At 39.9% G+C, this 129,414-nt stretch overlaps 2 protein-coding genes, 1 long non-coding RNA gene and 1 pseudogene across 5 annotated transcripts; 3 read left to right on the top strand and 1 right to left on the bottom strand.

The window, feature by feature from the left end:
* Positions 1–7,974: 7,974 nt before the first annotated feature.
* On the bottom strand, positions 7,975–38,053 carry LOC6539076 (sarcoplasmic calcium-binding protein, beta chain). 3 transcript variants are annotated; one of them, XM_002085945.4, is made up of 6 exons: positions 37,961–38,047; positions 37,704–37,800; positions 31,776–31,942; positions 30,420–30,500; positions 17,280–17,432; positions 7,975–8,437 (listed from the first exon to the last, which is right to left on the bottom strand). In XM_002085945.4, the coding sequence occupies exons 2-6, from the start codon at positions 37,753–37,755 to the stop codon at positions 8,321–8,323; spliced, it is 570 nt and encodes a 189-aa protein (XP_002085981.1). In that variant the 5' UTR covers positions 37,756–37,800; positions 37,961–38,047; the 3' UTR covers positions 7,975–8,320. The 3 variants fall into 3 exon arrangements, with proteins under 3 accessions (XP_002085981.1, XP_015045326.1, XP_039226279.1); XM_015189840.3 differs by lacking the exon at positions 17,280–17,432 and having other exon boundaries at positions 37,961–38,052; XM_039370345.1 differs by lacking the exons at positions 7,975–8,437; positions 17,280–17,432 and adding an exon at positions 24,807–24,857 and having other exon boundaries at positions 37,961–38,053.
* Positions 38,054–45,709: 7,656 nt separating this feature from the next.
* LOC120320857 lies at positions 45,710–56,859 on the top strand. The gene is made up of 5 exons (XM_039371784.1): positions 45,710–45,851; positions 45,920–46,125; positions 54,544–55,327; positions 55,392–55,604; positions 56,827–56,859. Exons 2-3 carry the CDS (start codon positions 45,942–45,944, stop codon positions 54,963–54,965), a joined length of 606 nt encoding a protein of 201 aa, XP_039227718.1. The 5' UTR covers positions 45,710–45,851; positions 45,920–45,941; the 3' UTR covers positions 54,966–55,327; positions 55,392–55,604; positions 56,827–56,859.
* On the top strand, positions 55,071–56,942 carry LOC120320858 (annotated as a pseudogene).
* Positions 56,943–57,004: 62 nt separating this feature from the next.
* On the top strand, positions 57,005–77,885 carry LOC120320859. The gene is made up of 6 exons (XR_005560433.1): positions 57,005–57,522; positions 57,587–57,799; positions 61,597–62,380; positions 62,445–62,657; positions 68,175–70,074; positions 76,490–77,885. It is a non-coding gene; the product is annotated as an uncharacterized LOC120320859 (long non-coding RNA).
* Positions 77,886–129,414: the final 51,529 nt, after the last annotated feature.

Here is a 129,414-nt window from a genome sequence, read left to right as displayed (position 1 = left end):
CGTCGCCCTTAACAAAGGACCACCTGCGGACTCGACCGGGGCTTAAGATGTTATGGGGCAGGGTGTATCGTCCGTGAGACAAGCTAGCGCTCCTTTCCGAACCACCTTTGCGACCAAAGACTCCACCGTCCCTTTCTGACCAAGCTTGCGGAGATTTCCTTCGGATGCCCGCTTCGACGCTCACTTGTACTTTCACTTGTTTCGGATCTTGCTCTGCGTACTTCAACTGTTAACTGTTCCGCTGTCGACCTCCGCTTCACTGTATAGTTCTCCACGCTCTTTTCCTGATCGACTGTCTGCCTGTATGGCACTGCGCGTACTCTCCTGATCGACTGTTATTCTCGGCGCATTTTCTTGATTGACTGTCCCGTGCTGCGCCTGCGCCGTCTCTTTTATAGGCCGCGGGAATCCCGCTATTTCCCTTTTTGCGCACGGCTCGCTCGTTGTACCCTCTTTGTGCTCGTTCAAAGTGACTCCTCTCGCATTTCAGCCGTCTTCGCTATTGCTAGGCCGATCTCCTGCACCCGGATTTGTGGGGAGTTTTAAGACTCTTCACCTTAAAATGCTGATCACACAAAAACCTGTTTTAAAAATTGTTTATCAACAGCACAAGACTAAGGTGCATACTAACGCTTCAATAGATGGATTTGGATTTGAAATCCCCAGATGATAATCAATGGCATCCCGTATACTACATAAGCAAACAAACTTCCGATGCCAAACAAAAATACACAAGTTATTAACATTAGAGAAATTCACAGACAACGCACGTTGTTTTTGCGTATTTAACGGTTTCAACTACTTGCCGAACACAAGTTGGAATCCATACGCTAAGCTCAAACATCATCTTGTTCGGTTGTACTGCTCTAGCGATCGAAAGCGAAAAAGGCGAAGGAATGCTCACTACAACCAGATATCAGGAAGTTATTTGTTACGTAGGTCAACAACAAATTTATTTGGCCTGAAGCGATTAAATTATTCGTAATTCAAATTATAATTGTTAGTGCATGCATTTATTTCTTGATTTGAATGCAAAAAATTTCTAGATGAGCTATATACAATATATAACACGGCGCAGAATAACTATCAACATTCAGTATTCTATTTCTGGCTTGACGAATAACATCATCTCTGCCTCTATTTAACTTCCTTTTTTTGGGTACGATGTAGCTAGCATTGTGGCGTTACAAAAACACCAGATGCCAAGTTACGGCGATTATGACTTGCTATCACGTCGGGGTTACCATGAAAACTGAATTTTTTTTTTTGTTTTGCTGAAATATTAGGTAAATTAAATATTAATATTTTTAAAAGAGAATAGTTTTGTTGTTTTTGGTCATAAATTGTTCCTATTTGGTACACAGCTAGCTAGAAGTTATCTTTCTTTCTTGTGTTGATTTTAAATTGATTAAAATCGACTGACTGTATAAATAATTAAATGTAATAGAAAATAAATAATTGTTACTTTGTTTGAATTCATAAAGGTTATATTCATTTCAGTCAGAAGATTGTAAGGCAGTAAGGGAGACATTTGCGACCATTTAAAGTCAATACATTCTAGTATTAGCAGCACAGTCGCTATACATATGTATGTCCGTTTCGCCGTCTTTTGTTTTGTACATCCGAAATAGTCTCAGTTTTAAATCTATTTGAATCACACTTTCCAAAAAGTCTAATTTCTATTGAAAGAAGTATATAAGTCTGGGCCTTGGGAGGCTACAGACTCTATAATGTAGTCATCTGATGTTGTGGTGTATCTCACGGCAAAGACTCTATTGTAAGTTGCGAATGTTATCGTATATGTTATATGTATTTTGGGCAAAAGCCTCTTCAGCCATGGCCGATATCTTTCTGTATCCTAAGCTTATAACTTTTGTCTAAATAAAAAAATCAGTAAATAGGAAATCAAACAATTTTGTTTGGACATTTTATTTTATATATTACATTATAATAACTTTAATTTAACACAACATTAAATCGAAATCAACTTGATATTAAGAGAGAGAGGTTTTAACAAAAGAGCCTTTTTAGGAGAGAACGGCAACTCTATATCCTATTTTAAATTTCTGAGAGCAATTGTACTTAACGTGTTTTAACGCTTTAAAAATAACGAACTGACGAACTCATCTGACGATTCTACACAAAATGATATGAATGTATTATTTCTATATGGTAATAAATTTATAGTCATAGTAATTACGAATAAAACTTAATAAATAGTTGTTGAACAACAGCGAAGACAATTAATTGTAAAAATGTTTATAAGGGCCCAAAGAGATTTACTGCTGGATGATTATCGGCCGTGTTTCCCAAAAATTGACCATACAGTTCCTTATAGCGATCTAAGGAAAGACCGCCACGTTTCCGATCCTCGTCCTGGAAAGATAATTTAAATACGTGTAATAATATTTTTATAATAAAAATGGCCTTGAAATATAAAAGCATTTTTGGCGGCTTGTGGGATTTAGATTTTAAATTAATTAAAATCGACCGAACATTTTGACATTTCGGTAAAAGTTTACAACACTAATACTAAAATCAAAAAATGATCGAAGCTATATTCAAAAGTGTGGGCGTGACAGTTTTGGGCGGTTTGTGGGCGTGGAAAAATGGGTAAAAAAACTTGCGTCTATCTCTCTAGAATCTGTGTGCCCAATCCCAATCTTCAAGCTTTTATAGGTTCTGAGATTTTAGAGTTCCCCGACTATCTGATAGTGGAAGTGCGAAGGAGAGTCTTCAACACTGACAGATTTTGGCGGTTTGTGGGCGTGGCAAAAAGTTTTTTGGCAAATCGATAGAAATTTACAAGACCAATACAAAAATGAAAAAATTTCAAATTATTTTTCAAAAGTGTAGGCGTGGCAAGGCAACATGAAACGATAAACTTGCGCTGCTCCTATGTCTCACGAGTCTGTATGCGTAATCTCAACTTTCTAGCTTTTGTAGTTCCTGAGATCTCGACGTTTATACGGACGGACGGACGGACAGACGGACATGGCCAGATCGACTCGGCTATTGATCCTGATCATGAATATATATACTTTATATGGTCTGAAACGAGTTATAAAAACCGAATCATCACAGATTTTTAAACCATTATATCTGTTTGACCATTAATGGAAGGATATTCATCGCGCTTTTTACCCAATGTAAAAAGTCCCTTTCTTTTTATAAACTCTGAAATCAATATCCAACTCTATTTGCTATCACACATCTTGGAAATAATACTTTCTTATGAAAATATGTTCCTTCGATTTTGTGCAAATTGAACATTGGAACACTATATGCTCAGAGTTGTCCAGTCCGACCCATCATCATTCTTAACTACCCAGATTTTTATTTCGGGTTTCGCCGTCCATCTGCTAGTGCCTTTGCTTTCCCAACTTTTTTTCCACAGGTCCAGGGTCTTGTTTATTCGATCTAATATTATTTGTCTTTACCCTTCCGCTGCTACTTAAAGCTCGTACAATCCGGCAGCGGCGACTGTAGTGACTGCAAAACTCAATGTTATTGTTTTGAGTTGTGTAAATACCAAACTCAGTATAAGTCTAGATATGTTTAGATTGTTCGGATTTTTTTTGTCTAGTATTTTGTCTAGACTTACACCTACATATATCGATTTGACATTAAAAATACTGATGATAGCGTGGCCAGATCAACCTGGTGTCGATAGTAAGCTTACTATCGATATACGATACGAATATCGATAGCGTTGACAACTGCCACGTATGACCGGTTGCCATCACTGATCAAGTTCTGTTTCCGGCAAGCGTTCTTTTTTACCAAGGCAACAGTCGATATAGTCGTGCTTAAAGAAAGTTGTTTAAAAGTTGAAAAAGTGTGAAATAGTGATTCACGTGTAAGCATCGGTCTTTAGCTAGTGGATACCGAGTGCCACGATTGATTTTTTTTATTGATCGCAAGACGTATGTTTAGGCCGGCGCTGCTGTAAACCGATTCCGTTGCTGGTGCGCAGCAATAATTTATCCTTACAGTGGAGAATCCAGTTTGCGGATTTCGGGGCACATGTATGCCAGAGTGGCTGCCCATGCGACGCGCCCATTAATTAGTTCGATTTCACAGATTGTGTTCCACGTATAGACTCTTAAGGAGTAAAAGAGGTTCAGGAGAGAGAAGTCCGAGTAATAACCTAAAACTTCTAAAGCGTCCCGAGAAGACCCCTCAGGGTGCTCTTCAGCTCGTAAGGATGGAAACTTAGCACGGATGCGTTGCTACGAATTCGATGAAATGCAGTCCCGCAGCGCATATTCCCGGCGGATAGATCGCGTCTCAGCAAGGAGCACCCCAGCAGGATATAGTGCTTTCGTGTCTTGGTTTTCTTTGTTGCTGAGATAACCGATGTCTTGGACTGCGAGCCGTGTCGGCCCCAACCTCAATTTTATAATTTTTCGCTATGCCATGGCCGATCGAGTTTAACCTTACTTCCTGAATAGTTTTTTACTTAAACAGTGGCAGTGGCTAGGAGTACTACATCTTAGCCTACATCGTTAGCAATGGACCAAGATTGGTTCAAATGGGCTCAAGATGGACCAGGTAATGCAGAGGGTTCTGTCACATGATCAAATGAAGCTGAGGCCACGGTTTCAGTAAGCTGAAATCTTTCGTGTGGCGAAAACGATGCTAAGGTCCTCAAGTGAAGCAGAGTGTGGTGCTTGGATCCGGCAATTGCCGCAGTTGCAGTGCCTCAATTGATGGCCACTCTTAAGGTAATTTATACAAAGAGTCAATCTTTTTGCTTCTCAAAATCGACTTGCTGGATTTAAGATCATAGTGCTCTGACAATACTGAATTAAGTGCCCCGAAGCATTACAGAAAGCACATGTCAGAAGGTTAAGTTTTGTGGCAAGAAAGGCTACGCGTATTAGATGTACGATTAGCTTACACCTGGCGCATAGCCTGCCATGACGAAATCCATAGTCTTCAGAGTCCTGCGTCGCTGCTCCAAAAATGACGCCATGGATTCCCACGTTCGAATTAAATTCCGCAGAGAAAGGCCCGAATAGAGCACGAATATGGGCGTTGAATTTTTCCGACAGCTCACTGAGCATTGAAACGGAACCGCTCTGCACTGCCCTCAGCCTTAAAATCTCAGTTACATGAGCCTGAAAAACCAAATTCCGACCACAAAATTTATTTTGTAACAACTCAAAAGCTATAGCACAGTTGCCCTACGAAATTTCCAGTAAGCGAACGGTTTTCTACAGCTTTTCAATGTTTGAAAGGTCTGGATGGCTATCTGTTATCATCGTGAACATAAAGTAAAATCCAGCCAGTTAGCATAGTCTTCAGAAAATTTTGGTAGCTCAAGGTGGGGCATTGACGGTGCCCTTTTCCTGAGTGAAGGCTTCTGTGTGCTACAATCCCGCGGAGAATTGATGTGAGCAAAGGTTTGTGAGGCGCGCTTTAAAATCTCCCCACGAACTGAGGATTTGAGCGTTATAAGAACATCATCAAATTTCTCACTCAAATCGCTTTCAATTTGATCCAAACCAAGCCCTTCAAGCTTGCTTAATATTTTTCAAAACGTTTGTTACAGCCCATCGATCAGCTTCAACCTCACACGCAGAACGGAATCGTCAAATGAAATTACCGCAGAGCTTGATAAAGAATCTAAAGTTAAGGGAAGTACCCCGGCTTGCCACGTCGATAGCTTTTCCTCGTCGTTGTTAGATTAGTTGGGGCTGTCCGTTGTTCTGCGTTTTTATTTTATTATTTTCAGAGTTATCCGAGTTAGGTAGACGTTCGAAAAAGGAGATTTTTACAAGGAAGTAAAATACGTGCCAACAAACGACGCTCTCGGCAAAAGCCCTTAAACAATTGTTAATCTAAATCAGAAAAGATATATACATTGAAGACTTCATAACTTCGTCGTCCTTCTTCGCTGATCCCGCGTCGCTCTCGACGGCGTATCCGTGCCGGCTCGACCGGAGGATGTTATGGGGACAGGGTGCATCGTCCGTGAGATAAACTAGAGCTTCTCCCCGAACCACCTTTGCCGACCAAAGACTCCACCCCTCCCTTCTTGCGTAAGCCAAGCACTCGTCGCCCTTAACAAAGGACCACCTGCGGACTCGACCGGGGCTTAAGATGTTATGGGGCAGGGTGTATCGTCCGTGAGACAAGCTAGCGCTCCTTTCCGAACCACCTTTGCGACCAAAGACTCCACCGTCCCTTTCTGACCAAGCTTGCGGAGATTTCCTTCGGATGCCCGCTTCGACGCTCACTTGTACTTTCACTTGTTTCGGATCTTGCTCTGCGTACTTCAACTGTTAACTGTTCCGCTGTCGACCTCCGCTTCACTGTATAGTTCTCCACGCTCTTTTCCTGATCGACTGTCTGCCTGTATGGCACTGCGCGTACTCTCCTGATCGACTGTTATTCTCGGCGCATTTTCTTGATTGACTGTCCCGTGCTGCGCCTGCGCCGTCTCTTTTATAGGCCGCGGGAATCCCGCTATTTCCCTTTTTGCGCACGGCTCGCTCGTTGTACCCTCTTTGTGCTCGTTCAAAGTGACTCCTCTCGCATTTCAGCCGTCTTCGCTATTGCTAGGCCGATCTCCTGCACCCGGATTTGTGGGGAGTTTTAAGACTCTTCACCTTAAAATGCTGATCACACAAAAACCTGTTTTAAAAATTGTTTATCAACAGCACAAGACTAAGGTGCATACTAACGCTTCAATAGATGGATTTGGATTTGAAATCCCCAGATGATAATCAATGGCATCCCGTATACTACATAAGCAAACAAACTTCCGATGCCAAACAAAAATACACAAGTTATTAACATTAGAGAAATTCACAGACAACGCACGTTGTTTTTGCGTATTTAACGGTTTCAACTACTTGCCGAACACAAGTTGGAATCCATACGCTAAGCTCAAACATCATCTTGTTCGGTTGTACTGCTCTAGCGATCGAAAGCGAAAAAGGCGAAGGAATGCTCACTACAACCAGATATCAGGAAGTTATTTGTTACGTAGGTCAACAACAAATTTATTTGGCCTGAAGCGATTAAATTATTCGTAATTCAAATTATAATTGTTAGTGCATGCATTTATTTCTTGATTTGAATGCAAAAAATTTCTAGATGAGCTATATACAATATATAACACGGCGCAGAATAACTATCAACATTCAGTATTCTATTTCTGGCTTGACGAATAACATCATCTCTGCCTCTATTTAACTTCCTTTTTTTGGGTACGATGTAGCTAGCATTGTGGCGTTACAAAAACACCAGATGCCAAGTTACGGCGATTATGACTTGCTATCACGTCGGGGTTACCATGAAAACTGAATTTTTTTTTTTGTTTTGCTGAAATATTAGGTAAATTAAATATTAATATTTTTAAAAGAGAATAGTTTTGTTGTTTTTGGTCATAAATTGTTCCTATTTGGTACACAGCTAGCTAGAAGTTATCTTTCTTTCTTGTGTTGATTTTAAATTGATTAAAATCGACTGACTGTATAAATAATTAAATGTAATAGAAAATAAATAATTGTTACTTTGTTTGAATTCATAAAGGTTATATTCATTTCAGTCAGAAGATTGTAAGGCAGTAAGGGAGACATTTGCGACCATTTAAAGTCAATACATTCTAGTATTAGCAGCACAGTCGCTATACATATGTATGTCCGTTTCGCCGTCTTTTGTTTTGTACATCCGAAATAGTCTCAGTTTTAAATCTATTTGAATCACACTTTCCAAAAAGTCTAATTTCTATTGAAAGAAGTATATAAGTCTGGGCCTTGGGAGGCTACAGACTCTATAATGTAGTCATCTGATGTTGTGGTGTATCTCACGGCAAAGACTCTATTGTAAGTTGCGAATGTTATCGTATATGTTATATGTATTTTGGGCAAAAGCCTCTTCAGCCATGGCCGATATCTTTCTGTATCCTAAGCTTATAACTTTTGTCTAAATAAAAAAATCAGTAAATAGGAAATCAAACAATTTTGTTTGGACATTTTATTTTATATATTACATTATAATAACTTTAATTTAACACAACATTAAATCGAAATCAACTTGATATTAAGAGAGAGAGGTTTTAACAAAAGAGCCTTTTTAGGAGAGAACGGCAACTCTATATCCTATTTTAAATTTCTGAGAGCAATTGTACTTAACGTGTTTTAACGCTTTAAAAATAACGAACTGACGAACTCATCTGACGATTCTACACAAAATGATATGAATGTATTATTTCTATATGGTAATAAATTTATAGTCATAGTAATTACGAATAAAACTTAATAAATAGTTGTTGAACAACAGCGAAGACAATTAATTGTAAAAATGTTTATAAGGGCCCAAAGAGATTTACTGCTGGATGATTATCGGCCGTGTTTCCCAAAAATTGACCATACAGTTCCTTATAGCGATCTAAGGAAAGACCGCCACGTTTCCGATCCTCGTCCTGGAAAGATAATTTAAATACGTGTAATAATATTTTTATAATAAAAATGGCCTTGAAATATAAAAGCATTTTTGGCGGCTTGTGGGATTTAGATTTTAAATTAATTAAAATCGACCGAACATTTTGACATTTCGGTAAAAGTTTACAACACTAATACTAAAATCAAAAAATGATCGAAGCTATATTCAAAAGTGTGGGCGTGACAGTTTTGGGCGGTTTGTGGGCGTGGAAAAATGGGTAAAAAAAACTTGCGTCTATCTCTCTAGAATCTGTGTGCCCAATCCCAATCTTCAAGCTTTTATAGGTTCTGAGATTTTAGAGTTCCCCGACTATCTGATAGTGGAAGTGCGAAGGAGAGTCTTCAACACTGACAGATTTTGGCGGTTTGTGGGCGTGGCAAAAAGTTTTTTGGCAAATCGATAGAAATTTACAAGACCAATACAAAAATGAAAAATATCAAATTATTTTTCAAAAGTGTAGGCGTGGCAGTTTTGGGCGGAGTAGGCAAGGCAACATGAAACGATAAACTTGCGCTGCTCCTATGTCTCACGAGTCTGTATGCGTAATCTCAACTTTCTAGCTTTTGTAGTTCCTGAGATCTCGACGTTTATACGGACGGACGGACGGACAGACGGACATGGCCAGATCGACTCGGCTATTGATCCTGATCATGAATATATATACTTTATATGGTCTGAAACGAGTTATAAAAACCGAATCATCACAGATTTTTAAACCATTATATCTGTTTGACCATTAATGGAAGGATATTCATCGCGCTTTTTACCCAATGTAAAAAGTCCCTTTCTTTTTATAAACTCTGAAATCAATATCCAACTCTATTTGCTATCACACATCTTGGAAATAATACTTTCTTATGAAAATATGTTCCTTCGATTTTGTGCAAATTGAACATTGGAACACTATATGCTCAGAGTTGTCCAGTCCGACCCATCATCATTCTTAACTACCCAGATTTTTATTTCGGGTATGGGTTTCGCCGTCCATCTGCTAGTGCCTTTGCTTTCCCAACTTTTTTTCCACAGGTCCAGGGTCTTGTTTATTCGATCTAATATTATTTGTCTTTACCCTTCCGCTGCTACTTAAAGCTCGTACAATCCGGCAGCGGCGACTGTAGTGACTGCAAAACTCAATGTTATTGTTTTGAGTTGTGTAAATACCAAACTCAGTATAAGTCTAGATATGTTTAGATTGTTCGGATTTTTTTTGTCTAGTATTTTGTCTAGACTTACACCTACATATATCGAATTGACATTAAAAATACTGATGATAGCGTGGCCAGATCAACCTGGTGTCGATAGTAAGCTTACAATCGATATACGATACGAATATTGATAGCGTTGACAACTGCCACGTATGACCGGTTGCCATCACTGATCAAGTTCTGTTTCCGGCAAGCGTTCTTTTTTACCAAGGCAACAGTCGATATAGTCGTGCTTAAAGAAAGTTGTTTAAAAGTTGAAAAAGTGTGAAATAGTGATTCACGTGTAAGCATCGGTCTTTAGCTAGTGGATACCGAGTGCCACGATTGATTTTTTTTATTGATCGCAAGACGTATGTTTAGACCGGCGCTGCTGTAAACCGATTCCGTTGCTGGTGCGCAGCAATAATTTATCCTTACAGTGGAGAATCCAGTTTGCGGATTTCGGGGCACATGTATGCCAGAGTGGCTGCCCATGCGACGCGCCCATTAATTAGTTCGATTTCACAGATTGTGTTCCACGTATAGACTCTTAAGGAGTAAAAGAGGTTCAGGAGAGAGAAGTCCGAGTAATAACCTAAAACTTCTAAAGCGTCCCGAGAAGACCCCTCAGGGTGAACCCCTAGGAGGGGCTCTTCAGCTCGTAAGGATGGAAACTTAGCACGGATGCGTTGCTACGAATTCGATGAAATGCAGTCCCGCAGCGCATATCCCCGGCGGATAGATCGCGTCTCAGCAAGGAGCACCCCAGCAGGATATAGTGCTTTCGTGTCTTGGTTTTTTTTGTTGCTGAGATAACCGATGTCTTGGACTGCGAGCCGTATCGGCCGCAACCTCAATTTCATAATTTTTCGCTATGCCATGGCCGATCGAGTTTAACCTTACTTCCTGAACAGTTAAACAGTGGCACTGGCTAGGAGTATCATATTCGTATCGTATATTGATGCGTTGACAACTGCCACGTATGACCTGTTGCCATCACTGGTCAAGTTCTGTTTCCGGCAAGCGTTCTTTTTTAACAAGCCAACAGTCGATATAGTCGTGCTTAAAGAAAGTTGTTTAAAAGTTAAAAATGTGTGAAATAGTGATTCACGTGTAAGCATCGGGCTTTATCTAGTGGATACCGAGTGCCACGATTGGTGTTTTTATTGATCGCAAGACGTATGTTTAGGCCGGCGCTGCCGTAAACCGATTCTGTTGCTGGTGCAAAGAAGCAAGTGAAGGCGAGCGCTAAGAGATTTCGAGAAGTTATCATATCGATACGGGGCAAGAGTCTGCCCATTTACTTATCAGCGACCCACGTCGGAGATCAATCTTCATCCGTTCTGGAGCCATTCTGAGTGAGTTATAAAAACACCCTCCTTATGGAGCGGTTATTTCTATAATCTCTTACAAATACCTTACGAATCGAAATTAAATCTTTGTGAAGAAAAACATTAGAACTATTTGCTATTCGTATGAAATCTTGCTTTACAATATTATCCGAAATCAATTTTAATTAGCCGATAAAAAAAACAAGAAAGAACGCTATAGTCGAGTTCCCCGACTATCTGATACCCGTTACTCAGCTGGTGGAAGTGCGAAGGAGAGTCTTAAACACTGAGAGTTTTTGGCAATTTGTGGGCGTTGGGGTGGGCGTGGTAAAAAGTTTTTTGGCAAATCGATAGAAATTTACAAGACTAATACAAAAACAAGAGAGAACGCTATAGTCGAGTTCCCCGACTATCTGATACCCGTTACTCAGCTAGTGGAAGGGAGAAGGAGAGTCTTAAACACAGTTTTTGGCGGTTTGTGGGCGTTAGAGTGGGCGTGGCAAAAAGTTTTTTGGCAAATCAATAGAAATTTACAAGACCAATACAAAAATGAAAAAATATCAAAACATTTTTCAAAAGTGTGGGCGTGGCAGTTTTGGGCGGTTTGTGGGCGTTAGAGTGGGCGTGGCAACATGATTCGACAAACTTGCGCTGCGTCTATGTCTCTGGAGTCTGTATGCTTAATCTCAACTTTCTAGCTTTTGTAGTTCCTGAGATCACAGCGTTCATACGGACGGACAGACAGACGGACAGACGGACAGACGGACAGACGGACATGGTCATATCGACTCGGCTATTGGTCCTGATCAAGAATATATATACTTTATATGGTCGGAAACCCTTCCTTCTGCCTGTTACATACTTTTCAACGAATCTAGTATACCCTTTTACTCTACGAGTAACGGATATAATTAACAAGAGAGAACGCTATAGTCGAGTTCCCCGACTATCTGATACCCGTTACTCAGTTAGTGGAATGGAGAAGGAGAGTCTTAAACACAGTTTTTCGCGGTTTGTGGGCGTTAGAGTGGGCGTGGCAAAAAGTTTTTTGCCAAATCGATAGAAATTTACAAGACCAATATAAAAATGAAAAAATATCAAAACATTTTTCAAAAGTGTGGGCGTGGCAGTTTTTGGCGGTTTGTGGGCGTTAGAGTGGGCGTGGCAACATGAATCGACAAACTTGCGCTGCGTCTATGTCTCTGGAGTCTGTATGCTTAATCTCAACTTTGTAGCTTTTTTAGTTCCTGAGATCACAGCGTTCATACGGACGGACAGACAGACGGACAGACGGACATGGTCATATCGACTCGGCTATTGGTCCTGATCAAGAATATATATACTTTATATGGTCGGAAACCCTTCCTTCTGCCTGTTACATACTTTTCAACGAATCTAGTATACCCTTTTACTCTACGAGTAACGGGTATAAAAATATCAAAACATTTTTTAAAAGTGTGGGCGTGGCAGCGTTGGGCGGTTTGTGGGCGTTGGAGTGGGCGTGCCAAAAAGTTTTTTTGGCAAATCGATAGAAATTTAGAAGAACAATACAAAAATGAAAAAATATTAAAACATTTTTCAAAAGTGTGGGCGTGGCAGTTTTGGGCGGTTTGTGGGCGTTAGAGTGGGCGTGGCAACATGAATCGACAAACTTGCGCTGCTTTTATGTCTTGGGTGTCTGTATGCTTAATCTTAACTTTCTAGCTGTTTTAGTTCCTGAGATCTCGACGTTCATACGGACAAACAGACGGTCGGACAGACGGACATGGCCAGATCGACTTGGCCATTGATCCTGATCAAGAATATATATACTTTATATGGTCGGAAACGATTCCTTCTGCCTGTTACATACTTTTCAACGAATCTAGTATACCCTTTTACTCTACGAGTAACGGGTATAATTATTTACGATTCTGAATAAAAGAGTAGTTTATGATTTTCGTGAAAACGATTACACCTATATATGAAATCCAACTTTAAAATATTCTCAAAATACTATTACTTGCAGTTAACTATAATAAAGTTGGTCTATGTCATTAAAACTTAACCATAGTCAGCTCAAGGCTTAATTATTTACTACCCTTTGTTCAGAACTCTGATAAATAGTGAGAATTAGTGATTATATTAAAGCATACATATACTAGATTTTTATAAACCGTACTTATATATGTTCTTAGACTATACTATCGAAAAAATAATGAAAAATAATTGAAACGATGAATACTTAAAGCATAAACAATAGAACTCTGCTGATGTATCCGTGATCGTAGGATATCAAAGGGGTCACCGGAGATATGCCTCCAAGGAAGGTGAACATAGGTCGGGCGGGCTAAATGCGACCACAAGACCATCAGTTCCTTCGCTTTCTCTGACTTCAGCTTCCTTCTCGAATTTATTTATTCTCTTCCTTCCGGTTCGTTCAATTTATTCTCTCTTGTCGCTAGTTCGCTATATTCGAAAATTAATCTCAATTGTGGACTAGAGGGCTGCATAACACCATTCTCTTTGTTTGCATTTAGAGTACTCATTCGTTTTAGTATGTATTCAGAATACATACCATTCACTTGTCGCGATCTCTTTGCGTTCACTTCGTATGCGTTCGGAGTTTTGGGCACCCGAGCGAAATGAAGTCAATGAATGCGCGCAAAAACTAAATGAAGCCAATGAATTTTCAATAGAAATTCAGAGTACTCTGAATACTTTATGTTGTCATTGTGTAAAATGAGTTCGGACAGCGCGGAGGTAAGTCAAAGTTTTCTGTGTTTGTGTATTATTATGTGCGTGTGCGTCTTATTTAATAATAGCATTTGCCTAATACGAATATATAAATTGTGTTGTCAAATATAAATATTTAAAAAAGAATAGTAAAAAAAAATAATAAAATCGTTTACACAATAACATTGAAAATTAAAGAAAACAAATATATATATTTATAAGATAAGAATATAATGTATTATCAGTTAAGTAATATCTTAATTTCATCATCTTTTATTGAAACTCACACACACACACACATACGCAGACAAGACATTCGAATCACCCATTCACTTTACTCGGTCTTCACTTCATTCGTTTCAGAATGTGCCGTTTGAATTGAATGAATTGAAGTCGGCGCGCGTTGCCGACTTCACTTCGTTCATTTGCAAACGCGCCGAATTCACTTCGTTCGTTTCAACACGAATGTCTCATTTGCCGGTTTGAATGGTGTTATGCAGCCCTCTATTGTGGACCTTCCTGGGTGAAAGCTATTCTGTCTTTAAGAGACGCTCTTTCCACCGTTAGTCGTAGCTTGACATTTTTCACATTTTTCATGACCTTTCCGGGTGTGTTTAACATGCTTAGTGGTCGATAAGCGGATGGTATGTGGGATCGCCCTTTCCTTTATTTTCTACCTTCCAATGATTGGGGAATACTATCGCATGCATATCTCGCCCGTCCATTTTTGGTTAATAAAGTCATTACAAGACAGCTTCTTCGTTTCTTGAATCTGGCTGTGGCTTCTGTCAAGATCCGTCTGTAAGATCCGTTTTACGTTCCATCTACGACTAGTTTGTTCTCTAAACTTGTATCTGTTAAGTCGGCTCCTTGTGATCACATTATAGGCTCTAAAAAGAAGATCTGAGAAATGAGACAACACAAACGCTCTAGGCTCTTTTTGTAGGAGGAGATTGACAAGAATATTGATAGAGCAAGTTAAAAGAGCAGTAATCTACTGCGCTTTGGAGGAGTCTACAGTTTGTGGCCCACTCTCTGCCAGCTTATCTTTTAGAGTCCAACGATTAAAATAAAGTAGACATATATTGCATTCAAATAATACTTTAAGTAAACACTTCTTAACGAGGAATTTAGGTAGGCTATACGAGGCTATTTTTAAGCCAGCGTTTACACCCAACTCACATTTAATGTGGTTGTTGCGGCTCCATGCATAAACTTTTTTTTTTTTTTTTTAATTTGCATTTGTTTATTGATTCTTTTTATTAAGAACGAGCAATAAGTTTAAAAATCGTAATAACTATTGCAGTTAGCAGTTTTTAAAAAACCAAAAATTTCTTCGTTGGGAGGTCCTTACTGCGGAGACTGGGTGGACGGCTAAGCTGCGTTTCTTCGCACCCTAACCACCACCTAGTGTCGTTAGGTTTTTATTCGGAACGTACCACCGTGCCCTCGTAATGGCTCTCAGAATCTTTGATTGTGCTCGCTGTTGCTGGCATTTCCTCATAGCTTTGAGCCGTAGGTCCAAATCGGTTTCAGTACAGAGTTGTATAGTAGACCTTAAGGTCCAGGCCAAGCAGAGAGCAGGCGTTTTTCACCTGCGTCATGTGAGTCTTCTGTCCAGGAGTACTCCTAATACCTCTTCTGATCCTGGAAGTGAACTCTTGAACAACATCGAAAGTGTGGTCAATCTTGCCTTTTTAGCGTAAATGTTATAAGCTTCCATTCGGTCATTTACTTTTACACCCGTCAGAAAGTCCTTTTTCGATGTCTTTGAGTTGATCTGAATCTTGGATCGGGTACCTTGAGCGGCTAATGATAGCTGTATCGTCAAGAAAACTGGATGTTGTTAAACGTAAAATTGTTAGGAGTCGGAGATTAATCCATCGAGCCTGTTGAAAGCTTAGTATACATCTAAAAATGCACCAAATTCTGAGTAGTGATTGTTGGTGATTGCTGCTCAATATATCGGCGATGAACGTATTCCTTGTTTCAGAGCACGAGTTAGTTTCCATGTTATAATTTTCAGCTTTTGTTTTGCAGATGGAGATCTGGAAGACTTTTAAGGAATAGCTGCTCTGTGCATTAGTCTTTATCGTGTTGAAATATGAGCTGCTACCGCATGAATTTATTCCAGTGTTGGTATGGAGTTCTCTATATCAGATTCTGTGTTGAGTTGTGGGCTTAACTCAATGTCAGAACTTATATATTTTTTATACCTGAGCCAGTTTGTGTAAACGTAATCTGGCAGGTAGCTCCACGTTTGCTGCGTACCGATGCAGGTTAATAAGTACAGGCGAATAATCAGAAGAGAGGTCTCAGCACACAGCAATCTACGAGGAATATACGACCGCTAGTGCTAGGTGACTGTTTCCGTCCAGATGTTGACAGTTGTAGTTTTCGTTAACTGTAATGGTCAAATCGTGTGCTTTACCATCAGGGTAATTTGTGCTATAGAAATGTACTTGTTTGTAAGATGCGTTGCGAAATAAGCATTACGTCGATGCGCTTCTCGTATAGAAATTGAGATACGTAGCTACGTAGTGTAGAGTAGCAATTTGGATTGGTGAGATACAAATCAAAGGATTTTGATTACGCATCATGTCTTGCATGGTGGAAGATATAAACTCCATCATGCTCTGCTGCAAAACTTACATTATAGCGTTAGTTTTTGTGTGACTAGTTTGTGTGACTGGCGTTTTCGTATTTTGGATAGCAGATACCATTACTGATTTTAGGGCGCTTGCAAATGTTACTTTGATATTGCTGAGTATAGGCGATTGATAAGTTTGAGAAGAGCACTTCAGGATTTGTTTTCGATGGTGTCAGTGAAGTGTTGTCGTGGACTGGATGTCTCTTTGGCCGTTACGTCAGGTTTAATGCCCTTCAGTAATACTTATAAGCCATTGCTAATTGGGTGGTGGCTTAAATTGGGTGGTACAGTAGCAAGATAATGGTCCTCGTAACTTTGGGCAGTTAAGTTTCATGAATATTTCCTCTCTCAAGGAAATATATGAAGGAAATCAATTCCAATGAGACCAATTAGTGTATTTACCAGACCGCTTTTGCTCTTCGAATGGTATACAGACTATGTTTTTACCCAACACTCGTAGAGTAAAAGGGTATACTAGATTCGTTGAAAAGTATGTAAAAGATAGAAGGATGTGTTAATCAGGATCAAAAGCCGAATCGATCTGCCGTCTGTATGAACGTCGAGATCTCGAGAACGATAAAATCTAAAAACAGAGAGATTAGGCATACAGCGCAAGTTTCTTAAAGTCACGCTGACTCTAACGCCCACAAACCATCCAAAACTGCTACGCCCACGCCGAAAATTAGTTTGACCCGTCTTCTTTAATGCCCACAAGAAATGCAAAACTGTTATGCACAACTTGTGCAAAAATTTAAAATTTTCCGACATTTCCGAAAATGTTGAAAGTTCTCGTTTGCACTTCCACTAGGTGAGTAACGGGTATCTAATAGTCGGGGAACTCGTCTATAGGATTCTCTCTAGCTTTATTATACTATGTGCCCATTAATATAAATACATTTTTGTGGTCAAGGAACATAGACTAGAGTATTAAATGTAACTTACATTTAACAATGTTTCGAAGGCTTTATCAATTGGAGTAATATCATCGATGGCTACTCTAGTTATACAGTTATAACGGTATTCTTTAACTCCGACTATTCCATCGCTGTCTATGTCAAGAAGCTTGAAGTTTGATTCAATGAATGCTCTCATTGCCTATAAAAAATAAAAGAGGAAATGTTAAAAGCGTCATAACTTTATGCTGTTTTTTCATTTAATTCTAAACTTAAGAAACTAGATTTACCAGAATGGATATTTTCACTCTGAATACTCCGTAATAAGAAAACAGATAAAAAAGACCTTTTTGAAATGAATGGGGTTATCTCTTCCATTTGTTCGTCGGTCGTTGTTTTCTAAATTAAACCTTTGATTTACAGTCACTTTCAATTTCTTAAGCTGAACAATTTTTGCTCTAGCATTTAAAAATGTTAAATTTTTCACAACCACATTTTCTAATTAACGATTTCCTTGACTATCATAAATATATTCGATAATAAACTAGTCTTAGTGTCAGTGCTTGGAGTGTCCAAAAAGTTTTTGTGAGATAGGTAAAAATTTAAAAATAAATAATAAGCAAAAAAAAGACAAGAATTATTTTATTTGTTAGCGTGATTGTTTTGAGCTCTTTGTTGAGTCGGTATAGATATATATAGTCGAATAGTCGAATTGAAACATCACAAAATCATTTCACCACGACCGGACAATAATCCTCTTTTGAACTTAGCGCGGGAAATTCCACCCAAACGAGTTTGACTTTCTTTGAGATTTAAAAACCGTAGCGTCTATAAGGATGTTTGAGTTGGCGATGTCAGTACAGACATTTGTGACTGATCGCGCTGATTGATAAGAAAGATACATCGAGGAGTTAGGAACAGAATTGGTATAAATTAAATCAAGTAACTTTCGCAAGTCATTGCTATAAAAATCATCAATAACAATAATTTCTTGGGACAGGTGTATATAGCTAGGCACCATGGATAAGAAATGCGAATGTCAAATGTCCACACAACAGACTCCAAACTAAAATCACCCGCCAGAAATAAGCCATCAGATTCCTCTAAGGTGGCATTATTGTGGGAGATGTTATCCATGTGGGCCTGATTAGGAGCAGCTTGACTTCAAGGGGTATATAAAAAGCCACAATAAAGTTACCCATATGTGCCAGATACAGCTTTCAATTAATATTATAACATCGTAATCGGAATAAGAGCTGTTCAGAAAGACTGATTCTGTCTTAGTTCTCATTTCAGCTATGTTTTGATTTTCAGTTCTCCTGTGAGCTGCATTGGGTTGTGTTGATGTAATAGTTTCCAGTTCGTTTTAGAAAATCTTAGAGCATTCAGGGGCGGGAATACCATAAGTAAGTGAGGTATGTCTAAAGTTTTATTGAGAACACTACTCAGAATATCAGTGCAAAATAGTATGGGATGCTTAAAACCATTGTTTATTAGATATTAGTATTAAATGTTGATGAAACTTAACCGACAAAGCGGCATGAATTCAAAAAACACATACGCATCCGATCTAGAGAGCGACGAAAGCGCAACCCACAGAAAGCAGCCAGAGAGATGATATTCGCGTGTTGCTCATTAAACGAAGACGACGATGTTGTTTTTGTAGGAAGTTTGAAGAAGCATGCACCGAGAACAAAACTGTTTTTCCCTTTTAGTGTGGGGTTTTATTACTAATACGTTCAACTTTATTAGTATTTAAAGAGCACTTAATTAAGAACACCATCGCCTTTATCGTCGCCTTATCGCTCTTGCAGGCACACAGACGGAACGCACAACTTTCTTTTTCAACTAGCAAACAACAAATCACATGCCGTCGTGCAGAACTTCGCTCCCTTAGCGTTGCGCTCTTGCTCTTCGTTGCTCGTTGTCTTAGCGAATCTGCCACCTCGCTAATTTGCCACATTCTTTATCTGTGTCGTTGCTCAAAGATTGTACATGTTCTTGTTCTCGTTCTGCAGCTTCAGTATCTGAGTCTTTGCCTTCATTCGTAACTTACTGCGTTCTTCGTTGAAAACTGCTACGGCCTCTTTGTCAACTCTTGTATCTATAGATCATCTTTCGTTCGCAGTTTGACACCAATCAGTAGCTCAAATTGCTTGCTGAAGTCTGTTGAAATTGAATCTTTGAGAGCACTGAAAATATAATAGAATTGAGTCGTTTAACCTGTCCGTTAACCCTTGATAAGCCGGAAGTCGTTTTCACTATCTTTATTCCCTCGTCGTCGCCATATTTCACATTCCTGTGATGTAAATACCGAACCTCTATCAGAAATGATAAATGCTTGGTTGCTAAGCTTCTCAATCCCCTCGTTTGCTGTGGTTGACATTGTATAGGAATCGATTAAGGCAAAATGTATTTTTTAGTCCTTATGCGTTGACTCTAGCAGACCCAAAAAGTCAATATGGTATGCAAACAATGGGACGTCGTCTTTCTGGATCGGGTGTAGTAGCCTTCTTGCTTGCCTCGTTAGCGATCCTTTAAAATGCATGGATTACAGACCTCGATATACTTTTTAATCTTTTCTTCATTTCGATTAAAATTTTTTGTCAAATTAACTCCTTTATCTTCTTAGCAGCAAAATGACCTCTGTTATAAGCACTGCCAATGATTCGCTTTTGCATTTCATTGGGCACTACTACTAGCTCGCTACTAGTTTGAACAGCAAACCTGTCTTTAAAAAGTAGTCATCGTATGCCTTTTTTTCATTGCCTTAAACGTCTTTGATGGCTCTATTCTTTTCTTCTCAGTTAAAGTTCTAGATATCCCTGCGTAGTTTGATATAAACTTTCTGAAATAGCCCGTCAGGCCCAAAAAACTTTATGTTTGTTTAATAGTTTAGGGCACTTTGAACTTGGATACTGCTTCGATTTTTTCAGGTGAGGCTATTTATTGAAACACGGCCTAGGAATGGAAGGCGCCTCTTCAGAAAATTTCATTTTTTTAAAATTGAGCGGTAGACCATATTTTTTGCACGTCGCCATAACTTTCTTCAAGTGTTGTACTGCTTATGGTTCGGTCTAGGTGGAATAATTATATTATCTACATAAGGCAATTCAATGCCTCTGCGTGACAGGTCTCGAAATATCACATTGGCGTGGCGCTGAAAAACTCCTATCGAATTTTGAAAACCAAGATATACAACGACGTATATTTTCTGCTCGATTCAGAAACTGGTACATGGAAAATTTCGTTTTTTAAATAAATTGTACCGAATACTTTTGCATCTTGCAGTCGGTCCAACTGATCCTCAATAAGCGGTAATGGGAAATGGACTTTTACAATTACTTTGTCTAAAGTCTGCATGCTGAATCTCAACATTCTAGCTTTTATAGTTCCTGAGATTTCGACGTTCATATAGATGGACAGACAGAAGGACGGCTATTGATCCTGGTGAAGAATATATATATGTACTTCATACAAAATTGCCGCTTTCCAGTTTCGGCTTGATCAGGATCAATAGCCGAGTCGATCTGGCCATGTCCGTCTGTCCGTCCGTCCGTATGAACGTCGACATCTCATCTATAAAAGCTAGAAAGTTGAGACTCAGCATGCAGATTCCAGTGACAAAGACGCATCGCAAATTTGTCGATTCATGTAGCCACGCCCACTCTAACGCCCGCCCTAAAACTACCACGCCCACACTTTTGAAAAATGTTTTGATATTTTTTTTATTTTTTTTTTGTTAGTATTGTAAATTTTTTTCGATCTGCAGAAAAACTTATTGCTACGCCCGCCTTAACGCCCACAAACCGACCAAATCTGCAACGCCCACGCTTTTAAAAAATGTTTTGATATTTTTTCACCTTTTTGTTAGTCTTGTAAATTTCTGCCATTTCCTTTCACACTTTTCTCTTTGCGCCTTAACTTGTCTTTCTCACTCTGATTTTCATTTGCAATCATTGTTTTAAAACACTTCAGTTTATTTTAAATTGACATGATTCAATTTCGCACCATATAATATATTTTTGCTTACACTTTTTTCGTCAATTCCGTCAATTAATAACTGTATGGAAGCGTCCTCTACAATTTTACGTCGAGAAACAAGGACTTTCATTCTATAATAGTACTGTATACACTGTACACACTCGTTGCTGTTTCGTTTGCGCGAGTTGTTCGTGAATTTTTTTGCTAAATACACTCGGCTTAAATTCGGCTAGCAATGCTAAAATGGCAGAATTTCACGAGTTTAAAGCTCTCTCGCTCAACAAAAAACAGTTTTAGAATTCCCTTAAGAGACTTGTTTTCAAATAGAATCTTCTGGAAGACATTCCAATACATGAGCTTCGCCTGTTCCTTGTATTTCTATGCATACTTCGACATAGTGTTAGTGCCATTATAACTGCGTATGCTCTGTTCAACGGTGCAAAGCCCAATCGCAGAGTGTGGCGCCGACATTTTGTCGTTTTCCGAAAAAACGTTGCGCCTGGTGTTCATATCGTCGGCTTCTTGTAACATAACGTTTTCTACGTCACCGTCTGTTTCATCGTATGCATCGCCCTCGCTGACTTTGTTTGCCGCCAGTAAACTGTTCATCTCTTCAAATTTCGAAATATGTGTATGTGCTAATCTTTGTTTCTGTACCCTATGCCTAGCACATAACATATTGACCTCGTTGCCCATTGTCTTTGCGAATTTGTCACCAGGCTAATTCGCCACCTTCTTCATCTGTAGTCGTTGCCCTTCTCGATCTCGTTGTCGTCATTGTCGTTGTATAGGGATTAGCTGTTTCATACTAGTGGAGTTTGGGTAAACAGCCAAAAACCAATCCCACATTAATTAAATCTGATTCGGGAATTAGACAAGAGCTGGGCGGCTAAGCTTCTGATCGTTGAAATTGTAGTTGGAAATGGAGCGGTAGTCCGAAAAGATGAGAACTTTGATACAAAAGAAGGCCGAAGGTAACTTGTTTTGGTGCCGCCTTGCAGGGAATAGAGGGATATAATGGATCTCCTTCAGGAAAATGAACAACCGTCTAGTCAAAGAGCTGTTTCTCCTTATGGATGAATCTACTCACTCTAACCTATTGAAGGCAAATATATTATTGTTTGATAATTGTTTGATGTTATTACAGTTTGATAATCCTGCTCAGGAACTCCAAAATTAATGTTGATAGACTTCAAAGTATTTACGTCCACGCCCTTTTTAGTTAAAGGATTGCAAATAATTAATTGTTCACAAGAAGGCGCCAACGCAATAAATGCCGCCTATGAACCACATTGTTTTTTTTTTTTTTTTTTTTTTGTATCGTACATTTATTAATTTAAAATCTGTCCATGTGGACAATAATTAAATGTTTGGGTGGGGGGGGCATTAACTTAAGGGATTACAAAGTTGTAGATAGGTCGGGGGTTCATTGTAGTGGGTTATAAGTGGGGGAGATCAAGCGGGTGTTTCCTCTGGAGGCGCCTGATGGTTTCACTATTGTCCAGGAGGTTGATAGCCAGATGGTTTGGGTGGTTGTCTAGACGCTTGGCGTATCTCGCACTGAATCGGGAGATTTCCTCTGCTACCCACGGTATTCCTAGCTCCTTATGGATTGTCGAGTTCTCGTGGTATGGGTGAGCGTCAGAGATTAGGCTCAGGCACTTGTTTTGAAAGCGTTGTATGCGGATTCGGTTAGAGACGCTTGCAGTGCCCCACAACTGAATCCCATAAGTCCAAATTGGCTTCAGGATGGCCTTGTACAGGAGGAGTTTTAGGTTCTCCCTATGAACCACATTGTGACTCGACTAATGATCCAACATGATCCATTTCAAACGCTGCGCGAAATTGGACTATTTCTAACGACGTAGCTGTCAGAAATAGTCGAAGAGTGTGCAAAGTCGTACTGAACTCGCACCACGTGGCTTGCTGTACGATCACTGGCGGAAAAACGTGAATTCCACACTTGTTTTCGGCCAATTATAAAATACAAACAATTGTTGCGGTAGGTCCGGCTGACTAAACAGCTGATAGTGCTGCCAACCGATCGCACAAACCGAGTGGCGTTGCCACACCAACTGTGATGCCAGAATTTGTCCGTTTGGCGCAAATCGTAAAAATTCAAAATAAATCTCGTGCGATAAGACGCTAACTAATCAAAACAAACAAAAAAAAAAACAGCCGAAGTGATGCTCTCGTACAACTTTCCTTTTTTTTTGTTATAAATTTTTTCCAAACAAAAGAAAACCGTTTATATCAATAATAACAACACGAAACAACGCGTACTTAGTCGGACGGTCAATCACCCCCAACCCAATAAAAAAAAACGACTTACCAACAACAAGCTAGAGAGCGCGGTCTTGCTCTCCATAAATCTTTAAAGGGACCGTTGAAATGCCCGAGCAAGAGCAAGCTAAATATCTTTGGTTATCGTAAACAAAATAATGAACCTTATTGGGAAAAACAGATTCCACATAATTCCCCTGACCAAGGGCAACATTCATGAAACAAAAGTGCAAGTCAAAACGGAAGTACACTTCAGAGCGCCTACCAAATACCTCAACGATGCCAAGAAAAACTTTTATACGTACCAGCTAAAAAGCAGCAAGGGACTACGAATAGTTATTTAAGGCCTTGAGCCTGAAATAAATCCTGAGAAAATATCAGGAGCCTTAATAGAACAAGGTTTTAAGCCGAAATCAGTTATCACCCCATTTATAAGCTGCAATATCTCTTAAACCGTAGAATCTCTGTTGAAGAGCCTCATAAGCGCAAAGCACCCGTACAGTGTGCAAATTGCCAAGAATAATTGTCATACAAAAACTTATTCTACCCTTTGCACTGTATGTGTAGCTTGTGGTGAGCTTCACAGCTCTGTTAACTGCCCATCAAACAAAGCTGACCCCGGCATGAAAAAGTGTAGTAACTGCGGAGGTAACCACACTGCAAACTATAAAGGTTGCCCCGTGTATAAGGATCTAAAAAAGCACGCCGAGCACAATTACACACATAAACATACACCTGATGCCCACTTAAACAGTCTGACCAACAGGAACCTAACATTTGCAAGTGCGCTTAAATCGGGTCTTGCATCTACAAATCCTACTCCATTCCCACTCGCTGAACAAAACAAGGTAAATGCTGATCAGCCAACAGGACAGCCACAAGGCAATATTAAAACGATGATCTTAAACTTGAAACAAAGCATGACCGAATTCATGACATTTATGAGAACAACCATGGAAAATCTCATGCGTAATCAGGATCTATTGATACAGATGCTGGTATAGCAGCAGTCAAAATAATCAATGGCTCCCTTACGTATAACCCTATGGAATACTAACGACGTTTCGCGACACAAGATTGATATGGCTCACTTTCTCCAAGACAAACATATCGATGTAATGCTCCTTTCTGAAACACGTATTACAAACAAGTACAAGTTTCAAATAAATGGTTATATATTCTACGGCACAAACCACCCTGATGGTAAAGCACATGGAGGCACTGGAGTCCTGATTAGAAACCGCATAAAACATACTTTCCGCAACGACTTTGCGACAAACTACTTACAGGCAACATCGCTTCATAGCTGCTGGTGACTACAAGGCTAAGCATACGCACTGGGGATCTCGTCTTGTAACTCCTAAGGGAAAACAATTTTACAATACAATTATTAAAGTAAGCAACAAGCTTAGTTGCGCCTCTCCGGGCACACCTACATACATATTGGCCAACGGACCCCAGAAAGATACCAGACTTGATTGACTTTGCTGTTACAAGAAACATCTCATATAATCATATAAACGCCGAATACCTCCCAATTTTCTGATCACTCGTCGGTTCTCCTTAATTATCTTCAATGTGCGGATAACACAGTAACGCAATAACGCTGATATAGAAAGCACTACTAAACTTTTGGAGTCTGTCCTTGTTGCAGCAGCCCATGCCTCAACCCCAGAAAAACAAACTGTACAGTATATGTAACGTAAATGTTCAAATTGAGCAGCTTGTATTGGAAAAGCGCCGCCTACGACGAGAATGGCAATCTTATAGATCGCCATTTGCAAATCGAATGCTCAAAAACGCAAATCGTATATTAAAAAAAGGAGCTAATCAACGAGCAAAAATGCGCACAACGCCGCTACATTGAGCAATTATCACCTTTTAGCACAAAATACCCATTATGGAGAGCACACCCATCTCTAAGCCCGCCGGTAGAATCTGTTGTGCCAATAAGGAATTCTGCAGGTGAATTGGTCCACAGAAGAACAGTCGAACATTCTTCTGCCTACAGCACAGCATGACTTTATTGACGGCTTGCTCGACATATCGTTGTCGCAAGTTAATTATATTCGAAATTCTCTTGGTCGTTGATTGGATTTATGCTTTGTTACAAGTCCTGAAAGTGTGTTTCTGACTAGAGTAGCACCTCTTAGTCAACCAGAAGATCCATACCATCCAACTTTCGAGGTGACAATCGACACATATACCGTAATAAAAGTGGGGCAAGATAAGTCAACCAAACGAATTCATCATTTTTTCGTAGGGCAAACTTTCGGAGGCTAAATTATTTTATATCTGGCTTTAATTGGTCCGATCTTTATTCTTGCAAAATAATGGCCGATGCCATAAATATTTTTTATAATGCAAGTTAATCATTTTTTAACTCTTGTGTTCCGATGTACTACCCGTCTGTCTCTAACAAATCAAGAGTAGACACATCTAAAATATGTTAAGTCCAGACATTATACAAAATTTAAAAATACCGGTTCTCAATCTATATTTTCTAAATATGTAATTGTTCGATTAAATTTTACCGTGCTTAATGCTCAGTTATAAGAATTATTTAAGCCGTTGTAAGTTCCAGTTCGCACAGAATCCCAAACAGTTTTATAATTTCGTTAACACTAACAACCAGCTACCCTTCCTCGCTATTTTTTGAAAATACTACGGTAACATCGGATCAGGCAATAGCCGATCTATTTGCCAAGTTTTTCAAACCACATTTTCTACGTTACCTCATTCAAAGTCGAATTTAACATTCTGTCCCACTCTAAACGAAAGCTCACTGCTTTTTGATCTTCAGCGAGTTAAGCCTGTTTATTCGCCAGGTCCCGCCGGAATTCCTGGCTGTGTGCTTAGACTCTGTGCGGAAGCTTGTGCAAAGCTCTACCGAAATTGTTGAACTTATCTCTGGAACTTATCTCAGAGGAATGTCCAAATTGTCTGCTATCCCTAAGCTGTTTAAAAACGTTATCACTCCTCATTTGCAGCACCTTAGGTCTATTATATCAACATGTCAGCATGGGTTTATGAAACGCAGATCAACAACTAAAGCACTCGACTCTGTTATTCATTTACTTTTATTAAAAAACTTGAATTAATAGGTTTCCCTGTTGATCTCCTAAATTGGATTCTAAGTTATCTGAATAGCAGGACGCAACGGGTCCTCTTTAAAAATGCTCTTTCTTGTACTCTCCGAGTCACATCCGGTGTCACACAAGGGAGCCACCTAGGTCCGCTCCTTTTTACCCTATTTATTAACGACCTTCCCTTAATAATAAAGCATTAGCGTGTCATTATGTACGCTGATGATGTAAAATGATGTCTCCAGTATAAGGACATTTCTTTCCATTTGGACTTACAATCCGATCTAGATAGCTTTCAAACCTGGTGCCGTGATAACGTATTAAACTTAAATGGCTCTAAGTGTAATGTTGTGACCTTTTGTCGTGCCAACCTAATGCACGCTACATACACTCTAAGTGGGTGCTCTTTGGACCCTAAACTTAAATTTTCAGACCATATTTTGTCAATTGTCAATAAGGCAGGCGTATGGTTGGTTTTATAAAACGGTGGTCAACGGAATTTGATGATCCTTACATGACCAAAACCTTATTTAAATCTCTAGGTTGTCCGATCCTCGAGTATGGATCACCTGTTTGGAGTCCACAATATGAAGTTTACTTGGACGGAATTGAATCAAAAGAACTTCTTACTTTTTGCCTTACGGCGCCTTAATTGGGATGCAAACCTTAGATTAGCTCCTTATTCAAGTAGATTAATGTTAATTAACTTACCCTCCTTACCTAACCGTAGAACGATGCTTGGAACAGTCTTTATTTTTAACCTTATTCGTGGTGAAGTGGATAGTCCCGTATCCCTAATTTTAAATCAATGTAGATCTAATTATGAGTTGCATGATCCCTACAGAGTATTATGTTCTGACTATAATAGATTCTATCCTATTATCTCTAATTCTGACTCTCTGCCGTTCTTAAAGCTAGATCGCTTTAACGTATTTAACAAATTCTTAGATTTTACTAGTATATACATATATTTCCTCGTTCTTTACTGTCTTCTATATCGCGTCTATCTTTCCTCGATTGGAGCCGTACGATACATGGCAGCGCCCCTCGGTCGGTTGGGAGAGAGGTGTAACCGTTATACTCGCGCGAGAAAAAAAACCTAATAAAAGCACCGGAAGCGATCTAATAACACTTAAGACGATCATCGAACTTCTATTTTTCGCCGTCTAAACTATTTGCCAACTCTTCAATGCAATAAATAGAATTGGTCATTTCCCTTCGTTATGGAAAAAGTCGATCATCATTAAGATACCAAAACCGGGAAAGCATCATAAAGTCCCATCATCATAAAGACCTATAAGTTTACTACCATAACGTCTTCGTAAATGTTTGCTGATCTTTGTTCTTTCCCTATCTGCGAACCTTTAACAAAATACCGGAGCATAAATTCGGTTTTCATAAGAAACATGGAACAATCGAACAAGTCAATCGAATCACAACTGAAATTCCTACTGCATTCGAAAAGAGAGAGTACTGCACTGCCATTTTTCTCGAAGTGGCCCAAGCATTTGACAGAGTCTGGTTAGATGGCCTAATGGATAAAATTAAGTCAACACTCCCTGAATGCACTCATAAGCTTTTAAAGTCGTACCTGCAAAATAAAGTGTTCTCAGTTAGATGCGGCACTGTTACGTCTGAAGACCACATCATAGAAGCTGGAATTCCTCAAGGCAGCGTACTTGGCCCAACACTATATCTACTATATACAGTCGATATACCAACATCGAGGCAGCTAACAATATCTACATTTGTCGATGTCACTGCAATCCTGAGCCGGTCTAAATATCCACGGCAAGCTGCTGCACAACTTCCACACTACCTGGCACATATTGAGAAATGGCTATCTGACTGGTGAATAAAAGTCAATGAACAGAAATGTAAACACGTAACTTTTACCCTCAACAGACAAGATTGCCCGTCGCTCATACTAAATAACACTGTTATTCCAAAATCAAATGAAGTTACGTATCTAGGTATTCATCTTGAATCGACTCACTTGGCGTAGACACATCGAGGCAAAAATAACACACCTCAAACTAAAGGCCAATAATCTACATTGGCTTCTTAGTATACGCTCTCACCTAAGACTAGAATATAAGGTCTTACTCTACAACTCCGTCCTAAAACCGACCTGGACCTATGGCTCCCGGCTATGGGGGAACGCGAATCATCCAACGAAAATCTGGAGAACCATCACCGGCGCAACGTGGTACGTTCAAAGTGATAACTTACAGAGGGCTTTATTCATACTTCAGGTCAGAGATGAAATAGCCTAACAAATGGAAAAATATCGCAACAAACTACGTGCCCATCCGAACAGGCTTGCGAGAGACTTAACACGGCTATCTAGCCGAACCCGACTTCGTCGAAATCATATGCCAACCCAACGTTAATTATTAGGGCCATACAAACTCATATCAGTTGCAATAATAACTGTTAGCTAAGTAGTTAGTTAAGTACTTATTGTAAGTCTTATAATAAGAGGCTTCAATAAACAAAGCAAAGCTAAACAATTGTAACGCTTCAAAAAAGCATTTTGAATTAATCATACTACCGTAAGTGTCTGCAAACATGAAGTACGCCTATAATTACGGCCTTAGCATTGTCATTGGAACATTATCGAGACATCGGCTTTAACGTTAACGAAAGGACCTTCTAAAACACTATCGGGACATCTTAAATTAAGTTCCACTGCAGTGATTAGACAAACACAGATTTTAAATTCACTCGATCCGAGCTTATGTAAAAGCAGGATGTTACAAAAACGGAGATCAGCCAATATAAGCTAGCAGTGGATAAACTTATCGGAAAATGTGTCATTGCATTAGAAAGACATAATAGGAGTAAACATTTTATGTTATATTTAAACTACACATGTATTTATACTGCTTTCCACATTTTGACTGTTTTATTGTGAAATACTATCTAAAGAATTCTCCTTAACAGTACAGAAGGCTGATCCTAAAAACTTTTGGAGCTATCACATACACTATTCGGACACTAGAGATCATAGAATGTAAAGTATTGAACCTTTCACAGAGGATCTCCACAATTACACAACAATCCTGTATGTACCCTGAATTTGATACAAACATTTTTTACGAACAATAAACGTTCAAACGGATGTGGATAAGTATACTCAGATAGCTAGACTGACAAAAATATATTTCTACTTAATTTAAGAAGAAAACAAGAGAGAACGCTATAGTCGAGTTCCCCGACTATCTGATACCCGTTACTCAGCTAGTAGAAGTGCGAAGGAGTCTTTAACACTGACAGTTTTTGACGGTTTGTGGGCATTCGAGGGGGCGTGATAAAACGTTTTTTGGCAAATCGATATAAATTTACAAGACCAATACAAAAATGAAATAATATCAAAACATTTTTCAAAAGTGTGGGCGTGGCAGTTTTGGGCGATTTGTGGGCGTTAGAGTGGGCGTGGCAACATGAATCGACAAACTTGCGCTGCGTCTATGTCTCTGGAGTCTGTATGCTTAATCTCAATCTTTCTAGCTTTTGTAGTTCCTGAGATCATAGATCGTTCATACGGACGGACAGACGGACGGACAGATGGACGAACAGACGGACCAACGGCAGACCGACGAACAGACGAACATGGCAGGATCGACTCGGCTATTGATCCTGATCAACAATATATACACTCAATATGGTCGAAAACGCTTCCTTCTGCCTGTTACATACTTTTCAACGAATCTACTATACCCTTTTACTATACGACTAACGGGTATAAAAATTGATATACCTCCTTAATCGATGTTACTATTCGCATCAGGTACAAAAGATTAAACAAATAAAAGGATAGATATATGTCTTACCTGTGGAAATTCTTCGTACTTTTTACCCACACATGTTTTTTTTACAGCATCTTTAAACTCTTGATTGGATATTTTGCCATCCTAGAAAAATATTAAAAATTAAAAATGAAGAAGAAAACATTTTATATGAAACATTTTTAGCAGCTGTTTAAACAAATACTTCCTTAACTAACAAAAACTAAACTTCGTTTGCATTAAGTCCGTTGTCTTACTGTTTTTGATAAAGATACTTAAATACTTTCCAAAATTTTACATGAACGCCACTTTCTTTCATAATACTATACATATATACTACCTCCATACCATAGGGAGCGCTTAAGTCAAGTTCCTCAACTACTAGATAGATAGAGAAATTTTAACATTTTTTTAGCATATCCAAAAAAATTTTAAAACCAATTTATAAAATGAAAAGAAAATATCAAACAACGATTTTCGGGAACTGAGTCCGAAGAGTGTAAGAGTGGGCGTGACAAAATGTGTTTGGGATACCCATAGAAATTGGCCAGACAAATAAGAATAAAAATGGTGTCATGTCGCGACCCTCTTCAGACAATACTTATAAAAATTAGGTGCAGACTGGCCTGGAGTGGCTTGAACTCCACGTCAGGTTACGCACTCGCAATATATACCTGTATAAACTTTTCGACAATTCAAGTATAAAACAAGAGAGAACGCTATAGACGAGTTCCTCGACTATCTGATACCCATTACTCAGCTAGTGAATGTGCGAAGATAAATTTCAACACTGAACGTATTTGACGGTTTGTGGGTGTTAGAGTGGGCGTGCCAAAAAGTGTTTTGGCAAATCGACACAAATTTACAAGATTAACAAAAATGGAAAAAATATCAAAACATTTTTCAAAAGTGTGGGCCTGGCAGTTTTAGCCTGTTTGTGGGCTTTAGAGTGGGCAGGTCCGAAAGTTTTTTAGCATATCAATAAAAAAAATTCTAGCCTAATCATAAAGTAAACAGATTTTAAAAAGTCTTGGTGCAGCAGTCTTTTGTGGCTCAATGTTCTAGCTTTTATAGTTCCTGAGATCTCAACGTTCATGCGGACGGATAGACCGACATGGCCAGACCGACTCGGCTATAGATCCTGATCAAGAATATATATACTTTATATGGTCGGATATCTGTATGGTTGTATATCTGTACATTGGTCGCTTTCTTCTGTTCTGTAGTGTACCCTTTTACTGTACGAGTAACACGGTAAAAAACGGTTTACAAATGGTATTTGACTGGCGCAGTGTTCCTTCTTTAATGTTTAATATAAATAAGCTTCCGATAACCGGTGAAGGGTGCAAACTTAATTCGTAATTTTAACATCGGTTACAAAGCCATAAATTTCAAAAATACCTTATCATCGTCAGCAATAGCAGAGATTTCTTCCCATAAATTTGTCATTAGCTTTTTATAATCATCCAATCGAGCAGTGCTGCAATCACCTTTTCCTTCAACGACACATGCTCTTACTGCCATACAAAGAAAATCGTTTTGGTCCAGAAATCCATTGTTGTCAATATCTAAAAAAAATTATAATTTAATAACCATATTTTTTATAATATATACTAAAAATGATTTTACATGCTATAAATAAATTAATAAATTGGCAAACAAAAACAAAAGAGAACGCTATAGTAGAGTTCCCCGACTATCTGATACCCGTTACTCAGCTAGTGGAAGTGCGAAGAAGAGCCTTCAACACTGACAGTTTTTTGCGGTTTGTGGGCGTTAGAGTGGGCGTGGCAAAAAGTTTTTTGGCAAATCGATAAAAATTTATAAGACTAATACAAAAATGAAAAAATATCAAAACCTTTTTCAAAAGTGTGGGCGTGGCAGTTTTGGGCGATTTGTGGGCGTTTGAGTGGGCGTGGCAACATGAATCGACAAACTTGCGCTGCGTCTATGCCCCTGGAGTCTGTATGCCTAATCTTTCTAGCTTTTGTAGTTCCTGAGATCTCAGCGTTCATACGGACGTACAGACAGACGGATTGACGGACAGAAAGACGATCCTGATCAAGAATATATACTCTTTATATGGTTGAAAACGCTTCCTTCTGCCTGTTACATACTTTTCAACGAATCTAGTATACCCTTTTACTCTACGAGAAACGGGTATAACACTGACAGTGGCTAGTGTCTTTCAACAGAGTACCATTTTTAGATTTCTCTGAATTCGGCTTGCTTTGATAGCTTTTTAAAACGCGTCTGAAATTATTAGAATTATTAGAAAAACGCCAGGTTAAGGCCATATTTGCCGTAGTTGCTGTGGACGATTTATAAAAGATAAAAGATTTACTTGTCCAGTTACAAACGTGTTGAAGACAAAGAAATATTTTAAATGCTTTCAAAAAGTTCATGAAGCAATGTTAAAATCTGTTAAAAATGTAACAAAAACTGAGATTGGTAGCTTACTGTAGCATAGTAGCTACATTTCCGGGCTAAGAATATCCTGTGTAATTAGCTAACCCACACCCTGGCACTTGAATAAAGGCTACATAGGGGCTTATGGCTAGTATGGACGACATAAAAAAGGCTGTCAAAGTTTCTTGTCCAATTACAGACGTGTGGAAAACGAATAATGCTCTCAAAAGGCGGATTCAGCAATGTTAAAATGTTAAATCGTTATTTACTTCAGATTCAATGTTTAAAAATTCAGATTGGTTAAATTGTCAGATTCTGTTATTTTTTTACCCGTTACTGGTGGAGTAAAAGAGTACTAGATTCATTAAATACATTTAACGGTTAAAGGGAAGCGGTTCCCACCCAATAGTGTTTATATATTCTTGATCAGGATCAATAGCGAAGTCTACTAGCTGAGGGTATCTGATAGTCGGGGAACCCCAACGAATGTTTTAAACAGGCCTTGCTACAGGTTTTCCGAAAGGCCAAAGTGATTTACTGCGACAACGAGACATCGTTGAAATTGCACACGATCACGACCATTCTAGACAACCATTTTGTCGTCAGTATTTCAAACGGGCAAGTTTTCACACTAGAACCTTCCAGGTGCCCAAAAATCGACATCGGCATACTGTGAAGATAATCTTGTTAGCCACCACCAAATATAACAAATCAATACCCTCGGTCATCGATAAAGGATAATCTTGTTAGCCACCACCAAATATAACAAATCATTACATTCGGTCACCGATAAAAGGCCAGTCAACGCGATTCAAGAATGCACGGACTCACAAGAACGGATTGCTGAAAAAAATAAAAGTGTCCAAGACGCTGGAAGTACCAAATAGAATGCATTTCGGCAAAACAAAGTCTTTAAAGTGGAAGATAAAGTTTAGGAAAAACTAATAGAAGGCTAAAATCATTCCCTTGTGTAAGGCAAATGGCGTACAAGTAGAACCGGAGGCCCACTGTCCTTATTATAGGGAGAAGGGTCCACAAGGACAACTTAAAGTGACTCGTTCGCTTAATTTTAATTTTTTTTATTATTACTTTCTCCTGTAAGCCATTAGGCCAACTTCTATTTAGAAATGTTTTAGCTTAGGTTAAATTTAATTAATGATGGGACAAACCTCAGCGAACAAGAAAAAACGACATTAAGTGTTCACAGGTGTAGAATTTTCATCCTCTTCTCACTGTCTTTGTTGTTAGCATACACCACTGACAATTTCCAAATGAAGTATAACCCTATCATAGATGGAGAATTCCTTTAGAATAAATGCGCGTTAATGGATCACCACAGAAAATCAATGAACTTTGACGTTCTGGGCTCAATGCTAAAGGTGGTAGCGGTGGTAGTTTTGCAGAGTGGAAGTTGATACAGTTAAAATACAAATAGAGATACAATTAAAATTAATACCAAAATACCAATTCAGATCAACCAATTAAATCAAATTTTGCAAATGGGACGCTGCCTGCTACGAATAGAATGCTGATAATGGAGTTTCAAAATTTAATTTTGGCTGTAGCCCTGGCAAAACGTAATATTGTTAGTTCAAATATCTTGGACCACGCAGTTTGACTGAAAGAGCCCATCGACCGTAAAATACTACGATCCTCTAACATGATTCACTGTTTTATTAAATTCCTCAGTGTTAAATTATATTGTAGGAAGGTCACTTCTTTCCCAGCCACTTGCAAAGGAGTTTTGCTGCAAATAGCCGATAATATATCATGGTGTGTATAAGAAATCAAGGTAATTAAAACACTGCATCCTATCGCCAGCAGCTCCCTTTTGCCGACTTTCAATCGAAAGCACAAGCGCCAGGAAACGACACGCAGAAGTGTGAGAGTTCCAGGGGTGGCAAGTTCCCTACCATTGAATATCACCACCAACGGAGATATTCTAATCCTCCCATATTTTAACCATCTTAAGTGATCGTAACCAAAAGTTTATTAAAGAGTTTAAGAAAGAAGCCGACACTAACAATTTACAGCGCGTGATATGTATATATCGCAGCAGCATTGATTTGCCTAAAGTTCATCGTAGCACGAAGATCTACAATCCAACTAAAAGGAATGAACGGATGAATTTGGATCGGCCGAGGGCAGGAGTAGTTAACACAAGTCATCGTACTAGAACAGTTGGCTCAGTGTGCGAAGCATAACACCGACGTGCTGACCCTGCATTGGGCCGGAAAATCGTGCGCAGTCGGCAAACGCAGCCGGGGCCGCTGCAAGTGTTATTTTTTAGCTTTAGCTGTGCATTACAATCTTCAAAAGCTCTCCAGTATTAAGTCCGACCGACGTCGTTACTATGTCATTATTATTACTCTATAAGTTCACATAGTTAAAGGAGGAAAGTTTCTCTCATCATAAATATCAAAACAGCAGAGGAAGACCAGTGGCCGGATAGCAGTGCGTTCGCCAATTTCCCGCTCTCCAACTCCAATGAATTTTATTCAAATCCATTATATAACTAAAATAATGTTCTCATTTATATGAATATAAATACAAATATTTATTGGTAGGGACATCATTGACAACGTGTTCTATTTAAACCGTCAAACGGACGGGCAATTTATATCTAAGAAAACTAGAATTGTTTTCTTTGCTCTATGTTATAAAGATTCCATAAAAAATATAATATAATAAAAAAATATTAAAGTATGTTCTTACGTTTGGGTTACACCAAATATTTAATAATATAAAATCTACTTTTTTTTAGATAAAAATCAGACGGCTAAATCAATCATAGGAACACTTGGATAATAATTGAAAAGTGTAGAAAGGAAGTCTGCGTTCCTTTACTTTTGATAAAAAAGGGGTATAAATATGTGTCGAAATTTTTTAATTTTCCTATGTGTCTTTTAAGTTTTTATCGGTATGAGATGTTTGCCACGACCACTCTAACGCCCAGAGCCTCGCCTACGCTTTTGAAAAATGCGTAGAAATTTTGTAATTATACCCGTTACTCGTAGAATAAAAGGGTGTACTAGATTCGTTGAAAAGTATGTAACAGGCAGAAGGAAGGGTTTCCGACCATATAAAGTATATATATTCTTGATCAGGACCAATAGCCGAGTCGATATGACCATTCCGTCTGTCCGTATGTCTGTCTGTCTGTCCGTCCGTATGAACGCTGTGATCTCAGGAACTACAAAAGCTAGAAAGTTGAGATTAAGCATACAGACTCCAGAGACATAGACGCAGCGCAAGTTTGTCGATTAACGTTGCCACGCCCACTCTAACGCCCACAAACCGCCAAAAACTGTGTTTAAGACTCTCCTTCTCCCTTCCACTAGCTGAGTAACGGGTATCAGATAGTCAGGGAACTCGACTATAGCGTTCTCTTTTGTTTTATTTTATGTTTTTCCACATTCTATCGATATGCTAAAAATTTTTGCTCCACCTATAAGCCCACACATCCATACTATTGATTTTTTTTGTTTTACATTTCATTATTTTTTTGCTGGTTTAATTTTTAATAAAACAGTATCTACGAAATAAGCCATATAAGTCTTGCATCCCGGTTTCACTGACCACTCCAATCTAAGTTGGCACTCCAATCACCTCGCACTATGGGAAATTTGACCACTTTTTCTGGCCTAAATTAATAACTCCAGAACGGGGAGAGATATTCAATTGGTGTTTTTTGTATGGGGTTACACTAGTCCATATCTTTTATGGTACCAAAAATTGTGGGCGTGGCACCGCCCTTTCTATTTTTTGTAATTTATAACTCCAAAACGAATAAAGATATTTAATTTTTTTTTTTGCATTAATTTGCACTAGACCATATCTAAACTTACCCTAAAAACTGGGGGCGTGGCACAGTCCCTTATATTTATATTATTAATTTTCGTAAAGGCTTTCTCTCATTTTGTATGCTTTTTCTAATCTCAGCAAAAAGAACTGATTTCGTGATAGAGTTTATATACTTAATTATTTTACAGAATTTAACAACAATAGTACTAATTAAAATAACAAAACAATTCAGCAACCGCCTTGTTTAACTCCTGTTTAGCATGAGATTACTCTGAATTTGGAAAAGTAGGGTTAAGTCTAAAATCTATAAATTCTCCCAAAATCGGTAAAAGTGGTTTTTAAAATTACAATAATCTGAACAAGAATTAAATAAGCTACAACATGAGGTATATTTCATTGATGCAATCTGCTGCAATCACTTTAAATCTCTATTCAAAGTTAGGCATTATAAAAAAAAATACTTTTGTAAAGCAACTAAGATTTTTACTAAATTACTGGGACAACACTAGTTTTTTTTTTTTTCTATTGAATGTAGCAAACGCCTAATAGAAGGCCCACTGAATAAAATACTTTTTACAGAATGGAAATTAACGCTTTGGTTCCAAAGATAATAGAACTTTTGTAACGAAAGAAAAACTTAATGTTGCAGATTGTTGTTTTGTGTACGCGCAACAGCTGTTTTAAACACCTGATTTCTTTGTTGTGGCGCCATCTATTTAAATTTCTAGTACGCAGCACTAAAGATTGTTCAATTATGAATGCGTACACTAAATATTATTGTAATATTTCGACTTTCAGAAAATGGGTTTTGGCCAGAAAAAGGGGTCAAATTTCCCATAGTGCCTCGGAGCGGGCTGACTTTGATTTTTAATGATATAGTCGTCACATTTTAATAAAATTAAAAGAAAAATATACATTTTGCCATTTTCTTTTGATATAATAACGTCATTATTTATCCTCCGCAGGATAGATATTACGATATGTATAAAAATTCGTGACTTTATGTTTTAACTGGTAGGGTCTATAAGCTCCTATTTTTTTTTAAATTAAGTTGGTTTTTACGACATTAAAATTTAACAATAGATTTGTATATAACCTACAGCCTTTTCTACTTACCATACATATACCGAACGACAAAATCGACACGGTTATCCCAGGAATAAGCCATTATGACGGTAGTTGTTTTGAGCTTATCTTCATAAAATTGATATAGCTAGAAATATTATATATATGGACACCATTACTATATACATATATACATATGGTTCTATATCTAAACTAATATAAGTTTATAAATAAATCAAATTTTTTAGTTTCTATAAATAGTGGTTTTAGATAACAAATTTCTTGAATAGTAAATATGAGCTCCTTACCTTCGGAATAGCTTACTTTAGACTAACTAAATTTGCTAAACCTCTTGCCAAAAGTCGTACACTTTGGCAACATTATTTACATTGTATGTATCTAAACATTATGTATACATACGTGCATTGTATAGAAAACGCATAAGTATATATATGTTCCCTTTCAAAAGGTATAATATTTTTAATTAGGAGTTTCCAATGTAGGGAAGGTAATTATTTGATTTAATAACTGATATCATATTTTGTAATCACAATCAATAAGAATCTAGTTTTCTACTATCAAATATTAGTAATTTTATTCGTAAAACTGCATGTGCAGTTAATTATTGTTTATATTGATATTTATTTTTGTATATTAAAAATATAACTTTTACTAGTAAAATAGCTCATTACAATTTTAACATCTTAATAATGTTAAATTATTGAAATGATTTATAAGAGATAAATATTAATTATTTTTACAAGATTAAACGCAAGTATATTTTTATAGTAGGTATATTCATAGGTATATATTTATAGGACATGCAATAACCTATTATAAAGCACACATTTTTACAAAACTCACAATTGTTATTTTCGGTTTTACTTACATATACATACAAAGAAATGCAATACTCAACATTTAAATGTACAGTTTTAAATCGTAATGTCACTATTATTGGCCGTCTATATTTGTCTATTACTAATAAGTAATAATATTAAAATATAAACATATATATATTATATATATTACTAATACTATTACTAATAAGTAATAATATTATAATTCAAAACATATATATATTATATATACTTTATTTTCAATTTAATTTATTTATATATTTTATTTATAGTATATATACATATATATATATATATATATATACATCTTGTGTTATTTTTATAGTATAATGCAATATTTATACCTATTTTATTTATAAATAATTTATTGATACAATTATTTTATTTTTTTACCCGTTACTCGTAGAGTAATAGGGTATACTAGATTCGTTGAAAAGTATGTGACAAGCAGAAGGAAGCGTTTCCGACCATAAAAAGTATATATAGTCTTGATCAGGATCGATAGCCGAGTCGATCTGGCCATGTCCGTCCGTATGAACGTCGACATCTCGGGAACTATAAAAGCTAGAAAGTTGAGACTCAGCATGCAGACTCCAGTGACATAACGCCCACAAACCGCCCAAAGCTGCCACGCCCAAACTAAAAAATAATTTGATATTTTTGAATTTTTTTATTAGTATTGTAAATTTCTATCGATCTGCAGAAAAACTGTCCACCACGCCCACCCTAATGCCAACAAACCGACCAAAACTGCATCGCCCGCACTTCTGAAAAATGTTTCGATATTTTTTCACATTTATGTTAGTCTTGTAAATTTTCAACTATAGCGTTTTCTCTGGTTTTTATATATAAAATTGATATAAATGTTAATTAAAAGCTTTTCTTTTTTTGCGAAATGAAACTTTTGTTGGCAGCATTTTAAAAGATTATTATTTATTTTCTGGTTCGAACGTAATTTGGCATCGATCCACATATGCATAAAATACGAAAGCGAGTGATTATGAGCGACTAATTGCAGAACGCTAAGCCAAAGTGCAGGCGCGTGAGTACAAAAGAGAGGCATAGAGTACAGGAGAGGTGAGCTTCAATTCTCTCGCAGCTTCACCGCATAATTAGCCAAAGATTATCACACAGCCGTCCACTGCTGGCGGCTGCGAAACACAACATACTCAACCGAGGGAAGCGTAGCTTTCAACAACATACTTAATGAAAAACAGCTTATTCACTGCTCGCTTTTTTGATCCTGCTGTTTTAAGACTCTTCGGTACGATGATTGGATTCTAATCCTTTAGCTTACGGAGATTTTCAAGTAAGACGGTTTTGTGAAATTCGAGTACTCGCTTTTTTTAATGTCGTAGGTGGGTAATCAGTTATGGGGCTTGTAATAGAAGAACTGGCAGTGTTTAGCTATTGAGCTTTTTCAATAGCTGTTGCGAATAATAAGTAGCCGAAGAAAGTTTGTTTATTTTCCGATACTGTTTATTTTGCGAATTGTTTACGGCAGCTAGGGCCAACAAAGAGCGATATCAAATGCACAAGTTGAGTCTTTGCCGAAAAACGAAGAAGTGACAATTGGCGGGACAGACATCCGAAATGCAGCGCCCAAGCTTAACGTAGGTAGATAACAAAGAGAACAAGGAAAGAGCGCCGTCCAGATAAATGCGTGCAAGTGGTTTGCACTATGGGCATCGCAACTGCTACCACTGACAACTTCGGCTTACAATATTAAGAGTATGAGATTAGTCTACTGCACAGTTTTGGCGGCTGCATGACCCAACAGCAGATAGAAAAAACTGTATCTTAGTTTTGGGGAAACTTAATGTTGCCCAGGTACAAACGAGAATTTAACTGTAGGTATGGCTTAGGTTATTTTGTAGGTATATGTTAAGACAGGGGTCGATAACCTCAGTCTAGTCATCTTGTTTACAAGTCCGAAATCGTTTTCCAATCAAAGCACGGCTTAATTTATATGAATTTGGAAGGCATTTCAATGCTGGAACTGCACACATGTGAGTCCTTAAAACCGAAAGTATAGTAATTCCGCATTGCTGCTAATTCCGTTGGGGAGCTGAAAGAACAAGACAAAATATATATATATAGTTTGAAATTTCTCACTAAAATTTCTTTAAATTTTGTGACGCCGAATGCGGATGTAAGAATAAATAATGAAGTAAATATATATATATAGGTATATATATATATATAGGTAGATATATATATATATATATATGAAGTAAACGGAAATGAAAAAACATAATATTCATTTAGAAAATAAAGGACAAGCCATGAAGTAAGCAGAAATAAAGAACATAAAATAAATTTAGAAAATATAAGACAAAACAAGAGAGAACGCTATAGTCGACTTCCCCGACTATCTGATACCCGTTACTTAGCTGGTGGAAGTGCAATGGAGAAATTTCCATACTGACAGTTTTTGGCGGTTTGTGGGCGTTAGAGTGGGCGTGGCAACATGCATCAAACAAACAAACCTGCGCTGCGTCTATGTCTGTGGAGTCTGTATGCCTAATCTCAACTGTCTAGCTTTTATAGTTCCTGAGATCTCGACGTTCATACGAAGAGGCAGACGGACATGGCCAGATAGACTCGGCTATTGATCCTGATTAAGAATAGCAGAACTAGCGGAAAGGATCAGCAGCTAAGGACCAGTGGTAAGGACTCAAGAGAAGACGGGTAAGCCAGCGTTAACTAACTATCGTAGCCCTTACTTATTACCGTTTATTCTCTGGTTCGGTTTACCGTCCCGAGCGGCTCATTAATCGATAGACCTGAACGGCCGCTTCTCACTTCGAGTAGACTTAAAAGGCCTTTCAAAACGTTCTCAATAATTTGTAGACCTGAACGGTCTCTCCAAATATTCTCACTTTTGTAGACGTGAACGGCCTCTCAAATCATTTTCACCTTGGTAGACCTGAAAGACCTCTCAACCTCTCCCCACTAAACGGGCTCTCCAATTCTATCCTCTTGTCAAGCATATTTGTTATGCTCATTTGTCATAGAGTAAGTATATCAAAACAAATATACCTATTAGCGAAGTAAAAACAATTTAAGAATGCATCTACAACTTTCAAAGTATAAACACTCTAGGAGTAAATTTAATATATGTAGTTTAATTTAAGGTAAGATTTAATATCTTATTTTTGAATACCTCTGAAGAAAGAATACCTTGAAGAAAAAACCAAATATATTAAACAAATCAACACATTTTCCGTCAGTTTACGGAGGATTGTGAGCGTGGCCAAAATGATTTGAGTTACTGAAAGAAAATGGACTGGGCACTGCTTATGATTGCTTTACATTTCATTAGGGACTACTACTAGCTTACTACTTGTTTGAACAGCACAACTGTTTTTAAAGAGTAGTCATCTTATGACTTGTATCGCTATGTTCCCCTCGTCGCGTGCTTGCGCATCTTTCAATGCAATAAGGATTGGTATCATCTCTTATAAGCATTTTTGGACATCGGCTGAGAGCATCGACATGTTTGATTCTCTCGCCAGATCGTATACTTATAGTTATATTCTGGCGGTGCATGGATGACCCGACGAGAAAGTGGCTGACGCAAACGGTCTGCCCATTGGAGGCGCTGTGGGAGAGGGCCCAGCTGGAGGTGGGGGACAGGAAGCTAATCCCGTCCATTCCTAAGGCGAAGGTTCTCTTTCCCATCGCAATCCAAGGGGACCGGGCGCTGAAGCTGTTGCAGCGACAGAATCCAGATATTCCAACCGCGGACTGGAAGGTTCTGCAGCCCCTCACCCAAGGAGGGGGGCCAAAGTGTAGTCCTCCAGATAAATAAAGAGGCGAAGGACATCCTCTATCCGGAATACGGGAAGATGGCGTGGGGCATAGGGAGCGTGAACCTCAAAAAACGCCATCCCGGGGATAGGAATGCCCACACCCTGAAGGCAGGCGAGGTGGAGAAGGACCTAGGTCCGGAAACCATCGTGGACGCCGCCCAGGGACTTTCGCTGGACGAGGCGGACGAGGAGGACGGTGACCTGACGTTGACTCTCAACCCGTCGAATGGAGATGAGCCCAGTACCCATGTCACTGAGGGTGCTGCAGCTCAATCTTTATAAAAGCAAGATCGCGTCGGCGGAACTCCTCAAAAGTACAAAAGAGAGGCATAGAGTACAGGAGAGGTGAGCTTCAATTCACTCGCAGCTTCACCGCATAATTAGCCAAAGATTATCACACAGCCGTCCACTGCTGGCGGCTGCGAAACACAACATACTCAACCGAGGGAAGCGTAGCTTTCAACAACATACTTAATGAAAAACAGCTTATTCACTGCTCGCTTTTTTGATCCTGCTGTTTTAAGACTCTTCGGTACGATGATTGGATTCTAATCCTTTAGCTTACGGAGATTTTCAAGTAAGACGGTTTTGTGAAATTCGAGTACTCGCTTTTTTTAATGTCGTAGGTGGGTAATCAGTTATGGGGCTTGTAATAGAAGAACTGGCAGTGTTTAGCTATTGAGCTTTTTCAATAGCTGTTGCGAATAATAAGTAGCCGAAGAAAGTTTGTTTATTTTCCGATACTGTTTATTTTGCGAATTGTTTACGGCAGCTAGGGCCAACAAAGAGCGATATCAAATGCACAAGTTGAGTCTTTGCCGAAAAACGAAGAAGTGACAATTGGCGGGACAGACAGCCGAAATGCAGCGCCCAAGCTTAACGTAGGTAGATAACAAAGAGAACAAGGAAAGAGCGCCGTCCAGATAAATGCGTGCAAGAACAGCGGTTTGCACTATGGGCATCGCAACTGCTACCACTGACAACTTCGGCTTACAATATTAAGAGTATGAGATTAGTCTACTGCACAGTTTTGGCGGCTGCGTGACCCAACAGCAGATAGAAAAAACTGTATCTTAGTTTTGGGGAAACTTAATGTTGCCCAGGTACAAACGAGAATTTAACTGTAGGTATGGCTTAGGTTATTTTGTAGGTATATGTTAAGACAGGGGTCGATAACCTCAGTCTAGTCATCTTGTTTACAAGTCCGAAATCGTTTTCCAATCAAAGCACGGCTTAATTTATATGAATTTGGAAGGCATTTCAATGCTGGAACTGCACACATGTGAGTCCTTAAAACCGAAAGTATAGTAATTCCGCATTGCTGCTAATTCCGTTGGGGAGCTGAAAGAACAAGACAAAATATATATATATAGTTTGAAATTTCTCACTAAAATTTCTTTAAATTTTGTGACGCCGAATGCGGGTGTAAGAATAAATAATGAAGTAAATATATATATATAGGTATATATATATATATAGGTAGATATATATATATATATATATGAAGTAAACGGAAATGAAAAAACATAATATTCATTTAGAAAATAAAGGACAAGCCATGAAGTAAGCAGAAATAAAGAACATAAAATAAATTTAGAAAATATAAGACAAAACAAGAGAGAACGCTATAGTCGACTTCCCCGACTATCTGATACCCGTTACTTAGCTGGTGGAAGTGCAATGGAGAAATTTCCATACTGACAGTTTTTGGCGGTTTGTGGGCGTTAGAGTGGGCGTGGCAACATGCATCAAACAAACAAAACAAACAAACCTGCGCTGCGTCTATGTCTGTGGAGTCTGTATGCCTAATCTCAACTGTCTAGCTTTTATAGTTCCTGAGATCTCGACGTTCATACGAAGAGGCAGACGGACATGGCCAGATAGACTCGGCTATTGATCCTGATCAAGAATAGCAGAACTAGCGGAAAGGATCAGCAGCTAAGGACCAGTGGTAAGGACTCAAGAGAAGACGGGTAAGCCAGCGTTAACTAACTATCGTAGCCCTTACTTATTACCGTTTATTCTCTGGTTCGGTTTACCGTCCCGAGCGGCTCATTAATCGATAGACCTGAACGGCCGCTTCTCACTTCGAGTAGACTTAAAAGGCCTTTCAAAACGTTCTCAATAATTTGTAGACCTGAACGGTCTCTCCAAATATTCTCACTTTTGTAGACGTGAACGGCCTCTCAAATCATTTTCACCTTGGTAGACCTGAAAGACCTCTCAACCTCTCCCCACTAAACGGGCTCTCCAATTCTATCCTCTTGTCAAGCATATTTGTTATGCTCATTTGTCATAGAGTAAGTATATCAAAACAAATATACCTATTAGCGAAGTAAAAACAATTTAAGAATGCATCTACAACTTTCAAAGTATAAACACTCTAGGAGTAAATTTAATATATGTAGTTTAATTTAAGGTAAGATTTAATATCTTATTTTTGAATACCTCTGAAGAAAGAATACCTTGAAGAAAAAACCAAATATATTAAATAAATCAACACATTTTCCGTCAGTTTACGGAGGATTGTGAGCGTGGCCAAAATGATTTGAGTTACTGAAAGAAAATGGACAGGGCACTGCTTATGATTGCTTTACATTTCATTAGGCACTACTACTAGCTTACTACTAGTTTGAACAGCACAACTGTTTTTAAAGAGTAGTCATCTTATGACTTTTATCGCTATGTTCCCCTCGTCGCGTGCTTGCGCATCTTTCAATGCAATAAGGATTGGTATCATCTCTTATAAGCATTTTTGGACATCGGCTGAGAGCATCGACATGTTTGATTCTCTCGCCAGATCGTATACTTATAGTTATATTCTGGCGGTGCATGGATGACCCGACGAGAAAGTGGCTGACGCAAACGGTCTGCCCATTGGAGGCGCTGTGGGAGAGGGCCCAGCTGGAGGTGGGGGACAGGAAGCTAATCCCGTCCATTCCTAAGGCGAAGGTTCTCTTTCCCATCGCAATCCAAGGGGACCGGGCGCTGAAGCTGTTGCAGCGACAGAATCCAGATATTCCAACCGCGGACTGGAAGGTTCTGCAGCCCCTCACCCAAGGAGGGGGGCCAAAGTGTAGTCCTCCAGATAAATAAAGAGGCGAAGGACATCCTCTATCCGGAATACGGGAAGATGGCGTGGGGCATAGGGAGCGTGAACCTCAAAAAACGCCATCCCGGGGATAGGAATGCCCACACCCTGAAGGCAGGCGAGGTGGAGAAGGACCTAGGTCCGGAAACCATCGTGGACGCCGCCCAGGGACTTTCGCTGGACGAGGCGGACGAGGAGGACGGTGACCTGACGTTGACTCTCAACCCGTCGAATGGAGATGAGCCCAGTACCCATGTCACTGAGGGTGCTGCAGCTCAATCTTTATAAAAGCAAGATCGCGTCGGCGGAACTCCTCATCGCCCTGGAGCAAGGGTCCGCCGACATAGCTTTGGTCCAAGAGCCATGGATTGCCTCGGCCAATGCCGTCGCCGCACTAAAGTCCTCTAATTACAACCTGTTCTATACACCATCAGTAAGCAGAAACAGAACCGCCGTACTTGTACGTAAGGGCCTGCATGCTAACCTTATGTCTCATTATAGCACAGATGACCTGACTGTTGTGATGCTGGAGAGCGAGAGGAAGCGCCTTCTGGTAGCTTCCTACCACATGGCACATGATAGAACGGCCCCACCGGAGGAACTCAGGAGCATGGTGGAAGCCAGTCCGAACGACCAACAACTGATCGTGGGTGCAGACGCCAACGCGCATAACTGCGTGTGGCGGAGCCCCGACATCAACGACAGAGGTGAGTCACTCTTAAACTTTTTACTACCAACTAACATACGCATAGCTAACGTGGGGGAAGAGGCAATCTCGACACAACTCGCGACTGGCCCGGGCCTAGTAAAATCAGCTGAAGACATAGAAAAGTCTCTAGAGACCCTCTCCAGGGAATTATTAGATGCGCAGCGCGCAGCATGCCCGACATCTAGAGCCAGGAAGAGGACCAGGCCACCCTGGTGGAACGGTAATCTTTCGCTTCTACGCAATAACCTCCGATAATTTTTCAAAATCGCCAAAAGACGCGAATAATTATATATTCAATGGGGAATACAAGATGCTACTCAGGGATTACAAGAAGGAAATACGCAGGGCACAAAGAAGCTCGTGGAGAAACTTCTGCTCCAATATCGAGACGGCCCCAGAACCGGCTAGAATCCGGAAGTTGCTATCGAAGCAGCCAACCATACAGGGTCAGCTCAAACGCGATGACGGGCAGTGGACTGAGGGCAGCGAAGAGGCCCTAACAGCACTAATGCATGATCACTTCCCAGGATTCACCGAGATATCCGATGCCCACAAGCACCAGGACCTCGTAACTGGAGAAGAGCATCTCCCAACAGATCTAATATCCTCTAGATAAATCCAATGGGCTATAGACTCCTTTGCGGGAATAAAAGCACCGAGACTAGATGGAATATTTCCAGCCATGCTACAGGTGACCAAAGAAGTGATCACCTCATGGCTACACGCTATATTCACAGCTTGTTTTAGCACGGGCTATATCCCTATCCAATGGAGGACCTCTAGGTTTGTCTTCCTGCCAAAAGCAGGAATGTGCAGCCATATGAGCCCCAAGGATTAAAAGCCGATAGGTCTCACCTCTTTCTTACTCAAGACGCTAGAAAAGCTACTGGACATATACATCAGAAACGATGTGGGACGACTACTGTCGTCCAAATAGCACGCTTATACGAAAGGTAAATCGGTGGAGACGGCACTACACTCATTAGTAGCCACCATTGAGAAAGCCCTGCATAAACAAGAAAATGCTCTCGGAGTGTTTGTGGATATATCCGGAGAATCCCCAACGTGACCACAGGAGTCCCCGATTGGGGCACCGCCTTCATGGTGGAAGGAGCACACAGGGCCACGCCGCAAGGCGGGGTGCTGTCGCCTCTCCTGTGGAATCTGGTGGTAGAACCCTTATCAAGAGATTCAAAAGGAAGGCCCCAAAGATAACAGCCTATCCTGAAGACCATCCATCAACCCTCAGCTCGATTATGGAATCAACGCTCAGGGAGCAAAGAAGGTAGGACTCACTATCAACGCGGACAAGACGGACCTCATTCTCTTCACCAATAGATACAAGGGGTCGCTATAGGTCCCCCGCAGATTAACTCAACCAGGCTAACCCCGATCGCACAGGTCAAGTTCCTCGGAATGGTTTTAGACAGCAAACTAACATGGAAGCCCAATGTATTCGAGGGGCGCTGAGGTCAACCCCATCAGGGAATATGACTCTACAAGGATTCGGGCATAGTTCAATTGGTCGAGACATGAGCAGTCTCTCTGACTACACGGTCACCAGAACGTGCCCGGATGTAAGAATAACAACATTCATGTGACCAGACGACTGGAAAACAGTTCAGGACCATGCTCAACACCTCAATATATACACCGACGGCTCCATGATGAAAGGAGGAGATGGAGCGGGCATATACTGTACAGACCCTGAAATAAGGCTGTCGTATAAGCTACCAAGCCAAAAGTGTACTGGCAAGCAGGGAGGCACTAGATATCCCTAGCACGACCACGTCAGTGCGGATCTACTAGGTTCCCAGCCACCAGGGCACGACGGTAATGAGACGGCAGACGAACTTGCAAAGGAAGGCGTCGGACTGGCGAATAAAAGATCAGAAAACGTTCCTGTCTTTCTTAGAAAACTCCAAAGCGAACTAGAAAGATGGGGCGACACACGAGCCAAATACAGATGGAGGAGAACTTCCACCACCTGCAAAATTTAAAAAATCAGGTGAAAAGAGCGCAACGCAAAACTCAGTCACTACGTTCTGCATCTTTCAAGGAAAGACTGCAGACTGCTAGTGGGAATTCTTACAGGTCACAGCTTCAAATCGAGGGTTGTTTTTAAGTATGGTAGTATCTGCATTGCTGTTGCTAAATGCTCTGAATGTGGGTTGGTGTTTCGTTGTGATAGCTTACACACCGAGTGCAAAATATCAGGACGTGTTGAGATGGCTATATACATGAGTGACCCTATAATTGATTGACTTTCGCATTTGGGATGAAAGCCTGTTTCCAACGTTACTGAAGTGGTGCGAAAACTTGTCATGCCGTATTGCTCCAAGAGTTGCGAAATATGTTGCTGTTGGTTTATAGTAATTGTGCCAGTTGACCCATCTCGTTCAATGCTCATGCCAAGAAATTCTCTTATAGACAATCATAAGGTCGTCAACATTAACGGCTATTATGTTGGTGATAGCGCCCTTATGCCGTGTATACAAGCACGGTTCCCTTGCGCACGCTGTAAAGCCTATTCTTTGTAGCATCTCGTCTAGCTTCAAATTCCACATTCGACCAGACTGTTTGAGTCCATACAGGGATTTCTTGAGCTTCAAAACCCGATCGTTGCCAAGCTCAAATTGTTCTGGCTGCTTCATAAAAATGTCTTCAGTGAGGTCTCCATTGAGGTTTGCTGTTGACACGTCTAGTTGATGTACGTGCAGTTCCAGCTCAGCCGCTATTGCTAAGACCATTCGAATTGTGGCATATCTGACCACAGGTGAAAATGTCTCCTCGTAGTTTACTCCGTAGGTTTGCCGCAACCTTTCGCCTCCAGTCTTGCTTTGTAACGCTCGATTTTGCCCCTATTATCGCATATACCCACCGGCATCCCATGGCTTCTGGGCCTGTTATCTCCCAATACTCATTCTTTATTAGCATTCTTACTCCTCTTTCGCCGTAATTGTCAATACACCCGGAATTGCGACTATACTCTCCACGCGAGGGCGGCTGGAAACAGGTTAAGTCCCTGCCAGAGGATGCTGGCAAATGGTAGTCGGGCGTCCCGGGCCGGACTAAGGTGTCATTCGACCCGTGCCGAGAGTCAGCCTGACTGAGGGCCCGGGTCACAAAATAGCTCAGTCTCAAACGGAGAGCTCAGGGTACATGGCGACCCCCTGTTCTAAGAAGCCTAAGAACCCTCCTTTTCTCCGCAACTTGTGGGAATCACTTGGAGTCAGAAAAAATAAATAAAAAGGTGTCAGGATCTCCCAAAAAACGACTAAGTCTGGCCGTACAAACTTTAAGGCAGCGAAGTTGGCGAGTGAGCCCACCTGCCTGGCCAACACCGCAGGATCCGGTTCGGGTGAACCCCGCCTCAAATCTGAGGCGACTGAGTGCAAGCCGCCCAAAGCCGTCGCCATGGGAACATATCCAGGCCCAAGTGCCATGATGCCCCCTTGAGGCGCAGCAAAGGACGGCAAGCACCCAGTGGCATCCGGTAAAGGACGCAGAGAAACGATCTGCAGGTCAAATCCTACGCAGCCAGGATAGATCAAAAACGGCTCCTTTGGCTGAGTGGATGAAGAAGGTGGAATGGGCTAAATCCGTTTTGCCAAATTTCGGCAAGAAAGCCCCCAAACCACCCAAGCCCACAGAGGTCAAAAAGCGACCTCTACCTAAGAGGGAGCGCTCCCAGGACGTCCTTTCCGACCCCTCGGCAAAGCGGCAACGCGTGCATCCTGGGCGATCTTTTGCGGAGATCGCGAAAAACCGCATTCTCCTGGGCGTGGTCCACAAAAACGACCCGAGTGGCAGAATTCCACGAAATACGTGGAAGTGGGTAGAGGCAGCCCTAGCCATAAAATGCTTTGATATTCTGGCCAAGGAAACTGGCCCACTCCAGTCTGCAAAGTCGTGGGATGGTTCAAAGGCGGCGTCAAGATAATCGCCTGTGACGATGAACGCTCTGCGGAGCTATACAAAGCCGCAGTAAAAGAGTTGAAGGAGGTGTATGAGGGCGCCGGACTTGTTGCGCTGAGCTGGTCCGACGTACCTTGCCGACCCCGGGCAAAGATCTGGATCCCGGCATCCATCAAGGCGCCGGACCAGATCCTTACCATGCTGCAGCGCTGCAACCCGCACCTTCCCACCTCGGACTGGCGAGTGGTGAAGGTCGACGAATTGGAGAGACCAACAAACCAGGCCATCCTTATTCTAAACAACGAGTCCCTAGCTCCCATTGAGGCCGCTCACGGGGAGCTAAACTTCGGGCTTAGCTCAGTGACCATAAAGGTCTGCAAATCGGACTCCGCCAAGGAGGATCAGGAAGGCAGTGGAGGAGTGATCGAGAAGATCGCCTCCGAGATCGAGGCATCGGAAACCGAGGTCGGCTACTCGACCGATGCCTCAATCCTCCGCAGCCTTGCGAACATGGGTCAATTGACAGACCTGGACACATCGAACGAGAAGGGATCCGATATAACCGTGGTGGAGAGGCCCACAGCAGATGACAGACTGGTGCAGACTGGTGCAAGACAGCGAAAAGCAGAACATAGGCCTCTTATGTTCGCTGCGACGCAAACGCCCATCACACAAAATGGGAAAGTACAAACACAAACGACCGCGGTGAGTCTCTCTTCAACTTTATTATACCCGTTACTCGTAGAGTAAAAGGGTATACTAGATTCGTTGAAAAATATGTAACAGGCAGAAGGAAGCGTTTCCGACCATATAAAGTATATATATTCTTGATCAGGATCAATAGCCGAGTCGATCTGGCCATGTCCGTCTGTCCGTCCGCATGAACGTCGAGATCTCAGGAACTACAAAAGCTAGAAAGTTGAGATTAAGCATACAGACTCCAGAGACATCGAAGCAGCGCAAGTTTGTCAATTCATGTTGCCATGTTATTTTTGTATTAGTCTTGTAAGTTTTTATCGATTTGCCAAAATCTTTTTGCCACGCCCGCTCTAACGCCCACAAACCGCCCAAAGGTGCCACGCCCACACTTTTGAAAAATGTTTTGATATTTTTTCATTTTTGTATTAGTCTTGTAATTTTCTATCGATTTGCCAAAAAACTTTTTGCCACGCCCACTCTAACGCCCACAAACGGCCAAAAACTGTCAGTGTTGAAGACCTCCTTCGCACTTTCACTAGCTGAGTAACGGGTATCAGATAGTCGGGGAATTCTACTATAGCGTTCTCTCTTGTTTTTAGTATAAATCTCTTCATAAGTAATAGAGGTAATGACCCCACCTTTATCATTAAGAACCGAAAAGAGGTAATAGACCTAACTCTCGTCTCTAAACCACTATTAGAGACAGTAACTCACTGAAGGGTGCTAGATAAGCACATTTTCTCGGACCACAGGTACATAGAAACGACCCTTACAATCAATCCCTCAAAACCAGCAATTTTCACAAACCCAAGGAAAACAGACTGGCAAAAACACAAAAGTATTTTAAGGGAAAAAATCCCAACGGATCCCCCTCCATACCCCCAAACAATCTCTAGTCTAAACGAACTAGTATCAATCTTCACAGAAACCTGCAACTATGCACTAAAAAAGGCCTGCCCCAACAGAAAGCCCAAAAGAAAAAGAAAACCTCCCTGGTGGTCAGCAGAACTGTCCCCCCTCCGAATAGACTGCAGAACTCTTTTTAACAGGGCCAAGGCAGGAAATGAGGAGGCCCTGTGGACCGCCTACAAGAGAGCCCTTGCGAAATACAAGAAAGCCATCAGGAAAGAAAAGCGATCCTCATGGCATTCCTTCTGCTCAGAAATTGAAAACACAACTGAAGCAGCCAGACTAAGAAAAATACTATCCAAATCGGTCACAACCCTAGGCTACCTTAAAAGAGCAGATGGCTCCTGGACCAGCACGATTGAGGAATCTCTGGAGATACTTCTAGACACTCACTTCCCAGGAAACAGCCAAAACGCTCTCACCCCCCAAAAAACAAACGCCACACTGGCAAGTATCGAACTGTGCATAGAGGTCCTCCATTGGGCCATACATAGCTTTAAACCATACAAATCTGCAGGTACAGACAAAATCATACCCGCACAAATCCAGCGTGCAGGAAATATAGCCATAAACTGGGTTCTTCACATTTTTAAACGGTTCCTACTTCTGGGACACCTACCAAAATTGTGGCTAGAGTCCCGTATAGTCTTCATCCCCAAAGCTGGGAAAACATCACACACCCCAAAGATTTCAGACCAATCAGTCTGTCATCCTTCCTACTAAAGACCCTTGAAAGAATCATCGGCCTGCATCTGAGATCAACTCTCAACCCTAGTCTTAGCACAGATACGCAACACGCCTACAAGAAAGGGAAATCGACAGAGACAGCACTACACTCTCTCGTCTCTAAGATAGAAAAAATCAATGTCCCAAAAGGAATATGCACTGGTATAACATACCAGTCCCATAACATACCTAGTCCCACCCATCCTCAACAATCAAAGACTTTCCTTCAGTAACAGCGCAAGGGCGTAATACTTGCCTGGGCGTAATACTTGACAGGAAACTAAACTGGAACTTGAACCTCACAGACAGATACAAAAAAGCTTCAATAGCACTCCTCACGTGCAAGAAAGCAATGACGCTCAAATGGGGCATGACACCCTAAATAGTAAACTGGATATATACGGCCATTGTCAGACCAATACTACTGTACGGAGTCGTGGTATGGGGCCGGCTCTGAAAAAGAAATCAAGCTTAAAAATTCTAGCAAAAATGCAAAGAGCTGCGGCACTCTGCATCAGCAGTGCTTTACGCACCACCCCAAACGAAGCCCTAAATGCCATACTCAACCTCCCAAACCCAGAACTAGCTGGCATGGAACAGGCCACAGTAGCGGCAATCAGGCTTAGAGATACCAAACAGTGGAACTCACAAGAAGCGGGTCACTCATATATCCTAAAAAACATTCAAATAGTCCCCTCCAGGACAGACTACTGCACTCCTACGGAGTACATACAAACACCTTTCAACACAATCATCCCAGAGAGGGATGATTGGAACACAAATACCTTGCCCCCAGAATGCTATATGCTTCTATACGGATGGGTCAAAACTACAGAACAGATTAGGAGGAGGAGTTTACTCCGAACAACTAGGCCTACGCATCTCGTTTTGACTCTCCGATCATTGCAGAGTCTTCCAAGCTGATGTAGCAGCAATAAGGGAGGCCCTAAAACATTTGAAAGCACTAAGCCCGGAAAGCTCACACGTAAACATTTTCAGTGATAGCCAAGCAGCTATCAAATCAATTGGCTCAATCTCAAGACACTCAAAAACAGTATTGAATTGCCGCTCATCTTTACACGAGATGACACAACAATTCGTAATCTGCCAGAAGATTAAATGCCCCGTATAATGATTTCTGCCCTAGCTGTAGGGACGAAGAAATGGAAGAAACAGTAGAGCATCTACTATGCCAATGTCCAGCACTGCAAGTAAAAAGACTTGCTCAATTGGGAAGCAGATTCCTGATAGACACGTCCGACCTGTCCGACACCGATCCACATCGGATACAAAAATTCGCCAGCGCCTCTGGCTGGGGAAACTGCTATCTTCACACGAGCCTCTGCGGGCTAAAGGGGAAAACATACACGGTATCACATACACGGTAACCTAACCTAACCTAAGCTCACTTGTTTTAACCGATAGCGTAATTGCGGCTAAGGCCTTTTGACCTTTTAGTTTGTAATTGGCGTCTTCTAATTTTTCTTCCGAAATCACTAACCACAGTTCTTGATGCACCAATACACTTTTCATCTGCACACACCACGAGTCATAATTGGACTCACCAAATTTTTCTATATTATACGTAAGACTCATTTTACGTTTCTTTTATTTTATTTAGTTTAACGATCAATACACACAGTAAGAATCGGCTTCTCTCAACATATGAGAATTATCTCGGACAGGTTCCAAATTAACTTCTTTTCTGCTAAGGGTCCTGGGCCCATAACCTATTGGATTTTGATAGAACCAAGTGCGCCGCAGAATAAGTAGAACAGAAGAAGGAAAGCTTTATTCAACTGCTATTTATATACACTTATAAGTATGACATTAAGCTCTTATACTAGGGTTGACCAAAGTAGTTAAGTAGTTATGTATTGCATATTTCAACAAAAATAACTCTTCAGCGGCGATGCAAAGATAAGAGCCCTCAGAACAACGTTTGTAGTCGTAAATAGCCAACAATTTTTTTTTGACGTGCGCATCGTTGTCCGGCGATAAATTTGATACTCCCCGTTGAAAACAATTATAGTCAACTTCTCATAATCTTTGTATGCTAGCCTTTAATTTTTACCTTACACATGGCACTAGTCAACAATTTATTAATTAATAAAGTTATGCTATTAATTTAACTACAACAAAATTAGTATGTAAACATTTCCAGTCTGTAAAGTCGTGGGATGGTTCAAAGGCGGCATCAAGATAATCGCCTGTGACGATGAACGTTCTGCGGAGCTATACAAAGCCGCATTAAAAGAGTTGGGGGAGGTGTATGAGGGCGCCGGACTTGTTGCGCTGAGCTGGTCCGACGTACCTTGCCGACCCCGGGCAAGCATCTGGATCCCGGCATCCATCAAGGCGCCGGACCAGATCCTTACCATGCTGCAGCGCTGCAACCCGCACCTTCCCACCTCGGACTGGCGAGTGGTGAAGGTCGACGAATTGGAGGGACCAACAAACCAGGCCATCCTTATTCTAAACAACGAGTCCCTAGCTCCCATTGAGGCCGCTCACGGGGAGCTAAACTTCGGGTTTAGCTCAGTGACCGTAAAGGTCTGCAAATCAGACTCCGCCAAGGAGGATTAGGAAGGCAGTGGAGGAGTGATCGAGGAGATCGCCTCCGAGATCGAGGCATCGGAAACCGAGGTCGGCTACTCGACCGATGCCTCAATCCTCCGCAGCCTTGCGAACATGGGTCAATTGACAGACCTGGACACATCGAACGAGAAGGGAGCCGATACAACCGTGGTGGAGAGGCCCACAGCAGATGTCCGGGAGGCTTCTGCAGATAAACCTCCACCACAGTAAGGCAGATTCCGCTGCTCTTCAACTCCATCTGGCTGAAGATGGAGTCACCATAGTCCTAATCCAGGAACCTTGAACAGTGGGAGGAAAGGTTTCAGGCTTAGGGACTAAGGAATATAAGCTTCTAACAGCTCCCAGCGAAGGTAAAGTAAGGGCCTGCATTTCGGTCAAAAAGCACCTTAGCATTTTTCTGCTTCATAATTACAGCGATGCAGATAACACGGCAGTCACCGTGGAGAGTCAGCCATCTCCGTTACGAGTGCTGTCATCGTACATGACCTATGAAAGGCAAGAACCGGTGGATGAGCTGGTAAGAAGACTGGTGCAAGACAGCGAAAAGCAGAACATAGGCCTCTTATGTTCGCTGCGACGCAAACGCCCATCACACAAAATGGGAAAGTACAAACACAAACGACCGCGGTGAGTCTCTCTTCAACTTTATTATACCCGTTACTCGTAGTGTAAAAGGGTATACTAGATTCGTTGAAAAATATGTAACAGGCAGAAGGAAGCGTTTCCGACCATATAAAGTATATATATTCTTGATCAGGATCAATAGCCGAGTCGATCTGGCCATGTCCGTCTGTCCGTCCGCATGAACGTCGAGATCTCAGGAACTACAAAAGCTAGAAAGTTGAGATTAAGCATACAGACTCCAGAGACATCGAAGCAGCGCAAGTTTGTCAATTCATGTTGCCATGTTATTTTTGTATTAGTCTTGTAAGTTTTTATCGATTTGCCAACATCTTTTTGCCACGCCCGCTCTAACGCCCACAAACCGCCCAAAGGTGCCACGCCCACACTTTTGAAAAATGTTTTGATATTTTTTCATTTTTGTATTAGTCTTGTAATTTTCTATCGATTTGCCAAAAAACTTTTTGCCACGCCCACTCTAACGCCCACAAACGGCCAAAAACTGTCAGTGTTGAAGACCTCCTTCGCACTTTCACTAGCTGAGTAACGGGTATCAGATAGTCGGGGAATTTTACTATAGCGTTCTCTCTTGTTTTTAGTATAAATCTCTTCATATGTAATAGAGGTAATGACCCCACCTTTATCATTAAGAACCGAAAAGAGGTAATAGACCTAACTCTCGTCTCTAAACCACTATTAGAGACAGTAACTCACTGAAGGGTGCTAGATAAGCACATTTTCTCGGACCACAGGTACACAGAAACGACCCTTACAATCAATCCCTCAAAACCAGAAATTTTCACAAACCCAAGGAAAACAGACTGGCAAAAACACAAAAGTATTTTAAGGGAAAAAATCCCAACGGATCCCCCTCCATACCCCCAAACAATCTCTAGTCTAAACGAACTAGTATCAATCTTCACAGAAACCTGCAACTATGCACTAAAAAAGGCCTGCCCCAACAGAAAGCCCAAAAGAAAAAGAAAACCTCCCTGGTGGTCAGCAGAACTGTCCCCCCTCCGAATAGACTGCAGAACTCTTTTTAACAGGGCCAAGGCAGGAAATGAGGAGGCCCTGTGGACCGCCTACAAGAGAGCCCTTGCGAAATACAAGAAAGCCATCAGGAAAGAAAAGCGATCCTCATGGCATTCCTTCTGCTCAGAAATTGAAAACACAACTGAAGCAGCCAGACTAAGAAAAATACTATCCAAATCGGTCACAACCCTAGGCTACCTTAAAAGAGCAGATGGCTCCTGGACCAGCACGATTGAGGAATCTCTGGAGATACTTCTAGACACTCACTTCCCAGGAAACAGCCAAAACGCTCTCACCCCCCAAAAAACAAACTCCACACTGGCAAGTATCGAACTGTGCATAGAGGTCCTCCATTGGAGGAGAGCGAGAGGAGAGCGCGAGCAGCGGTGCTTGCGAGCCGTGGAGGAGCTTTGAGTACAAGCATTGGCCGCTTACACTGCCGCTCAACTGTTTGCGCCCTTCTGGCGTGAACATTGTCCTCCCCCTTGCGTAGGCAAAGGTATCCCTGGCCGGCTAGACAGCAGGATCGGCCTCTTCATTCCGTGCACGCTCCAGAAACGGTCCATCCGAACACCAAGGAAACCGAGGTCGGCTAATTGACCGATGCCTCAATCCTCCGCAGCCTTGCGAACATGGGTCAATTGACAGACCTGGACACATCGAACGAGAAGGGATCCGATACAACCGTGGTGGAGAGTCCCACAGCAGATGTCCGGGAAGCTTCTGCAGATAAACCTCCACCACAGTAAGGCAGATTCCGCTGCTCTTCAACTCCATCTGGCTGAAGATGGAGTCACCATAGTCCTAATCCAGGAACCTTGAACAGTGGGAGGAAAGGTTTCAGGCTTAGGGACTAAGGAATATAAGCTTCTAACAGCTCCCAGCGAAGGTAAAGTAAGGGCCTGCATTTCGGTCAAAAAGCACCTTAGCATTTTTCTGCTTCATAATTACAGCGATGCAGATAACACGGCAGTCACCGTGGAGAGTCAGCCATCTCCGTTACGAGTGCTGTCATCGTACATGACCTATGAAAGGCAAGAACCGGTGGATGAGCTGGTAAGAAGACTGGTGCAAGACAGCGTAAAGCAGAACATAGGCCTCTTATGTTCGCTGCGACGCAAACGCCCATCACACAAAATGGGAAAGTACAAACACAAACGACCGCGGTGAGTCTCTCTTCAACTTTATTATACCCGTTACTCGTAGAGTAAAAGGGTATACTAGATTCGTTGAAAAGTATGTAACAGGCAGAAGGAAGCGTTTCCGACCATATAAAGTATATATATTCTTGATCAGGATCAATAGCCGAGTCGATCTGGCCATGTCCGTCTGTGCGTCCGTATGAACGTCGAGATCTCAGGAACTACAAAAGCTAGAAAGTTGAGATTAAGCATACAGACTCCAGAGACATCGAAGCAGCGCAAGTTTGTCAATTCATGTTGCCATGTTATTTTTGTATTAGTCTTGTAAGTTTTTATCGATTTGCCAAAATCTTTTTGCCACGCCCGCTCTAACGCCCACAAACCGCCCAAAGGTGCCACGCCCACACTTTTGAAAAATGTTTTGATATTTTTTCATTTTTGTATTAGTCTTGTAATTTTCTATCGATTTGCCAAAAAACTTTTGGCCACGCCCACTCTAACGCCCACAAACGGCCAAAAACTGTCAGTGTTGAAGACCTCCTTCGCACTTTCACTAGCTGAGTAACGGGTATCAGATAGTCGGGGAATTTTACTATAGCGTTCTCTCTTGTTTTTAGTATAAATCTCTTCATATGTAATAGAGGTAATGACCCCACCTTTATCATTAAGAACCGAAAAGAGGTAATAGACCTAACTCTCGTCTCTAAACCACTATTAGAGACAGTAACTCACTGAAGGGTGCTAGATAAGCACATTTTCTCGGACCACAGGTACACAGAAACGACCCTTACAATCAATCCCTCAAAACCAGAAATTTTCACAAACCCAAGGAAAACAGACTGGCAAAAACACAAAAGTATTTTAAGGGAAAAAATCCCAACGGATCCCCCTCCATACCCCCAAACAATCTCTAGTCTAAACGAACTAGTATCAATCTTCACAGAAACCTGCAACTATGCACTAAAAAAGGCCTGCCCCAACAGAAAGCCCAAAAGAAAAAGAAAACCTCCCTGGTGGTCAGCAGAACTGTCCCCCCTCCGAATAGACTGCAGAACTCTTTTTAACAGGGCCAAGGCAGGAAATGAGGAGGCCCTGTGGACCGCCTACAAGAGAGCCCTTGCGAAATACAAGAAAGCCATCAGGAAAGAAAAGCGATCCTCATGGCATTCCTTCTGCTCAGAAATTGAAAACACAACTGAAGCAGCCAGACTAAGAAAAATACTATCCAAATCGGTCACAACCCTAGGCTACCTTAAAAGAGCAGATGGCTCCTGGACCAGCACGATTGAGGAATCTCTGGAGATACTTCTAGACACTCACTTCCCAGGAAACAGCCAAAACGCTCTCACCCCCCAAAAAACAAACGCCACACTGGCAAGTATCGAACTGTGCATAGAGGTCCTCCATTGGGCCATACATAGCTTTAAACCATACAAATCTGCAGGTACAGACAAAATCATACCCGCACAAATCCAGCGTGCAGGAAATATAGCCATAAACTGGGTTCTTGACATTTTTAAACGGTTCCTACTTCTGGGACACCTATCAAAATCGTGGCAAGAGTCCCTTATAGTCTTCATCCCCAAAGCTGGGAAACCATCACACACGACCCCCAAAGATTTCAGACCAATCAGTCTGTCATCCTTCCTACTAAAGACCCTTGAAAGAATCATCGGCCTGCATCTGAGATCAACTCTCAACCCTAGTCTTAGCACAGATACGCAACACGCCTACAAGAAAGGGAAATCGACAGAGACAGCACTACACTCTCTCGTCTCTAAGATAGAAAAAATCAATGTCCCAAAAGGAATATGCACTGGTATAACATACCAGTCCCATAACATACCTAGTCCCACCCATCCTCAACAATCAAAGACTTTCCTTCAGTAACAGCGCAAGGGCGTAATACTTGCCTGGGCGTAATACTTGACAGGAAACTAAACTGGAACTTGAACCTCACAGACAGATACAAAAAAGCTTCAATAGCACTCCTCACGTGCAAGAAAGCAATGACGCTCAAATGGGGCATGACACCCTAAATAGTAAACTGGATATATACGGCCATTGTCAGACCAATACTACTGTACGGAGTCGTGGTATGGGGCCGGCTCTGAAAAAGAAATCAAGCTTAAAAATTCTAGCAAAAATGCAAAGAGCTGCGGCACTCTGCATCAGCAGTGCTTTACGCACCACCCCAAACGAAGCCCTAAATGCCATACTCAACCTCCCAAACCCAGAACTAGCTGGCATGGAACAGGCCACAGTAGCGGCAATCAGGCTTAGAGATACCAAACAGTGGAACTCACAAGAAGCGGGTCACTCATATATCCTAAAAAACATTCAAATAGTCCCCTCCAGGACAGACTACTGCACTCCTACGGAGTACATACAAACACCTTTCAACACAATCATCCCAGAGAGGGATGATTGGAACACAAATACCTTGCCCCCAGAATGCTATATGCTTCTATACGGATGGGTCAAAACTACAGAACAGATTAGGAGGAGGAGTTTACTCCGAACAACTAGGCCTACGCATCTCGTTTTGACTCTCCGATCATTGCAGAGTCTTCCAAGCTGATGTAGCAGCAATAAGGGAGGCCCTAAAACATTTGAAAGCACTAAGCCCGGAAAGCTCACACGTAAACATTTTCAGTGATAGCCAAGCAGCTATCAAATCAATTGGCTCAATCTCAAGACACTCAAAAACAGTATTGAATTGCCGCTCATCTTTACACGAGATGACACAACAATTCGTAATCTGCCAGAAGATTAAATGCCCCGTATAATGATTTCTGCCCTAGCTGTAGGGACGAAGAAATGGAAGAAACAGTAGAGCATCTACTATGCCAATGTCCAGCACTGCAAGTGAAAAGACTTGCTCAATTGGGAAGCAGATTCCTGATAGACACGTCCGACCTGTCCGACACCGATCCACATCGGATACAAAAATTCGCCAGCGCCTCTGGCTGGGGAAACTGCTATCTTCACACGAACCTCTGCGGGCTAAAGGGGAAAACATACACGGTATCACATACACGGTAACCTAACCTAACCTAAGCTCACTTGTTTTAACCGATAGCGTAATTGCGGCTAAGGCCTTTTGATCTTTTAGTGTGTAATTGGCGTCTTCTAATTTTTCTTCCGAAATCACTAACCACAGTTCTTGAAGCACCAATACACTTTTCATCTGCACACACCACGAGTCATAATTGGACTCACCCAATTTGTCTATATTATACGTAAGACTCATTTTACGTTTCTTTTATTTTATTTAGTTTAACGATCAATACACACAAAAATAATCGGCTTCTCTCAACATATGAGAATTATCTCGGACAGGTTCCAAATTAACTTCTTTTCTGCTAAGGGTCCTGGGCCCATAACCTATTGGATTTTGATAGAACCAAGTGCGCCGCAGAATAAGTAGAACAGAAGAAGGAAAGCTTTATTCAACTGCTATTTATATACACTTATAAGTATGACATTAAGCTCTTATACTAGGGTTGACCAAAGTAGTTAAGTAGTTATGTATTGCATATTTCAACAAAAATAACTCTTCAGCGGCGATGCAAAGATAAGAGCCCTCAGAACAACGTTTGTAGTCGTAAATAGCCAACAATTTTTTTTTGACGTGCGCATCGTTGTCCGGCGATAAATTTGATACTCCCCGTTGAAAACAATTATAGTCAACTTCTCATAATCTTTGTATGCTAGCCTTTAATTTTTACCTTACACATGGCACTAGTCAACAATTTATTAATTAATAAAGTTATGCTATTAATTTAACTACAACAAAATTAGTATGTAAACATTTCCAGTCTGTAAAGTCGTGGGATGGTTCAAAGGCGGCATCAAGATAATCGCCTGTGACGATGAACGCTCTGCGGAGCTATACAAAGCCGCATTAAAAGAGTTGGGGGAGGTGTATGAGGGCGCCGGACTTGTTGCGCTGAGCTGGTCCGACGTACCTTGCCGACCCCGGGCAAGCATCTGGATCCCGGCATCCATCAAGGCGCCGGACCAGATCCTTACCATGCTGCAGCGCTGCAACCCGCACCTTCCCACCTCGGACTGGCGAGTGGTGAAGGTCGACGAATTGGAGGGACCAACAAACCAGGCCATCCTTATTCTAAACAACGAGTCCCTAGCTCCCATTGAGGCCGCTCACGGGGAGCTAAACTTCGGGTTTAGCTCAGTGACCGTAAAGGTCTGCAAATCAGACTCCGCCAAGGAGGATTAGGAAGGCAGTGGAGGAGTGATCGAGGAGATCGCCTCCGAGATCGAGGCATCGGAAACCGAGGTCGGCTACTCGACCGATGCCTCAATCCTCCGCAGCCTTGCGAACATGGGTCAATTGACAGACCTGGACACATCGAACGAGAAGGGAGCCGATACAACCGTGGTGGAGAGGCCCACAGCAGATGTCCGGGAGGCTTCTGCAGATAAACCTCCACCACAGTAAGGCAGATTCCGCTGCTCTTCAACTCCATCTGGCTGAAGATGGAGTCACCATAGTCCTAATCCAGGAACCTTGAACAGTGGGAGGAAAGGTTTCAGGCTTAGGGACTAAGGAATATAAGCTTCTAACAGCTCCCAGCGAAGGTAAAGTAAGGGCCTGCATTTCGGTCAAAAAGCACCTTAGCATTTTTCTGCTTCATAATTACAGCGATGCAGATAACACGGCAGTCACCGTGGAGAGTCAGCCATCTCCGTTACGAGTGCTGTCATCGTACATGACCTATGAAAGGCAAGAACCGGTGGATGAGCTGGTAAGAAGACTGGTGCAAGACAGCGAAAAGCAGAACATAGGCCTCTTATGTTCGCTGCGACGCAAACGCCCATCACACAAAATGGGAAAGTACAAACACAAACGACCGCGGTGAGTCTCTCTTCAACTTTATTATACCCGTTACTCGTAGTGTAAAAGGGTATACTAGATTCGTTGAAAAATATGTAACAGGCAGAAGGAAGCGTTTCCGACCATATAAAGTATATATATTCTTGATCAGGATCAATAGCCGAGTCGATCTGGCCATGTCCGTCTGTCCGTCCGCATGAACGTCGAGATCTCAGGAACTACAAAAGCTAGAAAGTTGAGATTAAGCATACAGACTCCAGAGACATCGAAGCAGCGCAAGTTTGTCAATTCATGTTGCCATGTTATTTTTGTATTAGTCTTGTAAGTTTTTATCGATTTGCCAAAATCTTTTTGCCACGCCCGCTCTAACGCCCACAAACCGCCCAAAGGTGCCACGCCCACACTTTTGAAAAATGTTTTGATATTTTTTCATTTTTGTATTAGTCTTGTAATTTTCTATCGATTTGCCAAAAAACTTTTTGCCACGCCCACTCTAACGCCCACAAACGGCCAAAAACTGTCAGTGTTGAAGACCTCCTTCGCACTTTCACTAGCTGAGTAACGGGTATCAGATAGTCGGGGAATTCTACTATAGCGTTCTCTCTTGTTTTTAGTATAAATCTCTTCATAAGTAATAGAGGTAATGACCCCACCTTTATCATTAAGAACCGAAAAGAGGTAATAGACCTAACTCTCGTCTCTAAACCACTATTAGAGACAGTAACTCACTGAAGGGTGCCAGATAAGCACATTTTCTCGGACCACAGGTACATAGAAACGACCCTTACAATCAATCCCTCAAAACCAGCAATTTTCACAAACCCAAGGAAAACAGACTGGCAAAAACACAAAAGTATTTTAAGGGAAAAAATCCCAACGGATCCCCCTCCATGCCCCCAAACAATCTCTAGTCTACACGAACTAGTTTCAATCTTCACAGAAGCCTGCAACTATTCACTAAAAAAGGCCTGCCCCAACAGCAAGCCCAAAAGAAAAAGAAAACCTCCGTGGTGGTCAGCAGAACTGTCCCCCCTCCGAATAGACTTCAGAACCCTTTTTAACAGGGCCAAGGCAGGAAATGAGGAGGCCCTGTGGACCGCCTACAAGAGAGCCCTTGCGAAATACAAAAAAGCCATCAGGAAAGCAAAGCGATCCTCGTGGCATTCCTTCTGCTCAGAAATTGAAAACACAACTGAAGCAGCCAGACTAAGAAAAATACTATCCAAATCGGCCACAACCCTAGGCTACCTTAAAAGAGCAGATGGCTCCTGGACCAGCACGATTGAGGAATCTCTGGAGATACTTCTAGACACTCACTTCCCAGGAAACAGCCAAAACGCTCTCACCCCCCAAAAAACAAACTCCACACTGGCAAGTATCGAACTGTGCATAGAGGTCCTCCATTGGGCCATACATAGCTTTAAACCATACAAATCTGCAGGTACAGACAAAATCATACCCTCACAAATCCAGCGTGCAGGAAATATAGCCATAAACTGGGTTCTTGACATCTTTAAACGGTTCCTACTTCTGGGACACCTACCAAAATTGTGGCTACAGTCCCGTATAGTCTTCATCCCCAAAGCTGGGAAAACATCACACACCCCAAAGATTTCAGACCAATCAGTCTGTCATCCTTCCTACTAAAGACCCTTGAAAGAATCATCGGCCTGCATCTGAGATCAACTCTCAACCCTAGTCTTAGCACAGATACGCAACACGCCTACAAGAAAGGGAAATCGACAGAGACAGCACTACACTCTCTCGTCTCTAAGATAGAAAAAATCAATGTCCCAAAAGGAATATGCACTGGTATAACATACCAGTCCCATAACATACCTAGTCCCACCCATCCTCAACAATCAAAGACTTTCCTTCAGTAACAGCGCAAGGGCGTAATACTTGCCTGGGCGTAATACTTGACAGGAAACTAAACTGGAACTTGAACCTCACAGACAGATACAAAAAAGCTTCAATAGCACTCCTCACGTGCAAGAAAGCAATGACGCTCAAATGGGGCATGACACCCTAAATAGTAAACTGGATATATACGGCCATTGTCAGACCAATACTACTGTACGGAGTCGTGGTATGGTGGCCGGCTATGAAAAAGAAATCAAGCTTAAAAATTCTAGCAAAAATGCAAAGAGCTGCGGCACTCTGCATCAGCAGTGCTTTACGCACCACCCCAAACGAAGCCCTAAATGCCATACTCAACCTCCCAAGCCCAGAACTAGCTGGCATGGAACAGGCCACAGTAGCGGCAATCAGGCTTAGGTTCCAAACAGTGGAACCCACAAGAAGCGGGTCACTCATGTATCCTAAAAAACATTCAAATAGTCCCCTCCAGGACAGACTACTGCACTCCTACGGAGTACATACAAACACCCCAGAGAGGGATGATTGGAACTCACAAATACCTTGCCCCCAGAATGCTATATGCTTCTATACGGATGGGTCAAAACTACAGAACAAATTAGGAGGAGGAGTTTACTCCGAACAACTAGGCCTACGCATCTCGTTTTGACTCTCCGATCATTGCAGAGTCTTCCAAGCTGATGTAGCATCAATAAGGGAGGCCCTAAAACATTTGAAAGCACTAAGCCCGGAAAGCTCACACGTAAACATTTTCAGTGATAGCCAAGCAGCTATCAAATCAATTGGCTCAATCTCAAGCCACTCAAAAACAGTATTGAATTGCCGCTCATCTTTACACGAGATGACACAACAATTCGTAATCTGCCAGAAGATTAAATGCCCCGTATAATGATTTCTGCCCTAGCTGTAGGGACGAAGAAATGGAAGAAACAGTAGAGCATCTACTATGCCAATGTCCAGCACTGCAAGTGAAAAGACTTGCTCAATTGGGAAGCAGATTCCTGATAGACACGTCCGACCTGTCCGACACCGATCCACATCGGATACAAAAATTCGCCAGCGCCTCTGGCTGGGGAAACTGCTATCTTCACACGAACCTCTGCGGGCTAAAGGGGAAAACATACACGGTATCACATACACGGTAACCTAACCTAACCTAAGCTCACTTGTTTTAACCGATAGCGTAATTGCGGCTAAGGCCTTTTGACCTTTTAGTTTGTAATTGGCGTCTTCTAATTTTTCTTCCGAAATCACTAACCACAGTTCTTGATGCACCAATACACTTTTCATCTGCACACACCACGAGTCATAATTGGACTCACCAAATTTGTCTATATTATACGTAAGACTCATTTTACGTTTCTTTTATTTTATTTAGTTTAACGATCAATACACACAAAAATAATCGGCTTCTCTCAACATATGAGAATTATCTCGGACAGGTTCCAAATTAACTTCTTTTCTGCTAAGGGTCCTGGGCCCATAACCTATTGGATTTTGATAGAACCAAGTGCGCCGCAGAATAAGTAGAACAGAAGAAGGAAAGCTTTATTCAACTGCTATTTATATACACTTATAAGTATGACATTAAGCTCTTATACTAGGGTTGACCAAAGTAGTTAAGTAGTTATGTATTGCATATTTCAACAAAAATAACTCTTCAGCGGCGATGCAAAGATAAGAGCCCTCAGATCAACGTTTGTAGTCGTAAATAGCCAACAATTTTTTTTGACGTGCGCATCGTTGTCCGGCGATAAATTCGATACTCCCCGTTGAAAACAATTATAGTCAACTTCTCATAATCTTTGTATGCTAGCCTTTAATTTTTGCCTTACACATGGCACTAGTCAACAATTTATTAATTAATAAAGTTATGCTATTAAATTAACTACAACAAAATTAGTATGTAAACATTTTCAAAAGGGGTGGTGCTGACGCAGAGGTGCTCAGAATACAAGCACGCCGACATAGCAGAATTGGCCCCCAACGAAAGGATTTGTCGTATTCATTAAGGTATAATGTTATTAGGCTCAACGAAATAGATTTCTGTACTAGGAGATTAGGGCACCTAAAATGACATAACGTCCGCCTTTTAATGTCATAACTAATTTGAAGATTTATAGAATATTGGACTAAGTAAAGTCAGCGCGCGCTTATTAATTCTTGTACTATTTAGCATAAATTAAAGTCTGTAATGGATATTTGTGAACTGGCTTGGGATAGTATAAAGCCTCGGCTGGAGAGGGAATCGGGGTTCGTGCACTATGCTGCGCTCTGCGCTCAGCTCGCCGGTATTGGGGTCGGGGTTTTCCTATCCCTATAATCTCCTGTGCCTTCCATCCGTACAAAAAAGATAAGTGCACTTGACAGAAACTACTCTAATTCAAATAGCAACGAAACAACAACAAAAAAAAATGTGAATTTAGCGAATTCCCCATAAAACGGAGTAAGCAATAACAGAGAGCTAGGTGACCGCGTTGGGTTGGGAGTGATCGAGATGTTAGTGATCACCCGTTCCTCTATACCCTCCCTACCTTTGGAAATGTGTGGAACCTGGTGTACATTTCCCCTAGATTAAATTAATTCATCGCATTAATCTCGATATTTCATTGGCATTATGTAGTAGGACAAATTATTATTTATTTACAAAATCATTTTTATCAACTCCAATATAGCTCAAACATAACCAAAGATATTTATATTAATCTTAATTCGTTCACTAAGCATAGTTCTAAATCTATTAATGGTATTTGTCTCTTAGTATTTACATGATTTATTTATATTTCTTAGTTTATTGTTTTAGGTTTTATTTTTAGATGCCTTTTGTTTAAAAGAGTGTTTTAAATATGTATCATTTTATTCTTCCTAAAAATTCCGACCTTTACTCTAGAAATTTTACCAAGTTACCATACTATTTTAGTTTTTAATCACCTAAATTTATTTATTTATTTATTACCGCATTGTTGTCGCCAAGAAGATCGTTAGGCCCAATGAACTGCTACATGGCTGTAAATTAAGGGTTAATCAAGTATGGGTAGGTGTGAATGTATGTATGGGTAGATGTATGTATGTAGAAAAGAGTAACTTATTATTTAATTGCTAGAGTAAGAATCATATTTTTAATCAATTGTAATTAATCATCATCAATCAAAATTAATCTTCATTTCAATAGTTTTCTTCAATCGGTTTCAATCTCCATCGTTGTTCAATTATTCTTCTTCAATTTCTTTCAGTCTTCAGCTTCAATTACTGTTAAATTTTATCATCCATTCTTTGTTTCAATTTCTATTTCAATTTCATTTTCTATTTCACTTCCTACTTCTAATAACTTCTGCTTAACCTAATTTTAAGATGTATATATGTTGTTTAATATTTCTAACGCATGTCTAGTATTGAGTTTAAACTAATATTTATCAAATAATAGATTAATTCAAATTCTTATTAATTTATACGGCTCCGGCCGTAGGCAGCAGCAACTTTACTTCGTTTTATTTCACTTTATTCTTTTCTCTCTCTCTGGTTCCTTGGTCAGTGCATGGGGCACCCTAAATCAGCGACATATTCGTACTCACGGCGATTTTCTCTTCTCTACTTCTAATAACTTCTTTATCTGCTTACTCCACGTGTTCTGGCTTTATCTTCCTTGTCTCTACTTTGCAGATCAGGCCTTCGCGCCGTTTACGTGCGATCCACAGATAAGAACTTTTGGCAGCTTGCGGTTCCTGTCGGCAGCGCCTATGCCTAAATGCACATAGGTATGCATATGTGTGTAGCCGCAGCGCCTGTACTTATGCCTGCACGTGTGTATATGCGTGTACACCGCGTGTCTTGGAGGTACGTGGGCGTGCTATAGTGCTAGCCGACAATACCTTTATTCTGCCTGGAAACTACACTATGCACTCCGTAAAAATCAGCAATCAAAGAGCTGCGATTTCCATGCTCTTTACGCACTTCTGTACGCCCTCGAAACTTGGTTCCACTGTCTTATTCTTAGCCGTGTTCGTATAAGTTTTTTTATAACTTTTAATACACTTAGTTGGCCACTTGATAATTTTAAGACTGCACGTGGGTTTTTTTCTCACTTTTATTGTCTGTTCTTTTCACAAGTTACGTCTGTCGTCTCGGAGTAGAAAATCAGAATGATCGCGTGTTCGCTGTACCTTTTGTCAAAGGCGCGAGCCTAGCGAGCTTTAACGGGACCTTTCCAGGCTATGAGAGCGACGACTAAGGTGCGAAAGGGACAACTAGAACTAACAGCTTCTGTCTTTGAGAGTTGTTGTGAGCTTTCAATTAACCCTAGTATGCCGAAAAGTGGTCTCGTCTAGATTTGTACCGATGATAATAATTTTGGTTTAATTTTTTTTCTCTGCCTATTTTCTGGTACACTGGCCGCTACAAGTCCCCAACTTCTGCAACCGAAAACTCGCGTAAATGGTTCAGAATAGGGGTATGACTTTGAGTTCACTTTTGTGTTTCATCCTTTTAAAATCGTAGGTCCTTTGTGTTGTCATTAGAATTTTTTATTTTTGTAATTACTTAAATCAAAAATATGGGAGATTTATTTGTTATAACATCAAACAACTAGGTGCCGATTGACGTTTTTTTGTAATTAACGTAAATTTATTTTGTGGGTGGCTCACGCTTTCAACGTATTAGGCCAAGTAGGCAGGTCGCTTAAAAGGCTCCAGTCTTTAAGGCTTTCCATGACTAATTTTGGGCGAGGGACGACTTTAGTTTCTTTGGGTCACGCTGCCGACGTACTAGGCCAAGTAGCCAGGTCGTTTGTAAGGATCGTGGCTAGGGAAATATAAAAACTGTTGTGGATTCCGAACGTATAGGTCAAGCTACCGCGGGTGGTGGATTCCGAACGTATCGGTTAAATAGCAGCAAGTTGTAGAGTCCGCAATTATAATTCAAACAGCACTTTTTTCCGACTATTGGCGGAAGGGGTTTTCGGACATACACTTTCTTAGGTGGACCAGTTCACATATGGAACCATCGTAAAATCCCCCCAGGAAAAGGTGGGCCAGTTCACATATGGAACCTCGTAAAAGCTCACCAGGAATAAAAAAGAGGGCCATTTCACGTACGGAACCACGTAAAATCTCCCCAGGAAAAGGTGGGCCAGTTTACGTACGGAACCTAGTAAAAGTTCCCTAAGCAGTGGAAGACGGAAGCATTTTGGCGGGATGTAAACAAGAAGAAAGCCGTGCAAAGCGAAATGCAAGTACGGGAGACACGCCCCGACTATGTGAGGCACTTAATCAAGAGAGTCTTGAAAATTTCGAAAACCAGCCGAAGGAGATGGGCAAAACAATGGATGAAGCAGCCGGAGGGATGGATTTACTACTAGGACCTCCTAGGGGTCGCTCCAGCATGCTTCCTCGTTACCTGGCAAGTTCGGAAGACCGGTCGGATGCTGCCGATGGGCGGGAAAAAGAACTGATGGATTTAGTGAGACAAAGTGGAGATACGCAATTGGAAATGGGTGCTCAAATGAACGCTCTAAAGAAGAAAGTGGCTAACGCGTCGAGATCTCATCGCTCCGTATTAAAGTTGGGTAAGTTTGACGGAACACTGTTTCCGTGTTTTTCTCTATATTTTTATAAATGTTCTCCAATCTTATTGTTCTGTGCCAATTTTATTTTTATTCGATTAGTAAATATATGTATAATTTTGTAATAATAATAAATATATGTTTGTATGTGTTATCTGCATTATCTTCACATATATTGTGTGCTAAACATTGCATATTAATAGTGGTCAGGGCTTGTAGGACCTCCTGGAGTTTATGAAGGCGATCCGATGTGTCATTTGCCCAATCTGCGTCGACGTAGCCATGAAAGGGTTTACCTGTTGCGTGATAATGAAGCTTGAAGTCCGAGGTGCCTTCAAATACCTTAGTATACGCTTGGCAGCAACTTCATGCTCCTTATGTGGGTTCACATTTCCTTGAGCCACTTTGAAACTGAATGCATTATATCTGGCCTGGTTGTAATTGGCATATACAGGTGTGGTCCTATAAGTGATTAATAGTCCTTCTCGTTAATAGGCTTGCAGTTAGGATCAGTACACTTAACTTGTTAACTTGCCTCCAAAGGCGTTGCTACAGATTTGCAATCTGACATGCCCCAGATGTGTAGCATACTATCGATATATTTCTTGTGACTTATGGATATGGCGCCGGTTTCACCTCCTCGCTCAACTTCGAAATGAAATGATTACGTACTCTGTTATCTACTACTTTAAAATCTTAAGCAATTGATTCTTTTATGACAATCAAATCCTTTTTACGTGAGCTTGCAATGAGAAGATCGTCGAAATATACTGCAACTATGTTTATATTGTCGTCCTCATTGCGTGTGTAAGCACACGCCTCGCTGGCACAGGGAACAAAATGCAGTTTTCGCAAGACTGCATCAAGCTTGGTGTTCCACTCTCTACCGCTCTGTTTTAGCCCTTAAAGTGACTTCTTCGGTCTGTAAACTCTTCCATGATGTTTATTAGCAAATCCATCGGGTTACTTCATATAAATTTCTTCGCTCAACTCGCTATTCAAATAAGCTTTCGATACATCCATCTGATGTAGAAACAAATTATGCTCAACAGCCAGAGATATAATAAGTTTCACAGATGAATACCTGAATATCTGGTGAAAACCTTTCATAATAATCGATACCTTATTGTTGTGCACATCCTTTAGCCACCAACCTCGATTTAAATCACGTCACATTGCCATCTTTATCTCTTTTGATGCCCAAAACCCATTTACTACCAATGGCTTTTTTACCTTCTGGTGAGTCCTGTGTCCCATGTCTGATTAGACTCGAGAGCGTCAGTCTCCTTCTGAATTGATGCTACCCGCTCTTGGCTCATTACAGACTGTATCGCTTCAGCAAACGCTCCAGGAACCTTGACCTCTTGAACTTTCATCATGTTCAACACGTTATATTGTTTTCGTGGATGCCCGGGCTTGCCCGTTTTTATCATCTGAGGACGGCCAGGTCCACGAATTTCCCGTTCTTCTGTATCATCGCTCTTATCACTCTCGTAAAAATCAGAACTATCAGCTTCATCAACCTCACAGCCAATTTGATCTTCCTCGAGCACCTCAGCACTATCTTTATCTCTACTCTCGATTACCTTGCTAGATCCAGAGCACATCAATCTGTAGTCCTTCGCTGTCGTTGAGTACCCTATCATCGTGCATTTAATGCCTTTTGCCTTCAACTTTCCTACAAGTTTTTTGTTTAATGCAATCGCTTTGCATCCAAAATTTTCAAATGTGAAACTTTTTACCTGTCCTCAGTTCGAATGGTGTTAAACTCTTTAATGACCATGTCTCCGATCTGTTGCGTTAGTATACCGCAGTCTTTACTGCCTCCCCACTCTCATTCACTCGTAAATGTATAAGCACATTCCTTGCCATTTTCACGAGTGTCCGGTTAGCGCGCTCAGCAGCTCCGTTTTCCTGCAGGGTGTACCGTTTCGGGTGTAAATACCGTTTTCGGTATTTCCACAACATTTCTGCAACATTTTTCTGCCTATGTCCGCAACATTTTTGATTGACTTTAAGCCATTGACAATATTGTCACTAGCCATCTTTTTTAGGCTTGCCATATTCAAATGACCATAACGATAATGCCACTTCCACAATTCGTCATTTGCACACAAGTACATGCACCGATTGTTCGAATTATCAATAACAAAAGAATTTCCAGCCTTTCTTGCCTGTAGCACATCTTCATTTTGACCGTTCCTTATTTAAATACTTTGCTTTTTAAAAATAACTTCTTACCCTTTTTCAACGGCTTTCAATACCGATATTAAATTACTTTGCAAGTCTTTTACATAAAGCATATTTTTAACATAAATTAACGGAACCATTTTTTATTTTAACGACCACCGTACCGACGCCAACCGAATGTCGATAAAACGTCATATTTGTTAACATTTGCAAGCATAGTAAACGACTTCTCTTTTGCAGATGTTTTTGCAAAGTTCTTTTTCGTCTGAACTCAATCTTTATCTATCGCCCTCTTCAATGATTTTCACTTTTAAATCACAGAGTCGGTAACTGTTCGCGCGTTTCGATCACTACCACAAAGTTATCGAATTTTTTTTCCAAACCTGACAATAGAAAAATAGTGAGAAGGGCTTCAGAAACCCCAATTCAATTCCTTTCAGCTTTTTAACTATATCCACAAAATCATTTATGTAATTTTGTACGCACAAATTTTCCGACAAACTCAACGGAAGTTATTTCCTGAATACGGTAATTTTTATGGCGGAGTCACTACCACAAAATTATCGAATTTTTTTTCCAAACCTGACAACAGAAAAATAGTGAGAAGGGCTTCAGAAATGTACATATCAATTTCTTTCAGCTTTTCAACTATATCCACAAAATCATTTATGTAATTTTGTGAGTGTGTGAGCTGAGGAGTTGTGGGTGTAGAATGGATATGTTACTATATATATATATCGAAAACGCTTCCTTCTGCATGTTACATACTTTTCAACGAATCTAGTATACCCTTTTACTCTACGAGTAACGGGTAGAATAAGCTTCCTTCTGCCTGTTACACCCGTTCATCCGGGCGGACGGACAGGCGGCCAGATCGAGTCGGCTATTGATCCTGATCAAGAATATATGATATATATATATACATATATTTATATATATATATATATATATATACACGGACATGCCCAGATCAACTCGGCTATTGATCCTGATCAATATATATATACACATATATATATTAAAGACTCTCCTTCGCACTTTTACTAGCTGAGTAACGGGTATCAGGTAGTCGGGGAACTCGACTATAGCGTTCTCCCTTGTTTTTCGATTCGACCGCCTTCAAGACCTGGGATACATTTAGAGACCGCAGTCTATGTTCTTCCGCGCCTGGCCGGAAATCTGCCTTCGTATCCAATCCCACATGATCTTCTTAAGGATATTCCGGACATCCCCCTTGCGGACCCCAAGTTCTTTGAGAGACCCCCGGAGGGTGTCTGCCTTCTCCACTCGAGTTATCTGCGTCTCACAAAATTCTAGAGTCTGATTCGTTTTGCGAACAAAATTTCGTAAAAACCACCAGAAGGGACCATCGTAGCATGTATGTTGTGACGCTCCCCTTGCGCCACCCCGAGCACAAGGGTTCCGAGCTAGCATCTTCACGATCCTTTGCTCTGGCTCAGTTCCTCCGCAACGAGCAGCGACTGAAAAGGGATCCCTTACTCAAAGCCCAGTATGACGCTGTGATCCAAGAATACCTAGACTTAGGTCACATGGCCGAGGTTTCTATGACGAGCAGTTCCGCCACGTACTATCTTCCACATCATGCCGTTTTCAATCCCGAAAATACAACCACTAAAGTGCGGGTAGTTTTCAATGCTTTTGGCCCTTCCGCAAACGGGACCAGTCTGAATGACATTAACGTGGGACCGGTCATACAGTGCGACCTAACTATTCAAATCCTAAAGTGGCGATACTTTCAGGCTTTGTTTGAGAACAACTTGACGTCGACTGAGATTGCGACAGCCGAGCGTCTTCAAATTTCCGTCGCGCAACGCAGGCAATTCACCCTTGAGATTGGCTGTTTAAGCCAAAAGCGGCCGGTGCCTACATCCAGTCCTATTCAAAACTTCAACCCGTCTCTCGATTCTCAAGGGCTCATGAGAGCTTGCGGCCGGGTTACAGCTTCCGTTCTTCTCCAATATGACGAACGGCATCCGGTAATCCTTCCGTACAGCTGTCATCTGTTTCGACTCCTCGTCCATGCAAGGTATGCGTCATTCACAAAAAGAAGTTGCAAGCTCAGCAAGCTGGGATGGTTACCCAAGGAACGGGCGTCCTTCTCGCGTCCCTTCACCCATACCGGTATGGACCATGCCGTACCCTTTGACGTCCATAACTACACCGGACGAGCCTGCCTCATTAGGAAAGGGTATGTGTTGGAATTTGTGTGCTTCTCCACCAAGGCAATCCATCTAGAGCCGACGTCCGACCTCACGACTAAAAATTTCTTGCTGCTTTCTCCCGTTTTGTATCCCGAAGAGGATGCCCCGTCAAGTTCAATCGGATAATGGAGGGGCTGTCACGGGTGCATATAGTCACCAGCAGCTGCTTTGGGAATTAATTCCTCCGGGGGCCCCCCACACGGGAGGCTTGTGGGAGGCCGACGTCAAGAGTTTCAAGACTCTGTTCTACATGTCTACGGCCACGCGTAACTACACATTCGAAGAGCTGTCCACAATTTTGGCTAGGATCGAAGCGTGCTTGAATTCGCGTCCACTCGCGCCAATGTCCGAAGACCCCGCGGACCTGTTGGCACTTACGCCTGGACATTTTCTTGTTGGAGGGCCCCTTCTCGCAACGGTTGAACCCGAGATAAAGGGGGATACAACGTCCATCATAAAGCGCTGACAACACCTGAAGGCTCTCCTTCAGCAATTTCGTCTGCGATGGAAGGAAGAGTACCTTAAAGAACTCCATAAGCGAAACAAGTGTCGAGTCCCTACTAGGGACCTTTGTGTCAGGGATATGGTTGTTGTCAAGGAAGACAACCTTCCGTCCATTGAGTGGCGATTAGCAAAGGTTGTCCTTCTTACGATGGAAGCAGCCGGCTGCATTCAATAATCAGTAGCCTGTCCACTCCAATGTTCCCATGTTTTCCGCCGCCTGTCCGAGCGCAGCCTCGGCTCCGTCGCTGTCGTCCCTGTTACAGCGACAATGGATTAACCTGCTACCGACTGCACTGGTGCGGATTATTATGTTTATGTTAATGTGAGGAAGCGATACAGTGGCCGCTTCTGGGCACAGAGCTTTCGCTCTCGTCAGCGCTCGCCCCTCTTTTCCGCACTTTCGCTCACTTTCATCCGAGTTCGCTCTCTGCGGTCGGACGCCGAGCCCACTTTAGCGAAGTAAAGCGGGTAAGAGCGTCGCTCTAGTTTAAGCTCGAATTTAGTCACATGAATGCAACTGAATAAAGCAGAACTTACAAAACAAATACTTAAAACAGGGTTCTCACTAATGTAGGAGGCTAATAAAAGGCGTTCGTTCTCTCTTCTTGTCACAAACGAAGTGGTCTTTATTCTCTCGTTCCGTTCCTTCTTAGCCTTTCACATGTATGTATTAGTGTGTCGGTTGCACACACAGTAGTGTCCGCAAGCACGATTAGCACATTCGAGTACGCGAGACGCGCATATTGTACTTAAACTAAGAGTATGTATATCTAGGACTATATGTACAATGACTGTGTGTATGTATACGGTTGTGTGGCTGCTTGCTACACTAAGTATCTTCTTAAACATATTATCTGCATTCTTAGTCCAAATCAAACTTAAATTTAGCCTTTTTTTGTAAACTCAGTTAAAGCTCTAGCTTTCCGTGTTATAAACTTTCTGAAATAGCCCGTCAGGCCCAAAAAACTTTCTATTTGTTTTATAGTTTAAGGCATCTAGAACTTGGATTTTCTCAGGTGAGGGGTAAATTTTGCTATTTTCTGTAACACGGCCTAGAATTTTTTTCATTTTGAGCTTTCAAAAACTGATATTGGCCTCGGTGTGACACAAACAACGTATATTTTCTGCTGAAATCAGAAACTGGTACAAGGAAAATTCCGGTTTTTAAATAAATTGTACTGAATATTTTTGCCTATTGCAGTCGGTCCAGTTGATCCTTAATAAGCGGCCTTGTGAACTTGCGCTGTGTGTATGTCTCTGTAGTTTGCTTGCTAAGACTTAACATTCTAGCTTTTTTTCCCTCTCAAATCAGAATTGTATTTTTAGTAGTTTTAGTTTTCTTGTAGTCGAGATCCCTACGGTATCAAATTAGAACAAAATTAAAGCTTTCCAGCTTCGGCTTGCCAACATCACAATAAAAATCTTCCCGTATAATATTAAATATACTGCCCGTGTCTCTTTAGAAATATGTCAGTACTGATTTCATGTCCTTTTCACCACAGGTGTACCATTTCACCCTTTTTTCCGCGTCATTGGTTACATTTAGATTTTTTCTGTATTTTCCTTTCACACTGTTCTCGTTGTGGGTTTAGTTGTCTTTATCACTCTGATTTTCCTTTGCAATCACTGGTTCAAAACACTTTAGTTTTTTTTTAATTGACATGAGTCAATTTCGCACCACATTATATTGTTTTGTTTACACTATCTTCGTTAATTTCGTCAATTTATTACTGTATGGAAGAGTTTGGAGACTCTGAACCTGGAGAAAGAGAGTTGGGTGACTCTGAACCTGGAGAAAGAGAGTGTGGAGAGTCTGAACCTGTAGAGAGAGAGTTTAGAGAGACAGAAGGTTTGAAGGAGATATCCGGAGATTGGAGACTAGAAGGATAAACCGTTAAAGGAGGCCTATATAAGCCGGCTGAACGCTGGAAGCTGGAGAAGTCAAGGAGAACGAGTACACAAGTCAACAACGCGAAGAAACGAAGTCAGCAGCGTTGCTAGAGCTGTCAGACAGGAACAAAATCGCTACGACAAGACGTTCGGGAGCATTCCACAGCCGGGGCCGAACCAAGAAGGGTACCGAACAGGCGACAGAAATTGTGGTGTAGACCCGGTCAACTCTGTCGGAGACCGCGTACTTGAACCCGGCGATAGCCTGCTGTGTCCGTGCGATCCGAGCAGACGTGGTACCGTCGCCAACAGTCCGAGCTTATTTTAGCTTATTGCTGTTCCACCAGGCGTTTGTCTTGGGGCTGCCGTGAGTTCGCGTACGACGACAATTCTCAGCCCAAGTGACGGGCACCCAACGACACGGTCCGCACCACTCAGGACGACGAGAGCGGCGAGATAGCAGAGCGAGGCCGCTGAGCAGACCATCCAGCAGTCTGCAAGTGTCGTTACTGGTAAGCGGGTGATCACGTTTTAACATATATATTGTAGGACGAACAAACAAAATATACTGAGCTAGCCGCACGTATTCCGTAGCGAGCAGACTTATAATCTCAGTTCCTTACAAAATGACAAAATGCTCTGAGTTATGTTATGCTAAAAAATGTCGAACTTTCCAATGGAAATGTTAGATTGCACCTGGCAACACTAAATGTTGGTCAGAAATATATATAGCAGCCCTCGTACGGCCAATGTGGCCAATAATGTTAAGTTAGTCGACCATACAGAAGATATTCAGACACTGTGGTTTTAACAATAATAACAGTCGCTCAGTTTATATTACCACTATATTTTAAGCATAATAAAATTATTAAGAAGCGTTATATAAGCAGAGCGAATAACTTGGATAAAACCTAAAAACATATGAAAATAAATTTATTTTTGTTAAAGAACAAATAAAAGATATATTAGATATCATGAATTAATAATGAAAAAACAACAATAAAAAAAAAATATATATAATAAACTTTTTTGGTGATAGATTTAATGAAAAAAAATATATTTTCCTTTTTATAATCTTTATTTGAATAAGTTTCACCAGAGGTCAGTTAAGAACTAATTTACAAAGGTATTCTTTCGGCCCAGCAAACCTTTTACAGAGGATTAACATAAGCCTTTTAAGTTCTACTTAGCTTTATATGTCAAGCTTAACAGATCATTAAGCTCGTTACCGTTAAGCGGTTCGTATCTTGGGGGAATGTTATTTATGAGGCTTTTGGAGAGTGAAGCTTTCCAAAAGATCGGCTTTAGCTTTTTTATATGAAGAGTGAATATGTCGTATGAAGAAATGAATATGTCACTCCCCCACCTTTTAGATATTAGCTTGTCCTCAAGCGATTATTTCTGGATATAAGTGTGGTACTGGATTTGCAATTTCAGCTATTTCTGTTTTTGTCTCTGTTTCTTGTTCGATATTTTTGTTAGTGGTTTTACTTGGTTTTAGGTAAGAGATAATAATTTTGTGTGGCGCTGTTTTACATTTCATATAAAAGTAAAATATGTAAATTAAAACTAAAACAGATATGAAGATTATTAGTATGTTTCTGTAAATTGTGTTACTCTTATTGTTTAACAAAATCATTTCCTTAATTTCTATGTGTGACATTGGTTCGATTTTTGTTACATTGTGTTCAGTAAATATTACATTTGTGTATTGTTGAATACTATTAGATATTGTAATTTGTTTTAATTCTGCTGTGCAGTTGGATATTTTTATAATTTTATTATTTTCAATATAAATCTCTTGACCGTTACAATTGTGATAAAGTTTTTCTCTGGTCATATTCCAGGTTATAAGTATATTTGGTTTAATGTATTGAATATAGGATTGTTTACGATATTTTTGAAAAGTACAAGTTGGTGTTTCGTGTTTTATTATGTTAGCTATGCAATGGTCTTTGACAATATTCTTTGTTAGTGTATTTAGAACGTAGTTGTTATGTGAGTAGAATTTGCCTTCAATATTTTCCTTAATAATTTGGCTATTATTGTCGGGGTAAGGTGCAATGATGAAAGTTGGTCGTTCAATTGAATTCATAGGAATGTGGGACATTAGGAATATTTCATTAGTAGGTACGTTATACCAAGCGGAAGTTTTTATGTTTATCAGATTTTTGTAATTAATGTTGCCAATATTTTCATGTTTTAGTAGTTTAGGATTAAATATTCCTAGTCGTGTTAGTTGTGAACCCATTTCAATGTCTTCGATATATTCGGTAAAATGTTCAATATTAAATATTAATAGATTCAATTTTTGTTCCTTTTTCAAAGAATTGGACTGGTTATTAATTATTTCTATGCCATTATTGAGACTGTCAATAACGTGGTTTAGAGTGCTGACCTGTACTGTGTCTTGTGATAGAGTCGAAATTTGTTGTTCAATATGTTGTCTGTCGTCTTCGTCTAGTGTGCCAAAAAGATATCTTAATGTGGAACCTACAAAGTTAGCCAGTCCTCGTTTGTTTCGTTTTGAAATGCGTATGCCATTTATTTCTCTTTCCATTTTCTCGGTTAAATATTTAATTTGTGTGACATTTTTAAATTCTTGACATTGTTTAATTATACTATTAAATGTTTCTTCAACTTCTGTAATATTTATGGTGAGACAGTGATGCATAAAGGTGATGGGGATTTGTATTGTTCCAGATTCAAACAAGATAAATCCTTGATTGTTTTCTATTGGGTTGATTTCGATTGTTCCTGCTGTAGTTTGTGTCGCAATACAAGTTATTATGGTGATTATGAGTCCGATGATTGGGAGGTGTCGGTTTGCTGCAAGTATTTGCTGTCGTTAACTTTCTTTTTCTTTTTAAATTTGCTTTTGTAATGAATAACGTTTTGACCTCTATTATATTCGTTATAATGTTTTTCGTCTAATTGTTCTATTCTGCCTGTTTTTCTAAAGGGATTCTTTGATTTTGCGCGTGTTAAGGGTGCTTGTCTAAATTTTGTGTCGATTTCGAAATCCTGTCGTTTTTTGTTAAGATTTTTGATTTTCATTTCTTTAATCATCTGGGTATCATAAGTAGGTGTATCTGCGTAAAGAAGGATGTTAGCCGGTATCTGTCCGGTTGTGTTATGTTTAGTCTTGTGATTGTATATGTATAAAATTGTTTCCATTCGTGTTTCTTTATTTTCTCTATTGTTTTCAGTATTGATAATTCTGATTTTTTCATTTATGGTTTTATGAAGGCGTTCTATGTCTGCTATTCCTGTTTTACTTGTGGTAATATCTATTTGTATGTCTTCGTTGTTTAGCCAAGTTTTTAAAGAAGTGCTTATAAACGCGGAGTCCTTGTCTGCTTTAATTTTCTGTGGTTTTCCCATGTCGTTAAAAATTCTAGTAAGGGCTCGTTTCGCCTCTAACCAATCTCTACTGTTTGTTTTAATAAGTGAAGCAAATTTTGAATAAACGTCTATACAAGATAAATACTGTTCGTTGTCAATAGCATAAAAGTCAATAACATAAATTTCGCGTGGGTTATTTGTCTCTGGAGTTATTTCGAAAACTAGTTTTGTTGGTCTATGTTCTGTCTTTGCAAGGTTACAGACTTCACAATCATTGATAATGTTTTGAATTAGTTTATTATAATCGGGAAAATAGTGAGTTTCTTTAAATAATCGTATCATTTTTTCAATACCGGGGTGTAACAATTTAGAATGTTGAGTAATAATGAATTCTTTAAATTCAGAATAAGATTTTATGTCTTTTAACATTATGATACTTTTCAGAATTTTCACGTTACTATGTGGGTTAATGGTTTCTCGATATGCTTTTTGAAAAACTAAAAAGTCTTTATCATTTTCCAGGTAAATAACACTGCTATTATTTAAGAAGTATTTAATAAGGATATCTTTTGCTTTTGTCAGGGTCATGTCAGTGTATTTGATGGTCAGTTTTATTTTGGAAAAGTATTTCGTTGTCTCTACTTGGTCTACGCTATCTTTTATAAATTCAATTTGTCTTGCAAAATAGTTTATGGGTTTTTCTGTTGCTTTCTGATGAACTGTGTATTGTTGCTGCTGTTGAAATATTTTCTTCTTCGCCTACCATGTTTTCTTCAATTTTGACGCGAGATAAAGCGTCTGCTACATGATTAAGTTTACCTTCTAAATATTTGATTTTGAAATTATATTCGCTAAGTCTAATTCGCCAACGTTGTAGTTTTATGTTAGGCTCTTTAATATTATTTAGCCAAACAAGGGGTTTGTGATCGCTCAAAATCTCAAAGGGGACTCCATATAAATATGGGCGGAAATATTAGGTTGCCCAAACGATTGCTAGTAGTTCTTTTTCAATAGTGCTATAATTTTGTTCATGATCATTTAATGTTCTACTTGCAAAGCTTACTGGCTTATTGTCTTGTGATAACACGGCTCCTATGGCGAAATTACTAGCGTCAGTAGTGACTTAAAATGTTTTTGTGAAATCAGGGCAAATCAAAATTGGGTCGTTCATTATGAGTGTTTTCAATTTTTCAAATGATTTATTGTATTCTTCGTTTCTTGTGTCTATTTTAGCTCCTTTTTTAGAAATATTGTCAGAGGTTTTGCAATCTTTGCAAAGTCTGGAATGAACTTACGGTAGTATCCGCATAAGCCTAAAAAAGATTTGATTTCTTTTTGTGTCTTTGGGAGAGGAAATTTTTCGATTGCCTTAACTTTCTCTTTATTAGGTCGTATGCCTTCTGGACTTACAATATGACCTAAGAAATTTGTTTGCTTTTTTAAAAATTCGCATTTGTCCAATTGGAGTTTAAGGTTGGCTTCTTTAAGTTTCTCAAAAACCTTTCTCAGTGAGTCTAGGTGTTCGTTCAGAGATGTTGAATAGATGATCACATCATCTAAATAAACAAGGCAATGCTTATTTATGAGGTCTTTTACGACGTAATTCATGCACCGTTGGAAGGTTGCAGGAGCATTTTTTAAGCCAAATGGCATGCGAGTGTACTCATAGTCACCGTGTTTGGTCGAAAACACCGTTTTTGGTATAGACTTAGGGTCCATTTCGATTTGATGAAAGCCTTTTGCTAAGTCAATTGTAGTAAAATACTGGCATTTTCCTAATTTGCCTAGTATTTCGTCCATGTTAGGAATCGGAAATTTATCATTTATTGTTATTTCATTTAGATTTCGATAGTCCACGACCAACCTGAATTTCGGTTTGCCAGAGGCATCCATCTTTTTGGGGACAATCCATAATGGACTGCAATAAGGGGAGTCGCTTTCGCGTATAATGCCTTGTTTTAACATTTCCTCAATTTGCTTATTTACCTCTGCTTCGTAGGAAAACGGGTACGAATATGGTCTTTTGTAAACTGGGTTTTCATGAGTGGTTTTTATATCGTGACGTATTATACTTGTGAATGTAAGGTTTTCATTTTTGGAATATTGAATGTCATTGAACTCTTTTAATAAATTTGTAAGTCTGTATTTTTCCTCACTATTTAAATGTTCTAGTCTTTATATGTGTTCTGAGTCTATGTTGTTGTCCATGGCATAGTTTATTTCTGATGTAAAGTTATTTTCTTGTAAGAGTGCATTAAAGTTTTCCGAAGAGTTCTCATCACATGGATCTAATTCTTTGTGAATGAATGTTCTTTCGTTAATTATTGTTTCTTTCCGAGAGTAGTCTATTAAACCGTTATTCTCCATTAGTATTTTTCTTCCTAACAGAATATCATAATAAGGTGAAAATGAATGAATATAGAATTTTTGCGTTTGTTGAAAAAGACCGTTGGCTGGAAGGTCTACATATTTATTTAATTTAGAATAGCCTGTCATACTTCGGACAGTTATTTGCTTATCTTTAACTTGAAGATTGAAAAAGTTTGAGCTCATCAAGTTTATCGAAGAGCCAGTATCAACTATGCATCTATATCTGTGGTTATTAGGGCTGGTATTGGAAAATTTTCAGCTTGTTGATATTGCTGATCTGTAAACAATTCTGTCTAAGTATTCTGTAATTGATCTTCGTGGAACTGTTCGTCGTTATTAATGTAGTGTTCAGTTTCGTTATCGTAATCTAATCCGTGCAGGTGAAAATTTTCATTTGTCTGCATTCGCGATTGTTCGCTGCTTTCTCTAAAACGCTTATTTGGCACTCTTGGTTGCTGGGGAGGCTGATAGTAGTTTCGGGTGTCGTTTTGACGGTCCTGAAGTAAGTCTGTTCTGAATCCGTTGTATAAATTTCTGTACTGATTAAGTTGCTGTTGTCTGGTCGGAGGAATTTGTCTAAAAGGGGTTTGATTGTTTACGTTAGTGTTTTGGGTCTGTGTGGGATTTAATGGAATAAAGGGGCGAATGAATCGTTGGTTGGGGTGAGTGTTTTTGATTTGGTTAATGTTTGTATGTTTATAGGTGTTAGGTGGATTTGAGTTAAGTTTTGGCTGACTATCGAATGTTTTTGAAATTGGGTCTTCGTATAGACCTTCTTGTTGGGCGATTTGCTTTAGTTTTTGAACGGTTGAAATGTCATACCTCGCTAAGGTCATGAACAACCTATCGGGGAGTGAGCGTTGAATTGTATTTTTAATTGTGGTTGCCATTGCTTGTGTATAAACCACCATATTATTTCGGTCATTCTCTAATGCTAACTTATTTATAATTACGCTGGACTTATGTTCTAATTGTTCACAGAATAGACGTAAGTTACCCTTAAAAGGTGTCCGATACAGTCTTCCTAGTAGATCCTCCAGGGGCGTCTGAGTCTTGAATTCCGTGATTAGGGCGTCTCTTAAAGATGTCCATTCGTTGTGCATTCCAAATTGGGTAACCTTTTCCGCATCTCCGACAACTTGAAGTTCGATGGCTCCAAATATAACAGCCTTCTGTCGAGCGTCGTTTGAAGGGTATAAGTTCAACAGGTATTCGATACGTCTGATGAACGAGCTGAGATTCGTTGGGTCTCCAGAGAATTTCGGTACTTGGCGTATTTGCCGAAGTAATTGAGTCATATTTTCCGCTGGTAATTCCATTTTAGTTTTATTTATAAGTTAGTTTCTGTTCTTGTTCACAGACTGCTGCAGTATGTCGAGACTTATGCCTTAAGTGATATATATATATATATAGTGACATATTCATTTCTTCATACGACATATTCACTCTTCATATAAAAAAGCTAAAGCCGATCTTTTGGAAAGCTTCACTCTCCAAAAGCCTCATAAATAACATTCCCCCAAGATACGAACCGCTTAACGGTAACGAGCTTAATGATCTGTTAAGCTTGACATATAAAGCTAAGTAGAACTTAAAAGGCTTATGTTAATCCTCTGTAAAAGGTTTGCTGGGCCGAAAGAATACCTTTGTAAATTAGTTCTTAACTGACCTCTGGTGAAACTTATTCAAATAAAGATCATAAAAAGGAAAATATATTTTTTTTCATTAAATCTATCACCAAAAAAGTTTATTGGCGCAGTCGGTAGGATACTGAAAAAAAGTCCTAGTAAACTCGTTATCCTTTGACAATCTAGTGAAAAGAGGAAACTTGTACGACCAAGTAACCTTTTCTGATTGTACCCGCGAATTGGCCGCAACAAAGTGATTTCGGTTCGATTAAAGTGACTAAAATCGGTATCCGCACAAGAACCTGTGCGATCGGAGTTAATTTAAAGACCTAATTTTGTGGACCGCTTCGTGAAGTGGGACCTCCACTAAGGTGTAATACAATTAAAAGGCGCACAGTGCAGTTCACTAAGACATAAGTCTCGATATACTGTAGCAGTCAGTGAACAAAAACAGTAGCCCACTAAAAGTGCGACCGCTACTATTGTATAAAACAATAAAAAGTTAAAACAGTGCAGTTCACTTAAGGCATAAGTCTCGACATACTGCAGCAGTCTGTGAACAAGAACAGAAACTAACTTATAAATAAAACTAAAATGGAATTACCAGCGGAAAATATGACTCAATTACTTCGGCAAATACGCCAAGTACCGAAATTCTCTGGAGACCCATTGAATCTCAGCTCGTTCATCAGACGTATCGAATACCTGTTGAACTTATACCCTTCAAACGACGCTCGACAGAAGGCGGTTATATTTGGAGCCATCGAACTTCAAGTTGTCGGAGATGCGGAAAAGGTTACCCAATTTGGAATGCACAACGAATGGACATCTTTAAGAGACGCCCTAATCACGGAATTCAAGACTCAGACGCCCCTGGAGGATCTACTAGGAAGACTGTATCGGACACCTTTTAAGGGTAACTTACGTCTATTCTGTGAACAATTAGAAGATAAGTCCAGTGTAATTATAAATAAGTTAGCATTAGAGAATGACCGAAATAATATGGTGGTTTATACACAAGCAATGGCAACCACAATAAAAAATACAATTCAACGCTCACTCCCCGATAGGTTGTTCATGACCTTAGCGAGGTATGACATTTCAACCGTTCAAAAACTAAAGCAAACCGCTTAACAAGAAGGTCTATACGAAGACCCAATTTCAAAAACATTCGATAGTCAGCCAAAATTTAAGTCAAATTCACCTAACACCTATAAACATACAAACATTAACCACATCAAAAACACTCACCCCAACCAACGATTCATTCGCCCCTTTATTCCATTAAATCCAAAACTAACGTAAACAATCAAACCCCTTTTAGACAAATTCCTCCGACCAGACAACAGCAACTTAATCAGTACAGAAATTTATGCAACGGATTCAGAACAGACTTACTTCAGGACCGTCAAAACGACACCCGAAACTACTATCAGCCTCCCCAGCAACCAAGAGTGCCAAATAAGCGTTTTAGAGAAAGCAGCGAACAATCGCGAATGCAGACAAATGAAAATTTTCACCTGCACGGATTAGATTACGATAACGAAACTGAACACTACATTAATAACGACGAACAGTTCCACGAAGATCAATTACAGAATACTTAGACAGAATTGTTTACAGATCAGCAATATCAACAAGCTGAAAATTTTCCAATACCAGCCCTAATAACCACAGATATAGATGCATAGTTGATACTGGCTCTTCGATAAACTTGATGAGCTCAAACTTTTTCAATCTTCAAGTTAAAGATAAGCAAATAACTGTCCGAAGTATGACAGGCTATTCTAAATTAAATAAATATGTAGACCTTCCAGCCAACGGTCTTTTTCAACAAACGCAAAAATTCTATATTCATTCATTTTCACCTTATTATGATATTCTGTTAGGAAGAAAAATACTAATGGAGAATAACGGTTTAATAGACTACTCTCGGAAAGAAACAATAATTAACGAAAGAACATTCATTCACAAAGAATTAGATCCATGTGATGAGAACTCTTCGGAAAACTTTAATGCACTCTTACAAGAAAATAACTTTACATCAGAAATAAACTATGCCATGGACAACAACATAGACTCAGAACACATATAAAGACTAGAACATTTAAATAGTGAGGAAAAATACAGACTTACAAATTTATTAAAAGAGTTCAATGACATTCAATATTCCAAAAATGAAAACCTTACATTCACAAGTATAATACGTCACGATATAAAAACCACTCATGAAAACCCAGTTTACAAAAGACCATATTCGTACCCGTTTTCCTACGAAGCAGAGGTAAATAAGCAAATTGAGGAAATGTTAAAACAAGGCATTATACGCGAAAGCGACTCCCCTTATTGCAGTCCATTATGGATTGTCCCCAAAAAGATGGATGCCTCTGGCAAACCGAAATTCAGGTTGGTCGTGGACTATCGAAATCTAAATGAAATAACAATAAATGATAAATTTCCGATTCCTAACATGGACGAAATACTAGGCAAATTAGGAAAATGCCAGTATTTTACTACAATTGACTTAGCAAAAGGCTTTCATCAAATCGAAATGGACCCTAAGTCTATACCAAAAACGGTGTTTTCGACCAAACACGGTGACTATGAGTACACTCGCATGCCATTTGGCTTAAAAAATGCTCCTGCAACCTTCCAACGGTGCATGAATTACGTCGTAAAAGACCTCATAAATAAGCATTGCCTTGTTTATTTAGATGATGTGATCATCTATTCAACATCTCTGAACGAACACCTAGACTCACTGAGAAAGGTTTTTGAGAAACTTAAAGAAGCCAACCTTAAACTCCAATTGGACAAATGCGAATTTTTAAAAAAGCAAACAAATTTCTTAGGTCATATTGTAAGTCCAGAAGGCATACGACCTAATAAAGAGAAAGTTAAGGCAATCGAAAAATTTCCTCTCCCAAAGACACAAAAAGAAATCAAATCTTTTTTAGGCTTATGCGGATACTACCGTAAGTTCATTCCAGACTTTGCAAAGATTGCAAAACCTCTGACAATATTTCTAAAAAAGGAGCTAAAATAGACACAAGAAACGAAGAATACAATAAATCATTTGAAAAATTGAAAACACTCATAATGAACGACCCAATTTTGATTTGCCCTGATTTCACAAAAACATTTTAAGTCACTACTGACGCTAGTAATTTCGCCATAGGAGCCGTGTTATCACAAGACAATAAGCCAGTAAGCTTTGCAAGTAGAACATTAAATGATCATGAACAAAATTATAGCACTATTGAAAAAGAACTACTAGCAATCGTTTGGGCAACCTAATATTTCCGCCCATATTTATATGGAGTCCCCTTTGAGATTTTGAGCGATCACAAACCCCTTGTTTGGCTAAATAATATTAAAGAGCCTAACATAAAACTACAACGTTGGCGAATTAGACTTAGCGAATATAATTTCAAAATCAAATATTTAGAAGGTAAACTTAATCATGTAGCAGACGCTTTATCTCGCGTCAAAATTGAAGAAAACATGGTAGGCGAAGAAGAAAATATTTCAACAGCAGCAACAATACACAGTTCATCAGAAAGCAACAGAAAAACCCATAAACTATTTTGCAAGACAAATTGAATTTATAAAAGATAGCGTAGACCAAGTAGAGACAACGAAATACTTTTCCAAAATAAAACTGACCATCAAATACACTGACATGACCCTGACAAAAGCAAAAGATATCCTTATTAAATACTTCTTAAATAATAGCAGTGTTATTTACCTGGAAAATGATAAAGACTTTTTAGTTTTTCAAAAAGCATATCGAGAAACCATTAACCCACATAGTAACGTGAAAATTCTGAAAAGTATCATAATGTTAAAAGACATAAAATCTTATTCTGAATTTAAAGAATTCATTATTACTCAACATTCTAAATTGTTACACCCCGGTATTGAAAAAATGATACGATTATTTAAAGAAACTCACTATTTTCCCGATTATAATAAACTAATTCAAAACATTATCAATGATTGTGAAGTCTGTAACCTTGCAAAGACAGAACATAGACCAACAAAACTAGTTTTCGAAATAACTCCAGAGACAAATAACCCACGCGAAATTTATGTTATTGACTTTTATGCTATTGACAACGAACAGTATTTATCTTGTATAGACGTTTATTCAAAATTTGCTTCACTTATTAAAACAAACAGTAGAGATTGGTTAGAGGCGAAACGAGCCCTTACTAGAATTTTTAACGACATGGGAAAACCACAGAAAATTAAAGCAGACAAGGACTCCGCGTTTATAAGCACTTCTTTAAAAACTTGGCTAAACAACGAAGACATACAAATAGATATTACCACAAGTAAAACAGGAATAGCAGACATAGAACGCCTTCATAAAACCATAAATGAAAAAATCAGAATTATCAATACTGAAAACAATAGAGAAAATAAAGAAACACGAATGGAAACAATTTTATACATATACAATCACAAGACTAAACATAACACAACCGGACAGATACCGGCTAACATCCTTCTTTACGCAGATACACCTACTTATGATACCCAGATGATTAAAGAAATGAAAATCAAAAATCTTAACAAAAAACGACAGGATTTCGAAATCGACACAAAATTTAGACAAGCACCCTTAACACGCGCAAAATCAAAGAATCCCTTTAGAAAAACAGGCAGAATAGAACAATTAGACGAAAAACATTATAACGAAAATAATAGAGGTCAAAACCTTATTCATTACAAAAGCAAATTTAAAAAGAAAAAGAAAGTTAACGACAGCAAATACTTGCAGCAAACCGACACCTCCCAATCATCGGACTCATAATCACCATAATAACTTGTATTGCGACACAAACTACAGCAGGAACAATCGAAATCAACCCAATAGAAAACAATCAAGGATTTATCTTGTTTGAATCTGGAACAATACAAATCCCCATCACCTTTATGCATCACTGTCTCACCATAAATATTACAGAAGTTGAAGAAACATTTAATAGTATAATTAAACAATGTCAAGAATTTAAAAATGTCACACAAATTAAATATTTAACCGAGAAAATGGAAAGAGAAATAAATGGCATACGCATTTCAAAACGAAACAAACGAGGACTGGCTAACTTTGTAGGTTCCACATTAAGATATCTTTTTGGCACACTAGACGAAGACGACAGACAACATATTGAACAACAAATTTCGACTCTATCACAAGACACAGTACAGGTCAGCACTCTAAACCACGTTATTGACAGTCTCAATAATGGCATAGAAATAATTAATAACCAGTCCAATTCTTTGAAAAAGGAACAAAAATTGAATCTATTAATATTTAATATTGAACATTTTACCGAATATATCGAAGACATTGAAATGGGTTCACAACTAACACGACTAGGAATATTTAATCCTAAACTACTAAAACATGAAAATATTGGCAACATTAATTACAAAAATCTGATAAACATAAAAACTTCCGCTTGGTATAACGTACCTACTAATGAAATATTCCTAATGTCCCACATTCCTATGAATTCAATTGAACGACCAACTTTCATCATTGCACCTTACCCCGACAATAATGGCCAAATTATTAAGGAAAATATTGAAGGCAAATTCTACTCACATAACAACTACGTTCTAAATACACTAACAAAGAATATTGTCAAAGACCATTGCATAGCTAACATAATAAAACACGAAACACCAACTTGTACTTTTCAAAAATATCGTAAACAATCCTATATACAATACATTAAACCAAATATACTTATAACCTGGAATATGACCAGAGAAAAACTTTATCACAATTGTAACGGTCAAGAGATTTATATGGAAAATAATAAAATTATAAAAATATCCAACTGCACAGCAGAATTAAAACAAATTACAATGTCTAATAGTATTCAACAATACACAAATGTAATATTTACTGAACACAATGTAACAAAAATCGAACCAATGTCACACATAGAAATTAAGGAAATGATTTTGTTAAACAATAAGAGTAACACAATTTACAGAAACATACTAATAATCTTCATATCTGTTTTAGTTTTAATTTACATATTTTACTTTTATATGAAATGTAAAACAGCGCCACACCAAATTATTATCTCTTACCTAAAACCAAGTAAAACCACTAACAAAAATATCGAAAAAGAAACAGAGACAAAAACAGAAATAGCTGAAATTGCAAATCCAGTACCACACTTAAATCCAGAAATAATCGCTTGAGGACAAGCTAATATCTAAAAGGTGGGGGAGTGACATATTCATTTCTTCATACGACATATTCACTCTTCATATAAAAAAGCTAAAGCCGATCTTTTGGAAAGCTTCACTCTCAAAAGCCTCATAAATAACATTCCCCCAAGATACGAACCGCTTAACGGTAACGAGCTTAATGATCTGTTAAGCTTGACATATAAAGCTAAGTAGAACTTAAAAGGCTTATGTTAATCCTCTGTAAAAGGTTTGCTGGGCCGAAAGAATACCTTTGTAAATTAGTTCTTAACTGACCTCTGGTGAAACTTATTCAAATAAAGATCATAAAAAGGAAAATATATTTTTTTTCATTAAATCTATCACCAAAAAAGTTTATTATATATATATATATATCTTTTTACACAAAAAAAAAATTTTTAAAATAAGCAATACATTGTTACACAAAAAAAAATTTTAAAAACAAGAGAGAACGCTATAGTCGAGTTCCCCGACTATCTGATACCCGTTACTCAGCTAGTGTAAGTTCGAAGGACAGTTTTTGGCGGTTTGTGGGCGTTAGAGTGGGCGTGGCCAAAAGTTTTTTGGCAAATTGATAGAAATTTACAAGACTAATACAAAAATGAAAAAATATCAAAACATTTTTCAAAAGTGTGGGCGTGGCAGCTTTGTGCGGTTTGTGGGCGTTAGAGGGGGCGTGGCAAAAAGTTTTTTTGCAAATCGATAGAAATTTACAAGACTAATACAAAAATGAAAAAATATCAATTATCAAATTACTCAGATAGTGGAAGTCCGAAGGAGAGTCTTCAACACGGACAGTTTTTGGCGGTTTGTGGGCGTTAGAGTGGGCGTGGCAAAAAGTTTTTAGCAAATCGATAGAAATTTACAAAAAATATCAAAACATTTTTCAAAAGTGTGGGCGTGGCAGTTTTGGGCGGTTTGTGGGCGTTAGAGTGAAAGAAACACGAATGGAAACAATTTTATACATATACAATCACAAGACTAAACATAACACAACCGGATACCGGCTAACATCCTTCTTTACGCAGACACACCTACTTATGATACCCAGATGATTAAAGAAATGAAAATCAAAACTCTTAACAAAAAACGACAGGATTTCGAAATCGACACAAAATTTAGACAAGCACCCTTAACACGCGCAAAATCAAAGAATCCCTTTAGAAAAACAGGCAGAATAGAACAATTAGACGAAAAACATTATAACGAAAATAATAGAGGTCAAAACGTTATTCATTACAAAAGCAAATTTAAAAAGAAAAAGAAAGTTAATGACAGCAAATACTTGCAGCAAACCGACACCTCCCAATCATCGGACTCATAATCACCATAATAACTTGTATTGCGACACAAACTACAGCATAAACAATCGAAATCAACCCAATAGAAAACAATCAAGGATTTATCTTGTTTGAATCTGGAACAATACAAATCCCCATCACCTTTATGCATCACTGTCTCACCATAAATATTACAGAATTTGAAGAAACATTTAATAGTATAATTAAACAATGTCAAGAATTTAAAAATGTCACACAAATTAAATATTTAACCGAGAAAATGGAAAGAGAAATAAATGGCATACGCATTTCAAAACGAAACAAACGAGGACTGGCTAACTTTGTAGGTTCCACATTAAGATATCTTTTTGGCACACTAGACGAAGACGACAGACAACATATTGAACAACAAATTTCGACTCTATCACAAGACACAGTACAGGTCAGCACTCTAAACCACGTTATTGACAGTCTCAATAATGGCATAGAAATAATTAATAACCAGTCCAATTCTTTGAAAAAGGAACAAAAATTGAATCTATTAATATTTAATATTGAACATTTTACCGAATATATCGAAGACATTGAAATGGGTTCACAACTAACACGACTAGGAATATTTAATCCTAAACTACTAAAACATGAAAATATTGGCAACATTAATTACAAAAATCTGATAAACATAAAAACTTCCGCTTGGTATAACGTACCTACTAATGAAATATTCCTAATGTCCCACATTCCTATGAATTCAATTGAACGACCAACTTTCATCATTGCACCTTACCCCGACAATAATGGCCAAATTATTAAGGAAAATATTGAAGGCAAATTCTACTCACATAACAACTACGTTCTAAATACACTAACAAAGAATATTGTCAAAGACCATTGCATAGCTAACATAATAAAACACGAAACACCAACTTGTACTTTTCAAAAATATCGTAAACAATCAAATATCAAATATCAAATTACTCAGATAGTGGAAGTCCGAAGGAGAGTCTTCAACACGGACAGTTTTTGGCGGTTTGTGGGCGTTAGAGTGGGCGTGGCAAAAAGTTTTTAGCAAATCGATAGAAATTTACAAAAAATATCAAAACATTTTTCAAAAGTGTGGGCGTGGCAGTTTTGGGCGGTTTGTGGGCGTTAGAGTGGGCGTGGCAATCTGAATCGACAAACTTGCGCTGCGTCTATGTCCCTGGAGTCTGTATACATAATTTCAACTTTCTAGCTTTTGTAGTTCCTGAGATCTCGACGTTCATACGGACAGACGGACAGACAGACGGACGGACAGACGGACGGACAGACGGACATGGCCAGATCGACTCGGCTACTGATCCTGATCAAGAATATATATACTTTATATGGTCGGAAACGCTTCCTTCTGCCTGTTACATACTTTTCAACGAATCTAGTATACCCTTTTACTCTACGAGTAACGGGTATAATAAGCAATACATTGTTACGTCGGATTATTAGTGCCCGTGTCCTGGGAAAGGACTCAGGCCGAGGGAGGGGCATCCGATGTTCTGGCACTAAGATGCCGGCGTAAACTCGTCGATTGTGGGTCGTGGGATCTTGGTAAACCCCTCACCTCTCCAACATAACGAGAATAAATATTAGTAGTGCCTGAAAAATTTCGTACCGTTCGTCAGTCAGCAGTCCTCACTGCTCACAAGCTGTACCTTGATCGTAAAGCGATCGGGCAATGTTTCGGCCACGTTCCCTCCCCTTCATGCATCCGCATGCCTGATGGATTGTCGGTGCCGCGCAATACGATCCCCTTTTGTCAAGGTTGTCCGTCAAACGTTATGTCATCGTTTTTGACCTATTCCACTTCTCGCGTCAGCACCCCTTCTGGAAATGTTTACCTACTCATTTGGTTGTAGTTACAATAATAGCATAATTTTATTGAGTACTAGATTGTTGGCTAGTGCCATGTAATACAAAAAAATATAATTAAGAAGCTAGCATACAAAACATATGATAAGTTGGCTATACTTGTTTTTAGCGAGGAGTATCGAATTCATCACCTAGCAAAGGTGCGCACGTCAACAAAAATTGTTGGCTATTCACAACTACAAACGTTGCTCTGACGGCTCTTGTCTTTGCATAACAAAAACAAGGCGAATACTCGTCGCTGAAAAGTAATTTTTATTTAAAGCAATATCGAACATAAAATATTTAATTTCTATCAATGAAATTCATTGCCTGGAATGGGATAACAATAAATTAATTTTCTTTAAACCTGACACAAATATACTTATATTTACTAATGGTGTAGAAATAAAATGAGCACGAGAATATATGTATATATATGAGTATAGAGAAAACTCGGGAACATGGTTCCGTCAAACTTACCCCACTTTAATCAGGAGCGATGAGATCTCGACGCGTTGGATCCTGGGTGTTGCTATATGTATAGTGATGGAGTTATACATACATATACCTTCGTGCACCAATTAATTGTAACCGAACAATAATAAAATATACACAGACACAAAATAAAAAATAAAAAAATACACTTAGTGGAGTATGCCTATATATATATATATATATATATATATAAATGTATGAGTGAGTTGGGTTTCATTTCTTTTATAGCACGCTTTGTCTGCTATTCGGCTCTCAGGTTACTTGGAGCGAGCACTTGCTGTTGCTTGTTTTTGCTGATGTTCACATAAACGGCAATGCACCGGTTCTCTTGTTCTTTTATTTTTAATTGTTTTACCGTTAGTATTTTTAATTAAGAATTTTGTGGGAAACCTGATGCAATCATGTCCAGGGTATTGTGATGGTCCCTCCTCCGCTGTACGGACCTCTTGTACATTTTCACGATTTTCAACAGAGCCAGGAAAATCAGTATAGCAGCGATGAATTCCAGGGTATGTTGCACTTCTTCTATTTCCTGTTTGTGGTCGACAACCTCCACGATGTTTATCACATTTGCTGTGTTGTCGGAGTCTTTAGACTCCTTGCCGCCCATCCTGAGAGTTTCATGGGACTATGATCTTCATTCAAAGTGTGTTCCTTGTTAGTCCTGTTATTTCTTTTAAAGGATGATAACGTGCTTGCTCCTTGACATTTTTCTTATCCTTGAGTCTTTCCGGCGATAGACTGAAGGATAATTGCCCGGGTATTTGATGTCCGGGTGATTACCTTGGGAATTGACTACGGGTGTTTTCCCGGGTACCGACGGACTACGGGTGTTTACCCGGGTACTGACTGCCTTTTCATCTGTGAGCCATGGTCTTTTTATACCGGCATAGAGCTTTTTCTGATCTATTGGTCTTCTATGCCAAGTGTTCCCACCTAGGAATCATATTTCTCGCTTTCCCCTATTTTGGGGAGTCAATACCCTCTTCGGTGATGTGTGCCCGGAACTGGTGTTGATTTTCTTTACTTTCTGGAATCTATTGCGGCCGCTAACCGGGTCATCGGGAACTCGTTTATTGTCGACTTGCATTTTCTTTGTCGCAATCCAATTGAGTCAACGGGGTGATGGTACCCCTTCCCTTGCCTTTAGATTTTGGTTTTGAATCTTTAAAGTCTTACGATCTCCCGAAAAGGGTGTACGCAACAGGCTCGAAGTGATCGATGCGGTTACGCATGGAATGACTTCGCAAAGAAAAGACCGTACGCCATTTTCTTGTATTTTTGTTGTTTCTTGTTCCCTTTTTTTTTGCTGTAGCTGGTTCTTATTATGCGCCCATAAACGTGTGGCTTCGACCCACGACACTCTGCTAACTGCGCTAGCCAGGCTATTATGTACAGATAGATGTTATGGGTTGTGATCTGTTTTTTTTTGTTTTTTTAAATGCTTCTGCTTCTTTTCAAATACAACTAGTACTAGGAACTCGTTGTGCTAGGTTCTTATGTGTTTGATAATTCTGCGTAAGCTTACGGTTATTTATGGGTATGACGAATTTCCTGGTTTATCGTCCTTACCGGACTTCTGGCAAAAACGGCAAGTGGACTCATGGAATTTAGACGTGTACGGATTCTTGTTTCCGGGGTGTTGGCGATAGAAATCCACTCCGTATCCACACGTATAGCAAAGAGTTTCCGCACCCAGGCGCTGTTCTGTTGGACTCGCGGGTGTCTCCTGGTCGGCGTTGAAATTCTTCCACAAGGACACTATCGGGAATACGCCCTTGCCTCTCTGAGCGTTGGATCTCATTGACTGGTCTACCTCGCATCGGTTTCCCATGGTTTCTTAACCACCGATCCACTATGAGCCCCTCCTCTTTAAGCTCTGCCAGAGACCTTATTGGGGACGTCAACAGTAACCCACCCAATTGGGAGTTCAGGTTATCCTTCTAAAGTTCTTCAAATTCACCCTCGGCGATCTTGTGTTTTAACTTAAAATGTAAGTTGTGCATGTCGGAGACATATTCGCTAAAGGACTCGTTATACCCTTGTTTCCTCTCCAATAAAATCAAAATCTTCATTAGGTCACTTCCAGTTGTAGAAAAAGCAATTTTCACTTCCCTGGTGAGCGAATAGTAATCAAAATCGTAATCCTCAGCTCGATCCTCCATGAGTTGCCAATACCACTTGCTGGCTGCGCCGTACACTTCTGTCGACTTATTCCATATAATTCTTGTAGTCTTTCCACACGGAATAACAAACTTTCAACGGTCATACCGCGGCTTGTTCCGTCGATTTTTAAGTTCCATTTATCTAGCCGAACACCCTTTTGTGCTGGTGCTTGAAACGTTAGACTGTGATCTAACTCGGGATGCAGTTAGTGGCTGGCCTCTGCTCGGCTGGTCTCCGGTATCTGCTGCGGAGTGGCCGTCTGGGCTCCCTTAACCGATGCATTTGGCTGTTAAATCATTCTTGTGACACTTTTTCTGGTGTCGGGGTATCTTGATGTCTTAGAAAGCTATCTGTGGGGTTTCTGGGTAGTCCAGGTGGTGGGGCCATTCTTGCATGTTCGGAAAAAGTTTGGGTGGCTTGTAATTCAGCCACTTTCTTCTTCAAAGCGTTTACTTGAGCGATCATTTCCAATTCCGCATCTCTACTCTGCTTCACTGAATCCATTAGTTCTCTTTCCCGCCGATCGGCAATCTCCAAACGGTCTTCGGAACTTGCATGGTACCGTGGAAGCATGTTGAAGCGTCCTCTAGGCGGTCTTAGCGGTAAACCCATTCCTCCGGCTGCTTCATTTATCGTGCTTTCAATCTGTTCGGACAAGTGTCCTACCTCTTCCGGCTGGTTTTCGAAATTTGAAGACTCTCTTGATTTAGTGCCTCATATAGTCGGGTGGGTGTCTCCCGCACTTGCACCTCGTGCACGACCATCTACTTGTTTTCGCGATCGGGTTACTCTCCCGGTGGCGGGTTGAAACAACACTTTCTTTTTTTGCCCCCCTCATTTACGTATTTGGATTGCTCTTTGTTCTGCTTGGTATGCAGCTCAATATATGACACGATCTACCGTGAACGTAGCTGACTACAACTGTTAAAATAAGATAGGTAAGCTGGGGTGCTGTTACGTCATTAATAAGTCTCTCCTCAGTCAAAAACTCGTCCGGTATTTAAGCCCCAAAAAAAAAAAACAAAAAACTACCCGGCGATGTTGGTCGTTGCCCGGACATGGTTACAGTCGGCCAACATGCCTCCGCCTTCCACTGCTTAGGGAACTTTTACTAGGTTTCGTACGTGAACTGGCCCGCCTTTTCCTATGGAGCTTTTACTATGGTTCTGTACGTGAACTGGCCCTCTTTTTTTCCTGGTAAGATTTTAGGATGGTTCACATTTAAATTATATTTATATTATATAAAAAACAATAGAATTCCCCGACTATCTGATACCCGTTACTCAGCTTGTGGAAGTGCGAAAAAGAGTCTTCAACACTGACAGGTTTTGGCAGTTTGTGGGCGTTAGAGTGGGCGTGGCAACATGAATTGACAAACTTGCACTGCTTCGATGTCTCTGGAGTCTGTATGCTTAATCTCAACTTTCTAGCTTTTGTAGTTCCTGAGATCTCGACGTTCATACGGACGGACACCGGACGGATAGACGGACATGGCCAGATCGACTCGGCTATTGATCCTGATCAAGAATATATATACTTTATATGGTCGGAAACGCTTCCTTCTGCCTGTTACATACTTTTCAACGAATCTAGTATACCCTTTTACTCTACGAGTAACGGGTGTAAAAACGTCGATCGGCACTTCGTTGTTTAATATTATAACAAGAAAATCTCCACCATTCTTGATTTAAGGAATCGAACGAAACAATGCATACTTCACCGTCGTGTCTGACGCCCGCGAGTGCCAAACAATCCATCGGGTCAATGACTTAGCACCTGCAGAAAGCAAACGATCGCGGTCTTGCTCACCAATGCTTATGACTGCAGGATGTGAACCCGAACGCATTGAGAGCGACTCTCTCGTGCTCTCCTCATTGCAAACGGTGTCAAGCTCTGTAGCTACCAGCACAGTAACTTCGATATCTACTGCAACTGCAACTATAGCAACAACAACAACAACATCAACACTATGCTCAGTACCAAGAGCTGTGTATATTTCTGCTGAATCAACAACAACCAAAGCAAGTGCACTCTCTCCGACTCTAGAAAACAAAAGCGGACAAGAACCAAAACAAAACACAAAACTGTTTCAAACAGGGCTGGATCGCTACATTAAAATAAAGCGAAAGCTAAGCCCACAACACAAACAGGCTAGCAATCAGCCGAAAATAAATCGCACCAACGTTGACAACTCAACTTCAAATAGGTTTGCACTACTGGATGCCTGCGAAGTGCATCCAATCAAAGAACAGGAGCAGAATAAGATTAAGCCGCCACCAATATTTATACGAGAGAAAACCTCAAGTGCACTGGTTAACAAACTAGCTACGATCATCGGAGAAAACAAGTTCCACGTTATACCTCTTACCAAGGGAAACATACATGAAACGAAAGTGCAGACTCCGGATGAGTCTAGCCATCGATCAGTGACCAAGTACCTGGATGAAGCTGGAAAGAGATACTATACCTACCAGCTTAAAAGTGCCAAAGGATTGCAGGTTGTCATTAAAGGAATTGAATCATCAGTGAGCCCATCCGAAATTATCGAGGCACTAAAGGAGAAAAACTTTAAGGCAAAAACGGTGATCAACATTCTTAACAGGAAGAAAGAGCCGCAGCGACTCTTCAAAGTCGAACTGCGGCCATCGAGTCAAAAAATCAGCACAAATGAAGTACATCCTATTTATAAACTACAGTTTCTACTGCATCGGAGAATAACCGTCGAAGAGCCACACAAGCGCAAGCAGCCTGTGCAGTGCACTAACTGCCAAGAATATGGCCACACCAAAGCGTACTGCACCCAAAAATCTATCTGCGTCGTTTGCAGCGATGCTCACAGTACCGCAAACTGTCCTAAGAACAAGGACGACAGCTCAATTAAATTATGCAGCAACTGTGGCGAAAACCACACAGCCAACTGGCGAGGATGCATTGTTTACAAGGAACTTAAGAGTCGCCTAAACAAACGAGTGACTTCAGTTCGTGATCGTACCACACCAACAATTCACAAAGCAATGGAACCGAGTACAACTAACATCGCTTTGTCTACCAGCTACCGAACAGCGCCAAATATTTCCTTTGCAAGTGCACTAAAATCAGGGATCCAAATACCAGCAGCGGATACCCCCATTCATTAAACAAACACTCACGATAACATGCAACAGCAGCCAATTGGCGTTGAAGCGATTATGCTTTCGATGCAGCAAAGCATCAAAGACTTTATGGCCTTCATGCAAACAACTATGCAAGAGCTTATGAGGAACCAAAACATCCTTATTCAAATGCTCGTTTCTTCTAAAACAGTATAATGATTCCCCTAATAATAGCAACCTGGAACGCTAATGGCGTTTCGTGGCACAAGCTAGAACTTGCTCAGTTCTTAGCCGACAGAAACATGCTACTCTCAGAGACTCACCTTACTGAAAAGTACAATTTTCAAATGCCAGGATACAAATTTTACTTTACGAATCACCCGGATGGCAAGGCCCATGGAGGGACTGGCATACTAATTCGATCGCGAATCAAACACCACTTTGTTAGTAATTGGCAAGAAGACTGCCTACAATCTACCTCTATAAGCCTCCAATGCTATAACGGTGCTCTCACTCTGGCTGCTGTCTATTGCCCACCTCGCTTCACAATATCAGAGGTCAAATTCACAACACTCTTCGACTCGCTCGGTGAAAGGTTTGTTGCAGCTGGTGATTGGAATGCCAAGCACATGTACTGGGGATCTCGGATAGCGACCCCTAAAGGAAAGCAGCTATACAACGCAATTATTAAACCGCAAAACAAGCTTAATTATGTTTCTCCGGGTACGCCTACATACTGGCCAGCAGATCCTAAAAAGCTTCCAGACTTGATTGACTTTGCCATCACCAAAAGGGTATTCCAATCAATGTTTACAGCTGAGGCACTTTCAGAACGTTCATCTGATCACTGCCCGGTGCTCTTTAATCTTTTGTACCAACTGCAACACATCGAGCGGCCGTATAGACTCAGAAGCAACAGGACAAACTGGGAGAGGTACAAAAAATATGTTTGTTCACATACCGACTTCTCTAGCTCATTGGAAACCGAGCAAGACATCGATCAGTTTGCTGGTAGCCTAGAATCAACACTAGTTGCAGCAGCAAAAGCGTCAACTCCACAAGATACCCACGGATGCAGTAAAAAGTTCAACATGACAAGTCGAGATACCGAACTCCTTGTGCTTGAAAAACGACGACTTCGAAGGGAGTGGCAGGAGCACAGATCACCTGGCGCAAAGAGTAGACTAAAAGCAGCTTTTCACTGACTCACTAAAGCGCTTAAGAAAAAAGAAGCAGACGCACAACTGCGTTACATCGAGAATCTCACGCCCACCAGCACAAAAAACTCATTGTGGAAAGCCCACAGGCACCGGCAGAAACTGTCGTACCCCTCCGTAACTCTACCGGAAACTGGTCTCGTAGTGACATGGACAGAGCAAGAGTCTTCGCTGATCATCTCCAAAAGGTATTCCAAACAAATCCAGCTACTAACTCATTTATTCTCCCACCCTTAACTGCATCTGACTTAGCACCACAAGATCCCATAGAATTCCGGCCAAGCGAAATAACGAAAGTCTTCAGAGAGCAACTGAAGACTGGAAAATCGCCTGGCTTCGATTTAATAACACCGAAAATGATCATCGAGCTTCCAATGTGTGCAGTTCTACAAATCTGCCAAATCTGCTATTACCAAAATTGGATACTTTCCTCAAAAGTGGAAGAAATCAGTTTTAGATATGATACCTAAGCCTGGGAAAGACAAAACACAGCCATCATCATACAGGCCAATAAGCCTACTTACTTGTCTCTCCAAGTTATTTGAAAAAGTACTGCTGCTACAAATCAGTCCCCACCTTAAAACACACGACACACTCCCAACGCACCAATTTGGTTTTCGGGCAAAACATGGAACTATTGAGCAGGTTAACCGCATCACAACGGAAATTCGCACTGCTTTTGAGCATCGTGAATATTGTAAAGCTCTATTCTTAGACGTTGCACAAGCATTCGATAGAGTATGGTTGGATGGACTTATGTTTAAAATAACCAAACTGCTGCCTCAAAACTTACATAAGCTTCTAAAGTCTTACTTACACAAAAGAGTGTTCGCGGTTAGATGTAGTTCAAGCATTTCAAGCGATTGCACTATAGAAGCTGGAGTGCCCCAAGGAAGTGTGTTAGGTCTAATTCTATACACCCTATACACGGCGGACATCCCAACAGACTACCAGCTAACAATATCCACAAGTTACGTTTACCCTTAACAAACAAAGCTGCCCGCCCTTGGTTATGAACCACACGCGCATCCCACAAGCCGATGACGTAACATACTTAGGTATTCATCTGGACAAGCGGCTCACCTGGCGGAAACACATAGAGGCCAAGACGACGCACCTGAGACTAAAAGCAAAGGATCTACACTGGCTTATAAACGTTCGGACTCCCCTAAGCCTGGAGTACAAAGTCCTTTTGTATAACTCCGTTCTTAAACCCATATGGACCTATGGCTCCGAGCTATGGGGCAATGCATCGAGAAGCAACATCGACATCATACAGCGAGCACAGTCTAGGATTTTGAGAATCATAACTGCAGCTCCATGGTATCTTCGGAACGAGAATATACACAAAGACCTAGAAATAAAACTTGTCATTGAGACAATAACAGAGAGAAAAGTAAAATACAAGAAAAAACTAGGCTCACATCCAAATCCCCTTGCAAGAAAACTTCTCGAGTATGCAGCCAAAGTCGACTGCACCGCAACGATCAACCAGCCCAGCGTTAAATTTGTTAGCCCACATAGCACAAATCATCTCATAAAATGATAATTAGCTAGCTTATAATAAGATTTGAAAACTTATCTTTAGTCTCTTAAGTAAAAGGAAAGATTCAATAAATAAGAAGACTTAAAAAAAAAAAAAAAACAAGGCGGATACTCGTCGCTGAAGAGTAATTTTTATTTAAGACAATATCGAATACAAAATATTTAATTTCAATTAATGAAATACATTGCCGGGAAGAGGCTAACAATAAAATAATTTTCTTTAAACCTGAAATCCTTTGGTTACCACTGTTAAAAAATATACTTGTATTTACTAATGCAATGCGGCACCAAAGCGCATTGTCAACGGCGCTGTGGAAAAGAATAACACCACACGGGCTGATCGCTGGAAAAGAAACGGAACACCAACGCCTTAGACAGAGGGTCGTGGTAAGCGTGCAACCCTTTTTATTTAAACAAAAGCTGACGGAGAAGAAATATTAGCGCTACTGTATTGGGAAAGGGACAGAAACGTTCCTGAGAACAGATCATAGCCGGTGACGAAACTAATAAAGAATGTGTGCGCCAGAGAGCTGCAACGAGTCAAACATATTTGTTCATACTCGAGTACTGATTTTGACTCTCAATGATTCTTTCGGTTTGATTCATGTATATGAATCGAACCATTTGCCTTCGACCAGCAACATTCAACACACTTTAAGTATTTAATAATCACCTCATACTTGATTTGCTTTTGCACGTTCACTATTGTAGGATACAACCGAAAATGATTCGCATTAATATGTGTATGATTGAAGCGTTTGAAAGAGTTCGGGTAGAACATCATACTAACTGAAAGCATTTACTCGAGTCATTGCACCCGGCTCAGTCAATAGCCTAATATTTTTAAATTCAATTTATAACAATTTCCTGCCATAAAGTAAGGACATATATGTAAATACATAAATAAATATATTGCTGAAGTTACTTTCTTTTTATGAGAATCGTTCAGTTTGCGCTTCATACCTACAGTTCATACATTTTTACTCGAGTATACCTCAAATGATTTGAATCAAGCCAAATCAAAACAAATCAATCAAGTCGTTCAATGCTATGGAACGTCGTACGGCTTTAGCCGATCCACTTTGATTGCAACCGAAGTAGCCCATACCGTATAGCCGAGTCTGATTCCCTACTTCTTGCACAGTTCGCTGTAATTCAAATCAGTTTGATGCTGGGCATACTTATATTGAATGGACAAGTTGGTCGTGTTGATTGGAACCGATTTGATTCTCTTTTTGAACAGAGTATTTGTTCATACTTAATCATACTGCTTGCAGTTCTCTGGTGTGTGTGACAGGAGTCATTACACTACCCTTGGAATAGGAAGGCGTAACCAAAAATTTGGTTTCCAAATCGTGTCTGGTCTAACTCAGCGATTTTATTTCGGGATTGATTTTTGGGAAAACATTGGCTTAACGTTTCCCGGCAAAAAAAGGGCTCGACGTAGCAACACTAGGAACTCAAGCGAAAGGCGATTCAAATGAAGGCTCGGATCTGTTGGACACTGATACTGCGGCTAAGTCAAAGCCTACAACTTCAGCAAAAGTAATCGCAACTTTTCCATCATGCCTGGAAAACGGTTTAGGGAAAACAGGCCTAGAGCAGCATATAATAAAAGTAACAAATGAGAATCTACCTATAAAGCAAAGTCATTATCCAATATCTCCCGCAAAACAAAAGTTCGTGTATGCCGAGCTGGATCGCATGTTAGATCTGGGCGTGATCGAAGAAAGCAACAGAAGCTGAACTCCCCAGTAAGAATCGCCGATTTACAGGATGTCTTTTGGCAAATAGTGCTAGAACCCAAAAACAGAAAGAAGACGGCTTTTACAGTTCCCGGCACTGTAACAATTCACCGTCATGTCATTCGGATTGTGCAACGCCGCACAACAAATGTACCGCCTAATGGATAAGGTTATTCCAGCAGCACTACGTGAGCAGATATTTGTTTTCCTCGATGACCTATTGGTCTGGTCACCTACCCTTAAAGAACACCTAGTAATGTTGTCAAGTGAGCGATTGCTTATAACGTGCAAAACTTACCATCAATGTAGACAAAAGTAAGTTTTGCTATATTCAGGACAAATACCTAGGGTACTTTGTAGAAGGAAGATGCATCCGTACAGATGATGCCAAGATACAGGCAATACAAGATTTCCTCAGGCCGAGTTCCGCTAAGCAAATGCGTAGGTTTCTCGGCTTGGCTGGGTGGTACCTGAGATTCATTCAGAACTACGCTCAGACTCCTCCTCTTTATGACTGTCTTAAGAAAGATCGTGTCAAAAAATTCGAGTTATTGTAGTCCTGAATAGCCAACAATTTTTTGTTGACGTGCGCACCGTTGCCCGTTGATAAATTCAATACTTTCCGCCAAAAACAATTGTAGTCAACTTCTCATAATCTTGTATGCTAGCCTATTATTTTCGTATTACACATGGCACAAGCCAACAATATCTTATTCAATAAAACTATGTTATTATTTTAGCTACAAACATTTCTAAAATGGGTGCTGACGCAAGAAGCGGACTAGGTCAAAAACGATGACATAACTTTCGACGGACAACAAGGGGATCGTATTGCGCGGCCCGCAACGATCCATCAGGCATGCGGACTCATGAAGAGGAGGGAATGTGGCCGACAGATTGCCCGATTGTTTTACGATCAAGCCACATCTTAGCTTGTGAGCAGTGACGACTTCTGACTGACGAACGGTACGAACTTTTACAGGCACTTAGAATATTTATTCTTGTTAAGTTGGAGAGGTGAATTGCTTACCAAGATCCCACGACCCAAAATCTACGCTGGCAACCTGGTGCCTGAACATCGGATGCCCCTCTCTCGGCCTTAGTCCTTACCACGAAAAGGTCCTTACGCCTACGAAAAGATTTGTCATATTTATTACGGAATAGTGTCATAAGGTTCAACGAACTAGATTTCTGTATTGTGAGATTAGGGCACTTAAATAGGCATAACTTCCACCTTTTAATGTCATAATAAATTTGGCTATATATAGAATATTGGACTTACGGCCAATACGGCTCCCATACCCTCTCCCCCACCGAAGGCAAACCCCCGGTGGCAATAACAGCCAAAGGCTTTGACCGATGTCGCAACACAGCATAGCGATACTTTGCGCCGACTAAGTAGCAGCCACCAGCAGACAATGTAGCAATATCCGCTGCAGCCTGCCTCGCGTAGGCAGCCAAACTGCTGACGCCGCAGCAACAAACACTTCAGCCCCACACATATGTACTCGAGTACATAAAACCTAACTTAAGATATATATATGAGCTTTTCCAAATAAAATGTCACTTGGATGTCAATACTCAAAGAAAATAGTCGAACTTTATTATTATTCAAATCGTACACAATACCTTCTGGTAACGAAGATACAATATCATCAACGGCACGACCGCAACCCTCATATACTCCCAGATGGTAATTGGCGCAGCCGGATTCAGAATGAACTTACTACATATGTTCATACTCTTCGTAAGCAAAAGTGGAAAAGCTATTGAAACCAACAAAAGCAAAAATGTACAAAACAAAAATTAGTCAGATATGTGGAAAATATGTGTGCAGATAAATTGTCAAAACCAAACCAAAAAACATATGTGCAATAAGAAAGAAAGACATATGTATATATTTATTAAAAAAAAAATGTAAAAGAAAAATTTTACACTACGTCCAATTAATGTGCAAACAAAACATACATATATGTAAAAAGTATATCCAACCAATAGTAATCGTACCTACAACATGTTGCTTCTGCGTACGCGGAGGAGCGGAATCAATCGATGATCACTGCGACTTCAAACTTACATTTGTTTAAAATATACTACATGAAAACAAAACATATATTGGCCTGCATAAAACAAAGCTAAAGCACAAACAAAGTACCTACTGCTGTCTGTGTAACAGGGTGCAAAATTAATCGATGATCATTGCCACCTCTTGCACCGTTGTAATGAAATCAATCGTTGATAATCATTACCAACGCGATTTAGCATTCTTGTCTATATAAGGTCGCGGAATCAATCGATGATCACTGCGACTTCGAATTCACATTTGTACAAAATATACTACATGAAAACAAAACATATATTGGCCCGCATAAAGCCAAGCTAAACCACTATGATGTTCACAAGGATCCCAAAGAAGGTTCAGTGATTTAGAGTCAGAGCGTCTGCTCAGTTAGAGTTACTTTACTTTACAACTTGGGCTGAGCTGACCCGTATAAATAGTACTTATTATTATATACATATAGTTCCATATACATATACATATGTATGCAGAAGGCATGCATATGTCATGTATGGTCTGACTACTTGGGCTGCAAAGTGTATGCTCAGCATTCCCACGCTCCGCGATCGGCTTTTGTATAAGCGTTAGATCATATTACTTGAGCGCTGGAACACTTGTGTAATTGTTGGTGGTCTTTTGGGTACTTGACAAAGTGTCACAATATTTTGAAGATAAGTTGTACCCATTAATTTAGTATATTTATAGGGTAGATATGCTACACCTCCCTTTTAAAAGAAATGACTTAATACATGTAGTCATTTAGTTCTCAATATTAATATTTTTAAAAATTAATTAAATTTTTTTTTTAAATGATATTGATTTCTTTTATTAATTATTAGCAATGATTTGTCTCAAAGCATTTTTGTGTAATGACAGAATAATAAAAAAAAATTTATGTTGAAATACGTTATTTTTTGTTTTATGTTTGACTTTCTTAGAAGGAAAAATAATTTTTATTGTTTTGCTATTTTTTTTTGTGTTTTTTTTTTGGTTGATCAGACGTTTTCTTAAGTGAAATGAAACGTTTCATTGATTATATATTTTAAGTCTATCCTTATGTACTTTTTGTTTCTCTTGCTTTGTATCTCTAATTACTATGTTATCTCTATCTTCTATGGTTTCTACAGTATAAGGACCTAAATATACTGGATCTAACTTATGACCCGTTTCGTTCCTTAGTATAACTTATTCTCCTATTTTTAATTGAAAATCTGAAGTTTTCTTATCATAAAGTTGTTTTCTATAAGACTTCGCTTTTTCTAACATAAGTCTAGCTCTTTTATATGATATTTCTAATCTAAATTTTATTTCCTTAGAGTAATCTTCTACATTATACAGTGGTTCTATTCTATCTGTTTTATTAAAATTTGCGAACTGCCTTGGTAATCTTCCAAAGACTAGTTCATATGGACAGTAATCATGCATGACTGATGGTGTTGTGTTAAAACAAAATGTAAAATATTGTATCCAAACGTCCCAATTTGTTTTATCTGCAGAGATGTATGAACGAATGTATTCATTGAATGTTCTATGACTTCGTTCTATTGTCCCTAATGTTTGGTGATGATATGAGGTAGATGTTAGGTTTTTTATCTTCATGTGTTTGCACATATCTAAAATTACTTTATTATACCCGTTACTCGTAGAGTAAAAGGTCCGTCCGTATGAACGTCGAGATCTCAGGAACTACAAAAGCTAGAAAGTTGAGATTAAGTATACAGACTCCAGGGACATAGACGCAGCGCAAGTTTGTCGATTCAGGTTGCCACGCCCACTCTAACGCCCACAAACCGCCAAAAACTGCCACGCCCACATTTTTGAAAAATGTTTTAATATTTTTTCATTTTTGCATTGGTCTTGTAAATTTCTATCGATTTGCAAAAAAACTTTTTGCCACGCCCACTCTAACGCCCACAAACCGCCCAAAGCTGCCACGCCCACACTTTTGAAAAATGTTTTGATATTTTTTCATTTTTGTATTAGTCTTGTAAATTTCTATCTATTTGCCAAAAAACTTTTGGCCACGCCCACTTTAACGCCCACAAACCGCCAAAAACTGTCCTTCGCACTTACACTAGCTGAGTAACGGGTATCAGATAGTCGGGGAACTCGACTATAGCGTTCTCTCTTGTTTTTATACTCGGTACCCATGTCCAAAATGAACGTCTTCATTGGACTGTACTTTAGCATAAAATTTTCGAATATAGCTATTGCGACAGTATTTGCGCTTTTGTTTGCAACCGGTATGGTTACTAGATACTTCGTTAAATCGCATATAAGTATGACGATGTATTCGTTGCCATATTCTAATTTCGGTAGTGGACCTACTGTGTTCACTATCACTATATCAAAAGCATTTGTTGGGGTTTCTGTGTGAGTCATTGGGGTCTTTGTATGTGTCGTTGTTTTCGACATTTGGTGTTTATGACATCTACGTATGTACACTTTTATATGACGATTCATATTTTTCCAATAATAGTGTCTTTTTATTTTCGCTAGCGTTCTTGTAATGCCTGCATGACCTCCTTGAATTTGATCGTCATGATATGTATACAGTATTGATTGTATCACTTTTTCAGTTTTTATATTGGTCACCGGCTGGAGTAGCGCTACTCTTACTGATTTTAATTTTATATTGCCCGTATTTTAGAAATTATATATTGAAATGGTTTCAAAGATTTTTTCACTCGGTGCCAATTTGAGTTGGCTGATTTTTAGTATACCGGCTTGCATTTCAAGCCTTTGGAAGAACTGACCTAAGTCAAAAATTCCATTGGTATATAAATCGTCAACATTATTCTTGCAATAACTTTATTACCTCGTTTTAGTAAACAAATAGATTCAGTTATTCGCAAGGTCACTACTTTTCGTACTTCATCATTTGATATGACTTCGTGTACGTTGGGCTTAGATACATTTTGGATACTTTGCCTAGGCAATAGTTCCTTATTTGTTACTGTACAGTTTTTATCTTGTCTACTTTTCTGCCTGGAAGTAACTTTCAGGACTTTATGTTGCATGTCTTTGAGTTCTGTTATATTTATACGGGAGAGTGCGTCTGCTACAAAATTATCTTTCCCCTTTAGGTTTTCTACAGTGAAGTCGTATTCTTCAAGCTCTAACCGCATGCGAGTTAATTTAGAACTGGGATAACTCATAGAAAATAGGTACGTTAAAGGTCTGTGGTCCGTTTTAATGGTGAAATGTTTGCCATAAATATATGGTCCAAAATGGCTAATTGCCCGATGAATTGCCGCTAGTTCTTGTTCCGTTGTACTCTTATTGCTTTCTCCCTTTGTAAATCAGCGTGATGCATAAGCTATTGGGACCTGAATACGTTATGGTTATGTTCCGCAAGCTTGTTTACTAGCATCCGTTATAATGCAAAATTCTTTGCGAAAATCAGGATATTGTAATAATGTGGGGTGCATAAGATTTTCTTTAAGGTATTCGAATGCGTTCTGGCATTCGCTTGACCATTCAAAAGGGACATTCTTTTTACATAATCAAGTTATGTGCCGTGAATAGTCGGCGAAGTTCCTTATAAATCGACGATAATAGTTGCAGAATGCTACAAATCGTCTTGCGCTGTCCGCATCATGAGGGACAGGATAATCTTTGATGACGTCATATTTCTTGTCATCTGGCAATACTCCTTTGTCTGTGCATTTGTGACCTAGGAATGTCACTTCGCGCATGAAAAATGAACATTTTTCTGGATGCAACTTTAGGTTATATTTCCTACATACATTAAAAACGTCAGTTAAGTTTTTTATCATGTGTTTTTCTGAACATCCTATCACCATTAAGTCATCCATATAAAGGAATGCCTGAGAGGGTTCTAAACCCGAGAATGATATAGTCATCATCCTCTGAAATGAATTTGGTGCTATTTTAAGACCAAATGGTAATCGCGTGAAGCGATATGAGCCATTGCTCGTTGAAAACGATGTTATATTCCTTGAGTTTTCCTCAACTTCTATTTGGTAGAAACCTGACATCAAGTCAAGGCATGAAAAGTAGTTAGCTCGACCTAGTTGATCTAAACTGTCATCAATTCTAGGGAGTGGAAATTTGTCAGAAAGTAGTTTTTTATTTATTTGATGATAGTCAATTACTAATCGCCATTTCTTTTCTTGTGAATTTGGTAATGATTTTTTCGGAACTAACAAGAGTGGGCTGTTATACTCAGATACAGACGGTTCGACGATTTTGTCGCTAATTAATTTCCCACTTGTTTTTGAATTTCTTCAATATGGCTATGCGAGCTTCTGTAGTTTTTTATATAAATGGGTTCATCATCTTTAAGTCTTAATGTTTGTTTATAAAAGTTGTTTGTTTATATAGGTTCGGTTTCCAGTCCGAACACATCACTATACTGTGCATAATTCAGTTAATTGATTTTTGAATTGGTCTGGAAAATTTTTCTTTAGTTTTGAAAGTACTTGTTCGCTTCTATTTTTAGTGCTGGTATTATGAATGTCATAATCTTTTAAATTTTCATATTGGACTTTGTTTACTTTGACCAATTGTTCGAAATTAGTTGTATTTAGAAGTAGAATGTATAAATTTTTGGATGATGCTATTGTATTTGCATCATAAATTCCTTGTGTGTATTTTCTGATTAAGAACAAATATGTAATCATTTACAGCATTAATGTCTATTTTCCGAATAACTTGTGATCTGGCTGGCAGAAGAACTGTATTGTTGCCAGCGGTATATGTTATCGGGACATATATTAGATAATTTAAACTTTTTGGTCTAATTATAAACCAGTCTTCACTTCGTTTGAAATCTAGTTGACAATTGAATTTCTTTATAAAATCAATGCCTATTATTCCATCACATGGTATTGCAAAATTTGGGTCTACCAAGTGAAATTCATGTGGAATAATATATTTTGTTGATTGGAGTTCTATTGAGGTTGTTCCTCGAGAGTTTATCACACCTTGGCCTATGCCTTCGATGTTTATTATTTTTTCTGTTTGAATTTGGAAGTTATCAGAATTTACCTTCAGAAGTGAGATATCTGCACCAGTATCAATGAGAAATGTTAGTTTATTTTGAGTTTAATGATTATGGAAAGTTACGAATATATTAAGACTACAATTGATGGAATGAACTTTAACATTTATTGGCTGTTTCCTAAAGGGTTCTGTGAGTTTTCCGACGTATTTTGCGCGATTCTCACATTGCTATTATTATTATTATTACCCTGGAAGTAGTTTCCTCTTCCTTGATTTTGGCCTCTTCTACCTCCACGGTTATTAAAGCTATTATTTTTGTTGTTATTGCTGCCTCGGTTGTAATTGTTGTGGTAGTTATTTCTTCCACGATTATAACCTCGTCCTCCTCTATTAGTATTATTTGCACCTCGTTAATAATAGAGTATTGAGTTACTCTGACCTGTTATCTCTGTGCAACTGTTTACAAATTTGGAGTTAGCATCATTCATGTTTGTGAATGTGACTGCTTGCATGATAAGTCTTACCTTATCAATGGAGCAATTCTGTGTCATTGCTTTTACAGCTGTTGTAGTGCTGTATTTATTCGCTAAAGACTAGCTGAGACATTCACTAATATAGGCACCTTCAAGGGCCTTTGTCAGTTTCTCCACCTCTTGGGTGTATTGGTTAGCCGTTTTATTTCTCTGTTGTAGATTGAGAAGCTTGGCAGATATCACTTCTACCGATTCTCCTTTTACTCCACTTGACTGTTGTGTAATGACTGCAGCAATTGTCTGTTAATTACTTAAAGGGTTTCTTACATGGCCTTTAAGTTTAGTTTTTATTAGGCTTATCGCAGTCGTTTCATGTGTGCTCTTTAAGCTGTCTAGTAGACCTAGAGCATCCAAAAAAACTTTGTAGATTTTCTGGTTTACCATCAAACTCTGGTATCAGAGATGTGGCTAGCCTGATAAAGTCTGTCACTGTCTGTGCCATTTCAGAAATTGTTATTGTTTCGGATTCAATTCGGTCCCTTCCTTCTAGTGTTTCAATGTCACTATCGGACTCAGCGCCGCCTGATTATACAGATTCGTCTAGTTCTTTGAACTGGTCTGGGCTGAATTCAAGCAATTGACTTAGACATTCTGGTACATCTATCAGAATATGCCTTCTTTTTCTGATATTATTTAATCTTGTGTTTAGGAATTTTGTAACCCTCAAACATTTGTTATTATGTTCAGATGTGAGTCTATTTGCATATTTATTTACTAATGTAACTATATTATTATATTCTCCCACAACTATCTCTATATGATTTTTCAAAGTTTTAGATTTTATTACTGCATCTCTATTGATACATTTATAAGACTTATGAAACCGAAATTCGTCTATTTGTATCGCCATTTCGCTCCATTCCATTCTTGTCGTAAAAAAAATGTCATTTCCTTGACCAGTCGGCGTTGTTGTAGAAGCTTCACCCTTTTTCCGGAGTGTTTGTGCTTCTTTGGTTCCTTCCATTCCTGCCTTGCCCGATACTCAGCTATTGTGAGTGGGCGTGGTCCATCTGCAGGGTTTTGCTGCAGAGCTTCTTCTAACGTTGGCAAGTCCCTTTGTATCGTGTTCTGCGCGTTTAAAAATTGTGCCTCCTCTGCCATCAATTGTTGCGAGTTGTTGTTATAATTTTTGCACAAATTTTATCGGTCATTTGGTTGGTGGCAAGGCATTTGTTGTCAGGCGGAGGCGAGTCTTAGTCTCATGTCCTGACGTCCTGTCACGGTCGCCATTAGATTTTCGCAAGGATCCCAATGAAGGTTCAGTGTTTTAGAGTCAGAGCGTCTGCTCAGTTAGAGTTACTTTATTCGAATGTTTCTTATGCGCTCAACTTGGGCTGCGCTGACCCGTATATATAGTACTTATTATTATATACATATAGTTCCATATACATATGTATGCAGAAGGCATGCATATGTCATGTATGGTCTGACCACTTGAGCTACAAAGTGCATGCTCAGCATTCCCACGCTCCGCGATCGGCTTATGTAAAGCGTTAGATCATATTACTTGAGCGCTGGAACACTTGTGTAATTGTTGGTGGTCTTTTGGGTACTTGACAAAGTGTCACAATGTTTTGAAGATAAGTTATACCAAAGACATTAGAATAACAAGATGCGTAACGCCATACGATTTTTTTGCACACGATTTTTTCGTGGTGGCTTTTCAAGTGGCTCCAGGCTCTCTCGAAATTTTGTTCAAAAGCCAGTGAGCGGAGAGCTCTAGAGCCAGCAGCTCTCTTGTACTCATACAGCGACAGCTGACCACTGTATTGGTGCACACGTATGCACATGCATTGTAAAAATGACAAAATACACCCTTCATTTTAGAAGTTCTTAGACTTTAAATCTATATTATTTTTTATAAATTGCCACCACTTAAAAACTCTAGTTTTGCATTGCCTTAACATAACAATTATTTAAATTCAAGAAATAATAATAGCACAATCTATGTACCTATTAATGCATTTTCAAATATGATTTTATATTAGAATAGTTTTCATTAGAGTATTCAGCGTGCGACGTGTGAAAAATATAAGACGTCAATGATTCTTCGGTGCTTATGTCCGCACTTCGTGCATCAATGAAATCAATTTTGCAATAAAGAGTTTCCATATTTTTATATATTTTATAATTAATATTTTAGTTTATGAATTATTTTTATGAAATATTTTAAATGTAATTTCTTTTTTTTTTGAAAATTCTTTGTTTAAAATTACAGTAGTTTTAATAATTTACTTTATATACATTTTAATTATTTACTATAGTTATTTAGTCAAATTACTAGTATAAAAATTACCAATTATCAGTATTTAAAATGCAAATAAGATTCACTTAAATTTTATTTTATTTTGATATTTTTAAAAAAACGCGCAATTATGGGTGGTAAGAAATGATCTACGAGTAACGGGTATAAAAAACTTCTTTCAAACCAAAACATTAATCAAATTTGTTTCTTAGATCAAAATTGATTTCGGCCCTAAAATCGTCTTCTAGCATAAGCACGCACACATGCACACGATCTCCTTTATTGTTTTTACTCATACAAGCAAGACAATTCTATTTTTAGATTTTAACGCTCACGATTTTAGGCGAGCGAAAAGAGAGCAATTTTGGTCGTCACCAAAAAAGTGGCTGCATAGTGCAAAACCAATGTATGGCCGTTACGCATCTTATTATTATAATGTCTTTGGTTATACCCATTAATTTAGTATATTTATAGGGTAAATATGCTACACCACAAGGTTTACAGGGTGCAAAATCAATCGATGATCATTGCCACCTCTTGCACCGTTGTAATGAAATTAATCGCTGATAATCATTACAAACGCGACTTAACATTCTTGTGTATAAAAGATCGCGGAATCAATCGTTGATCACTGCGACTTTTGACTTGACTTTTTGACTTTTTATTATATATATATATATGTGCTAAGAGACCAACTCAAAGAGGCAGATATTAGGGTACCACCAATCCTCGAGACTAAAAACAAACTATACGGGGAAATTTGTCTAAACACATTCCTAATCAACCTCAAGGATCCCCTCAAAACAGTTATCCGACTCAGTGGACCAGACACAATAGTAAAAGCTTACGAACTTTGTAGAAGAGAACAAGACTTATACTTTCAGACAAACAAATCAGACAACGACAACCAGACAAAACTATACGCTCGTAACAACAACAAAAACAACAATACCCAAAACAACAACCAACAAAACAAAACTCAAAATAACTACCAACAGAACAAACACAACCCGTTTAAACAACCGAATCCAACCAACAATCAAACAGATAACATAGAACAAACCCAATCATTTTCTGAGCTATGCAACATAACTGACACCGGAAATTTTCAGGCAGCCGCCTCAACTGGTCCACAGGATATTTAACAAAGCAATGACAATTTTACCTTTTATATGGGTAACATCTATCACAAAACAAACAATAAAATTTCTCATAGACACCGGATCAACCAACTCTTTCTTGGATCCATCCATACTAAGTAACGCAAATAGAGAAACACTAAAAGATCCCATAACAATCCGAACAGCACTAAACACACACAGTATAAATGAAAAAATCAATATCACTACATTAACGGAATTCGAACACAACATCAATGCTAACTTCCTTCTTTTTAACTTTCACCCACACTTCAAAGGACGACTGGGAATGGACATATTAACAGAACTTAAAGCTAAAATAAACCTAAAAAGATTCACGCTACAAACAAAAAATTCAAGTATCACAATCTTTATACCAGACAACACAGCATTAGAAACATACTCTATACCAGCATACTCAAAAACTATCGTAGACCTCCCAGTCTGTCTAAAGATGTGTTTAGACATGATAAGTAGACAAACTATAAATATGTTCTATTTATGGGCTGCAATAAACATGGCATGGGACAACATAAGTGGCAACTACAGATAAGTACGATTGCAGGGGTCTATTGCCGAAGTGTTAAGAGGTATGATCACGCGGGAGGTGATTAGCGCGGTCATATCTCACAAATATAGATTTAAGATAAACCTCAGCTGCATTGACCAACGCAGACTGCAGCGTCTTACAAGCGCTGCATTATATAATTAGATGATAAGAACCTATGTAAGAATGAATAAAAGGCGATGCCCTCGCAGTAGCGAGTCAGTTAGATTCAAACACCCGAATTGAACTCATTAAGTGTACGCATTACTTTATAGTGTGTACATTTTGGTCCTTCGAGAAATTCTGTTGTTTTCCCCACCAGTGGTAAGAAACACAGAAGAAAAAACCAGCGCCTTAAAGTAAAAAGGGCAAGGTTATTCGAGTGATTCTGTTGTTAACCCCACCAGTGGTAAGAAACACAGAATAAAAGACCACGCCTTAAAGTACTAGGACTATAAGGTGAAACATTGTGTTCTTGCTTTTCTTTGGCTGATCAATCAGCTGTGAGTCGAGGCACAGCTAGGTCAACTGGGCGACCAATCAAAAAATCCTCCAACGGATCACGCCAAAGAATACAAGCAGAAAGTACAAGTCACAGTGATTGTTTTCCCAACATGTTGTCGGAAAGATCTGTGAAATTGATGCAAGACCAAGGAGTGCTGCAGAACAAAATACTGCAAGCCATCAAGGACAAGGCATCTATACCAGCAATAGAAGCATTGGTAGACCAATTTACTACTAACAACAATGCGCTGGTAAAATTGGGAGTTGGCGATCATCAATATTTTAATGACAAAATATTTATTAAAACTATGGATGCTGTCAAGGCCTACAAGGAGTCGCAATTAAAGGTAGAAACACTTGAAGAGGTAAATATACCAAGTGGATCAAAATTATCTGATTCCGCATCAGCTCGGAGCTCCAGTCCAGTTGATAATCTGGTTCAACTGGTGGACAGAAGAGCGGACAGGGTGAGGCAACAGATAAGCCTAATATACGAAACCCTGGATAGTTCAAGTGAGATTGAACTAGTCAAGCAGCTGGCAATGATGAAAAGTCATTGGTCCAACGTGACGGACACACTGAAACTGCTTGAAAACAAGTATGACAGAACTGCCTTTGATCAAGATGATCAAACATTACATTCTGCAATCTGATGTTGCCGCACTAGAGATGGTACTTCAGAGGAAGTTGGAACAGTTCAAAAGTTCCAACTACGACGTGCCAGAACTCCCAAAAGTGGACCTTCCAACGTTCAATGGAAATGCGAAGGAATGGCCAACATTTTACGAGCTGTTCTCTGAACTAATAGACAGCAGGAAGGATCTCAGCAACACAAGGAAGCTGGGATATTTAAGAGCCTGCTTAAAAGGAGAAGCTCAAATGGTGGTTAGCCATTTGATAACGGGATCAGCGGCTAGCTATGCAGCAGCGTGGGAGCTTATCTGCAAACGCTATGAGAATAGCAGAAAAATATTCTCCCAACACTTCAACAAATTAATGGAACTGGAGTGCTTGCTGCCTCACGATGAGAAAAATTTAGGGAAGTTTTTGGATACTGCGACCGAGAGCATATTCATCATAAAGCAAAAAGGAAAAATAGGAAGCTCTGCTGACGTAATTTTAGCTGAAATTCTGCTGCGGAAATTTTCGCCAGAAGCCTTGCAGCTGTATGAACAGCATGTAAAAAAGGCAAGAGCTATACAGTCCTTACAAGATGTACTAGAGTTTATTGAGCAACAATACAACTCAGTAAATGCCATTACCAAAAATACCGCTCAGCTTGCTACAAGAAAAGTGCAAGTTAAATCGTGTGCCTTTTGCTCTAAGGATGGCCACGACATGATAAAGTGTCTCAAATTCAGAGCACAATCAATCGAAAAAAGAAAAGAATTCGTTCAAAAGAACAGCATGTGCTTTAGATGCTTTGGAAAGCATAATGCTATCGATTGCAGAAAGGAAATTACATGCAATCGATGCTCCAAAAGACACAACAGCCTTCTTCATGAAGAGACAAAACGCAGTATCAACAGCAATAGCCTTAAGCAAGGGCAAGACACACTATTGGCTACAGCTGTTGTTTTAGTGAAAAACAAAGCTGGAGGTTGCAACGAGTTGAGGGCGCTTATTGACGGTGGATCCCAGAAGACGCTGATTTCAGAGGAAGCAGCACAAATATTAAGGATTCCCAGAGTAAGAAGTACTATAGAGGTCGAAGGTATCTCGCAGACTACTCAATTATCAAAAAATAGTGTCCGCCTGACGATCAAACCAAAAATTCCAAGCAGCTTCAAAGCATCAACGGAAGCATTGGTTTTACCAACACTCCATAGAGCCCTTCCCAGCAAAAAGTTTGATATTGATATCAACAAAGAGTGGAAGGGCTACAGGCTAGCAGATCCACGATTCAACGAGCCAAGCAGAATTGACATGGTGATAGGTGTGGATCTATTTCCCCTGATTATGATGGAAAAAATAAAAACCGTGAATGGCATCTTGGGACAAAAAACCAAATTTGGATGGATTGTGTCTGGAAATATAACTCGAGCAGCAAAGCACAAAATTATAAGTGCCACTACCACAATAAATCTAAAGGACCTGGATCGCTTTTGGGAATTGGAAGATGAAGCCGATGAGACGATTACAGACAATGCAGAATGCGAAAGAAAATTCCAAGAAACAACTGTCATCAACGAGGAAGGCAGATTTGTGGTGTCAATTCCATTCCGCCAAGAGGCAAAGCTGGGGGACTCTCGCAAACAGGCAATGGCAAGGCTCATGCAAATGGAAAAGAAGTTTCAAAGAAACCCAAAGAACTGGGCATGGAAAAACGCGGATTATCACTCTTGCGAAATATCTCCATTGAAACCAAGCAAGGCACACTCATGCGAAATGATGGAATTCCAAGGCAATTCGTTCATCAAAGAGATAAGTGGATCCAACCGTTGGCTATTTAGACTGTTTCGGAATACAACAGCTAATATAAGATGCAACGAACAGTATCAAGTTATAAGACTGCCCAATCAAGGCATTATACAACTACCTGCAGGATGCACAGCAATATTAGGGGATACAACAATAATTACTCCTCAAAAAGTAATTTCGACAGCGTCTGAAATGTCTATCTTTCCCAGTTTACGAATTATAGATGACAAGGAGACATGGAACGTGGTCCCGCTGAAGCACTTGATTCTCAACAACACTAATGAACTACAAAATCTTCAAATGCGCATCAATACTCTGAAAAATAACAAAGTACACATTGATGACTTGATTTTTCACACGGCAAGCGGACACTCGGCTCTAGCGTTGACAGCGATTATCATAATTATAATGGTCATTTATATCCGGAGGCAACGCATAAATGAGAGACAACTACTGGCCGTACACTTTTCCCCCCCGGAGAATGTCTAAAGATGTGTTTAGACATGATAAGTAGACAAACTATAAATATGTTCTATTTATGGGCTGCAATAAACATGGCATGGGACAACATAAGTGGCAACTACAGATAAGTACGATTGCAGGGGTCTATTGCCGAAGTGTTAAGAGGTATGATCACGCGGGAGGTGATTAGCGCGGTCATAGGTCACAAATATAGATTTAAGATAAACCTCAGCTGCATTGACCAACGCAGACTGCAGCGTCTTACAAGCGCTGCATTATATAATTAGATGATAAGAACCTATGTAAGAATGAATAAAAGGCGATGCCCTCGCAGTAGCGAGTCAGTTAGATTCAAACACCCGAATTGAACTCATTAAGTGTACGCATTAGTTTATAGTGTGTACACAGTCAGTAGTAAAAACGGTAACTTTTACTACCCACGAACCACCCACACTAATCACTTGACGATGTCAGAGGGAATATATAATTCAAACAATGGCTTCAGTAAAATAGAAGTAAATAATGAATCCTGCGGTGACCAAAACCTACAATTAGACATGCCATTAGCAACAATACCTTAAAGGTCCAACCAATTCGTTGAAATATACAACCTTACCCCAAACGACCATTACGTCGATCAAAACACAGAATGCACCTTCATTCAGAAGAAAAACAGGCCCTACGCAAACTATGCGCAAACTACATTGACTTATTTTACACAGAAGATAAAAAACTCACTTTCACGAACAAAATAAAAAATCATGTCCAAATAACAGATGACTTACCAGTCTGCGTCAAAACTTACCGCTACCCATTCTCACTCAAAGAAGAAGTTAAAAGCCAAATAACCTCCATGCTTAAACAAGATATCATAAGAACTAGCTATTCTCCATGGAGCGCCCCAGTCTGGGTTGTGCCAAAAAAATCTGATTCCATTATCAAAAAATGGAGGCTAGTTATCGACTATGGAAAACTTAACGAAAGAACTATCTCCGACAAATACCCAATCCCGAACATTAACGACATTCTAGACCAACTAGGCAAAGCAAGTTACTTCTTAAGCGGTTTACATCAGATCGAGATGAACAAAACAGACGTACCCAAAACAGCATTCACAGTCGAAGGCGGACACTTTGAGTTTTTGCGTATGCCCTTCGGCCCAAAAAACGCACCGGCAACCTTCCTGAGAGTAATGGATAACGTTTTCCTAGACGATATCATAATTTTCTCGCCATCCTTTCAACAACAATTACTTGATAAAAAATAAGAGAGAACGCTATAGTCGAGTTCCCCGACTATCTGATACCCGTTACTCAGCTAGTGGAAGTGCGAAGATGAGTCTTCAACACTGACAGTTTTTGGCGGTTTGAGGGCGTTAGAGTGGTCGTGGCAAAAAGTTTTTTTGCAAATCGATAGAAAGTTACAAGACCAATACAAAAATGAAAAGTATCAAAACATTTTTTAAAAGTGTGGGCGTGGCAGCTTTGGGCGGTTTGTGGGCGTTAGAGTGGGCGTGGCAACATGAATCGACAAACTTGCGCTGCTTCTATGTCTCTGGTATGCTTAATCTCAACTTTCTAGCTTTTGTAGTTTCTGAGATCTCGACGTTCATACGGACGTACAGACGGACAGACCAAAGACATTAGAATAACAAGATGCGTAACGCCATACGATTTTTTTGCACACGATTTTTTCGTGGCGGCTTTTCAAGTGGCTCCAGGCTCTCTCGAAATTTTGTTCAAAAGCCAGAGAGCGGAGAGCTCTAGAGTCAGCAGCTCTCTTGTACGCATACAGCGACAGCTGACCACTGTATTGGTGCACACGTATGCACACGCATTGTAAAAATGACAAAATATGCCCTTCGTTTTAGAAGTTCTTAGACTTAAAATCTATATTATTTGTTATAAATTGCCACCACTTAAAAACTCTAGTTTTGCATTGCCTTAACATAACAATTATTTAAATTCAACATAGAAATAATAATAGCACAATCGATGTACCAAATAATGCATAATAATTTTCAAATATGATTATACCCGTTACTCGTAGAGTAAAAGGGTATACTAGATTCGTTGAAAAGTATGTAACAGGCAGAAGGAAGCGTTTCCGACCATATAAAGTATATATATTCTTGATCAGGATCAATAGTCGAGTCGATCTGGCCATGTCCGTCAGTCCGCCTGTCCGCCTGTCCGTCTGCCCGTCTGCCCGTCTGTCTGTCTGTCCGTCCGTATGAACGCTGAGATCTCAGGAACTACAAAAGCTAGAAAGTTTAAATTAGGCATACAGACTCCAGAAACATAGACGCAGCGCAAGTTTGTCGATTCATGTTGCCACGCCCACTCTAACGCCCACAAACCGCCCAAAACTGCCACGCCCACACTTTTGAAAAATGTTTTGATATTTTTTCATTTTTGTATTAGTCTTGTAAATTTCTATCGATTTGCCAAAAACTTTTTGCCACGCCCACTCTAACGCCCACAAACCGCCCAGAGCTAAGACGCCCACAGTTTTGAAAAATGTTGTGATATTTTTTCATTTCTCTATTTGTTTTGCCCATTTCTATCGGTATCCCAAAAATTTTCGGCTACTGATCCTGATCAAGAATATATATACTTTATATGGTCGGAAACGCTTCCTTCTGCCTGTTACATACTTTTCAACGAATCTAGTATACCCTAGTACTCTACGAGTAACGGGTATAAAAACATATTTGATAGAGCAGCAAATTTTAAAATACAACTAGCAAAATTAAACTTCCTTCGTAAAGAACTCAATTTCTTTGGACATATCGTCACAGAAGGCGGTGTTAAGCCCAATCCAGACAAAATAATAGCAATTAAAAACTTCCCTCGGTATACTCGGCTACTACCGAAAATTTATAAAAGATTTTGCCCGATTAACAAAACCACTTACCCTACAACTTAAGGGAAAACAAGAGAGAACGCTATAGTCGAGTTCCCCGACTATCTGATACCCGTTACTCAGCTAGTGTAAGTGCAAAGGACAGTTTTTGGCGGTTTGTGGGCGTTAGAGTGGGCGTGGCAAAAAGTTTTTTGGCAAATCGATAGAAATTTACAAGACTAATACAAAAACGAAAAAATATCAAAACATTTTTCAAAAGTGTGGGCGTGGCAGCTTGGCAACAAAAATGAAAAAATATTAAAACATTTTTCAAAAGTGTGGGCGTGGCAGTTTTGGACGGTTTGTGGGCGTTAGAGTGGGCGTGGCAACCTGAATCGACAAACTTGCGCTGCTTCTATGTCACTGGAGTCTGTATGCTTAGTCTCAACTTTCTAGCTTTTGTAGTTCCTGAGATCACAGCGTTCATACGGACGGACAGACAGACAGACGGACAGACAGACGGACGGACAGACGGACATGGCCAAATTGACTCGGCTATTGATCCTGATCAAGAATATATAAACTTTATATGGTCGGAAACGCTTCCTTCTGCCTGTTACATACTTTTCAACGAATCTAGTATACCCTTTTACTCTACGAGTAACGGGTATAAAAACCTGACGAAATCAATAGCGAATTTACACAAGCATTCGAATTGTGCAAAACCTTACTTTGCAACGACCCAATTCTAATTTACCCAATCTTAAATGAACCATTTATACTCACAACCGACGCAAGCATACACTACTACAAGCCATACCTTTTCGGAAAGAAATTCACACTTATCTCTGACCATAAACCACTAACCTGGAATACCGGGTTATTCTCAGCAAACGATAAAGTAGCACGATGGAAATTTCAACTTTTAGAATATCTGTACGAATTCATTTACAAACAAGAGAGAACGCTATATTCGACTTCCTCGACTACCTGATACCCGTTACTCAGTTAGTGAAAGTGCGAAGGAGAGTCTTCAACACTGACAGTTTCTGGCGGTTTGTGGGCGTTAGAGTGGGCGTGGCAAAAAGTTTTTTTGCAAATCGATAGAAATTAACGAGACCAATACAAAAATGAAAATATATTAAAACATTTTTCAAAAGTGTGGGGGTGGCAGTTTTGGGCGGTTTGTGGGCGTTAGAGTGGGCGTGGCAACCTGAATCGACAAACTTGCGCTGCTTCTATGTCTCTGGAGTCTGTATGCTTAATCTCACCTTTCTAGCTTTTGTAGTTCCTGAGATCTCGACGTTCATACGGACGGACAGACGGACGGACAGACGGACAGACGAACGGACAGACGGACGGACAGACGGACGGACAGACGGACATGGCCAGATCGACTCGGCTATTGATCCTGATCAAGAATATATAAACTTTATATGGTCGGAAACGCTTCCTTCTGCCTGTTACATACTTTTCAACGAATCTAGTATACCCTTTTACACTACGAGTAACAGGTATAATAAGGCTTACAAAACGTGGTTGCCGATGCCCTTAGTAGAATACAAAACCAGGCAGACGTCAACATTAATAACGTAATCCAAGATAACACTAAAGACAGCATCCTAACATCAGAAAAACCACTATATGACTTTAATATACAAGCAAAAATTCCGAAAAAATTTCTTGAGCCAAACAAAACAACTACGTGTTGCGTACACCCCTTTTCGGGAGATCGTAAGACTTTGAAGATTCAAAACCAGAATCTAAAAGCAGGGGAAGGGGTCCCATCACCCCGTTGACTCAGTTGGATTGCGACAAAGAAAAAGCTAGTCGACAATAAACGAGTCTCCGATGACCCAGTCAGCGGCCGCAATAGATTGCAGAAAGTAAAGATAATCAACACCAGTTTCGGGCACACTTCACCGAAGGGGGTATTGACTACCCAAAATAGGCGAAAGCGAAAAATATGATTCCTAGGTGGGAACATTTGGCATAGAAGACCAATAGATCAGGAAAAGCTCTATGCCGGTATAAAAATACCATGGCTCACAGATGAAAAGGCAGTAAGTACCCGGGAAAACACCCGTAGTCCGTCGGTACCCGGGAAAACACCCGTAGTCAATACCCAGAGGTAATTATCCGTACATTAAATACCCGAGCAATTATCCTTCAGTCTATCGCCGGAAAGACTCAAGGATAACTCCAGTCACGAAGAAAAATGTCAAGAAGCAAGGACGTTATCATCCTTTAAAAGAAATAACAGGAATAACAAGGAACACACTTTGAAGGAAGACCATAGTCCCACAAAACTCTCAGGATGGGCGGCAAGGAGTCTAAAGACTCCGACAACACAGCAAATGTGATAAGCATCGTGGAGGTTGTCGACCACAAACAGGAAATAGAAGGAGTGCAACATACCCTGGAATTAATCGCTGCTATACTGATTTTCCTGGCTCTGTTAAAAATCGTAAAAATGTACAAGAGATCCTTACAGCGGAGGAGAGACCATCACAATACCCTGGACATGATTGCATCAGGTTTCCCACAAAATTCTTAATAAAAATACTAACAGCAAAACAATTAAAAATAAAAGAACAAGTGAACCGGTGCATGGCCGTTAATGTGAACATCAGCAAAAACAAGCAACAGCAAGTGCTCGCTCCAAGTAACCTGAGAGCCGAATAGCAGACAAAACGTGCTACAAAAGAAAAGAAACCCAACTCATTCATACATTTATATATATATATATATATATATATAGGCATACTCCACATAGTGTATTTTTTTTTATTTTGTGTCTGTGTATATCTTATTATTGTTCGGTTACAATTAATTGGTGCACGAAGGTATATGTATGTATAACTCCATCACTATACATATAGCAACACCCAGGATCCAACGCGTCGAGATCTCATCGCTCCTGATTAAAGTGGGGTAAGTTTGACGGAACCATGTTCTCGAGTTTTCCCTATATTCATATATATACATATATTCTCATGCTCATTTTATTTCTTCACCATTAGTAAATATAAGTATATTTGTGTCAGGCTTAAAGAAAAAAATGTTATTGTTAGCCTCTTCCAGGCAATTTATTTCAGTAATAGAAGTTAAATATTTTGTGTTGGATACATAAAAATTACTTTTCAGCGGCCAGTATACGCCTTGTTTTTGTTATTCAACGACAAGAGCCCTCAGAGCGACGTTTGTAGTCGTGAATAGCCAACAATTTTAGTTGACGTGCGCGGCTTTGCTTGGTGATGAATTCGATACTCCTCGCTAAAATCAATTATAGCCAACTTATCATAATTTTTGTATGCTAGCTTTTTAATTATTTTTTTATTACATGGCACTAGCCAACAATCTATTACTCAACATTGTAATATTGTAATTGTAATTGTAATGTATTATTGTAACTGCAACAAAATGAGTAGGTAAATATTTCCAGAAGGGGTGCTGACGCGAGAAGTGGAGTAGGTCAAAAACAATGACACAACGTTTGACGGACAACCTTGACAAAAGGGGATCGTATTGCGCGGCCCCGACGATCCATCAGGCATGCGGATGCATGAAGGGGAGGGAACGTGGCCGAAACATTGCCCGATCGTTTTACGATCAAGCTACAGCTTGTGGGGCAGTGAGGACTGCTGACTGATGAACGGTTCTTCAGGCACTACTAATATTTATTCTCGTTATGTTGGAGAGGTGAGGGGTTTACCAAGATCCCACGACCCAAAATCGACGAGCTTACGCCGGCATCTTGGTGCCTGAACATCGGATGCCCCTCCGTCGGCATTAGTCCTTTCCCAGGACAGGCACGAATACACCGACCTAACAGGGTCATTAGTTTCAACGAAAAACAGGCATGGATACCATCTTTTAAAGTCCTAATTAATTTGACTATGTATAGAATATTGGACTTAAGTAAAGTTAGCGATCGCTTAATAATTCTTTTAACGTTTAGTCTAACTGAAAGTCCCCAACTTCTGCAACCGAGAACGCGCGTAAATGGTTCAGAATAGAGGCCTGACTTTGAGATCACTTTTGTTTATAATCCCTTTAAAATTGTAAGTTCTTTGTTTTGTCATTAGAGAAATCGGTTTGAAAAAAAATTGCCTAATTCAAAAATGTGAGAGATTTCCTTGTTACATTATCAAACAACTAAGTGCCGATCGGCCTTTTTTGTAATTAACGTAAAGAAGCCAGGTCGTTCCAGAAGGATGAGCCCAAAGAAGATAGGAGCGCTGATATAATGGTAACGCATTTAGCGGTGCGGTGCGGGTATATCGTTTATTTGACGATCCAGTACACAGGGGGTGGGGGAACTGACCGGAAAACGTAAAATCGACGCTGCCCACGTACTAGGCTAAGGAGCCAGGTCGTTTGAGGGGCTCGACTCTTTACGGCTTTCCATGACTAATTTTGGGCAGCGGACGATTTTAGTTTCTTTGGTTCACGCTGCCGGCGTACAAGGCCAAGTAGCCAGGTCGTTTGTGAGTCACGTGGCCAGGGAAATAGGAAAACTGTTGTTGAGTCCGAACGTATCGGTCAAATAGCAGCAGGTTGTGGAGTCCGCAGATATCGGTCAAACAGCCTTATTTTCCGAAGACTGGCGGGAGGGGGTTTTCGGACATACACTGTCTTAGGTGGACCAGTTCACATATGGAGCCATTGTAAAAGCTCTCCAGGAGAAGGTGGGCCAGCTCACATATGAAACCAAATAAAAGCTCCCCTAGAAAAGATGGGCCAGTTCACATATGGAACAATCGTAAAAGCTTACCAGGAAAAAAATAGGGCCTGTTCACGTAAAGAACCATAGTAAAAGCTCCCCAGGAAAAGGCGGGCCAGTTCACGTACGAAACCTAGTAAAGGTTTCCTAAGCAGTGGTAGGCGGAGGCATGTTGGCCGACTGTAACCATGTCCGGGCAACGAACAACATCTCCGGGTAGTTATTTGTTTTTTTTTTGGGACTTAAATACCGGACGAGTTTTTGACTGAGGAGAGACTTATTAATGGCGTAACAGTACCCCAGCTCACCTATTTTATTTTAACAGTTGTAGTCAGCAACGTTCACGGTAGATCGTGTCATATATTGAGCTGCATACCAAGCAGAACAAAAAAAAAAAAGTATCAAATAGAGTAATCCAAATACGTAAATGAGGGGGGCAAAAAAAAGAAAGTGTTGTTTCAACCCGCCACCGGGAGAGTAACCCGATCGTGCACCACGAAGTGCAAGTGCGGGAGACACCCCCCGACTATATGAGGCACTAAATCAAGAGAGTCTTCAAAACTTCGAAAACCAGCCGGAAGAGGTAGGACACTTGTCCGAACAGATTGAAATCACGATAAATAAAGCAGCCGGAGTAATGGGTTTACCGCTAAGACCGCTTAGAGGACGCTCCAACATGCTTCCACGGTACCATGCAAGTTCCGAAGACCGTTTGGAGATTGCCGATCGCCCAAATTAGTGAAGCAGATTTGAGATGCGGAATTGGAAATGATTGCTCAAGTAGACGCTTTGAAGAAGAAAGTGGCTGAATTACAAGCCACCCAAACTTTTTCCGAACATGCAAGAATGGCCCCACCACCTGGACTACCCAGAAACCCCACAGATAGCTTTCTAAGACATCAAGATACCCCGACACCAGAAAAAAAGTCGCAAGAATGATTTAACAGTCAAATACATCGGTTAAGGGAGGCCAGACGGCCACTCCGCAGCAGATACCGGAGACCAGCCGAGCAGAGGCCAGCCACTAACTGCATCCCGAGTTAGATCATAGTCTAACGTTTCAAGCACCAGCACAAAAGGGTGTTCGGCTAGATAAATGGAGCTTAAAATTCGACGGAACAAGCCGCGGTATGACCGTTGAAAGTTTGTTATTTCGTGTGGAAAGACTACAAGAATTATATGGAATAAGTCGACAGAAAGTGTACAGAGAATTTCATAGTCTGCTGATCGGCGCAGCCAGCAAGTGGTATTGGCAACTCATGGAGGATCGAGCTGAGGATTACGATTTTGATTACTATTCGCTCACCAGGGAAGTGAAACGCGCTTTTTCTACAACTGGAAGTGACCTAATAAAGATTTTGATTTTAATGTAGAGGAAACAAGGGTATAACGAGTCCTTCAGCTAATATGTCTCCGACTTACACAACTTACACTTTAAGTTAAAACACAAGATCGCCGAGGGTGAATTTGTAGAACTTTTGAAGGATAACCTGAACTCCCGAATGGGTGGGTTACTGTTGACGTCCCCAATAAGGTCTCTGGAAGAGCTTAAAAAGGAGGGGCTCATAGTGGATCGGTGGTTAAGAAACCTTGGGAAACCGATGCGAGGTAGACCAGTAAATGAGATCCAACGCTTAGAGAGGCAAGGGCGTATTCCCGATGGTGTCTCGATTCTATAAGTCCACTTGTCGTTTTTGCCAGAGGTCCGTTAAGGACGATGTTCACACTATAAACTAATGCGTACACTTAATGAGTTCAATTTGGGTGTTTGAATCTAACTGACTCGCTACTGCGAGGGCATCGCCTTTTATTCATTCTTACATAGGTTCTGATCATCTAATTATATAATGCAGCGCTTGTAAGACGCTGCAGTCTGCGTTGGTCAATGCAGCTGAGATTTATCTTAAATCTATATTTGTGACCTATGACCGCGCTAATCACCTCCCGCGTGATCATATCTCTTAACACTTCGGCAATAGACCACTGCAATCGTACTTATCTGTGGTTGCCACTTATGTTGTCCCCTGCCATGTTTATTGCAGCCCATAAATAGAACATATTTATAGTTTGTCTACTTATCATGTCTAAACACATCTTTAGACATTCTCCGGGGGGGAAAAGTGTACGGCCAGTAGTTGTCTCTCATTTATGCGTTGCCTCCGGATATAAATGACCATTATAATTATGATAATCGTTGTCAACGCTAGAGCCGAGTGTCCGCTTGCCGTGAGGAAAATCAAGTCATCAATGTGTACTTTGTTATTTTTCAGAGTCTTGATGCGCATTTGAAGATTTTGTAGTTCATTAGTGTTGTTGAGAATCAAGTGCTTCAGCGGGACCACGTTCCATGTCTCCTTGTCATCTATAATTCGTAAACTGGGAAAGATAGACATTTCAGACGCTGTCGAAATTACTTTTTGAGGAGTAATTATTGTTGTATCCCCTAATGTTGCTGGGCATCCTGCATGTAGTTGTATAATGCCTTGATTGGGCAGTCTTATAACTTGATGCTGTTCGTTGCATCTTATATTAGCTGTTGTATTCCGAAACAGTCTAAATAGCCAACGGTTGGATCCACTTATCTCTTTGATGAACGAATTGCCTTGGAATTCCATCATTTCGCATGAGTGTGCCTTGCTTGGTTTCAATGGAGATATTTCGCAAGAGTGATCATCCGCGTCTTTCAATGCCCAATTATTTTCGCAAAGCCATGTTGTCGAATCCTCTTGTCTGCATTGGTTAATTTCCATTTCAGACATTAGGTGATAAGCGTTTATGTCTGTATTGAACGTAAAATATTTAGAATTCAATTTCGGAATAAGCTTTGTTCCGTTTGTCCACAGTGGTATTGGGATTACTTCAAAGAGATCCGTTTCCTGATTGTTGTATATCGGCAATTTTGCTTCAATGAATAGGACATTATCCTTCAACATAGCTTGTGCCTTCATCAGTTTATAGATCAGTGGTAATTGTATAACTGAATTTCCACCCGGTAGCATTTGTTTTCATCCTAATTTTTGCTTAACTTTTTCGAGCTCCTCCAGCATTTTGTTAGGCGCAATTAGTGTAGGATGAATTCTTCCTT

This window comes from Drosophila yakuba, chromosome 2L, assembly GCF_016746365.2.
Source record: "Drosophila yakuba strain Tai18E2 chromosome 2L, Prin_Dyak_Tai18E2_2.1, whole genome shotgun sequence".
NCBI lineage: Eukaryota > Metazoa > Arthropoda > Insecta > Diptera > Drosophilidae > Drosophila > Drosophila yakuba.
This window is presented reverse-complemented; position numbering and strand designations above follow the sequence as displayed.

Coding starts and splice junctions, on each gene's coding strand:
- LOC6539076 (XM_002085945.4), bottom strand. CDS start 37,755: ATGGCTTATTCCTGGGATAACCGTGTCGATTTTGTCGTTCGGTATATG. Junction 31,943..37,703: donor TGTCGTTCGGTATATGTATG/GTAAGTAGAAAA, acceptor AATTTTTTTTAG/ATATTGACAACAATGGATTT. Junction 30,501..31,775: donor CTATTGCTGACGATGATAAG/GTATTTTTGAAA, acceptor ATATTTTTCTAG/GATGGCAAAATATCCAATCA.
- LOC120320857 (XM_039371784.1), top strand. CDS start 45,942: ATGCTGGAGAGCGAGAGGAAGCGCCTTCTGGTAGCTTCCTACCACATG. Junction 46,126..54,543: donor CCCCGACATCAACGACAGAG/GTGAGTCACTCT, acceptor AAACATTTCCAG/TCTGTAAAGTCGTGGGATGG.